Consider the following 144,179-nt stretch of genomic DNA (forward strand, 5'->3'; position numbering starts at 1 on the left):
GCTGTGTTTATAAATAACATCTGGTAAATATGCTTTTAAGATACAAATAGAGTTATGAAGCTGACTACTTGCAAAAAGCCTGGCAGATGTTAATATACCCTTCAAGATTTCTGTGTAAAAGGATGCACTTTGTATGATCACAGAATAAGAATGGGATGGGATAAGGATAAGTAGTGGTCCTCTGTGTTGTGCTAGGAAGATAATCTACAAACTTTTGTCTGGTAATAAACAACGTCCTGGTAAGAGAGCATGTGATATTTAGGGCTGCAGAAAGCTTTTCACTTCACTACAGGAGCTACTGCTGAACAAAGGGATGCTCAATCCTCTAAACTTTATCATAGAAAAATAAATTAAAAATAGATAAGAAAATAACAGCAACATGAACAAGAGAATACCTGTGGAGTGAAAATGTGTTAACTCCCTTGGAGGAATTCAATAACAGGCAAGTTAGTCTTTTTGTAAACAAGCTGCTTCATACTGGGCCTCCAGGGGTTGTTTGTTCATATGCCAGGGCACCTGCTATTAATTTCTTACATCCCATTTCAGGAAGAACAATTCCTCTTTATGTTTTCCTCACCTCTTACATCATGTTCTTGCAAGAACATCTAAAATTAAGGCAAGACAGAGAGCTAAGATACAGAGTTTTTTTTAGCAAAAATTCTATGTTAGTACACACCCCACCCCCAATTTTTTGTTTGAAAAGTTTCAAAAGTAACTTCAGTAAAAAGTTATTCATTGATCAAGCCATAAAGCCAGTAGGTGGTTGGGTCAGAACACAAATTTCAATCAGTCACATTTCAAAGCTCATCCATATAATCAGTTTTTTATAACCAAATAGAAAGTCTGCTTAAAAAGCATCTTCATACATGTTTCTTTAAGCTATTTAATAGTAGCCTGTTACAAGAGCAAACATAATTTTGTTTAGCCTTACATTTTATAGGCTAAAGATGTCATTTCCTTTAGCCTTCTTTTGAAGAATAGTTACCTTGGAAAATGAGTTTGGCAGTTTATCTCATTGCCACAACATCCCTGACATTCAACTCTGGATGGCATTTTCTTCATGCAAAAACATATCCTCTGTGAAACAGTTCCTCAAAATGTTCATTTCTAATTTGGTTCATTGGAGGTAAGATTTTTAACCAGTGCATTTGTTTCTGATATGGAGACACATCAGAATCAATACTGAAAAAGCAGATGGCTAGAGGAATTACACACACCATAAGGGAGTCTCTCGTCTTTGCAGGACACACACATGGTAGTGAATACATAAGACATGAGGGACAATGTCATGGCATTTTGAAGCAAAAGCCAGAGCCACAGGTTGGGGAAAGAATCTTTATGCTGTCTGAAAAGCATTTTTCCTCCAGGGGCTGGCTTTACCTTTGAAGCAATCTTTCCTGTCATTGCTTAGGTCATTTGCTACTAAATCTATTGTCCAACTTTGACAAAAATTTAAAGAAAATGTAAGAAAAATTTTTCAATCAAGTGTATCTGATTAATCATCAGAAAATTGGTATGGATAAACTACTTTACTATAAAACGTTTTCCTATTATGTGGCTCTTGACCTAAAACAAATAGACTGCCTGATATTTCTGCAGTGAAAATGGGTTTATTTGGGATCAGCAGAGAATTGCAACTCGAGGTTTGCAACCATGGTGAGCCACGTGCAAGTCCCTACATGACAAGGGAAGGAGGATGCTTTTTTTTTAATAAATTTATTTATTTTATTTTATTATTTATTTTTGGCTGCATTGGGTCTTTGTTGCTGTGCGCGGGCTTTCTTTAGCTGCGGCGAGCAGGGGCTACTCTTCATTGCGGTGCCAGGCTTCTCATTGCGGTGGCTTCTCTTGTTGAGGAGCACGGGCTCTAGGCGTGTGGGCTTCAGTAGTTGTGGCTCACGGGCTCTAGGGCATAGGCTCAGTAATTGTGGCAAACGAGCTTATTTGCTCTGCGGCATGTGGGATCTTCCCGGGCCAGGGCTCAAACCTGTGTCCCCTGCACTAGCAGGTGGATTCTTAACCACTGTGCCACCAGGGAAGCCCGGAGGATGCTTTAATAGAAAGGAAAAGGAAATTGGGAGGGCTATAGTAAACCAAGAGTCCATGGCTTTTCATTGGCTGAGTCCTTGGAGGAAAGGAATCTTTTTTTCCTGTTGGGCTCTGCTATCATCACAGGGTGTGAGAGCCCCCCTTCTGGTCTCCTAACTATTTAATTGAAATTTCTCTTTATTAATTTTTATTTTATATTTCCCCCTTTTGATCAAGAACTTTCTCTGAAAGCATCACTGATCAAGATTCAGGTTTTCAAATGTTAGTGGCTCTTTGTCCCTCAAAGCCAGTACGGACATTTCCTAGGTGTAGTGTCTCATGTTAAAGGGAAAGTGCCCAGACTGGAAACCTATTAAGGTCACATTCAAGAAACATGGAAGGATAGGAGGCAGAACTCTCAGGAGCTAAAGTTCTTATGTTATCGAGATCATAGACATTGGAGATCATTTGAAAGGTTATGTCATCATCAAAGTTTTGATGACAAACTTCCAATAGACCTGGTTTGGATACCTTGGGAAAGCTGTCTCATCAGATGTCATCTGCTTCAATTCTGGGAAATTTTTTTTACTTTTAGGTACCTGATGATATTCATGTTCAGTCAGGGTCTGGCACTTTCTTTAGCTGTGTCACATTAATCCAAGAGTCTATTTCTTGGAGATTGGCAGCACAGGGGTTTGTTAGCAGTATCTGATAGGGGCTTCTCCAGTGAGGTTGAAGAGAGTTCTTCTGGAAGTGTCTTTTCCAATAAACAAAATCTCCAGCAAGGTGTGATACATGAAGTACTTGTCTTCCAAGAGTACACTGTGAGAAGATTGCTCTACCAAAACATGATTATTTTTCATAGAAGAAATTAGGCCTTTGCAGTATTGAGATTGAAGTATCTATCAGTCGTGGGTCAAAAAAAGTAGGAGTCAAGTGCATTGGGTATCCTGTGACTACCTCAAAGGGTGAGATTTTATGAGTTCCAAAAAGGGTGGATCTGAAATTTAGAAGAAACAATGGCAATGCTTTTGGCCAAGGTATTTGGAGGGCCTCTACAAATTTTTCCATCTGCATCTTAATGCCATTAGTGTGTTCAACTAAACCAGAGGATTGAGGGCAGTTAGTGCAGTGAAAGTGTTGTAAAACCGGCCAAATGACACAGACTTGTCTAAGTACCTGGCCAGTAAAATGGGTCCTCAGTAACTATGAAGTTTGAGAGGAGTTCCCCGTGTAGAAATAATCTTTTCCAAAAGAAAAAGACTTTAGCCACAGAAGAAGCAGTAACCTGTTTGAAAGGGAAGGTTTCAGACCAGTATGAAAACATACAGACGATCACTAAAATATATTGATATCCATGACACATAGGAAGTTGTACAAAATCCATTTGACAGACCTTGAATTGTCCATTAGGCAGTTTAAAATGTCTGGGAAGAGTTCAAACAGGCTTTTCTGGGTTGTATTTCAAACAAGTGGGATGAGTAGGTAGGCAATTTCTGTGACCTTGTTAATGGTCCCCCACCAATACTGATTCAGGAAGGCTATCATTTGGTCAGTTGACCAATAGTTTAATACATGTACAGTAGTGAGGAGAAGAAATTTTAGAGTCTCTCGTAGGACTGGGTTGTTATTTGGTCCAAACCAGACCTTTCTCTTTTTATCAAACCAACAATTGCTGAATTTCCAATCATGTTTTTCCTCTTCTGAGGTCAACTGTTGGATTTCTCTAGTCAGTTTTTTAAAATGATCATTTTGGGAAACATCCCTTTAGACCATGACAGAGGTTTGGCCTCTGTTGGTCTCTTTAGTGACAGCATTCCTCATGGAAATATGAGCAAGGTAGTTTCCCTTAGCTTCCAGAGACAAGTTTAGAGTGCCCCAGAATTTTAAGAACAGCTCAAGTGTCAGGTAAAAGTACTGTATCTAATAATTTTTGATCACAGGGACCATTTTAAATTTTAATTCCACTGGAAGTAAGGAAGCCATTTGTGTCCATGATATTCCAAAATCATGAGCTACTCCAAAAGCATATATATTATCAGTATAAATATTGGCAGTTTGGTCTTTGGATAAAGTACAAGCTTGTGCAAGAGTGTAAAATTCAGCCTATTGGGATGAAGTATCCACAGGTAAAGATGTTACCTAAACAGCATCAAAAGGAGTTGCAATAGAATGCTCAGCACAATATTTATAATATCGACTTTTAAGTAAGAAACCATTAGTGAACCATGAGAAGTTAGCATTACCCAAATAATCTCCTGAAGATCATCACGAGGAGTCAGGAGGTGATCCATCTGTGTTAAGCAGTCATGAGGAAATTCATCAGTGATGGAGGGGAGAAAAGCAGCAAGGTTAAGGTTATTACAAAATAAAACAGTTACGTGAGGAGTAGTTAAAAGGACTTTATAGGAGGTGAGGTGGCTGACTGAGAAGCATTGAGTGTGTTGAGAATTTGGGAGAGCTTCTACTGCATGATGTACAGCAATGGTTAAAGGTGATCCCACAATGATTTTTTCGGTGGTCTTAACCAAAATGGCAGTGACTGTAATGGCTCTAAGGCAAAGGGGCTATACACACATCATAGAGTCCAGTTGCCAGCTATAATACCTTATGGGTCAATGGTGGTCCTCATGTTTTTGGGTGAGTATTCCAAGGGCATTCCCTTCCTTTTCATATAAAAGCATACCTCATTTTATTCCACTTTGCTCTATTACACTTCACAGATACTATGTTGTTTTTTTTTTCAAATTGAAGGTTTGTGGCAACCCTGTGTCAAGCAAGTCTATTGGTGCCATTTTTCCAATAGCATTTGCTCACTATTTGTCTCTGTAACATTTTGGTAATTCTCTCAATATTTAAAAATTTTATTATTATTACATTTGTTATGGTGATCTATAATTGATCTTTGATGTTACTATTGTAATTGGGCACTTTTTAGCAATGAAGTATTTTTAAATTAAGGTATGTACATTGTTTTTTTAGAGATAATGCTATCACACACTTAATAAACTACAGTATAGTGTAAACATAACTTCTATACGTACTGGGAAACCAACAAATTTGTGTGACTTACTTTATTGTGGTATTCATTTTTTGCAGTGACCTGGTACCCAGCCTGCTATTTCTCCAAGGGATGCTGGTACAAAATGGAAAAAGGTAATCTGATATTTGGGATACCCAAAAGCAGGTGAGCTCATCAAACTCTAAGACTTTAAAAGCTATGTTGTCTGGTTTTTCTGATAAAATTGGGTTTGGTTGTTATTGTTTAGCAAAAAATAAAGAGATATGTCTGAAAGAGAGAAATTTGGAATCCAATTTTGGCAACTAGCCCAAGAAAACCTCAGAGTCGGTACTTAGTTTGGGGTTTGGGGAGACTTAGGACACCATGAAGCCTACCTGGATCTAGGTGTAGACCTTGTTCTGATATCAGATGCTCTAAATATCAAACCTGGGTTTGGGCAAACTACAATTTTTCTTTGGCCAATTTATGCCCCTTTAAGGCTAAAAACTTCAGCAAATGGATGCTGACGTCCTGTGAAGAGGCTTGAGAAGGAGAGCAAAGAAGCAAATTATCCACATATTACCACAAAAGCAGGAGTGTGGATATATCCCTGGGTGAAATTTATATCACCCAGATCAGCCTCCAGGATTTGTGAGAAATAACAAGGACTCTCAGTAAAACTCTGAGGCATTACTGTCCAGGTGAATGATTTCTTCCCAAATGAAGGCCAAAAGGTATTGTCTAGCTTCATCAATTGGAATACTAAAGAATGCAATGCATACATCAATTACAGTAAAGAATTTACTTCCAGTGTAAGAGGGCTAGGAACATAGGGTGTGAGGAATAGCAATGTTGCTTATTGCTCAGAGGCCAGGGACAAACCTCCACCCTTGGTCCTTATGTTGTCTCATTGGTAAATGAGAGTGTTACAAGGGCTAATACAAGAGATAATGAGGCCTTGAGACTTGTAATCTATGGGCTGTATTGCCTTGAAGGGCTTTGTTACTTATAGGGTGTTGATTAATTCTAGGGAGAGGCTTTGAGAGATTTATTTGAATCTTGATGGAAGGTTCACTGTGAATTTTGCCAATATCAATTGTAGATTTCACCCCTAAGGAGGATAGTAGCTGATTCAATAGGGACAAAGGATCAGCATTTCCAAAGTCAGCTCTAGTATCATCAGAGATGACAAAGATGTCAAAGGATCATTGAATTTACCTAGTTGGTTACTTTGATGACTACTGTCAAATTCTATAAATATTTCCTTATTTTCAGAAAAAAACAATTCCAGCATGATACTTCTCTAAGAAGTCTTGGCCTAGTAAATGGATGGGGCGGAGGAACTATGGAGAAAAGGGTGTGCATTTCTCAAAGGGCCTAAATAAAAGGGAATAGATTCAAAGACAGGAACCTCTTTAAGGCTCATTAGAGATCCCCACTATTTGAACTGCTGGATTACTTTGAGCTGGGGGGCTGTTTTATAGTAGAGGGATTGAGTACCAAGAGTGTCATGTTAGTGTCAATTAGTACTGGGAGAGATTCATACCCAATCTGGAGAAATGTTTCTCCAAGCCGACTTAGAGGGAGAATTGGGAAGAGGCCCTGTAGCTCCTCAGAACCCTGTCATTGAGAATTGGGAGGATGTTGGAAAGCCTGTGTTGATGAAAAATTAATCAGTCAATCTAAGAAAGAGTTAGAAAATTTTATTTGAGCCAAATTTGAGGATTATAACCCAGGAAGAGCATCTCAGACAGCTCTGAAAACTGTTCTGCCTGCCAGAAGTCAAGACACAGTTTATATAAGTTTTTTGAGACAGGTCTGTACATCAAATGACAGTTTACATAATCCAGATCTAAGGGCTATTGTGGTGGGTCATGTGACCCTTTACAAGCTCAAGAAGGAATGTTATCTTTTAAGAAGTTGTCTTGTTGATGCTGGGAGAATGTTGCTCTTTGTGGTTAAGCAGGTATTCCTGCCATGGGAGAGGTTCCGTAGATGCATAATGCAGACACACAGTGCAGTGGGGGAAGAGAGGAGGCCGAAGAGCAGAGAATAATTTTTATGTTTAAATTTTTCTTGTCTTGCCATAAAATATGAATTCTATTTCACACCTGGTTAGGTGCCCGAAGCACTTAAATGTGTAACAATCTCTACCAATGTCCTGTCTCTTTTTTGCAATAATAGCAAAAACTAGGAGAGTTTTGCTTTCATCTAGGAGGCTTCATTTGCTAGAGTTGAAGATTAAGAATTTTGGTGATCTTCCCTTTAGGTGATTTAACTAGAGTGAGAGACATGTGATTTGCCAGATTAACTAAAACTGGAGTGGACATAGTTTCCCATTCCATCCTGCTGCTTTTTACTCGACAGGAAAAGTCTCAGTTCAGCCCATTAATAAACAGAGTTAAAAGCTACCCAGGTGGCATCAACATCTGAAGGAAGATCAGTATTTTCTTTAGAAATAATTTGAAGTCAATTATAATAGTCATGAACAGATTCATCAGATTTTTGTGTGCAAGACTGAATTTTGTTCCAGTTAACAGCCTTTGGAAAAGCCCAAGGAATTGCTTGATGAAGTCGCCCAACAATTGTTCAAGCCTGATCATATAATAATAAATCATCAGGTTGATCTCCTGGTTGGCTCTAGAGACTTTCCAGGATTTTCCCAGTCAGCCGTTTTCATTCAATACTGGGCCTGGCCTTCACCAACAAGTATAAGATCTAGCTGATAAAGTCAGAGAAACTGGGTTGATACAGTTGAATGATTATATTAAATTCCTCAGCAAATCTATGAGGATCTTCGATTACTTAGGGAACATCTTTGAACATGGCTCACAGTTCAGCTTTAGTCCAAGGAATATAGGAAATTAAGGGTTTAGCCTCCAGATCCTCAGAAGGCTTAATTTTAAAGGGACAGGTTTTGATAAGTTCAGAGGAAAAGGGGAAAGGGAGAGTTTCAGAAAATAGGGGAAGTTTGGTGAAAGAATTGAGGGAATTGAGGTCATAAAGGAGGCATAGGCAGTATAAAAGGAAAAGAGGGAAATGGTGCCAGAGGCAGAGTCTGGCCATGAAGAACTGAGGGGGAGAGACAAAATGGCACTGGAGATGGAGCTTGAAACAAAGAAACCAAGGAAGAGCCTGAGCCTTCAGGAGCCATTTTGTCTTTCTTTAATTGTTTGTCTGCCTTAATTAATCTTAAAATCCCATTTTGCAGAGAGGCAATTTTAGACTCCTGATAACATTGGGAAGCCTCAAAATACCAATCGAAATAAGCATTCCACTCAGTTCTGGAAATTTTTCAGCTATTACAGTCCAATTTGATTTTAAGAAAATTGTTTGCGATTTCAAAAGTTTCCCATAATGGCCATTGATATTCTAAATTGCCTTTGGTCCCATCAGTCCATTTAGTTAGAAAGGCACATGAGGAAGAACCTCAGTTTTTAAACTTAAAATCAGCCAGAATCCCTGTATGTCTGTGTCGGGGGATGGGAGGAAAATGCCCTCAAAATAGGTAACTGAAATCCCACTCTCAGATTTTTCTCTATAGTAAAAGAATATTTTTCCAACAGCTTACAGCTCAAACAGCTCAGTTCAAACTGATTGTTAGCTAATACCAGCCACTTCTAAGAAAACAGCTTGGTCCTAGAGGAACCAGGCCAAAGGCTTTTCCAGCTAGTTTCCAAAAAATAGTTTCCTTCCATTGAAGGAATGGGTGAATGGCTTCTCAGCCAGCTTTGGTTGAAACTGTCTGATCTCAAAATCAGACCAAAGTGCCATAAGAGTTCTTACATACCAAAAAGATAAAAATCTTAAAATAGATTCTGAATAAAGCCTGGAGAGCTTAAAACGTAAAGAGGGTATGAGCTCAGATCCAGGAGAAAGATACACTTTCAGACTCCAGGGTTGGCAAGAAAAGCAGTGAGTGACAATGGGCTCGGGTGTGAGTACCACACCTGTTTACTCACCAGTCCCAAAGCCATTGGGCGTCTTCTCTGGCCCCTGTCTGGGTTACCAAAATGTTGACCTAAAACAAATAGACTGCCAGATATTTCTCCAGCAAAAAATGAGTTTATTCAGGATCAGCAGGAAATTGCAATCCAGGGTCTTCAAACATGGTAAGCCTTGTGCAAGTCCCCACACAAAGGAAGGAGAGCACTATTTTATAGAGAGAGAAAAAGGAAGTTGGGAGGGCAGTAGTAAACAAAGAGTCCGTGGCTTTTTATTGGCTGAGTCCTTGCCAGGAAAGAAGAGGAGTCTTTCTTTTTCCTGTTGGGCTCTGCTGTCATTACAGGGAGTAAGAGCACCCCCATCTGGTCCCCCAACTCTAACTGAGGTTCCTCTATTAATTTTTTTACATGGCCAAAGTTAAATATTTATAAAAGTTGTCTTTGCTATATTGCTTTTGAAAAAGTAATTTTATGACAGTGTTCATAAGTAACTTTTGTTGCATATTTTGCCCACTCAGAATTAGAGTTGCAAAATGTTTGCTTTTAAAACTTAAGAATGTAATTTTTTTTTGAAAAAATGATGGATTTGAAATTTAACTTAGCTGGAAAATTGCAATTTTCAATTTTACTATAATTTCTTCCTTTTAGAAAAGCCTAAAAGAAATGTATACTTTAGGTGCAAATTGCCCTCAAAATGTGCAGCAACTTCATCTTTGATTCCTTTGATTCAAGGTTAAAAAACACCTTTAACAATTCTGTCTTGACCTAGAATTTATACAGAAGACAAGATAGATGATGCAGAGGAGAGAGACCTAAATATCACATTGTGTAATGTGGTTTTCTAATATATCCTGGGAAGTTCCCTTCCCCTAGAGAAAGGGTGTGGTAGTAATGGTGATGATGGTTGAGAAAGAGAAGGATGTTGTAGTCAAAAGAGAGCGGTACAAGAATTTATAATTTACCCCCCTTATTATTACCCCCTTGGTCATAGATGTGTCACTTTAAGGAAAATCATTTGACCTACCATTCATTTCCCTCATGATACTATATTCAAATGCGTATCTGAATTTATAGAAACTTCTACCCTTATTACTCGTTTTTCTTTCATCAGATCTTATATGTTTATATACATTTTTTTTTCAAGGCATCAGGGGATCTTGGGTTTCATAGGCATAAAATTCTTCTTATAAGCATAAAATTAATCTTGTCTATTAGTCCTGGTCACAGGTAGAGTCTATTGCATTTTATAAAATGGAAGACAAAAAATATTAATCAAATATGTAGCTAACACCCATAACAGTTATAAAGCAGTTTATTACCTCTTTCTATGAAAGTTACCAATAAATAACATATAAATGCTTTATAAAACATATGTCACCTAGGAATAAATATTCTGTCATCTGATTTAGATACAATGACAATTTTCTATGTCAATAAGAAAAGGAGATCTGTCTTATGTGTGGAGAAATGATATTACTTCAAGTCAAATTTTCTTAAATTTTGTACCCAATTTTCTTTTCGTTATAAAATGTAATTATCATGCTAGGATATTTTAAAATAAGAAAGATTACAAATTTTTGAGACTTATACAAAGTCAGTTGACTTTTTCAAAGATATATTCTCCAGAGTGACACAATGATAATGAGGACAACCTACTAAATCCCTCTGACTCTCCTCTGGCTTCCTCTTTCTCAGACACATGCCGTGTCCTCCCATGATGTTCTTAATTGTATAAGTAAAGATTCACTAGAGGTACAGGTAGACAGCAGGTTTTCTCCATCCTTGATCAGTCCTGCCCCATGCTCATTAGATGTATCTGTTGTGTCTGAAGCAGCCCTGTAATTAGGAATCTTAAATAACTTACTGTCCATTGCCTATTGCCTATGACTATGACCTTTACCTACTTTCCTCCACCCACGCATGCAGAAGTCCTCATCCTCTATTGTGTTAGAGTCAGTCCCCTGTTTGCACTTATTTCCCTTGAACTTGTTTATCTAGAGGAACTGTTTGTTTTGTGGCATTTCTAGCTGTCCCCCAGGCACTCCAGAGGCAGACTAGCCACAGGTGAGAACTGTGACTCACACACCAATTTTTTGTTACTTAAACAATCACAATAACACATACAATTGATTTAACCTCAACCTCCCTTTTCAATGTATAAATGCGCATCTTCTGAAAAGCAGGTGGAAGAGTTCTTATAGGCTTCATTTTTCCTGAAGGAGATACTATCTATGCAGTTCAAAGTATAGAGGGTCTGGGATTAAATACTGGTGTTATACTTTACTCTTCAGGACTGACTCAGTCTTGGAGCAGTCCTGACTAAATGAGTAACTGAAAGGCCGCAAAGAGATTAATGAGACAAAACAATGAATAACTGTTAGTATTTTGTTAAAATGTGAAAGTATATTATTTATCCACATTTTTGATTTATTGGTAATTCCATGTTGGTTTATGTAACATTTAACAAAAGGAATGGAATTTTGCTACAGCTTCTCAAAGCTCTCAACTTTGGACAAGAATCTTGGATTGTAATCTCAATTTTGTTGTCCACTTGTTGTATGACCTGAGGTGGGTAGCTTAATCTTCCTGAGAATCAATTCTTCATAAAATGAGGGTTTTAAATTTCAGATTCGCAGGAGTTTTAAATTTCCATGGTGCTGTGGTTCCATGGGAGGTACAAGGAACAAAGTGTTGTGCCCATGATGGTTCTCTCTATCTTCAATGCCTTTTACCACCAAGCCCAACTGAAAAACTACTCCTCATCCTTGAAGGTTAACTATAAATCCAGTTTTCTTAGTCAAATACTGAGAAAAATCTAAATAGTTTGGAATATTGCAATAAAATATTATGGAACTAAAGAATTAGAGGCAGGAATACTCACACACACATTTTTATTAGAATGCTGAAGAAAGCACTAACAGTACTAGGATCTTAGGTAGGATGGAGATATTTCTTTTCATATACTTTTTTAAAAATTTAATTAATTAATTTTTGGCTGCGTTAGGTCTTCGTTGCTGCGCAAGGGCTTTCTCTAGTTGCAGCAAGTGGGGGCTACTCTTAGTTGCGGTGCGTAGGCCTCTCATTGCAGTGACCTCTCCTGCTGCGGAGCATGGGCTCTAAGTGTGCGGGCTTCAGTAGTTGTGGCACACAGGCCCAGCAGCTGTGGCTCACGGGCTCTAGAGCGCAGGCTCAGCAGTTGTGGCACACGGGTCTAGTTGCTCCGCGGCATGCAGGATCCTCCCAGACCAGGGCTGGAACCCGTGTCCCCTGCACTGGCAGGCAGATTCTTAACCACTGTGCCACCAGGAAAGCCCTCATATACTTTTTTACTTGAATATTTTACTATATTTATAGATTTTCAACTGCTAATGGTTTAGAAAATATCCTTCACTTGAGTTTTTTGGCTCACTCTTAAAAATTAATTTTTAAGCAAAATTAGTTATGACTTGCTTGTATCCTAAATTATTGGTCTTCAAATCCTTTATGTTCAGTACCCTAAGAATTTCAAGTATTTCAATAAACTTTATACCACTTGACATATATTTAGATGAACATCTAAAAATTCTTATTGAAAATTGAAAATAAAATTGAAATAGATTCAAAGAATCTATTTTCCAGCATATCTGAGAAATTAATGTTTAAAAAATTAATTTTCAATATATTCAATAAAATATATAAATATATTCAATGAAATCTAAATCTCACAGCAATATTGCATTTACCTTTTTCCCTGTGAAATCTAAATAAGTTTACCTTTGTTTATACATTGCTTTAATATTTGAGCTTTTATTTATAATTCCATGTAGAATAAATGTCATAATTAATGTTCTTTATTGGTTTCCTATCATACTCCTTTACAATGAAAATAAATATAAAATTAATTTTTAATTGGTTTCAAAATTTTTATTACAACAAAGATTTGAGTGTCAAAATGTTATTATATATTGAATTATTATGGCTATTAATTAAAATGATCAAAATAATATTAGTATTATTACAACTTGATAAATATTTATTAAACATAAAGCAATGAGTTTTTTCTCCAATTAATTCATGTACTCATGAATTATTTATTGTTTCTAGGAGATAAGACTCACCAATTGTATTACTGTTTTTCATTTTATAGCTGGAAGGGCTAAGGAAACTTATTTGCAAAAATAACAGAGAATATAAAGAGCTGTGATGTGGCATTGTCATTTAATTCTTTGAACTCTGAAAGATTGTGACAGGGAAGAATAATTAGGTTGATTAGATCTTCCTTTAATCATTTTTTAAAGAAAAGAATTGGAACTTACCTGATTTTGCAGAAATTTTGCCCAGTTATTAATCATTCATGTGCTCAGTTTCTTCAAAGGATACCAAAATTCAATATCAATACTTTGAATTAATGATCATCAATTATAAATACTGACTATATAAATAATTTAAAAGGCCCACTTTTTGTTGAAAAACCTACGGGCTAAATTAGACATATTTTTTGTCAGGATAAAAAAGTAAGACTTTTATATTCAAATTAGTGATTAGTGTGCATTTCTATAATAATCACAGCATTACTGAACACAATGTGAGACTTAGATAATTCCATTTCTTCATATAACATGTTGAAGAGATGCAACTTTAGTTCCCTAGATATAAAGATATTTATCAGTTTATGGCAAATTTCAATGCTCTGTGCAAATCAGAACACAACTTTTTGGCAACCTTAGCTTGTTTATGAATAAAGCAGAATTTTCTCTTGCAGTATGGTTTATAGCATGGATGTGAGCAAGAAAGTCAGTCTAATGTACAATCAGCTACATTGGTAGAGATGTTTATTTGGTAGAGATGTTTACCATTTTCAATGTAAGCACAAATTAAATTGAATTATAAAGTATTCAGAGAAAAAACTTCTGAGGTTATGGAGTAAGCATTTCTGAAAATCTGCCCCTCCATAAAAGCGATGAGAACACTTGTACATACTGTCAAATTCAACTTTTTCTGTAATCTGAAAATTAACAAAAAGCATGACAGAATCCAAGGATTATTCAAGGAAACAGCAGAATCTCTGTAAGAACAGCTAATCTTGTGTTATTTTACCTTGTCCTGATCATATCCTCCCCCACCCCAGGTCCATAGTAGCCTTGACAGCCAACAGTCTCACAGCTACAGAAGTTAAGAAAATCAGGAACCTAGTAGCCCTTGGGAGGGTGGGACAGGTGGATTTGGAGTTGTCCAAAAGCACCATCCCCAGAGAATTGTCACTATCTGACTTGTTTGAAAATTCCCTAGAGAAGTTCCATTTCTAGGGGTTGTCTCCATTTCAAAGAATATAGTAAACTAAATAATAATATAATTAAAGTGTCGTACAAGTAGATATTTACTTAACACAAATAAAGTCAGTAAGGGAGGATTAGAGGATCAAAAAGACATGACACACAGAAAATCAGAAACTATACATCCTTCTTTAGCAGTAAATACATTAAAATAAATGCACTAAACAGACTAATCAAAAGACAGAGATTGGCAGAATGGGGGAAAAAAAAAAAAGGAAACTCTACATAAATAGATTTAAAGTGAAAGGTTAGAAAAAGGTACACCCCAAAGACGCCTGGAATGGTGATGTTAATTACAGGCAAAATACACTGACAAACATTTTTACTAGAGGTGAAGGATATGTAATGATGAAAGTGTCAACAAACCAGTAACAGGCATATATGGATGCAGAATATCTTATCTTGGGCTAAACTATCTTGTTTCTAACACTATTATTTACCCATATCAAAAAAGAATTTAAGCCTTATCATGAAATTTGGTGTAAAATGACTTCTAATTAAACTTTTGATTATCTCATTTTTTTTCCCCACCTGGGGCAAGTGCCATGATAGGATTCTAGATGAGTCAGAGATATACCTTTCTTTGAAAAGGGGGAGAGAAGTGATTTTAATAAAATAAATTGGAAAGAAGAATTGCATGATATACCAACCATAGGTGTAATAGGTAATCAATTGTATCGGATTGAACCATAAATAACTGCCATTTTTTTAGATTGAAGGTGCTTAAATATTTGCAATTTTGTATGGTATAATATTAGTAAGAAAGAGTAAATACAGAAATAACATATCTGAAGAATCTTTGTATATCCCTAGGGATACAAATAGTTTGGAGAATAATGCCATGTATCATGTGACACCTCACTGCATTATTAACTCATTGCATTTTAGTATTTGTGCCTTTTCTTCCATTAGGCTCATCATTTCCTTGAAATAATGGGTCATGCCTTATTTATTTTTTAACTTCAAAATACAGAGCATAATAAGCACCCTTCAGATGTTAAATGAATGATTAAATAAATACATGAAAATTTTACATTCGCTTTATTTTTGTTGTTCTATATTTATAAAATCCCCCTAGCCTACTTCTTCAACATCGTCTTGTATATTCGCTACTCCAGATCTCCACAAATACCCTTCTTTTTTTACTTTGCTTCCTTAAATATTTTCTCCTTGGTTAACATCTATTCATAATTCAAATCATAATTCATATTTCATTTCTTCAGCAATACTTATACTGACCCATTCTTACAACATCAATAAGTAAGGTTCCTCTTGCCATGTGTCCTACATAGTATGTGAGATATATACGTGCGTTTGTGTGTGTGTACGCATATATACACATGCACTATGTGTGTGTGTGTGTAACCACAGGGTTTTGAAAAAAATGGAAAATTAACGAAGTTTTAGTTTCTAAAGCATTTATCTTAAATGTAATATATATGTATACCTTATACATATATATGCCATCTCTCTTTCTCTCTCTCTATATGACATGAATGATAATTTAAAAGTTTAATATTCACTTAATACCCCATATCATTCAGTTATATGGAGTAATGGCTATATATTATTGATTATTAGGATTTAATGTGCATTAACATTGTATAAATAGTAATGTCTCATTACAATTTCCAGTATGTTGTCATTTATCCATTAATTTGAACCACTGAGAAAAGAGAATTTATGTGTCAAGGTTATAAGATGCTAAAAGACAGCATTTAATTATCTTGTAGTTGAATATGGAAGTTGAGAAAGAGCATGATATGGGACTAATGAACCAACAAAAATGCAAAGTACCATTCAGCACTAAAGTAACTGGGCAGAACAGCAGAAAAGACTACAATAAATGATTACCTCATTAATTTTAAAATTAAAGGGCAAGATAAGATGGTCACTATCATAGGGTTATTAAGGTAAAACAAGCTAATCAGCACATTCCAAATGTAAAGTTACCAGCTAATCATCCAATGATTACCAATATCTGAAGAGTACAAGAGAAAGCAATTTATTCTCACTTTATCAATCAAACCAAGTAATCAAATGTTTTATTGAAGGGAAAGAAAATCCTTCTTAATTTATTTTTATCTTTTCTTAATATAATTTAAATATCATGCATTGGTAGGCAAATTATAGGTATATAGTAATTTTTATTTAATCTGCATCATGCCAGAAAAATGACTTTCTTATCAAAATAATGTTAAATGTCAAAGTCTTTCAAGCTTGACCACACTAACATGGTGATTGTTAATGTGAACCACAGACTCAATTATATCTTCAATTCTCTCTTACAAAAAGTTTTATTATTAGAAATCTTACAAACAAATTATACCATGAATAACTTATTAACAAAAAGTCTACATGTAGATTGCTAAATCTGGAAATGAGAGGGAAACCATAACAGAGAGAAACTGTTTTTAAAAAATCACAAAAACAGAGGTGAAAAAGTTTTCGAAAGCAAACATTTTAAATTAAGTAGCAAATAAAGGAAATAAGCTCAGATAAGATAGAAGTCCCAGGATTGCATAAAAATCTATATTTGTTCAATTTACATAACAGAAGTGGGAAAAGAACGTTTAATGAACACTGATGAGCATGTAAGTGAAATAGTTGTGTTTAAAATTAATAAATATCAGATAGATAGATAAGTAGATAGATGATAGAATTTTGCTTCTGGACATGGCGAGGTATCAGGGAGTAATTTCCCTCTAGTCATAAAAAACTAGAAACAAGGCAGACATATGAAACTACAGTTTTCAAACATTGAACAAGAGACATCACAGGATTGTGATCCCTAAGTAAAGGGAAACAAATAAGATTAGTCATGCAATTTCTCTAGCTTTCTCTCTGGATTCAATTTCTGTGATGTGTAAGCAGGGAGGGGAAAACCAAACAGGGCATAGTAGTTTTAATGAATCAAGTAGGCTGAAGCAGATGGAAATTGTGTGGTGGGATATTAGGAGAGAGTATGCAATAAAACAACTCTAGGGAGTCCCCTTAAATCTTTGCTGAATACAAAGAAGAATATGCATGGGATGAAACTCCAGCAGTCTGATCAAGAGTGATCAGAGTATTGGGAGCTAAATGATTCCCAGAGCAACTATAGGGCTGAGAACTGTTTGAATATCAATTAATCAGAGTGGATAGTCCTCAATGATCACTCGGGACATTTAATAGAGATCCCGGAAAGACAACACCCTAGTGTTTTGGCTAAACAACCCTTATAGTAAAGGCTACTCTTTACTCTGCACATATCATCATATGGCTTAAAAACTGGACTCCAAAGGATAAAGCTGAGCCAAAGTCACTTAACTGCCTGCCAGAACTAACTGTCATTCACTTTCAAGGAAGATAACAAAATCCAGACACACAAAAACATAAAATTCAAAATATCCAATTTGAAGAAGCAAGAGAATGTAATAAATACCTGGGAGAAAAATCAGTCAATAGAAAGAAACCCAGAAATAATAGAATAACAGCTAGAGATATTAGAAAAGCTCTTACAATAATATGCCTCTATTTAAATAAAAACATGAACATAATACACAAAGAAATGGAAATACAAAATGGGACCTACAAGAATTTCTGGAGAATAAAAAGAATACAATATCTAAAAGTAATAACTGGATGGGATTATAGGAGTTTAATCATTGTAGGATAAAAGGTCAATGAGTACATTGGTAGGAGTAGGTTATAATCCAGGACTCCCACTTACGGGCATATATCCAAAGAAAATAAAATTGGGATCTTGAAGCGATATCTGCAGTACTGTGTTTATGTCAGCATTATTCACAATGGCCAAGATACGAAACAACCTAAATGTTCATTGACAGATGAATGGCTAAAGTGTAGAATAGCATTCTGGTGTCTAGGTGTACCAGAATATATTTATTCATTCACCTACTGAAGGAAATCTTGGTTGCTTCTAAGTTTTGGAAATTATAAATAAAGCTGCTAAAACACCCATGTGCAGATTTCTGTGTGGTCATGTTTTCAACTCCTTTGGGTAAATACCAAGGAGCTTGCTTGTTGAGTCATATGGTAAGAGTATGTTGCATTTCGTAAGAAACCACCAAAGTGTCTTTCAAAGTGGCTGTACCATTTTGCAGTCCCATCAGCAATGAATGAGAGTTCCTCCTGCTCCACATCCTTGCTAGCATTTGATGTTGTCAGGGTTCCTGATTTTGGCCATTCCAATAGGTGTGTAGGGGCCATTCTAATAGGTGTGTAGGGGTATCTCATTGTTTTAATTTGCATTTCTCTGATGACATATAATGTGAAGTATCTCTTCATATGCTTATTTGCCATTTGTGTTTCTTCTTTGGTGAGGTTTCTGGTAAAGTCTTTGGCCCATTTTTAAATTGGCTTGTTTGTTTTGTTATTGTTGAATTTTAAGAGTTTTTTGTATATTTTGGATAACAGTCTTTTATCAGAGGTGTCTTTTGCAAATATTATCTCCCAGTCAGTGGCTTGTCTTCTCATTCTCTTGACATTGTCTTTCACATAGCAAAATTTTTAATTTTAATGAATTCTATCTTATCAATTCTTTACTTCATGTATCAGGCCTTTGGTGTCATATCTAAAAAGTCATCACCATACCCAAGGTCATCTAGATTTTCTCCAACATTTTCTAGGAATTTTATGGTTTTGTGTTTTACATTTAGATCTATTATCCATTTTGTGTTAATTTTTGTGAATGGTGTGAGGAGGTCTGTATCAAGATTCATATTTTTGCATGTGACTGTCCAGTTATTTCAGCACCATTTGTTGCAAAGACAATCTTTACTCCATTGTATTGCTTCTGCTTCTTTGTCAAAGTTCAATTTACTGTATTTGTATCGGTCTATTTCTGGGCTTGCTATTGTGTTCCATTAACCTATTTGTCTGTTCTTTCACCAATACCACACTGTCTTGATTACTATCTTCTTCTTTTTTCTTTTTTTTATTTGGTTGCGTCGAGTCTTAGTTGTGGCATGTGGGCTCCTTAGTTGCAGCCGGCAGGCTCCTTAGTTGTGGCATGTGAACTCTTAGTTGCAGCATGCATGTGGGATCTAGTTCCCGGATCAGGGATTGAACCCGGGCACCCTGCATTGGGAGTGCGGAGTCTTAACCAATGCGTCACCATGGAAGTCCCTTGATTACTATCTTCTTTTCTCCATTTTTATTTGTTTGTTTATTTGTTTGTTTTTGAACAGGCAAAGGCCATTTATTCAGACCTTGCTATAGAGGGATCAGCCATTGTCACATTTTGTCAGAGACTCAAAATTAGGCAGAGGAGTGGGAAAACTTATGGTGGAAAAAAGAGAAGGCTTCAGGTGTGATCTGATGGAAGGCCATTGGCATAGGGAAGCTGTAGAGGATTAACTAGAAGCAAGGCATCCTATGTACTTGGTTAGCAATATGTATTTGGCTTTCTCTAGTTGGTCCTAAGTTGGAAAAGAGGACGAAAATTAGGGGAGCTGTCAGTTATTAGTCTCCTTCAGTTATTATTTTCCTCTGTTTGATTGAATCTAATTGCAATTCTTCCTGATAGTTTTGGTCCCTTTCCATTATGATTTTGAATTCCTGATCCTCTTTTCATAATACCTCCAAACACTCATTTGAGGGTTTTAAATTCAGATTTGAGTGTTGTGTGACACTCAATTTTCTTTTAACACTTTGTTGATTTTTTTTTTTCTTTTTTTGGTGGGAAGATTTCATCAGCTGAAATGTTTTGATTTGAATTTTTTTACAGTATATTTGTATGATTTGAATTGATGTTTTTTGTGTTTCTAGAAGTTTCTTGACACTGGTTTTAGTTCAAGTATACCATCTTCTGTCAGTATAGTGAAGTATAATTTTACTGATTGGTGAGTGGTGAAGGGTATCTTGTTTCTTTCATTCCTGTAAGAATTTAACAACTTTCCCCTCTTACTTTCTTCTTCTCTCTCACTGCCACTTAAGCATGGGGTACTACCACTCCCCTATGTGTCTGATTTCTCAGTGGCAATGCTTCTCCGAGGCTCTCACCTTTATCCGCCACACCTTCAAGCCCCTACCTTGTAGTGAGTTGTGAAGTAAAAATTCCTAGACCTATGGTCTTTAAAATATTAAATGTTGAGCTTGGTCCTCCAAGTAGTGATCTTGCCTGTTTCATCTATGTCCTCCTCCTTCCTCTCCTCTTTTCTCATATTCTCTTAAGCCCCCTCTCCACTGATATACTGGGATCTGGGTAAGAGCTCTGGTGGAGTTGGTGTTTGTAGTAAACTCTGCCTCTGGCTTCTTTTAAAAAGTAGGTCATGTGTATTTATTTCCTGGGCTGATCTCTCGGTCTCTCTGCCTCTCTGTCTCTTTCTCTCTGTGTCTCTTCTATCTCTCTTTCTCTCTGAAGATGTAAGGGTGGAGATTCTGGTTACTGTCATTATCTTCCAGACTCAGAAATTAAAAATGTATTGTTTAGAAGATCCAAGTCAGTATAAAGCCTATGATTTTATTTGTAACATATAGTTATTAATAACTTAAAATAGCTAAATAATCAGTACATACTTTAAACAACATTTACGATTATATATAGATTTACATTTTTCAGAATGTCTTCTCACAATTTATTAAATTTTCACAAAATTATGTTTTATTAATAAGAAAACTCTAACTATTCAGTGACTTGGCTGAGACACAACAGTGGCAGAGACAGATTTAAACTGAGCCGTTTGAACATAAGTCTGTTTCTCTTTCCAGCACACTGTGGATCTTTGGGTGGAGACATCTAATTGAGCAAATGATTCTTTTGAGTGAATAATAACCTTTAAGATGGCAAATTCGAACCTCGTTCATGGAGGCATTCACCCTAGTTCACCTTGGTTATGAGACTATTTTTTACTTCACCAGATGGCTGAGCATCGCTCTTAAAATCTTTATGTGTATAAACATAAATAACAGAAATTTCTTTTTATTAAGGTTTATTGAAAAAATGCAAGCTGCTTCAAGGTCCTCCACAAATAAAATTTTATTGGATTTTAGTCAGTAACTACGATATTGTAAAACATAAAATACCTACCATAATTTTGCAAACCAAGGGTTATAATGATTTGTTTACTTGGGAAAAGAAAAACAAAACATTTAATTTGTCTCAAGTTCAAACTAACATGCCTGGCTTACTGTAATTTTTATTTATTCATTCCAAATATAACACTGAAAAGTACCATCTCTTGTCATTACTAGACTTTGGGTCTCTGCTTTTATGTTTAATTTATTATCGACTTGTGACTTTTTTTTTTCCTTTTATAGCTGCAAAATCAATTGAAATAAAATAATGATTTGCTTTTACTGCTGAACAAGATGCTAGATGTCCTGTTTGCCAAGTGTACAGTTTATAAGTAGCAACATGCCTTTAATAAAAAGTTTAATAAAAACACAAAAACTAAAATGTCAAAATGCTTACCTTTTATGATAAGATCATTAGTTTTTATCAAATCAGAGAACACATCATTTGTGTCTGCATAATTGAAAACAAATATTTTGACAAGCAGCAAACCCATGTAGGAAACATTGTACATTTCAAAAAAAAAATGAAGCTTTCAGTAATATAGAGGAAAAGTTTCTTGTCAAAACAGTTTTCATCAGCAGTTGTCCAAGGGGGTTCTATAGCTAGTGCTCAATGTTTTATCTGCATTGCATGTGATAAAAACAAACGAAGCTACTAATTTGATATATCTATATTACTGAAGTTCTCTTCAGTTAGATATGAAATCCTTACATCTATAGTTAGGCACAACCCTGATGGAAAAGAAAGGGAAAGTTACCCTTTTGTCATTTCTAGGGCACTGGGTGAATGTCAAAAAACATGGTTCAACCATTATTTGAATCTGAACAAGTATTTACACCATTGGTAGATTGAATATATAAGTAGAATATTATTTCACACAATTAAGTAACTAAATACAGCATGATTAGCTACTTGAATTGGTGGACAGAAGCCCCTATGGTTTCCGAGGTCACATGAAAAATCCATGTTTATTGTTTTGTCTCCTTGTTATTTATCAATGTAATATAAATATAATGTCTAAGAATCAATGTTTTGAGAGATGGATCAGTTATAAAGTGAGCCATATACATTACAAATCTAATAACTTGCAAAGTTGAAAGATTTTGAACGGAAAACTCATTTATTTTATTTCTACATATCCAGTTCTTAACATAGCTAATGGAAATGTACCTTAACTTTTATTGGTAGTACTTATTACCAAAATAAATATTACAGGTTTATTTGTTTATCATCTAGCTCCAGAAGTTAGGATGTTGCTTCATCGGGACATGACCTTTATGTGGTCAATATTACAGTCCTAAAACCAAAGACAGTGCCTAGCACATCATGAGAACTCAACAAATATTTCTTCTATTGGAAAGAATACCTTTTTTCCCAGTAAAATATTAGATTTAAATAATTTAAATAAATAATTGATTTAAATTATAGTAAATGAGTATATCATGAACATTTCATTCATTCATCTGGAATGCTAACTTGTATAATAATAAAAAGCTTTTTCAAACACAGGCAACTTTCAAAAAGAATATATTTGGACATAAACTTGACAAATGGCAATTACAATGAATAGATTTTAGAAAAACTAACATGTTGAAATAAATTAAATTAATACAAATACCTTTGTACAGATTAACAACTGGAGCCTGAAAGGGGTAGTTTTTTGAGCCTGTAATTCAGTTAGAAAAGACAATATTTTAGGACATGATGATTTCAGAAAAATGTTTAAAGAAGTAAACTTGCAGGTAGAAAGGCACTTTTGACTATTGAAATACCAATCAAAACACCATAGAGTATTGAATGGGAGAAATAGAGGTGATCTGATTATAATGTGATCAAATGATGAAAATACATAAAATCTAAAACAAATTGCAGTGGTTGTACCTAATGCAGAACTGAATATGAGAATTGGATGGCATTATCAAAAAATAAAATAAATTAACAAAATAAACACATAAACAAATAAAGAAGTAAATAATGAAGCTGTCTGATATCAGAACCTAAAACAAGTCAAAGTAGGATTTAAAAATTTTTTTAAATGCTGAAATAATGACAGTAAGAATTCTTCTGGCAATTAACCAAAACTGGTTCTTAAATTTTTTCTAAGACTTTAAATTTTCATAGCCTCTTATAATTTGCCAAATGATTTCTCATTCAATATCTTACATACATTTTATGAGCATTCTGATATAAAAGGTGTACTGAGTGCTTACAAAAAATCAGGCATTGTGAAAAGACCTGGGGATCCACAGGGGAACAAGGGACATTTTCTGCTCTTCAAGAATTAAGTCGGTAGGTGAAAAAACTGAGTTTTAGAAGTGAAATGAATTTTTATTTATCACACAAACAGACCTTTTTAGTACAAATTCAATACTTTTTTGAAAAATACGTGCCTTATGACATAAGGTAGATAGATGAATGATATGGTGAGCTTGGAAGCAGGTCTTCTGAAGCCTGATATACACCATGTGTGTCAGCTTGGAAGCAGAGCCCCATATGGTGAACCCTGAGATTACTGCAGTCCTGACTGACATGCTGATTGCAATCTCATGGGATAGCCTGAGCCAGAGCCACCCACCAAAGCCACTGCCAGATTCCTGAGCCACAGAAACAGAAAGATAATAAACGTTTGTACCTTCTGATCACAAGTTTTACGGTAATTTGTTACACAGCAAGAAGCAGCTAACGCACCTGTCCTTAAATCCTAGTTTGTCCTCTTATGACCTGGATGTTCTTAGACATGTTACTTAGCTGTTCTTTCACCCTCAGTTTCTTCATCTGTAAATCACGCATGAAAGAAAATCAAGCATAAAATATGCATAGATAGACATAAATGGAATTATTTTTAGATTTTATAAGATGATACATGGAAAGCATTTACATCGGGTTTTGCCATATTATAAAAATGCAATTAAATATTTCATCCCTTAAGCTATAGAAGACTATTTACTGATATTTAAAGTATTCAGAACAGATTGAATGACAAAAGATAGAGTTAAAATAATATGTACATAAAGTAAATGAAACAAAGTGTTAACAGTAGTTAAATTTGGGTAAAGGACATCCAAATATTCTCTGTAACGTTTTTATTCTTAGCACTTTTTTGGGGGCTTGAAATGATTTCAAATAAAGTGTTTTTAAAGTACATACAGTATAATTACTCCTTTAAAACAACACAATTTTATCGAAAAATATTTAAAAGCTATATGCAAAAGTATTAACAGCGCTTATCTCTGAACACAGTGATTATGAGAAATAAATTTATTTTTTATATGCTGTCAAAATTTTGTGAGTCATGTACGAATTAATTATATTAAAATTTCATTTTAAATATATTTTTAAACTAATTTGTAGTCTGTATTAGTTAATAAGGGAACACAAATCTAGAAAGAAAACCTTGAAAAGGACATAGATGTATAATACCTGAGTAGAAAGTACAGTATGAGATTTCAACTAAGATGAAGAACTTGTAAAGACAATTTATTTAAAAAGAAAAGAGAGCTCTACTGTAAGTGTGCTTTTTAAACATTTTTAAAGCATCATCTTTTGATAACTTTTAGAAATAATTTATGCTTCACTGTTGTTATAAATTGATTTGTCTTTAAAAAAAGTTCTATTTAGAAAATAAAAGAACAGAAAACTACCTTAATCTCAACATTGCTTCCATATGCAGATAATGTGCATGGAATGACACAGATTATAAGTTTCCTTTTCAATGAGGTGTTATATGCTTTTATCTTCATAAAGACACAGGAAGGAGGATGATTTTTGGTTCTTGAAATCAAAGATCAGTTTTTGGTTTTTTTTTTTCACATCTTTATTGGAGTATAATCGCTTTACATTGTTGTGTTAGTTGATGCTGTATAACAAAGTGAATCAGCTCTATGTATACATACATCCCCATATTCCCTCCCTCTTGCATTTCCCACCCTCCCTATCCCACCCCTATCCCACCCCTCTAGGTGGTCACAGAGCACGAGCTGATCTCCCTGTGCTATGCGGCTGCTTCCCACTAGCTATCTGTTTTACATTTGGTAGTGTATATATGTCCATACCACTCTTTCACTTCATCTCAGCTTACCCTTCCCCCTCCCTGTGTCCTCAAGTCCATTCTCTATGTCTGCGTCTTTATTCCTGTCCTGCACCTAGGTTCTCAACACTGTTCCAAGTCTTTTGCATGTATTATCTCACTTAATTCTAATAACAATAAAATGAAGAGTATTATTACCTCCATTTTAAAGATGAGGGAACCGAGGCAGAGAGAAATCAAATAATTTTCCCAATGCCATGTGGTTAGTTTATAAGTGGCTGAGTTAAGAGACTTACTCTTAACTAAATGTGTTATCCTATCTCACCTTCTTGCCATTTTATTTGTAATAAAGTGAAAAGACATGCCACAGATGAAGAGAAGATCCTTGCAATTCATAAAACCATCAGAGGATCAACATTCAGAATATATAAAGAACTCCTACATGCCAATTAGAAAAATAGAAACAGCTCAATTGAAAATGGGCAAGGGATAAGAACAGATGGTTCATGAAAGAGGATCCAGAAATGTCAAGACACACAAGAAAAGATGCTCAACGTTACTAGTAACTGGGAAGATGCAAGTTAAAACACCAAGGGGATTCATCTCATAGCCAGCATACGTGCAAAGGCTGAAAAGTTTGGTAATAGCAAATATTGGGGAACATGTAGGGACCAGGAATTATTCTGAGGGTCAGATGATGCAGTTACTTTCAGGAGCAATTTGACAGGATCTAATGGAGTTGAAGATGTACAGTTCTTGTGACTCAGCAATTTCAAGTCCATTCGACTCTAATAGAAACCTTCACGCTTATGCATAAGGAGGAGAGTGCCAAGTTTTCTCTACTGTACTGTTTTAATTGCAAAACAATAAAGATGTTAAAAAAATAATAAAATATATACATATTTTTTTAAAATTGAGTTAATTTTTATCAAAGGGATACATGCATCTAGTTTTTAAAAAATCAAATAATACTAATGTGTTTATAATAAGAAGCAACATTCCTCTGCGGGGTTTCATCACCCCCAGTCTTGCTCCCTAGAGGCAATCACTATCTACTGTCTTAGCTTTATTTCTTTCATATTTATCTCCATATTTCTGAATAACATGTATAGCAGGGCAATAAATAGATTTTTGCTTTGGTCTCAGAATTGCAGCTATAACCTAAAAGCAGAAAATAATAGGTGCTAAAAACTCCCACAGTCCAAAGAGAATTGACAAGATGACAAGACTAATCTCCCAAGATCTTACTAACATGTGGCAGAAATAATAGGAATAGATAACACTTGTCCCAAGTCCTATTCTCAACTCCTTGGAGTCATTTACTCATTTAACTATTGTAGTAACCCTATGAAATCCCTCTGGTTTATAGATGAGGTAACTAGTAATTCTGACTAATGACAGAAGTAGGTTTCTATCACAGATAGTCTTGCTCTTGACCATTAGGTGATACTGCCTCTAAGTGGCCTTTCTGCCATCACCCAGTCCTTCCACTCCAGCCTGTATGGGCAGAACACCAGAAACTCTGGAAGGATTTTGCCCTCAGCCTAGGGGTGTCTCTTCACTTTCCCGTGCACCCTGCACATTGCAGCTGTGAATCAAGAAATTGGGGGGGGGGGGTGTTCCAAGTAGAGGTTAGGGGTATCTACAAGAGGGCAAGATGGGCATCTCATTCCTCTGATGGCTGTTTGTTTGAGGCCCATTGGCTGATTGCCCTTCATGTCTATTTCAGCAGGGAGGAAGTAATGAGAGCAAGGTGGGAATAAAGGCATGGAAAAGATGCAGGATTTCTTGTAGACCAAAGGGGCACTGGGGAAGTTAGCCAAGCTTGAGCCATCTTGGTGGCACTCTGCTGGAAGGGAAAGTAGGAGAAAGAGGCCAGGGTGTGAGGTTGGATGGAGTCAGAAGAGGTGAACCTGGTGATGAGAAGGCACCTGAGGGTCCTTCAAAAAACTCATACAAGTTCCATATGAGAGAGCGAATCAGCACCAAGATTCTGGCCAAATGGTCAACATCTAAGACCAGCCAGTGTTAACTAGGAGGCAACAACAGCAGTGTCAGGTAAACATAAAGGTGTTTACACCTTTACTCTGACCCCTACTTCCTGACCAAAATGGAAGGGGGTGAAATTGCTGACACGTCTTCTCCACGCTTTGAGTTCCTTGGTTGAGGCTCATCTGGAGATGAGAGAAGAGAGGAGAGAAGGAGGACATTTAACAGGACCTAAGGTTGAAGTTTTAAATGATTTTTGGTTCTTGAAATCAAAGATCAGTTTGGTTTTATCACTTCAGTTTGAACTGCAAATTTCTGTCGGAGACACATATGTTTATTTCTCCAGTGCATCTGCTGGGTCATTTATCACCCTCAGTCTGTACCTACAGTTCTCGTTTGTTCTCTATATTCAGGTCAGAAAAGGCATTTATTGTCATAATTGGCAAAAACACCTATTTTTCATCTTTTATTCTAATTTGAAAATGTCCTCCATACGTCTGTTAAAACTTAATAGTGGGCTTCCCTGGTGGCGCAGTGGTTGAGAGTCTGCCTGCCAATGCAGGGGACACGGGTTCGAGCCCTGGTCTGGGAAGATCCCACATGCCGCGGAGCAACTAGGCCCGTGAGCCACAATTACTGAGCCTGCGCATCTGGAGCCTGTGCTCTGTAACGGGAGAGGCCGCGATAGTGAGGGGCCCGCGCACCGCGATGAAGAGTGGCCCCCGCTCGCCACAGCTAGGGAAAGCCCTCGCACAGAAACGAAGACCCAACACAGTCAAAAATAAATTAATTAATTAATTAAAAAAAAAAAAACTTAATAGTGAATGTTATAAACAAGTGAAAAGACATCTCAACTCTGTAAATACTACCTAACTTTAGGACATCTTTTATGAAAATTGTTTAAACATGGTGCATTTCAGAAGTATACTAGAAAGAGCTATAAGAGAAAAATCTAGGCGATTGCTTCATTGGATTACTTGTGAGGTTATTAGAATTAATGTGTGTAGGTGGCTGTTTATCTCAGTGAACCAATTTTCCTATAATATCATTGGAAGAACATCTTGCCTTGTATGTTAGCATTTTTAGAAAATATTTCCAAAAGGAGTAACCCAGAAAATCATGTGTGGCTTTACTAGATTAATCAACATACTTTTGCCCCTCATCATCCTCACCATTTCATGATGAGCCTAATCTCATTGTTACTTTGGGCTCCAAGTTTCAACTCTCAATGAACCTATGATTCCTTAGCTATCTTCTTCTCTCTCTTTTTTTTTTTTTAAAACAAGTTAGAAATAATTTACTTTGTATAGTTTCCCTATTTTTTAAAAAATTTTTATACAATTTTTAAAGGTTACTTTCCATTTATGGTTATTACGAAATATTGACTATATTCCCCATGTTGTACAATACATCCTTGAGCCTATCTTACACACAATAGTTTGTACCTCCCACTTTCCCACCCCTATATTGCCCCTCTCCCCCCACCACTAGTAACCACTAGTTTCTTCTCTATATCTGTAAGTCTGCTTCTTTTTTGTTATGTTCATTAGTTTGTTGTATTTTTTAGATTCCACATGTAAGTGTATCTTGCAGTATTTGTCCTTTTCTGACTTATTTCACTTAGCATAATGTCCTCCAGGTCCATCTGTGTTGCTGAAAATGGCAAACCTCTGTTCTTTTTTATGGCTGAATAGTATTACCTTGCATATTCATACCACATACTCTTTATCCATTCATCAGTTGATGGACATATCTTAATCGTCTTGATCTCTTTGTTCTGTCTCAATGACCTGGCCCTGGAATGACAGCATGGCATAGTAATTGAGTCCAGAATGTGAAAGCAGATGTCCTAAGTTGAAATCTCATCTAAGTTCCTCATCCTTTTTTTTTTTTTTTTTTTAATAAATTTATTTATTTATTTTTGGCTGTGTTGGGTCTTCGTTTCTGTGTGACGGCTTTCTTCGTTTCTGTGCGAGGGCTTTCTCTAGTTGTGGCAAGCGGGGGCCACTCTTCATCACGGTGCACGGGCCTCTCACTGTCGCGGCCTCTCTTGCTGCGGAGCACAGGCTCCAGACGCGCAGGCTCAGTAATTGTGGCTCACGGGCCCAGTTGCTCCGCGGCATGTGGGATCTTCCCAGACCAGGGCTCGAACCTGTGTCCCCTGCATTGGCAGGCAGACTGTCAACCACTGCGCCACCAGGGAAGCCCTCCTCATCCTTTTTGTGTCTCAATTTCTTATATGTTAATTGGGAGGATAATAGTACTATCTCGTAGAATTATGAGATGAAAACGACAACATATTAATGCAGTTAGAATAGTGCCTGGCATATGTTAAGTATAAAATTATGAACAATAATTATTACTGTATTATTAATTATGGAAATCAACCTCTTCTACATGATTTTAGCCTTTCTATTTCTAACAGATTTCTATTTGGTTCTACTATCTGTTGCTCCATAGCAAAGTAGCAGACTAGCTACTGCAGTCTTATGTCATCAATTTCTTCTTACCTATTTTTCTTGATTGGCTATTTGCACATGTTCCCATTTCTCCAATCTGTTTCAAAAATAAAAAGAAAGAAACACATCTATATCCCCTCCAGCTATCACCCTATCTCTAGTCTCTCTGTCCTTCACAACCAAACCAATTTAAAAATGGCTGAAGAATGTCTATCAGCAATATCCTAGGATACTTCAAAGCCACAAGCGAATGATTATACCCCTAGAAGAGGGACAGGGACAAAACCTGGGGCACATGGTTGCACTCTGAGCTGAAAGCCCTTTATATAATTTTCTTTACTTCACTCTCCTTCCTTTGCCTTCTCTCATTGAAGTTGCTTTATCTCACCATAAAATCTTAGGGATTATCTTCTTCTCCCTCATCTACAAGCTAAACTCTCAAGGAGATCTTATCTACTCCTTTAGCCTCAATGAAAATTGATATGTCAATGACTTCCAAATCAAGAACTCCATTTCAGTTGTGTCTCTGGGCTTCAGATCTCCACATGCTATTCAGTACCTCCTCTATGTAACAGATGATTCAACATACTACATCTAAAAATTATTCAAATATTCAAGCACCCAATCACCAAATTCTTTTTTTACAAGATCTGTCTCATTGCTTGGTAACATCATGAACACATTTTTCCTTCCTTTCTACTTATTGTGTAATATTAGATACATTTTTTAAAAACACAAATAATAATATAAAACATATCTTATACTCACACCTAATTTAAGGAATAAATATTATAAAATTACTAAAGCCATCTGTATACCCCCTCCTGTATTGTATTACCCTTCCTAAACCTAGAAGTAAGTAACCATTATCCTGAAATTAAAGGTTATTCTTTCTTAATGGCAAAGTGTGCCAAATTAATAGGGTTAATAAACTCAGTGATTCCTGATGTATACTTTATATAAATGAAACTGTTATTTAGTAGGTTTATAATAGGGTTTAAGATACACCTTGTAAGCTACACTTTATTTTATGCAGATTATTCATCTCTAGGACATAGAGAAAAAATAACTGAAGAATAACATAATCCTCATAAGGACTGTAGCAATTAAAAAAAATAATGGTGAAGCTGATATGTCAGAATTGAGCAATAGAGTCTGTTACAACACAGAAGAGAAGCAACATCTAAAGGGGTGATGTGCTGGGCCTTTCTTGTTAGCACAGGTTCTTTTCTTAGGTCTGCATTTATTTCCTATGTCATTGGTCACATTACTCACTTATAAAAGCTGCATAACACAGAGAGTAATGCTTTATGTAAACTGGATAAAATGCCTTATAACACTGGGATAATAATACTGGCCACCCACCAACTTCACAGGAATAGTCTAAAGAATTAATGAGATCATGTTTGCCAGGTTTTATGAGATCCATGGATAAAAGCAGTTATAAAAGTACAAAGTCCTGGAAGGAATTCTGCTGTGGTTTGAGTGACAGGCATAGTGTCTTTTCAAAAAGAATATAGTTTTGTGTTCTAGCTGACGTGAAAAACATTATGAGAAGTCAGATGTGTGAAGTGAAAGAATACCAGGGAAATGAAGGCAACTGGAGGGGAGAAGGATCTGCCCAGAGATCTATAACAGATACTATTTAAATATCCCTTTGTTTTCTTGCTTTCAGTTAAATCTTTATCTAAGAACTGAGATGCATTATAATTGCTTTGGATTAGTATGCATGAACAAGGGAAAGATAGTGTCCTACTTTTCTGGATCATCCTTTACAAGGATCCTGGCCAAATAACTATTTCTAGTGAAGAAAAGCTATTTTTCTCACAGTATGATGGAGGACTATAAATACAATTTCAAAACTTACATTGTTCATTCCACTTTCCCTTTTAATTGAGCACATCCTTCCAAGTACATATAACAGAAAAGCATTTCATAGAGTATATCAGAATTTCTCAAACTCTGTCCATGAAACATTATTAGGTTGAGATGCCCCATGAAAAATAGTAAGACTCTAAGACTTAAATAAACAAGTTTAATGTTATTGTTCCTATTATTCATCAAACACATTTTCTTACAAAATACTTAGTTAGTATTTTATACATTAGAGTCTAAGAATTTGTGTTCTTTTAGAACACACATTCAAAACTAATGAAAATTTCTTATAGGTTTGAGAGTTATTCTAGGCATGTTAAGGGGCAAAGCTTCAGATACCACGAGAATTTAGAAAATGAGGCACAGCAACTCAAGGATGGAAAAACTAAGAAGGTAAAGTTAGATGTATAACAAAGTTATATAAGAAAAAAATACAAATGTTTATAATCTGTGCAGAGAAGTGTGAAAATGCACATTCTTTCAAGGTAATTAATTTCATTTATACCCTAGTTGGTGTGGGAGGTTTTAGATAAACTTATTCTTCAGTTTGTGTTTGACTATGGGAAAAATAAACTGGTGTTGAGTCTGAAAATAATATAAAAATAGTAATCTAATCTTGAATAACAACACAAAGAATAATAAATCTTATTCTATGTGAACACACAGAAACATCCACACATACAAATGTAAACACATGGACTTGATATATAGAGAATGATTTTATTTTCTAACTATAAAATTGTTTTCTTTAATATGTACATAAGTCAACTATTTAAAGACTCTCAATAATATGAAATTATTAGAGGGCTTTGACTACGTTTGAGGCATTTTTTTCTATCAAAAATATAACTGATTAAAAGACCAGCACTCAAGGTTTAGCAAATAGAAAAACAAATTTGAAAATATTTTATAAATTACTTCTCAAATTTTAAAAGCCAGGTAAAATGAAATTCAATAGTACTTAAGGGGAAATGTATTTATTTTCAAGTCAAAGCATGATAAATCCCTCTATCATCTAAAATGTTGATGCTCAGATCATAATATTAAAAGCAAAGTGTCTAGGATAGGAAATCACTTAATAAACTTACCATATATATTATAACATAATATGATATTAATTAATTAGGCTCCTAGAATGCCGAAAAGGAGAGAGTATTGGTCCAGTAGTGAAAGTTCTGTGTTCAAGTGGTGAACCCAATTAATTTGCACCACATCCTTCAGTCTGAGGTTTCTTGTTAGATTCCAGTGCTGCCTTTTCTATCTTATAAGGCTATTGTGATATTTAAAGGATCAAAAGCCCAGTCTTAGGGTTGGAAGATCCAGGTGTTAGTTAACTCTGGAAACTGAAAGCTTCATTTTATTTTTCTATATACAGAGATTAAAAACATCCCTTCAAACAGTTATAGGAACTAAAAAGGAAACAAGGGCACTGAATACTGTTAACTGGAAAGATCAAATCCAAATATATATTAAACTTCTATCACTAATCCCTATTTTACGCAAAATCTTACATGAAATCTCAAGATTAAAACCAGATCAAAGTAAAGCTAGTTATAGCAGAGATATATTCCTGCTTGGCATCCCTAGAGTCCCCAGATTCCTTCACCAGGAAGTTTTATAAAACATTGACATTTCCAAAAAAAACAAAAAAGTGTGGAATTAAGCTTTCTATAACTAACATTTTTTTTAAAATAGCCTCTTGTGTTACATACATTTGTTCATGAAATCCACATGAAAACTTGCCTATATGTTACTGTTTAATTTTACAATATAGGAAACTGAGATTCAAAAAGGTTAATAAATTCCCCCAAGATCATATAACCAATGTATGGTAGAGGTAAGGATCAAATCCATATCTAGGCATATACTGCCATATCATCCTGCCTTCCTACTATTATCAGTTATATTTGAGTTGTGAGAAGGTGCTACTAGAGTAATAAATAATTAAGGACTGGAAGATATCATAAAAATTAAAATAATAGATCACTTGATAATTATTTGAATAGGCACAGAAAGCTTAATATATACATTTCCATTCCATTCATTTAAATATAGTTCTTTTTATCACTTAAGAATTGAGTTAAATATCATTCCTGTATATTAGCATTACCTTTCATCTTGTTTCTGTTCATCAACCCTCCCTCTGATTCGTAGAGAGAAACATGACTTCTTCAGTTGGCAGAAATTATTTAATTCAAAGACAGTTATTTTACATTGAAACAACAGAGCTAGCCTGATTATTCTGATCTCTAATCCTCAATTTAGGGCCACTACCTCTGGAGACATGTTTAGGACTGCAGACTCCAATCCATCAGTAAACTTTGACATTCACACTTTCTTTTTTTTTTTTTTTTTTAAATCTTTTTTGGAGTATAATTGCTTTACAATGGTGTGTTAGTTTCTGTTGTATAACAAAGTGAATCAGCTATACATATACATATGTCTCCGTATCTTCTCCCTCTTGCGTCTCCCTCCCACCCTCCCTATCCCACCCCTCTAGGTGGTCACAAAGCACTGCGAGCTGATTTCCCTGTGCTATGCGGCTGCTTCCTACTAGCTAGCTATTTTACATTTGGTAGTGTATATATGTTCATGCCACTCTGTCACTTCGTCCCAGCTTACCTTTCCCTCTCCCCGTGTCCTCAAGTCCATTCTCTACGTCTGCGTCTTTATTCCTGTCCTGCCCCTAGGTTCTTCAGAACCATTTTTTTTTTAGATTCCATATATATGTGTTAGCATATGGTATTTGTTTTTCTCTTTCTGACTTACTTCACTCTGTATGACAGTCTCTAGGTCCATCCACCTCACACTTTCTTAAATCAACAGTCCAATTTGCATCTTTGAGACTGATGAAGTATACAAGCTCCTTCATTAATTAGATATGTACATTTCATATTCCTATTCTTTTGATATTATATCTCTGCAGGCAATTGCCAATGTCTTACATCACTTATTCTAATACTAACAAACTCTTCAGTATTAGTTACCATCAAAGACCTTGAAAGATGGGGTCAACCATTGGGTTTATGAGTCTTAATATTGCTTACGATAAAAGTCCATCTCTTCTACCCTGATTTATATTTCTGATTTTTATTTCTATTTTTCTAATGTTACCTTGTTCTATCTAGATCTTCTTCCAAGAGCTGTCACTCTGATACTCAGATGACTTTCAGAAAGCAATAACCTCTCATATTCTTTTTTTCGGGCACCATGATCTTGAAGCTAGGGCCTAAATCTCTGGTGAAGTTGCCACCCTTTTTTGTACTTCATTTCCAGTACCAAATTGTCTATCCATTAGCATTATCTTTTGCTGCATATATTGGACAACCAAATTACTCTGCCGTAACCATATATGGCTTTATTTTTCTTATATAATCAACGTCCAGGAAGGCGCAGCTACTAGAGAGTATGTTTAAGGATTCTGTCTTTCAATTCTACTTTCATTAATATCTGCTTTTTGTCCAAATCATCACTGGAAGGCTTTTCATTTTGGTATGACAGCTAAAACTTATAAGAAAAATTGGTGCAACAGTATTATCTCCTGTTAAAACTTTAGTTTGGAACTAACATATTGGGTTGGTTACAGTATTATCAACCTGGTTTCCAGAATCTCCTTTCTTGTATGATTCCAAGTTAGAATTGGCCAAAGGTAAAGTTGCACAATATTTGCAAAATGAAAGTGAAATAAGATCCATTAAATTCTGAAGGTTGCCATTGGTTAAAAGTGGTGAGAGACAGACAAGGTGGTGTCATTTTAGTCTTACTTTTCCTAAGTTTGGTGCTTATATCTCCTTCCTAACTGCCAGCCAGGCCAACCAACAGCAAACTGAAGCCCACCATCAACTGTTTCACTGCAGATTTACAGAGGTAAATCCAGAAAAGCCAACAACTTTCCGTGGACTTTGTACCTATCCCTGTATCTCCGTCTCACTCCAGCACCTGCTTGTGCATTGCTTCCAGATTTCCATGTAAGATCTATATCAGGACTGATGAATGATCTGTCTTAGATGACTCGATTCTTCTTTTCAAACATACTTTTCCTAGCTCAATACTGACCTAGAGAGGTAAAAATTAATATAAGAGAATTCTATAAAACATTATACACCAATAAACTAGGGAAACTAGATGGGATGATGAATTCCTTAAGAACACAGTAATTAGCAAAACTCAAGAAGAAATAGGAAATCTGAACAGACTTATGACAAGTAAAAACATTGAATCAGTCATCAAAAATCTCCTGACAAAGAAAAGTCCAAGACCAGTAGGCTCATTGGTGAATTATACCAAACATTTAAAGAATTTTAGCAGCAATCCTTCTCAAACTCTTCCAATAAAAGTAAGAGAGGAGGGAACACATCTTAACTCATTCTCTGAGGCCACTGTTACTCTGATACTGTTACCAAAGCCAGACAAGGATAACATACACACACACAAAAGCAACAGATCATAATTCTTATGAATATAGATGTAGAACTTCTCAACAATATAATAAAACTAAATCCAACAGCAAATTAAAAGACAAAGATTTGAAATAAATAATGTGTATTAAATGATTAATTTATCATCTAGCAGAGTATCAGCATTTAATAATTACCAGCAAATATTTATTGTCATCATTGTTTCTACTGATGTCATTGTTATTATTTTTGTATTCATAGCACTTAGTCCACAGCCCAACACATATTATGATTTTTCTGTTGATTTGATATTGCTTGTGAAAAGACAATTTTACCTATCTTTATGTGTGCCCGACAATGAAACAGGATCTATAAAATGATGGTATTTTTCACTAGACTATATACTCCTATAATGGAAGAATCTTTGTTGTGCTTTCTTAATTCCTTCAAACTAAAAAAATATTTTTATGCATAATTATTCTTAATGCATGGTTGATGATGCACAATACATTGTTATTTGAATAAATTAATAAATGCATAGACCAAAAATATCTGGTAATACTAGATAATAGAGTTTTTAAAACTTTAAGCTCAAAATAAATAAGGCTGAGGCATTGAGAAACAACGATTTTCCTTCAAAGTATCAATAGTTTTATTAAATAACATGTTGGACCATGAGAAAACTTCTTGGATGTGAGTCTACAAAGACAGTTGGCCATGTCTTTTTTTTTTAATTGCATTTTTACATATTGCTAATTATAGGCTGACAAGCTCAGATGATCAATAAATGGGAATAAATGAGTGGCAGTAATTCAGTAAGTCACTGACACTATGCACCATACAGAAAGACCAAATTTTTTAATGCATTTTTCTCAGTTCTGTTTTTAAGCCCATAGAAAATGTCACTATATTAAATGCCCAGTAATAACCAGTGGATGAAAAACATAAATTTACATTAATGCATCAAGAATTAATCACCTTCTATTATGAAACATTAAACCAAACAAAGTGTTCAATTAATGCAGAGCCAAAGTTACTGAATATTCCTATCTTGCCTGTAGAAAATCATATCTTTTTTTAAATAACAACTTTTATTTTAAGGTTAAAAGACTTTAAAAGACTTTAAAGGTTAAAGACTTTAAAAATATTATTATTATTGGGGGTACAGAGTATATTTTAAGGCTTCATAGTAACTACTTTTATTATTTAGGTCTTCTTTCTTAGCACATTGGCAACATACTTTTAAATACTTTATACATTATTTGTATATGTAGGGAAACAAAATTTGCCATTCTAAAATGTCTCTTTGGCATAAGAATTCATCTAGGCTGATTATTTTTAAGAAACAGAAGACTCAGAAGTCTTTCTTTTTACCTCTCTCTTAGCTGCCAGAAGAATTTAGATAAAGGACCTTTTCCTAGAACAGAGCTATATTAAAGAGATATATTTAAAAGTATGGGCTAGGTGTGATGGGACCTAGAGACCAGAGTCCGCTTGGTGTCCCTCATGTCTCTGTGTGGCTCAGGAAACATTTGTTTACCAAACATTTGCTTTTCCATCTCCATGTCAATTGTTTGCATCCCCTTTGAAGTCCCAAACCACTACCCCCAATATCCTCTTATCTTTAGCTGAAGATGGTATTTAAGGTGAGGGCTTAGGCCATTTTGGTGAGTTATTCAGTTTTCCTAGGTCTCTCTCATGTATACATATTATGAAACATTTGATTTTCTCCTGCTAATCTGTCTCATGTCAAATTAATTCTTAGATCAGCCAGAAGGACCAAAAAAGGTAGAGGAAAATTTCTTCCTCCTTGACAATTCAAACAGAAAAGCAATGGATATCATTTGTTTTTAACTATTTCTTTGATAGAATTCATTAATAAAATGTAGCTAAAAATTTATGTGAAAAAACCTTCTTTATGCATAAAATGTAAATAAATGTACTACATTGTTTTTACCAATGCCAAAGCACCTTTACAGTAGCATGACCTTTTGGAAATTGTGATAAATAAAAGGAAGTTAGATCAGTTATTCTTTCTCAATTATAGGGAATTTTATGTATAGTATCTTGTCTTGAAGAATAGCATGGTAATGAATTCATGAATGTCTCCAACTGAGCTCCATAATGGACAGCCAGAAAATAGTTAACATAAGAAAAGCCATCCTCCCTTGTAACTTGATTTTTTTCTTAATTCAGAAAAATTTCTTAAGAGAGGATCCTTTCAAGTGTCTCTGTAGAGTGATGTGGATCTATACACTGGATATATTAAGCAATATCTCCTTTATATTTGTACAAACTATCTTTATCACAGATTTTGATAGTATGGACACACAGAGAAGTTACTGATATCTCCAGCCTCCCTTTGCTGAAATAATGCTTTAGTTATATTGTTCTGGTTTAGTTATATTGTTCTAAAATTTAAGGAATTTATTTACTAAGTGAATTTTTATGTGCAAATTCACCTTCCCACTTATTTTCAGAGAGATTACTAATCACATAAGTTTCTGAGATTCATAGATAACTTCCTCTGGAGCATATCCTGGAAACTCATATTTATTTATTTTTTTCCAGTTTTAGTGAGATATAATTGACATACAGCATTGTATAAGTGCTTATGGATTCCCTAGGGAAAAGTTGGGACTGGGGAGTTCCCTCCGGATTATATGTCCCTGTGCCAAGGGTGAGGATTTTTGGCAAGAGTGTGTCTAAGTCTTTCCTACTCATTTTGATGTAGGTATTTTCTTTCTGCCAAAGAGTACATAGCTAATACAGGCTTACCTTGGAGATACCGTGGATCTGGTTCCAGACCATGACAGTAAAGTCGATATTACAATAAAGCAAGTCACACAATTTTTTTTGTTTCCCAGTGCACATAAAATTATGTTATACTATAGTCTATTAAGTGTACAACAGCATTATGTCTCAAAAAAAAGTGCATACTTTAGTTGAAAATATTTTACTGCTAAAAAATGCTAACCATCATCTGAACCTTCAGCAAGTTGTAATCTTTTTGCTGGCAAAGGGTCTTGCCTCGATATTGATGGCTGCTTACTGATTAGGGTAGTGGCTGCTGACAGTTGGGGTGGCTGTGGAAATTTCTTAAAATATGAAAACAATGAAGTTTGCTGCATTGGTTGACTCTTTCACAAACGATTTCTCTGTAGCATGAAATGATTTTGATAGCATTTTACCCACAGTACAACTCTCAGAATTGGCGTCAATCTTCCCAAACCTTGCCACTGCTTTATCAACTAAGTTTATGTCATATTCTAAATCCTCTGTTGTCATTTCAACAATATTCATAGCCTCTTCGCCAGAAGTAGATTTCATCTCAAGAAAGATTTCATCACTTTCTTTGCTCATCCATAAGAAACAACTCCTGATCCATTCAAGTTTTATTATTAGATTATAGCAATTCAGTCCCATCTTTATGCTCCACTTCTAATTCTAGTTCTCTTGCTATTTCCACCACATCTTCAGGTACTCCCTTCACTCAAGTTTTGAACCCCTCAAAGTCATCCGTGAGGGTTGGAATGAACTTCTTCCAAATTCCTGTGAATTTTGTTATTTTGGCATCTTCCCATGAATTACAAAGTTTCTTAATGGCATTTAGAATGGTGAATTCTTGCCAGAAGGTTTTCCATTTATTTTGCCCAAATTCACCAGAGGAATCAGTGTCTATGGCAGCTATAACCTTACAAAATGCATTTCCTAAAAAAATAAGACTTGAAAATCAAAATGACTCCTCGATCCATGGGCTGAAGAATGGATGTTGTGTTAGTGGGCATGTAAACAACATTCATCTCGTTGTACACCTCCATCAGAGGTCTTCGGTGACCAGGTGTATTGTCAATGAGCAGTCAATATTTTGAAAGAAATCTTTTTTTTTTCTCAGTAGTAGTTCTCAACAGTGGACTTAAAATATTCAGTAAACTATGTTGCAAACAGATGTGCTGTCATCCAGGCTTTGTTGTACCATTTTTAGAGTACAGGCAGAGTAGATTCAGCATAATTCTTAAAGGCCCTCAACTTTTTGGAATGGTAATTGAGCATTGACTTCAGCTTAAACTCACCAGCTGTGTTAGCCCCTAACAATCCCCTGTCCTTTGAACTTTTGAAGTCAGGCACTGACTTATCCTCTCTAGCTATAAAAGTTATCTTTTCCAATATAAGGCTGTTTCGTTTACACAGAAAATCTGTTGTTTAGTGTAGTCACCTTCATTAATTATCTTCAGTAGAAGATAAACAACAGATGGAAAACCTGCTGCAGCTTCTACATCAGCACTTGCTGCTTCACCTTTCACTTCTATGTTATAAAGATGTCTTCTTTCCTTAGACCTCAAGAACCAACATTTGCTACCTTCAAACCTTTCTTTGCAGCTTCCTCACCTCTCTCAGCCTTCAAGAATTGAAGAGAATTAGGGTCTTGCTCTGAAGCAGGCTTTGGTTTAAGGGAATGTTGTGGCTGGCTTGATCTTTTATCCAGATGACTAAAACTTCCTCCATAACAGCCACAAATCTGTTTTACATTCTTATTAATTGTGTGTTCACTGTGTAGCACATTTAATTTCCTTCAGGAACTTTTCCTTTGCATTCACAACTTGGTTAACTGGCACAAAAGACCCAGCTTTTGGCCTATCTCATCTTTTGCATGCCTTCCTCACTAAGCTTGATCATCTGCAGCTTTTGAGTGAAAGTGAGAGACAAGGGACTCTTCCTTTCATTTTTAGAGACCATTGTAAGATTATTAATTTTCCTAATTTTAATATTGTGAAAGGGTATACAGTGTCTCAGGAAATAGAGAGGCCCAAGGAGAGGGACACTGTAAATGGTGGAGCAGTAAGAACACAAACAACTTTATCAATTAAGTTCACCGTCTTATATTGGCATGGTTCGAGGAGCCCCTAAACAATCACAATAGTAACATCAAAGCTCACTGATCACAGATCATCATAACAAATATAATAATAATGAAAGAGTTTGAAATATTATGAGAATTACCAAAATGTGACAAAGAGACGCAAAGTGACTAAATGCTGTTGAAAAAATGGTGCTGATAGACTTCCTCGATGCAAAGTTGCCACAAACCTTCAATTTGTAAAAAAGCAATATCTGTGAGGCACTATAAAGCAAAGCTCAATAAAACAAGGTGTACTTGTAAATGATAAAGCTGGAATTCAAGCCCAAACAATCTAGGAGATTAAATTTAAGGGTCAAAATTTTACATAACATCTCAATGATAAAAGTGTTGCACATTTCGAAAAAATAACTTTTCTGTAGAACTTTTCTCTCATATGCTATTTATATTGTGAGAAACTAAATTGAAAACAGACGTGTATTCAGATAATGGAAAACCCTGAACACCAAGCTAAGACTGTAGGATTTGGGACTCTTTTTCCAGGAGCAGAGGGGCCATTAAAGACATTTTTAACAGAGGAATGGTTTTGTGCATTAGTATGTTTCATCTGGGATTGATGTTAATGATGAGTGGGAAATTTTTGAAAAATAAAATACAGGAGAGCAACTAGGATAGTATCAAAATAGGCTTTTAAGACTCGATACATACAGTTCCCCATATGGCTGAGTTAGTTCCTACGGGGCACAACCCTCTCACAGATAATTATACATTCTATGGAAACAAATGAAGCTTAAAGCAACTGGTGCATGATCAAAAGCAGACAGATTCTAAAGGGGAGTCTAAAATTGGAAAAAGGGAATGACACTGCGTGAGTCACCATTTTTATGACTGCTAGTCTGAGGGCAAGCCAAGTCAGTTTTAGTTGGGGAAACTAAAATAAAACTGAAGATTTTTGTGAACTTCAAAACCAGAAGAGAGACTTCAGAGCAACCTCAGCCACTGGAAACTAACTGAAAGACAGATAAAACCAAATGTGAACAACTTACAGGGCAACTGAAATCTCATATGTAGTTTATAGGAATGTTAATTGTACAAACACTTCGGGAAAAAATCTAGTAGTTTTTTATATTCTTAAACATTTATCTACCCTATAATCTAGCAGTTCCATGACTAAGTATATATGCAGGAAAAATGAAAACATATGTCCACAAGATTTTATAATAATTTTCATAGAGCCTCATTTATAATAGTCTGAAACTGTAAACATCCTCAGTGTCCATCAATAAGAGAATGGATAAACAAAATGTCATTGTTCATAGAGTGAATCACAGATACAAACAAGAGCATGGATAAATCTCAACAATATTTTGCTGAGTGAAAGGTGTCTTACACAGAGTACATAGTTAATAATCCTAAAGGCAAAACTATTATAGTGGGAAAAAAATTAGAACAATGGTTACCTCTGAACGATGAGAATGGGAATTGACTGGGAAGAAGCATGAGGGCCCTTTCTGTGTTGATGCTAATGTTCAGTATCTTGATAGAAGTTTGGATTACACAGAGTTTTTGTTTTTATTCTTAAGACTTCTGTATCGGGGTGTGTGTGTGTGTGTGTGTGTGTATATAACACCAAAAGCAAAAAGAAACAAATATAAACTCTAGGTATGCATGCTGGAGTATAAAAAAACAGATAATGTACTTACATTTGCAATTTACCTTAAAACAAATGATGAATGGATTGAAGGATTGATAGATAAATATGCCATAAACAACTATAGTAAAATATTAATGGCAGAAATTAGGTATCAGGCATGTGGGTTTTCACTGTGAAATTTATCCCAATTGCTGTATTTTAAAAGTTTTTCTGATTAAAGTATTCAGAATAAAGAATTGATGAGTTGGTAAACATGGGTAACAATGCTAATGAATAATATTAACTGTAATTTATTGACGTTTACTACTTACCAATTGTTAACAATTCTCTCTTTCTCTCTCTATTATCTCACTTAATCATTACAACAAGGTAAAGCAGTTATTTTAATATCTATATTATAGATGAGAAAACTGAGACTTAAGTCTGGTCACATAACTAGTACAAGGAGGTACTTGGATGGGAATCCATGTCTGTCTAACCACAAAGCCTGTACCTTTAAATAAAGCCACTACACGGTACGGTGAAAAGATTAAGAATTTGTGAAATACAGCGAAATATAGTATTGGATAACATTATGTCTGCAGTAAACTTTATAGTTCATGAACTTGTTATATTTCAAACTTACTGAATGGTGATGCCAATAACAAAAATAAACACATAGGTGGTAAAAGCTTCTTTGTGTGGATACAAGCAAGAGAAGAAAATTACAAATTCAGTTAATAATATATTGAGTAATTAATATAATTTTGATATCCAAGCAAAGATGTTCATCAGTAATCAAAAACTTTCAAAATTAAACAAAGAAACACACTGAGAGTTAAAAATTTGTGTTATAAGTCACTTACATAGAAGTAGCTATGGAATATTTGAAGCCAGCTAGTTATCAGAGGAAGTTACTCCACTGTGGGGAAAAACAAGAAAAAAAGAAGAAAGTATAAGGTAGGGAAAGGCCTGGGAAGGAAGAAAGAAAATAGAAAAAAAGATCAGAGGAAGAGGAGCCACGTGTGGGCAATATTCCCTTTATAAGAAACAGAAGTCTATGGTTGGTTGGAGCACAGTGAAGTGATGAATTTGTATTATGCGGAACCATAACACTTCCAAAGTGTGCCTATTTTATAAGGTACTGTCTTAGGAACTTAGAATGTAATAAGGATGAATACCAATGGATTCCTGAACTAGAATATTTTATACTCAAATGAGAATGAAGAATATGGATTTAAATATCAACAGTATGTTGGATCATGTCCCAAGAGAAAGCAATGGGAGTTAGTAAGCATATTCCTTTCTTGAAAGCAAAAATCATATCATTTACATTATAATCTCTAGTGGTTGTTCAATACACAGCTGTTGAATTTAATCAGAATAATGTTATTTAAAACATCAAAATATCAATAAAACAATTTTGAGATTCAAAATCACGTTTTTTGTTTCTGACTAAACTCCAGAAAAGAAGGTAAAATTTGTGTTATCGTGGCTATTTGGTTCATTCTGAAATTTGAGATCCTATTGTTGACACAATACCTATCTCTTAGAAATAAAGTGTTGGGTTTGCCCTTTTTCATCTCTTGCTTCCTGTATACCATTTGGCAGAATGCAGCCCTAGGAACAGTATTCTATAACTGCTTTTTCCAATTCAATTCTACTTTATCAATGAAATTTTTTTGAGTCTCAAGGCAGAGCTTGGTACTATACAGTCTAACAAATGACCTCAGTTTTCTTCAAGTTTATTGCCAACTTGTAACCACTGACTCAGCATAACTATTCATCATCCTTTCTTATGATGAGTGAGTTTTCTGAATGCAGTTATCAGCATATGGCAGATTCTATATGACTGCTTCAAGGACTTCTGTGGAAGCTTGCACATGATTGAGAATTCATGAGCTGCTCCACACTTGTGTCTCTTCTCTGGTTGCACACATTTATCAGATGATGCAGTAAGCTAGCAAGGGCTGGGTGGGAATTACTTACTGCTCCACAGTTTTTATTTTACTGGAAGCTTAAATGTCAAAAGAAATGTTCTCCACAATATAATCCAATGACATCGAGGTGAAACACTTTTTTGATAATGATTATATTTAATTTTTCTAGGGAAAGACAGATTCTTTCCTATTAAAACTAATTGGAAAACTTACATGTTATTGTTTTAGCTACTAGAAGCTTCACAGCTTATGTCTTTTTAGGGATCTTATTCTCTTGGAATGTAAGTTTGTGGTCAATTTCCCAGATTTCTTTTTTTTTCAATTTAAATGTCCTAAGAGCACAGGAGATAATTAAATATTTTTGATATCAGTGTAAACAACTAAAAAAGAATGCCCATCTTGGTAGAGAAGTGGTGTATTACTAATGTCAAATGAGATAGTTATTTAAAACCTTTTAGAAATACCTTGTGCATTCAGTAAAAAGTTGTTATAACTTCAGAATGATAATTTTTATTGCTTTGATGCATTTTGTCTTCTGTAAACTCCGATAATGTCGTCACACTAAAAGTCTATTTTCATCATATATGCAACAACCATATATATATATACATATACATATGTTTAAAGAGAGACAACATATTATTAGTTTCAGATATCAATTTTATAGTCAAATATTATTACAAGGAATAAATTTCTACTCTTTATCCTTTTGCAATGTAGAAAGAATATATACATTAATTTGGAAAGAAATTTCTAGTCATAGTTAGAAATATTTAATTTAAGCTTTCTATTAAGTCTCAACAACAAGAAACTTTTCTATTCATGAAATCTCTTTGCAATCCATGAGGGTTAGATCTGTGCTTCTTAAGGCTTAAAAGGAACTTGGTCCCTAAATACATTGCTAGTTAAAGTTTCAGGGGGTTTTGTTGCAGTCAGGGTATAAACTTTTCAAATAATAGTAGGGTTTGTACCCTTAGTGTGAAAGTTTAACAGGTCTGTTAATGAACTTCCATTTGGATGACCTGAAAACAAGAAGTGGTTTGGGATAATCAATATGTAATGACTGACTGACGCAAGACACTAAACCAGGTAACCAACACCTAGTGGTCTCATACTATCTGTTTCCTATAGTTGGAAAAGTGTTTCTACAGTCACTTAAAACTTTTCATTTTATCTCATTTAACAGAGACTTATTTTTGATGAGTAAAATGTCAAGTAACCCATCATATGTTTTAAAAGTTATACCTATCTATACTCAAATACATATGTACACAAACATGTGGGTATATTCATCAAACATCTTTAAAAAGAAAATAAAACTCTAGTAGTAGTAATTCCCTCAGAGAAAGAAAACTTGGGAACTTGGACAAATGTTTAGGAAGATTTAAAATTTTACTGTCTATACGCATCTAATTTGCAAATTCTGTACACTGTACATTTATCAAACAGATATAATGTTACTATAAATTTAGTCTACTCTTTTCCCCTTGTCTGACCTGGTAGGCACTTTCTCCTTGAAAAAAATAAAAGAATTTGAAGCAAGTTTTCCTAATTAAATTTCATCAGAATTATTTGTTCAACTTTTATTTGTTAATTCTCTTGACACTTTAATTATATTGATCAAACTATCTAAAACTAAATATAATATCTTAGTTTAGTGAAACACTTTACATCCTAAAAGCGCAAAGAAATTTCATGCCTATAATCCCATATTCCTTGTTAGCCCATTTAGGGAATGAACCATACCATTTCCTATAAAAGAGTGTAAAATCTGAGAATACTGATAATTACAAGCAGGCTTTAATTGTTTAATTGACTGTGAGAGAGCAGATCACATATATGTATATTTTTCTAATGGTAATACTTATACAGAATGAAGCAAAGTGAAAATTTGAGCAGTTAGAAAATTTTGGTTAGTCAAGATGCACATATAACAAATATTAATGTGTCCAGATCAGTGAATCTTAACCCACCTATGTCTGCACAGTTTTCTTCAAGAAAAAAAAAGTAGTTGCAGAGGTAATAGGAGACTTGAGAATCGTGAGGAGGAATATGGCTGTGAAGTTATGAATGGTTAAGGTACAAACCACATGCCTCTGATTTTATGGGATACTTCCATCCTCTGTCCATAAAGCTGGAGGATTTTTTGGCTTTTATTTATTTACTTTTGTTTTTATTTGTCATTTCATCTGTACCCCACTAATATCTTTGTAATATGGCCTTGAATATGCCTGTATCTTTGCAAAATATGTATTTTCTTTAATATGTACACACTTTTTGACTTAGATAAATGTACTTGCTATAAACTGGTTCACTCTCATTTTACACACGTTTTATTAAATTCTATCTATGTTGCTGTACACCAACTAGTTCTTTCTTTCTGTTATCTGAAGAATATTCCACAGTGTGTCACTACCACATTTGATTTACCCATTCCCCTAATGATGTACACACGGGTTGCTTTCAGTTCTTTGTTAGTATGTATTGTAAAGAATGTTCTCACTCAAACGTCAGGGCTTATGTGAGTTCATATATATACCAAGGACTAGAATATAGATTACAGTATATATGAATATTTAGGTTAAATATATACTAGCATATTATTGTATTATATGACTTTCTAACTGTTGCCTATCTGATGGCTTTAAAAATTGTCTAGTTTTTAAATTTGCAATTATCTGGTACTAACATGTTGACATAGCTCTGTGTATTAAAATAGCCAATTAGGCTTTCCTTTCTGTGAACTGCTTATCCAAATCCTTTTCCTATTCTCCAATTAGATATCAATGTACTTCTTGTTGATTTACAGGAATTCTTATTTATTCTAGATATTATCATATGTCAAAAATAAGATGCACCATATTCACACATTAAAACATTTCTGAAATCAAGACATATCTAACATGTATGAAGTTGGCCATTGTTCACATAGACATAACTTTTCTATCCAAAGACATTTAAATGAGTGATTTCAATATTTGTAAATTTAGAATTCTGAGTAAACTGTTGTACCATAATTTATTTAGTGGCATTTTTTTCTTTCTTAGCAACATAAACATAAACTAATAATATTTCCAAGAATCAAAGGCATCTTAAAGTTGATAAAACACAGTATTACTTAATGGTTTTAGTTACAGCAAGTTGTTTTTCCCAAAGTTCATCAGTTGTCACTTAACTGATATTTTGTGTCATTATTCAATAGAATTCTTAATTTTGAGATAATCAAATTCATATTTCACTGTCTATTACATGCTTTTGAAGTCTTCATTAGGTTTCCTTTTGCAAACTCTAGATAGCAGATATATTCTCCTCCTACACATTCTTCTATTAGTCTGGTAATTTTACCTACTTAATTTTGACACAATATAATTTATTCAATTACATTATATGATGCTATAAGGGAGGAAAAGGTTTCCTCAACCCTCTTCAGGTCCCTCACTGGGTCTGAAAACTAAACTGACAAAGACAGATTAATAGGAGGAAAGCAGACAAATTTTATTTAATATAAGTTTTACATGACAAGGAGATGTCATAAGGAAGCAAAGACCTAAAGAAACAGGTAGACCTAGCACCTTTAAGCTTGGTTTGATAGAGTGAACAGTCATGGAGGAATATAATAGGCTTAAGAGTATAAGTTAAGTGTAGTAAACTGGGGGGAAGTTAGCAAGGCCTATTTGTTTAGATTCTTCTAGGTGTTCCTTTGTCTTTAGAGATAAGGACACTCCTTTCCTCCAGGAATAGGGAGGCACCTCTCACATGAGGGTCTTATGATCTGTTTCAGGGGAGAAGGGTTGGGGGAAGGTCAGAGTGACCTTCCCACATCTACTGTTTTCTCAACCTCTTTCAGCTTATAGTATTAATATTCCAAGATGCCATATTTTGGTATGGTGTGTCCTGAACCCCATCAATGCAAAGTAGAAGTGAAACTGAGTAACTCAGATTGGGACTCGAACCCAGCCAAAACCCAGACTGGGACATGAACCCACAGTCTTTTAACTGAGATCACACACCTGGTCTCAGGACTTAATGAAGCTCAGGTTCTTGATGTCTCATGAATTCAGTAAGAGACAAAGTGAGAGGTAAGAAGTGGATTTATTTAGAGAGAAACACACTCCACAGACAGAGGGTGGGTCATCTCAGAAGGTGGGAGTGGCCCCAGGGTATGGGGTTGTCAGTTTTTATAGGGTTGGGTAATTTCATGGGCTAATGAGTGGGCGGAATATTCCAGCAATTTTGGGGAAGGGGTGGAGATTTCCAGAAATTAGGCCACCGCCTACTTTTTGACCTTTATGGTTGGCCTTGGAATTGTCATGTGGCCTATGGGTGTGTCATTTAGCTTGCTGATGTGTTACAACGAGCATAGGCTCAAGGTCTAGTGGAAGTCAACTTGTCCACCGTCTTGGACCTATTTGGTTCTGATCAGTTTATGTCGTATCCTCGGGCTATGTCATTCTTTTAAATATTATGCCCTGCCCCCTTCCCTCCTGTTTCAGAAATATAACTTATGTTTGTTAATGAGGTGTTTGCACAGGAATATAGGGAGTAAGCCAATATTAACTGCACCATATATTGAACAATTTTCTCATTGAATTATTGTGCCACATTTATTATTTATAATAAAATGTTACTAAACTCTACATTCTGCTTTTCATTTCCTGCAAATCTATTTTAGTGCTTTTTTAAAAAACTGTTATATATTAGTTTCTGATGGGGTAATTCTTCCCCTTTAGCTCTGTTTCTTAGAACTAAACTTAGTTATTAGCAGACATCCATTTCCACAAAAAGCTTAGAACATGTTTATTTAATTTCACAAAATATCTTGGATGAATTTGGATTAGATTGCACTGAAATTACATTAAAATTCTGTTGCCCCATCTATAACAATTCTTCATTACCTGTTTTGTCATATCTTCTTCTAAATTATTTCCAAATAAGCCATGGGAAAAGTTGATATTTTGCCACCTGGATAAATGGTACTTACTTTATTTTATATTTTATTTCTAGATGTACATTGATGGTACAAAAAAATTCATTATGTTTTATAAGTTCATATTTTCAGAAAAATTGCCTAAATCCACTATTATTTTAACTAACTTAAATGAATTATACATTGATTTTGTTTGGTATTATATATTATTAATTACATCGTCTCTAATTAAAGAGAGTTTTATTACTTCCCTTCCAATCTTTGGCCTCTTTTTTGTTGTATTATTTTAACCATAACATCCACAATCATGTTGTATATTAGCAGTGAAAATGCCATCTTTTATTGCTTTTCCCCCCAAATTAAAGAGAATATAGCTAAACTTTCTTTTTTAAGTATATTTAATGTAAATTTTTCATAGCTAGTTTATCACGTTGAGGAGTTTCCTTGCTATTCCTAGTTCTCATTTTCTTATCACTAATAGATAACATTTTCAGATTATTTTTCTTCTTCTTTTAAGATATAATCAAATTTCTTGTTTGGTGAGTTAGTATGATGAATTACATTGCTAGAATTTTTAATGTTATTGGGAAATAGATTATACATACAAATGAATACATATACTATGTATTTAAAGTTTAAAAATAATAAAACAAAGTCTTGCTCCAATAATGGCAAAGTAACTTCTATTCAACAAACCCTCTTGCAGATAAAAATTATGAACCCTGGATCAAATATACAAATACAACTGTCATTGAAGAGTAAACAAAAGAGAACTGAAACTAAGCAGTATTTGACCCTTGAAAGAAGAAAATAATAAGAGAGATATAAGTTTATATGTCCTTTCAATGAGGGCAGTCTCGAGTCCATTCAAGGAAAGAATTTAAACAGAAATTTCAATGTGTTTAGCTTGAAGAGTGAGAATAGGAAGGGGTAACCCAGAAAAAAAAGAATCATAAGCTCTGAAATCTGCATGTAAACTTCATCGAAATCCTTGTTTGTCTCCTAACTTTGCCTTTGTAAGGGATATTTCATGAAACCCACTGAAATTTCAAGTAATCCATTGATAAGCAACAGCCAGAAAGCTGAAAGTACTTAATAGAGATTCAACTACTACCAACCAACCAGATTTCCCAACCTGAAGAACAGAGAAAAAATAATAATATTAAACACTAGTGATTTGTGAGACAATACAAAGCAGTCTAACAGTCCCAGAAGGAGAGAAGAACTAGAATGGGTACAATGTTTTAGTAAGTAATAACAAAAATTTCCTGTATTTGATAAAAATTATAAAATTTCAGATCCAAGAATAGAAAGAAAACAGTTAGGGACAGTTATACTGCTGATAACCAAAGATAAATAGAAAATCTTGAACGCTGCCAGAGAAAATCGTATATTTTATATATATATATATATATATATATATATATATATAGCAACAATAATACACATGTAACTAACTTCTCATTAAAAACAATTGAGGCCAAATACAATGGAATAACATCGTTAAAGCTCTGAAATTAAAAAGCAAACAACAAAAAAAAAACCCTTTCAATCCCAAATTCTAAATAACTGAAAATATATCTCAAAAATGAAAACAAAAATTTTAAGATCAATAAAAATGAAAGAATCTATTATCAGCAAACTTGAACTTCAAAACACATTAAAGTCATTCTGGGTAAAGGAAAATGACATCAGGAGGAAACACAGATCTACAGAAAAGGGAAAAACATCAAAAATGAAAAATATGTGAATAAATGTAAATATCATATATATTATTTTCTTAATTTTGTTCAGAATTTTCTCTAAAGCAAAACTTGTAACATTATAGCATGCAGTTTATTATGAATTTAAATATAATATAGAGGATAAAATAGCACACAGGATGAATGTAAGTGGAATCAATCCAAATGTTCATCAATAGATGGGTGGATAAAAAAATATGGTATATACGTATAGTGGGATATTATTCAGCCTTAAAAAAGAAGGAAATTCATACACCATGAAAGCAGTAAGCATAAGAATACTGGAGCAGTTTTATTCTTTCATTTGTATGTTCCCTCTTGATTTACTTCTTGCTTTTCTCCCTTTCTAACCTCCATCCTTCTTGCCAGTTTTCTTCTTTCTTGAATAATTCAGAGCAAAGTTATTAGGTAACTCTATGTATGGTATGAAGCTATGTGTCTATGTTGAAGGTAGGGAGTAGGAGAGGCCAGTAACCCAGTATGGAATGTCAAAACTCTGCAGGGTAATGTTTCCCACTGTACAGCAGTGGCAAACACTGATCACATGCAGGCTGAGTAGGACATCCGTGTAGAGTGGTGGCAAAGTTCCACAACAGGTTTCTGATGCCAAGCAAAGTGAGGATGTTTTCCAAGTATTGGTAATGGATCACAGCAATAACTTGACTTACTCTCCTCCACTGTTACCTAAAAGTAAGTAAATTCTTATATGAATGGGACACAGACAAGAGGAGCACATAACTCTTGTGGTTAGTGAGACACCAGAGACAATTTTTCAGAAGCTAGAGAAATACAGGGTTATGGCAAAGGGTAAAATAATAGCACCAAGACGGAGGGTTCTGATAACAATTTCCCTAAATTTACAGTTTTTCAAGAGCCTGAGAATCTCTCCAATAATGAAAATTTTACAATGTGTAAGATTTTTTAACTTTTTAAAGAATGATTGTTTTCTTTTTATTTCTGAAGTCCAATATTTCATGTATTTAAGATACATTACTTGTCTAGTTCTTAGGAACACTTCAAAGTCTTATGTGGCAGCTGGGAAATTACCTTCATATAACCATATGCATAAGACTCACTTTTTATTCATCTGCACATCCATCCATCATCCACACAAAGAGTCAATATACACTTATGAAGGACTCACTTTATTAAGTCACCATGATAGGCAACAGAGAGAATACAAATATGACAGCTATTTTCCCTTGACACTTGACATAACATCCTTGAGAACATTCAGGGTATCAAAGATAAATACAATTTTGTTTGGCTCTGAATCTCCATTCAGTGCTCTCTGATGATACAAAGACCTATAAAACAAAATCAAAATACAATTTGGTCATTGTCATTTGGTTATTCATTGCTCTCATTGTTATCATCCTTGGTTGCTTTATAGTAAATAATTGCCTATATTTGGTATCACCAGTTTTTAACTCCTCCCATTCTTCCACTTAAATCAGGCAATCAACTCTATCAATCTATTAAACGACCTTTGTCAAGGTTGTCAGTAGGCTACCATGTTGTTATATCCTCAGTCAATGTTTGACTTTCATCTTGCTTAACCCATCAGCAACACTTGACACTGCCCTTATGTGATTCCAGGATACTATCCCTCTTGATTATTCTTCTACCTCTTTTTCAGTGTTTTCTGTTTTGTTTTGTTTTGCTAGATTTTTCTCATCCCCATATCCTCTATTATGTGGGACACAAACTTCAGATATCTTTTCTTCCTAGATGATCTCATTCAGCCACATGACATTAAATAATATCTAAAATTATGATTTACAAATTTTCATTTCTAGCCTAGACATCTCACATGAACTCCTAAATTTTAGGGGTAATTACCTATTCGCTATCACTCTTTCGATGTCTGTCAAGCATTTCAAATGTAGTGTGTCTCAAACAAACTTCAAGTCGCCCCACCACCAAAAACAAACAAACAAACAAACACCCCTCCCAATTTTAGGAAATATCAACACCATCCTTCAAGTTGTTCAAGCCAACGATCTCAGATTTATTCCTAATTCCTCGTCCTCTCTCACACCCATATTCAATATCAGAATATCCTGTAAGCTCTACCTTCAAAATATATCCTAAGATTATGCAATTCTTGGTGGGTAGTAACTTGATATTACTGAATTTCCAAAGTGAGCAATGAAATTTAGGTCTTCACTGTGAAACTATGTTGAATAAATCAAGGTATCTTCCTTCAAAACGTATCTGAGATGAAAGAATAGAACAAGATATGTGATAATACATAGTAATAAGATGCTATAGGAGTTTAGAGTAGACAAAGGTTAATCCTGGGAGGGGAGGCTGGTCAGTTTCATGGTAGTAGTGACTTTGAACTTAATCTTGAAAGAGGGTTAAGTGTTCTATTGATGAAAATAGGGGAGAAATATTTCTTGGCTGTGGAAACAGCATGAGTAAAGGCAAAGAGAACTTTGGCATTTGCTATGTTTGAAAAATGTTGGATGATTCAATGTGATGAAGCCATAAGGTACATGAGACAAGTTGAAGCTGGTAAGGTAGGTTGGAAGTTAAATTAAAAGAGTCTGTTGTTAAATACTGGCTAACAAGAAATAAAGAAAAATTTGTTTTTCAAATAGGTGAGAACAAGTGAGAAGACAATCCCTTTTTGAGAAATAATGCTACATGTTTGCTGCTTACAAATTCTGATACCCTCAGATGATATGTGTTTTTATCTAGGTCGTTTGTTCCCTTTAGGTTGCAGAATCATAATTTGCATTTGCTTGTTACTCCTTTACTCCTGATTACTCCATCACCGTCCTGCCTCTCCGTTTCATATTTATTATGCAACTAGTTTCCATTTTGGATGACAAATGTTTTTCAGCTCCCTTTCTACTACCACCTCCTAAATTCAACAAAAACTATCTCTAACACTACACCAGATAACAAAGAAACCAAGGGATTTGTATACTATTCTACAAACACAATGCATTTTATAAAATACCTGAAGACATTTTATAGTCTTTCCACAACTGAGTTATTAGTTTCTTAAATCTCTAACATGTGACTATCACTCCCCTTCATACCTGTCAACTCTGAGGGCTGTAATACAAACAGTGTACTACTGTTAATATCCTTTTAAAATAACCACCTCAACTAACCATATTTTTGAAAAGTTTGGAGAGGACTCAAGTTTCTGAGCTAAAGGTAAAAATAGTCTAAATAAACTTGGTCTTTTATCCTATTATATCTTCACCTTTCTAGTGTGTGTTGGCTACTTCATCCCATAGAGTTCAAATGCTTTGATTCTCCCATAAACAGAGAGTTTTAATGGTAACCTGTTAAGGAGACATAGGTATTTCTAGAAATTGAAGATTTAATTTTGCCAAAGGATAATACTGGTTTCAATATTAATCTTTCTATGTTTAATGAAATATGGATGTCTATTGTATAAGACACCACATCCAAAATAAAAGTATATCAGCCCATGTAATAAAGTCCTGGCTTTATTTAAGGAAATGCTTAGACAATGAAGTCACAGTCTGAACTAATCAATGGAGGCACTCACACACTAAAAGGAAAGGCATATGTGCAAACAAGAAGAATGTGAACCAATGTAACAAAGACATGAATATAAAATGACTGAGAAAATACCGAAAAGGACATCGACCAATTTAACCAGGAAAGACTGAAGAAGATTTCACAGAGTGGTAATATTTGAACTGGGTCTGGAAGCATTTGTGTATGTGCAAGAGTGAAAGGAATAAATTAGGTAAAACAGGAATAGTTGAAAAAAATGTGGCAAAGTTAGGAAAAATAGTTAAGCATTTATTACACAAGATGCGTTAGGGAGAATCTGTGGTGATGAGCTGGACATGGATCAGCAAGTATTAGCATTATATGACTTAGGGAGGAATTTTAACATCATCCATAAGCAATTAAGAAAACATTTAAAGTTTTAAAGCAATGAAGGAGCATAACTCGATTTGTAATATAGTATGTTCCCTCTTAGAGCAGAGAGGCAGGTGTACTAGTAAAGGAAAAATCTGTGACAATGATTAGCCAAGTAGAGCATCAACCTAATAGTTCAAGGATAGTATTATGATAATGTATAATAAGTTAATAGCTAAGTCAAATTTTAAATAATAAAAATTTCAAATAATTTAAAAGAGAGATTCAAATAGCATATCATTCCAGAAAAAACTGTAAGGTACGATGCAATCTTTGAACATTTGCTTAATATACTAATCGGTTAAATAATAAAATGGACATGGACACAGAGCAATCATCAATTATAAGCAAATTTCGTACATGATTGTTCATTGTTGATATTAGATCAAATAGAAGAGTCTGTTTTAATGCAAATGACACAAAAATAAGAGAAAAAGGAAGGGAGAGTGGAGAAACACTGAGTTGAGATTTTTTGGAGATACTTTTAGTTAAGTTTCATAATCATGGGACCTTATTATAAAAAGCAAGCTGAATTTTGCTTAACATCAGTAAAATCTATCAGTACTTTTTTAAACATAGCCTACTTTAAGCACAGGTGTGTAGAACTTATAAAGGAATACTCAAAGAAATAACATTTATGTCAATATGTGAACTCTACTTCCACCACATATAATCTGATATTAGTCAAATTACTGGTTTGTGCTCAATTTTGTCATGTTTAAAGTAGGTAAAATAATACTTCGCATGAGGTCATTGAAAAGAATAAAGATCATCACATGTAAAACTCCTGGCCAGCATGTCTAGCACGAAATAAGTATTCATTAGATAATATTTACAGTTCATGCTAGAAAAGACCTTGAAAAATTTCTCAGTGAGTTCATATTCCTATTTCCTAGAACATAGCTAAATCCTAGTGGGATGGTAAGTTTTTCTCTGTTGGAGGAATAAAAATAAATAAATATTTCACAAGTGTTTCATTGGGCCATGGTCTTCCTTAGATTCCAAATTACAACCTTCCCTATCACCAAACAAAGCTATTTCAATGAACACTCAATTAATCACAACTCAGTTTCTTAAAAATGTGAATTCCAACTTTCATCTTTTTCTGTTTCTTAATCTCTTCTACTGTGTTATCTTACACACATATATACCTCATTATTTCTACTATTCTTCAGAAATTCATTTCCCAGCATCATGGTCTTTGTTCACCTGCCTTCTTCTTCTCTTTTAAAAAGATTCTGTAAAGCTTTATAGTTGTAGCTTATCCACACTTCCTTTCATACTTTCCTTCCCAGTTGGCTCCAAAAGTGTTTTTCTATGGCACATTCAGAGACCATGTTTTGCTGTGTTTCAAAATTTGAAAATCTCCCTGTGAAATATATCTTAAGTTTTAGGTAGTCAAGAATATATTTACGTATCTAAATGGAATTCCTAAAACTTAAACCCAGTTATTACTGGAGAAAGAAAGGTGATTATATCAAGTTCTTATGCTTCTTAGGAACTATCATTATTATTATTTGTAAATAATTGCTTTCCTTTGTTGAAGGCAACCACATAAAATGTCTATGTCAGTGTTTTCCACTCTTGCTAACTTGATGGCTCCACTAAAAAAACCAAATATACCATAATTCTAACTCTACTGTTCTAAAATTAAACTAAAAGATAATATAGCCTGCCCACATACATGATTTTTAAACAATAGTAATGTCTACCATATATAATATAATGGAGAATAAAAGAAGTAATTTATAATTAAATTATATGAACCTTATAAATGCTCAGATATCACCACACTGGAAAACAAAATTACATGACCACATATTTGTATATACCTACATGTTATGAGAAGAAATATTAGAAGCAATTCCAGTTAAAAAGATTGATATTAGAATAAGAACTGCTGTTTCAGTAAGTTAATAATGAACAAGACTTTCTTGTTTGTTTCTGTGTTTGATAAGAAAAAGAGGAAAAATAGTTTCAATTTAAGTAGAAATAAAATGTTACAGACAAGTTAAGGACTTTTAGAGTGGAGCAAGCACATCGTTCTCAATGGTGAAAAACTGAAACGATTTCCTCTAAGATCAGGAACAAGACAAAGTTGCCCACTTTCACCACTATTATTCAACACAGTTTTGGAAGTTTTAGGCGTGGCAATTTGAGAAGAAAAAGAAATAAAAGGAATCCAAATCAGAAAAGAAGTAAAACTGTCACTGTTTGCAGATGACATGGTACTGTACATAGAGAATCCTAAGGATGCTACCAGAAAACTACTAGAGCTAATCAATGAATTTGGTTAAGTAGCTGGATACAAAATTAATGCACAGAATTCTGTTTCATTCCTATACACTAACGATGAAAAATCTGAATGAGAAATTAAGGAAACACTCCCATTTACCACTGCAACAAAAAGAATAAAATGTCTAGGAATAAACCTACCTAAGGAGACAAAAGACCTGTATGCAGAAAACTATAAGACACTGATGAAAGAAATTAAAGACAATACAAACAGATGGAGAGATATACCATGTTCTTGGATTGGAAGAATCAACATTGTGAAAGTGACTCTACTACCCAAACCAATCTACAGATGCAATGCAATCCCTATCAAACTACCACTAGCATTTTTCACAGAACTAGAACAAAAAAGTTCACAATTTGTATGGAAACACAAAAGACCCCGAATAGCCAAAGCAATCTTGAGAAAGAAAAACGGAGCTGGAGGAATCAGATTCCCTGACTTCAGACTATATTACAAAGCTACAGTAATCAAGACAGTATGGTACTGGCACAAAAACAGAAATATAGATCAATGGAACAGGATAGAAAGCCCAGAGATAAGCCCACATACATATGGTCACCTTATCTTTGACAAAGGAGGCAAGAATATGCAATGGAGAAAAGACAGCGCTTCAACAAGTGGTGCTGGGAAAACTGGACAGCTACATGTAAAAGAATGAAATTAGAACACTTCCTAACACTATACACAACAATAAACTCAAAATGGATTAAAGACCTAAATGTAAGGCCAGACAGTATAAAACTCTTAGAGGAAAAAATAGGCAGAACACTCTATGACATAAATCACAGCAAGTTCCTTTTTTACCCACCACCTAGAAAATGGAAATAAAAACAAAAATAAACAAATGGGACCTAATGAAACTTAAAAGCTTTTGCACAACAAATGAAACCATAAAAAAGACGAAAAAACACCCTCAGAATGGGAGAAAATATTTGTAAACAAAGCAACTGACAAAGGATTAATCTCCAAAATATACAAGCAGCTCATGCAGCTCAATATCAAAAAAGTAAACAACCCAATCCAAAAATGGGCAGAAGACCTAAATAGACATTTCTCCAAAGAAGATATACAGACTACCCACAAACACATAAAAGAATGCTCAACATCAGTAATCATTAGAGAAATGCAAATCAAAACTACAACGAGGTATCACCTCACACCGCTCAGAGTGGCCGTCATCAAAAAATCTACAAATAAAATAAATGCTGGAGAGGGTGTGGAGAAAAGGGAACCCTCTTGCACTGTTGGTGGGAATGTAAATTGATACAGCCACTATGGAGAACAGTATGGAGTTTCCTTAGAAAACTAAAAAATAGAACTACCATATGACCCAGCAATCCCACTACTGAGCATATATCCTGAGAAAACCATAATTCAAAAAGAGACATGCACCACAATGTTCATTGCAGCACTCTTTACAATAGCCAGGACATGGAGGCAACCTAAGTGTCCATTGACAGATGAATGGATAAAGAAGATGTGGCACATATATACAATGGAATATTCCTCAGCCATAAAAAGAAATGAAATTGAGTTACTTGTAGTGAGGTGGATGGACCTAGAGTCTATCATACAGAGTGAAGTAAGTCAGAAAGAGAAAAACAAATACCATATGCTAACACATATATGGAATCTAAAAAAAAAAAAAAAAAAGGTTCTGATGAACCTACAGGCAGGACAGGAATAAAGATGCAGACGTAGAGAATGGACTTGCGGACACAGGGAGGGGGAAGGGTAAGCTGAGACGAAGTGAGAGAGTGGCATTGACATATATACACTACCAAATGTAAAATGGATATGAGAAGCAGCCACATAGCACGGGGAGATCAGCTCGGTGCTTTGTGACCACCTAGAGGGGTGGGATAGGGAGGGTGGGAGGGAGACGCAAGAGGGAGGGCATGTGGGGATATATGTATATGTATAGCTGATTCACTTTGTTATACAGCAGCAACTAACACAACAGTGTAAAGCAATTATACCTTAATAAAGATGTTTAAAAAAAAAACTGTACTACTTAACATGCAAACACATAAAAAATTTTAAAAAATTTAAAAATAAAGTGGAACAAGCAAGAAACATCATGTTGTCTTAAATGACCTTATTGATAAAGGTAGCATCTATGTAATTTTTTTTAACTTTTTATTTCATATTGGAATATAGTTGATTAACAATGTGATAGTTTCAGGTGTACAGCAAAGTGATTCAGTTATACATTTTCCCATTTAGATTGTTACATAATATTGAGCAGAGTTCCCTGTGCTATACAGTATGTCCTTGTTGGTTATCCATTTTAAATATAGCAGTGTGTACATGTTGATCCCAAACTCCCTAACAATCCCTTTCCCCCATCCTTTCACCCTGGTAACCATAAGTTCCTTCTCTAAGTCTGTGAGTCTGATTCTGTTTTGTAAATAAGTTCATTTGTATCATTTCTTTTTAGATTCTGCATATAAGTGATGTATATTTCTCTTTCTCTGTCTTAGTGAAGTGTCATACTTCACTGAGTATGACAATCTCTAGGTCCATCCATGTTGCTGCAAATAGCATTATTTCATTCTTTTTAATGGCTGAGTAATATCCCCTTGTATATATGTACCACATCTTCTTTATCCATTCCTCTGTCGATGGACACTTAGGTTGCTTCCATGTCTTGGCTATTGTAAACAGTGCTGCAATGAACACTGGGGTGCATGTATCCTTTCGGACCATGTTTTTCTCTGGATATATGCCCAGAAGTGGGATTGCAGGGTCATATGGTAGCTCTATTTTTAGTTTTTTAAGGGACCTGCATACTGTTCTCCATAGTGGCTGTATCAATTTACATTCCCACCAACAGTGTAAGAGGGTTTCCTTTTCTCCACACCCTCTCCAGCATTTATTGTTTGTAGATTTTTTTGATGACAGCCATTCTGACTGGTGTGAGGTGATATCTCAATGTAGTTTTGATTTGCATTTCTCTAATAATTAGCGATGTTGAACATCTTTTCATGTGCTTCTTGGCCATCTGTTTGTCTTCTTTGGAGAAAGCATCTACGTTTTTCTGTATGTGATGGCATAACATGCAAGTGGTACAGAAAATAGATCTTCCGTGTTGAGAATACAGCTGTAAGATATCTTGAGCTCCTTCCTGATGGTTATGCCAATGTAACATGGAAATTTTTGTTAGGGTAGAGACAATGTGGATGAGGCTATTATAAAGAGGCAATGAAGCATGCAGTTTTCTTAAATCAGACAAGTAAAGTTCAAGCCCCAAAATTTCACTGCAAGATCTATGATATTGAACAAGTTAATTATTCTCACTGATGCTCTATCCTTGGGTGACCAAATCATCCTGGTTTGCTTGCGATTTTCCCTGTTTTAGCACTGAAAATCCCATGTAACAGGAAACACTTCAGTCCCAGGCAAACAAGGAAGGAAAGTTGGTTACCCTAATTTCCCCGTTGGCAAAATAGAATATCCTCATAAAATTTTTATGAAGTTGAATCATAAATGAGAAAATATTTGAACATCCCTTAACACACAGTTTGGCACATACAGAGTAAAGTTCACTAATTTCAATCTTACATTTTGCTGCCTATTGAGTACCTCAACACCTAGCCTAACAATAAAATCAACAAAAGAACAACAATATCAAGTGATAATTAATGAGTATTCTTCTCTGTAGTAGAAACTCTGTTAAGAGTTAGAATATTTCATTTTACTTTAATAATTTTCTTATTTTTTCCTATTATAAAAGCAGACTTAGTGATGTCAATAATTGCCAAAGTTCACATGGTTAGAAAATGGAGAAATAAGGCACAAACCTTCAAATTGACCTGACTCCCAATTCTTTGCTCTCAAGTGACCTGTTCAATGGCCTTTTTTAACTAAGAGGTATTGAAGTGAAGATCAAATTTCTTAGACTATAATGTCTAAGATGTACTAAAATGTTCTACTTCTGCATTACATTAAATTACATGCTTCTATTATTTGTCATATGTACCTTGCTTGGTGAGCTTGAAAGAGGAGAAAGCAACATACTGGTACAGAATCATTCCACGGGATATGAGAAGATACAGTGGTTCTTAGAATGTATTATATATCAATTAAATCCATGTGTCTTAGTTTATATTCGACCAGTAACACTATGACAGTCAGTTGAGTGTGTTTAGTTTATTTTGATATAATCCTAAGCAAGACCAACATGGAAGAAGGAAAGTGAAACAGGGAAGAGAAGGCAGCCAATAAAGAATGCATTCTCAAGTCCATTATCACAAGGCACCTAGAACCTTGCCATGCTGTGGAACTCAAGGAATCAGTGTAGAATATGTGCCTTAGAGTTATCCAGCCAAAGGTGGGGGAGCTGGAGTATTAATACGATAATTACCTTCAATCACTAGCAGAAGGTAGCTCCCAGTAGGCATTTATTGTCCAGTATTTTACTTCCAGAGCAGTCTTCAGCCACCAGAGAGAGCCCTCGGCCAGTTGAAAATAGGTCAAGATGCACTAAAATACACAAACCGAGGAAACGTGACCAAGCACCATGGTAGTCTACTTATCTTTTCTTAATGCTACTTATATTTGGACATATTTAAATCTAATTTGACAAATGAAAGGGATTTTAATTTGTCATGCCTTTGTTGAAAGCTGTTTAGTCTTCATTGAATCCCTTCATTTTAGTCTCTAATGGGAGAACTCATATTCTAAAAAGCCTGTCTTAAATACAACTTTTTCTATCAACCTTTCTAGATCCTCTGTGAAAAATTATTTACTTTTTCACTTATACTCTCTTAGCATGTTATTCATAAGTCTTTTCATTTTACCAAAAATTAATAGTATTTATCTATGTTTTAAAATCACTCAGAAGTTACCTGCTAATTTTGATTTCTTAAAGAAGTTTTCAAAGTACTATTTTTAAAGATTTTGGATTTGCATTTATCTATATATTACCCAGTATTTACATAGTGTTTAATGAAAGTCAGCTTTGAAAAAACATAATCATCTTAACCTTTGAAATCACAAATGTTGGCCAAGTATTTTGAACACTGATATATGTTTCTATTCAATAAATAGTTAATATAACATTACCTTAGTTTAAAAATATTTACATGAGATTAATCCCAGAACAGCTTACCCTAATCATATACAGAAAATCGTTCACAGAATATATCTGGAAATTAATCCTCAGGTTAATTTTTTGGTGTATTTTTACCTTTGTCTAAGTTGATTTACAAATATTCCCATCCACACGACAGTTTTGGAATTTTCCTTTGAAATTGTTCAGGATAAATATTTTTCAGAGCCTGAGGGAACCCGTGGGAATATGTTTAATATTCTAAGATTATTTTTCCATAACTTTCAATAAATTTTTGCACAGTATATAAAGGTGAATTATGTAAGTGATTTTTATGCCAACTTTATTCACTAGTGATTTTCTTCAAATCTCAAATGTTGATCAAAGGTAAAGAACATCACAATGATTTTCTTCTTCATTAAGCAGATAATTTTCTGCAAATAATCACCAGATTATTTTAAAAGCACTACTATTAAATTACATTAATAGTTGACAAACTATCTTTCTGACTGAAACTTCTTGGCATTTCAGAGTTTATATCTAGAGGTATAATTGCTAGGGGCAGGGGTATGTTTTTCTAAGTATACCCATGAGAAATAGAACCTAAGATAAAGGAGGACAGAAAGTATCATGTTTTGGTATAATATAATCATCATATAAATGGGTTTGTTTAAAATAAAACATGGTAGAATATACAGCTAGAAAGACTTTAATTCACTCCAACATTTTCATTTTACAGATAAGAAAACTTATGCCCTGAGAAGAGTGATTCTTCTAATATTCAAAGGCCAGAAAGAAATAAATTCAGATCCTTCTGGTCTCCTAATCACATGTACTTCATGAGAGGGTAATAGAAAACCTCCCTCCATCCTTTTCTTAAATTCAACCAATTTCTTAATCAGGCACAAGCAGTGACAAATGGCAGTCAAAAGATGGTATAATGGAGGTAACATACTGGTCCAATAACCCATTCTTCTTGCACGGGGAACTGTGAATAAGGAGTGGGAACCGTTTGTAGAATGATTGCTCTAGTGCAGTAGCTCTCAAATATTTCACCTCAGGACTCCTTTAGACTCTTAAAATTACTGGGTATCCCAAAGAGATTTCATCTAAGTAGGTTAAATCCATTGACACTATATTGGAAATTTAAGACTGAGAAATATTTTAAGTAATTTTTAATTAATTAAAATAAAAATTAATCAATTATATAAATTAATTATATAAAATAATAACAAACCCATTACTTGTTAAAATAAAGAACATGTTTTTATGAAAAATATCTATCTTTTACAAAACAAAAAATAGTGTTAGGAGTGGTAGCATTGTTTTATATTTCTGCAAATCTCTTTGATATGTAATAGAAGACATCTAGAATGTTATATCTGCTTCTGCATTCAATCTGTTTCAATATCACATGTCAGATAATCTCTGGAAATCTCTATATTCATAAGAGAACAAGAGTGAAAAAAGGCAAATAACAATATTGTGAAAAGAGTTTTGGTCTAATGGATCCAGTGAAAGGGTCTCAGAAATCTTCAGTGGTCCTTGGACTGCACTTTGAGAGCCAAGGAACCCGTGTAAATCTTGCCACATAGAAACTGGAGACTAGGGGAATACTAATGTCCATAAACACATACAACAGTACTATAGAAAAAGCTGGAGCTCTGGACTAAAAGGAATAATCCATGTGCTGAATAATTCTTTTTAAGTCCCATAAACCTTCTGAAGTTAAGCTTCCTCAGAATGGTGATAAAATCAGTATACCAAAGGCTTATTAGAGGTCAAATAATAGAAGTCAAAACTCTTTATAAACTGTAAATTTCCTATAAACATTTTTTGTGATCACTCACTTTTTTAACCTATCATGAACCTTGTAGCTTCACTGCAACAAATTACATGTATGTCATGTAATTACAAATTGTCATTTCCACTCCTATATTATCTGCGATGTTATAAGAAATGACTACAGTAATGACTACAGTAAATCAAATACTAATTTAGCAAAAGAAAGTCTACTTTCCTTTCCTTGCACTAAGTAATTATTTCTTTCCATGTTCATAGTATATTTTCAATAAATCTGTATTAACTAGACAATTATATTAAGAAAACAACTTTGGTATTTGCTTTAAACTAATATTGTTACCTTAGTTTCTTTTCTCTTAAAAGCTCCAGGAATATTTCAGAGTTAGGGAAAATGCCCTGAGAATTCTTCCTACTTTGAAAGCCAAAAGTAAGACTAAATCTGGCCATAAATAATTCAACCACTTCATTAATCAAAAGAGAAGTTTTCCAAAGGACAGAATGGTCCCAGGCTCAAAATATTATTCAGAGATAAAACAACCTGGGGACTGAAAGTGAAACAATGAATTGATGATAAAAATAGGCCAATAATGACAGTCATTTAAGCAATTTCAGGACATGTAAGAAACAGATACAAATTACAAAAAGGAAATGTGAAAGGAGAGAACCATGATAAAATTGCTGAATGTAAATTACTGTGCCAGAAAATATGGCAGGTTTGGAGCTGTAGGCCTTCTCTGGATTAGCAAAAAATCTGAATGCGTTCATGAGCTAAGCAAAGGTAAAGACTGAAGGAAAGGGTAAAATAATACTTATAGGGCATGTATTGTAAAGGATCTAGGGCACAAACAAACAATTTAGCTTTGGAAAGGTATTATTTCACCACCCAATACTGTAAAAAAGAAAAATATAATTAATTCCTTTAATCAAAATTAATTTAATGTCTGCATAGCTATAACTAGACTCTTGGAGAAAAGTGATGATCACAACAGCCAAAACTCCTTGCCCTTGGGGCTTATATTCTAGTTGGGAAAAGCAACTATCAGTCATTCAAAGTAATCATTCAGTCCAATGGATAAGAAGGGAGGGAGAGAGGGAGGGAGGGAGGGAGGAAGGAAGGAAGGAAAGGAAGGAAGGAAGGAAGAAAGGAAGGAAAGAAGGGAGGGAGGAAGGAAGGAAGGAAAGGAAGGAAGGAAGGAAGAAAGGAAGGAAAGAAGGGAGGGAGGGAGGAAGGAAGAAAAACAGCAGAAAGAGAGAGAAAGGGAAAGAGGAAGAAGTGATAAATATGGTAAACATTATAGGGAATGATAGCCCAACTTTAAATTTTAAAAAGGTTTACTAACAAGAAATCTGAACAAAGACCTGAATGAAGACAAGGGTTACTATGTAAAAATCTGAGGGAAGAGAATTCCAGGCAAAGGAAATGACCAGTGCCCAGGCCCTAAGGTGGCATCCTAGCTAATGTGTTATAGCAAAAGCAAGGCAGGCAGTGAGACAGCCTAGGATGAACAAGGGACTGTGTCATGGAGGATTAGGTCAGGGTGGTTAATGAGGGTCTAGTCCTTGGAGGATATGATTGGCCATTTTAAGATTTTCGGCTTTCATCCTAAGTGAAATGAGTAACTGTTGGAGGGTTTTGAACATAAGTTACATGAGAAGGATTACTTTATCTCTTGTATGCAGAAGAGATTGTAAGAGGTCAAGGATAGAGGCAGGGAGACCAGTTAGGAGACTATTATGATAATGCAAATGAGAGAAGATTGTGGCTTGGACCCAGATGGTAGCCATGGAGATGGTCAGAAGTGGTAAGATTCTGGATATATTTTCATTTTAAAGCTCCCAGGATTTACTGAAAGTTTTGGTATGAGGCGTGAAAGAAATAGAGGAGTCAGGAATAAATCATGAGCCTGAGGAAACTTGTAAAGAGAGGGAAGGAAAAATGGAATTAGTTCAAGTGAGATGAACTTACACTTCATAGTAAAACATCTTTGAGGTCATGTTCCAAGACAAAGAGTGTCAGACAATTTTAAGACAGTAAAATGTTTGAGAGAGCTACCATAAAAAATTTGATATGGAAATGGAATAAAAGTTTCCCCACTACTTTCTGAACTCTTTCAACTTCCTCGCCAGTTTAGGGAGCACAAGGACATTGATGAGTCCCTTGACTGAAACCTCAGAGTTACTTCTCACACCACAACTCTGGGTTAACTGCAGCCGGTACATCCAGTCCTTCCCTGCCACTCACTACTTCATGAAACTCATATGAGGCTACTTCTCTTCACTGACATAAATTAAACTCTGGATTTCTGGCTTCTGCCTTCTGCTTCAAAACAGAAACCACTTTCTGATAGAGGATAATTGCTTTTAAAATGATAAGAATCCTGTTCCAGAAATTCCTTAAGAAGTCTAGGGAATAAAATGTTTGAGAAAACCCATTGACTCATACAAAATGGTTAATAATTGCTGATCAAATACATTATTAGTATTAATTTATCTCTGTGTTATTGGATATGAATTTGTGGTTAGACTGTGTTTTACAAAGTATTTTAGCCTCCCAAAGTATGAGATATGAATATATACAGTCATTATGTATGAACTTTATGGGGAATTTGGTCATAGTTACTACTATTCATGTAGCTGAATCACCTTATTTTATCATGGGATATAAGACTCAGCATGCCAAAATGTGTGATAGGAACGAAGGAGACACATTAAGAGAAAAAAAAGTTTTTCTCTTTGCAAGCCATGGACAATTTCATGACTCACCATTGTGACACCTCTTAATTTTCTAATTTGTAGACAGGAGGAAAAACAGGAAAGAAAGAACATTGTATATTTTAATTGAAATTTAATGTAAAGAGATAACGGAATTGTCTCTTCCAGTTTCTAGACTAAATTTCTAAACATATGAATCTCCTGTATCTAATTATTGACTTCAAAATTAAAACAAATCTTCAGTAATATTTAAGACTTGTATATATTCATTGATTATTCAGAAATCAGTACATGGATTTTTAAAATTATGAATCTTAATTCTAAAAGAATCTTTGGAGATAACTTCTTGATTTTGCTTATGTGATTTATTTAGTTATCTGTTCATTTAATAACAGAAAATTGAGCATGTATATGTCATTCACCATGTGAGGTACTTGGAATAAATGTGAATATGATAGATGCAAGCTCTTCCCTAAGAGAGTTTTAGATCTGGTAGAAGAAGCAATCAATTAGAACCATAACAAGACATAAAACTATAGAATGTGGAAGGTTTAGGTAACCTGAAAATGGCCTGAATTGTCAAGGAAGGTTTTTAAGAGGAAGAGTCATTCAAACTGAAACCTAGAGAATGTTGGAAGGGAGTTGGCAAGGAAGGAAGGAAGGGAGTTGGCAAAGATTAGCAAAGATGAACTGGAGAAATAAGCAGAAAGTAGTTCATAAAGGCAATTTTAACCTAAATGAAGGATTTGAAATCTGTGGAGGCAAAGAAAACCATTTAAACATTTTAAGCAGTTTAAGTCCATTCCTTTTTTAAAAAGAGTTTATTTTTATTTGTTTTAAAGTTGTGATCTTTTTAACACATAATGTTAAATATATGTGTTTTGGAGTTTTCTTTTTAAGAAACTTTTCCTCTCTTCACAATGTCTTTTAATAAACCACTAGAGATTCAATTCAGGGTCATTTGTTCTCTTTCCCAATCACATTCCTAGCCCTTCTTTCTCCTCCAGAGAAAAGAGTTTTGGGGATGTATGTGTATATTATTTTCACCTATGTTTTTATGCATTTATTTCACATGTATGTACCATTAATAATATTTAGTATTATTTTGGAGTTAAGATCTTCAGATAAATGGTATCTCCATGTATGTATGAAATTATCTTTTTTCTTCTTAATATATTATTTCTAAATTAATTTTTATTGTGAGTATTGATATAATTTGTATAATTTCTATCATCTTTTGCATTTTCAATATACTATGAATTTTATTTGCATTTTTTTCAGATTTCTTGCCTTTTATTAGATTGATGAAGCATTCTTTAGTCCCTTTCTTTTTCTTACTGCTTTGGAAATGTTACATTCAATTGCTTTTTTTTGGTTCCCTTATATTTATAATATGCATATTTAATAGAGTTTAAAGTTAATCAGTACAGTCAGTTCTTTGTATCCATGGATGAGGAACCACTGAGTATGGAACCCACAGATGTGGAGGACCAATTGTACTACCGTATTTGATATAAAAGACTTGAGAATCCACAGACTTTGGTATCTATAGGAGTCCTGAAACCAATTCCCCCAGGGATACCAGATACCGAGGAATGGTGATATATTTGCCCTCCTTCAGAATCCAGAATGGCATTGTAGTATGTTGGCTTTGAACTCCTCTCCTCCCTCTTTCTAGGTTTATTTTGTTTTTACCTTGATGTTAAAGCCCTAGAATAAGTATTCTTTTAGAATTCCTGTATGTGCATATTTTGATTTCCCAACATTTGCATTTCTTTGCTCTTCTTGATTAAATTTGTTACTTTATCAATTCATTCTGCTGGTCATTCAGTCTATTCACATTTAATCTTGATTAAATTTGTCATTCTTTTCTTTGCATAATAATTTTTTGTTTTATTTTGCTGAATTGGTAATATTATTTCACCCTGACTCTTGAAGCACTGACAGATTTTCTCTGCATAAAACTTGTCTGGATTGTTAGTTACTATCTATGAGCACTGTTAAGAAGCCATCCCATTGTCTTCTGTGGTATGTTGTTGCTCATGAGAAGTTGGCTGTAAATCTACTTGCCTTTACCATATAGGTAGACAGTTTATTTTTTCTGGTGCTTTTAAGGTTTGTTTGTTTGGGTTTTTTTTAAAGATTTTTGCAGTATAACTGTAATGTGTCCAGATATGGATTTTTTAAATGTATCTTGTTCAGGTTCACATGTGATCTTTCAAAATTTAAACACATATTTCAAATTGAAAATATTTCTTCAATTCTGAAAAATATTCAGCCATCATCACTTGGAATACTATCTTTCTGCCATATTTTCTCTTGTTTGCTTCTGTAACCCCCAAATTATCTTTCTTTAAATTTTTTGTCTCTTTACTTCTTTGTAGTATTTCCTAGGTAACTTCCTTGGTTATATTTTGTCATTAGGAAAGTCTCTTCCTTTATCTAGTCTACTCTTTAACCCATCCATTTAGTACATTTGTTGTAATAATAATACTTTTTATTCTTAGAGTTTCTATTTGTTTTCTTGATGTAATAGGCCATTTGCTGTGCATTTAATTCTGTTCTTACCTAATTATTTTCTGCCATCATTTTAAAATATTTTAAATATAACTTTCTTAAACATTTAGATTATTATTTCTAGATCTGAATATAAATTATTCTTAAATATTCTGACTTTCAACTCAAGAATTTTCTATTTTGTCATGCTATGTTTTTTATTTTTATTTTTTAACTGTGAGCTTATCTGGAGTGTGTGTTATTGAGAGTGTGGGCTGGGATATTTGAAGAAATCCTGCGCGTTCTATGTTGTAAATATTATTCGGCAGAGCCTTTTTGTGTTTATTTTTAATGGGAGACTAATGGAGTTCACTAGTGGTTTGGTATCTGTTTTCATGTCAATGTCTTAGATAGTATGTATTTTATTCTCATGTCCATGAATGATCCAAATTTGATATTGCAAAATAGTCCCAGGAGACTCTTGTTCTACTCTAGATCTCAATAAATATCAGGCTTCTTTGTAGTATACAGGGCTGTATTTTAAAATTCCTATTTCATAAGTGGGACATTACTTTGGGCTGTTATCTGTATTACTGAAACTCAGTTGCAGTTTCTTGCCTCATATAAACCTAAGGTCTCAATTTCTATTGCTCCAAGGATCTTGAATCTCCAAATTCTTACCCTTATATTAACTTTCCTAATTTTATTATCCATTCAGCTTCAGCAACCTTTCAACATTACATTTGAGTTAACTTTTTATTTCTGATATTTGATAATTTATCATTCTTGCTTTTGAACTTAAAAATACATTCTAAATTATTTTAATACTTAGCATTCTCAAGTAGAATTCTAAGTGTTTAGATCCTGGTGTGAGGTAAACTCTCCCAGTCAACACAATCTTCAATATCAACATGATCAAGTCTGAAGACAGGAAACCCTGTTTGTAGTGTTGCTCAAATCCATTACATATATTGAATATATATGAGGAAAATTATCAGGTGATTCATTGGATTTTTGAGTTTGAGGAAGAGGAGAAACTGGCCATGATTATGTTAATATTTCTGTAAATGAGATAGCGGAGGTGTCATTAACAGAAATGAGAAACACATGAGAAGGCTTAGCTTGAGAAGATTAGATTAAAGGTTTCTTTTTGGATGTATTAATCTTGATATCCCTTGAGACATCTATTTAGGAAGTTAGTTTGATATATGGTCTAATGCCTAGGAAGAGACTTGAACAGGATATTTTTAAAACTGGGAACAATCTGCACCTTATTAATAATTCAAACAAACTGAATAGGTTGAATGACCCAGCAGCATATGTACAATGAGAAAAGAACAGAATTTAAGATAGAATCCTATATTATAATGACTTTTAAAGGATGGCAAAGAACCAGAAAAGGAAAATAAGAAAGAGCATCCTAGCAGTAGAAAGAAATCCAGAAGAGGATTATGACTGGAAGCAAAAGGAAGAAATTTTTCATAATGGAGTATCAAATACCTGTAGCTAAGCAAAATAAGAAAAAAAAATGTTCTTCTGTGTATAGATACAAACATCGGTGAATGTATTGGAAAATTTTCAGGCAATTCTTAAGTGGTAAAGTACAGATTTCAACTGAATGAGAAAAACTTAGGAGATAAGAACATGGAAATTTTTATTGTAGATAGATTTTAATTCATTAAAGAATTAAGAAGTTAAGAGGACCTAATAAATGTTGATGGAGACTGGGTGTTGTAAAACATGTTAATTATCCTCAAATTGATCTATATATTAAATAAAATCAGAATAAAAATCCCATTATGTTTTTCTTTCTGTCTAGAAATTAGGAAACTCAATGTATAATTTTTAGGGAAATGAAAAGGACCCAGGAAAGTCAAGATGAACTTAAAGAGGCTGGATAACTTATACCACCTGTTATCTAAACTTAATAAAACTGTGAGAATTAAGACTGTGTTTTGGGCTTCCCTGGTGGCGCAGTGGTTGAGAATCTGCCTACCAATGCAGGGGACACGGGTTTGAGCCCTGGCCTGGGAAGATCCCACATGCCGCGGAGCAACTGGGCCCGTGAGCCACAACTACTGAGCCTGCGCGTCTGGAGCCTGTGCTCCGCAGCAAGAGAGGCCGCGACAGTGAGAGGCCCGCACACCGCGATGAAGAGTGGCCCCCACTTGCCGCAACTGGAGAAAGCCCTCGCACAGAAACGAAGACCCAACACAGCCATAAATTAATTAATTAATTAATTTTAAAAAAAAATGCTAAACAAGAGATCAAATGGAAATTAAAAAAAAAAAAAGACAGTGTGTTTTGGCACAGGATTGTGTTATCAAACAATGGAGAAAAATAGAATTCCAACACATGTTCAGATTTTTAACTTAAAAGTAACAAAGTGGTATAGAGATGAAGGAATAAAATTTTCAATAATGGTGGTGGGTCAATTGAATTGCCATATGGAAAAAAGAAAAAAAAATACCCCTACTTTATACCATTCACAGAAAATCAGTTCCAGGTCTGTTGTATATCTAAATATGAAATGTAAAACAATAAAGATTTTAGTAAATACCTAGGAGAATATCTTCATGACTTTGGAATACACAGAATTTCTTAACTAGTACTCAAAGCACACTAATTATAATGAGAAAAATTGATCAGTTGGACTGTCATAGGACCCAATTCTGTGTCCAGTTTGCTATAAACAGTGTCTCTTCATCTGAAGAAATATTATGTGGAATCCCTTGTACGTGGATCAACTGCTTCAAAAGCCCTTGAATAGTAGTGCTGGTTGAGTGAGGACGTGCAGGCAGACAAGGAAAATTTATACTCAAAATCCATGTCTATTTCTATGACAATGAACCATTGACTCTTCCAAGATGGAAAGACCCAAGTAGTCAACTTGCAACCAACTAGCCAGTTTGCCCCCTCAAGGAATAGTGACATATTTGTAACTCAGTGGTGTTCTCTGTTCCTGGAAGGTTGGATATTTGGTAGCAGTGATAACTAGATCAGCCTTGGAAAGTGGGAGCACTTGTCATGGAACCCATGCATAGCCTCCATCTCTGCCATCATGGCTACTTCTGTTGTGCACCCCTTGTTCCAGTACTGGGGTTGTCAATGGCAATGCTGGCTGGTCAGCTGGCTTTTGTTGTTGTTGTTGTTTACATAGTTGTTTAGGGCTTTGTGCATTCCGATAGGCATTTACATGCTATACAAATTCTTCACTCTTTATTACCATTCTCTTATGTCCATATATATGCCTTTAACCCATACTTCCTAATTCTTTATTTTATTTTATTTTATTTTATTTCAGGTTCCTGAGTAGCCCTCAATTTCATTTGTCGCTGCCCATGAGTCTGTATATACTCTAACCTTGGGACATTTCTTATTTCACACAAATTTGATGGCAAGATACATGACCTGAAATTCTGCCAAATGGGAGGATTATTTCTCACTAATCTTTTTATGGCCACACCTAAATGAGGCTGTACTGCAGTCACTATCTAATGTCAAGCCAATCATCTGTCAACCAAATGTTCATTTTTCTCCCTTTTATTAGCTAGTTGCAAGAGACTCCCCATATGGCTATGTGTAAGTGGAGGGAGGGGCACTGGAGCAGCCTTGATATGTGTCATGGGAGTCTTTGTTGTCTGCTCATGCAGCTTGTTTGGGCCCTCTGGTCCTGCTTGTGCTTGATCTCAGATAAACCACTTCCATTTCACAATGACTTACTTCTGGGCCCCTCAACCTTATGAAATGATGGGCCTGACAGGGCTCACTTCATGATCACCATGAACGGATGGCAGTGGGTGGAAGGCAGGAGCAAACTTGTCCCTAGTGGGGAACCACTCTTCTAGAGTAGTGTTGACAATTAGCAATAGCTATTGGGTCCATTTTTCTTAGTGTTACTCTTTTCTTGATACATCTGCAATACCTGATACTTTCTCTTCTACTGGTGATACCCTATCAATTCACTACTGGTGAACATTTCATTAATTAGATTATGACCTTGTATCTGAGATTGTGCCCCACTTATCACCAGTAAGAGAGTTTTCATTGCCAGACAGACAGTAGTGATCCAGCACTGAAATCCTATCTTATCCCTTGCTTTCTTGGTTCCAACTGTCACTGGCTGGGCTATTTGGAAACAGATACTGAGACAGATGTTTATTAGGGGTCAATATTTGTTAAAGGTAGTGGAAAGAAGCATGATTGGGAAGAAGAAGAATTGAACTATAATACAGGTCTGACATAACCCCCGCCAACCCTGGGGAGGGGGGGATATGGAGGACATTGGATTGTCCACTATAGGGACCAAATGGCCATGTCTTTATATCACTGACCCTCTCTATCAGCAGATGCGAGTTTCCTTGGAGAAAAATGTGAACTCTGTAAAAAGTGGCTCTCTGCAACTAAAGCAGACTCTGAATATGCTGAGAGCTAGAGGCTGTATGCTGACCATACTCCCAGCAGCCAGACAACAAACCCTTTCTTGAAGGGAGATCTAGGTGGCACACCTCCATATTAATTATCAGTTTTTTTCACACAACCAAAAGCTATATAAGAGTAAGAATGAACAAACAACTGCTATGTGAAATCACATGAATCTCATAAGTATAATGTTGAGTGAAGGAGGTTAGACCCTCCCCCAACAAACAAAAGAAGACTATATATAGAATGATTCCAAATATACGCATTTCAAAAGCAGGCAAAACCAGTCAACATTGTTGGAAGTCAATATATTATTTATCTTCAAATGGTTAAGGCCTAAGGTTCATATGAGGAAGTCTTCTGGTGTGTTGTTTATGTTCTATTTCTTTATTTGGGTGAAGGTTACACGTATATATTCCCTTAATGACTGCATATTTTCCTCGGTGTATATAATACTTTAAAAAAATCTTTTTAAGAAAGTGTTAAAATATGACTATGAAACTGATGGTAGAAATATAGTAATTATAAATTATTTTACTTAAAAGGCATATTATTCTGCACTTAGTTATAAAATTTCATAAATAAAATCATGATGTATCACTTAAGATTCAGTCATAAATTACAGAGACCACCAACAATGGCTTAATTTTATTTCTAGCTCATGCAAGAATTTAGAGGTAAAAAGTTCAGGGGTGGCATGTTAGCTCTGCTTCCCAAAGTCCTCAGGGAGCCAGCTCCTTCTAGATGATTACTTCCCATTCCTAAGGTATGGACTCTGTCCTCATGGCATATGATAATGGCTAAAACTATAATAACAATACCCTATTTTAGCAGTAGAGCAGAGGAAGGAATGAAGAGAAAGGAAAAAAGGCATGAGGCACATGTCATTTAAGGAAAGTCCTGAGAAACGTCCGTAAGGCTATTTCTGTTCAGGCCATTGGCTCAAAATTAGTCACATATCAATCACTTGGAACAAATAAGTTTGGGAAATAAAAGATTTACTTTGGGTGGTCATGTGCCCATCTAAAATACTGAGAGTTCTTTTGCTTTGAGAGAAGGAGAAAACAGCTATTCGGTTCAGCCATCCACCTTCATCACACAGGGGGAAGTAACAATTTTTGTGTACCTGCTTTAAAAATAACAGTAGTGAGCTTTAAAATGTCACATTCAACATAGGAACTTTAGGGAAGAGTTAGTATGAATTATTCTAACATCATTTAGAAAAAAATTGATCACCTAAGAGAATGTAATGTAATAAAACATATAACTAAGACAAAGGAGTGTGTCACTAATGGATTGTTATTAATTTTTTAAAAAGTATTCTGTATCTAGCTGATAGCAAACACTTTTGAGGAGTGCCAGAGTTTCAGGAAACACAAAGTAATAGGTAGAGGAAAATAGATGTTCTCACAGATATTACATTTCATTATCTTAATCGTATTGGATAGTACCCAAGAAAATATATTTCCCTTATAATTTGTTAAGGTGAAAAAGTCATGTTCACAGAAAATTGCTCCTGATTTAACTCATCCTGAGATGAATATTCTGAAAAGAGAAATACTTTTACATTTCTCAGAGTTAAATTACAGCCATATGCATTGCACACATACAAGAAATGTAAATATGATGTAATGAAATGTATTTTGAAACATGTAAGAAATTATTTTCTGTTTCTATAAAATTATGCTTAATAATCCTCCCCCAGTTCTCTGTCCTCCTCTACCTACAATTTTATCTCCATTTCTTTAAAACTATATTTCTTTAAAAAGATGACTTTCATCACTATTTCTAGATCCTTATCTATCATTTGTTTTTTCTGATTTTGCAATCTGGTATCTTACCACTGCACTGCATCAGCTCCCACAAATTCACCATTAATAATAAAGCTCTCTGATATTTTTCGGCCTTTATTTTTTATAATAACTGCATAGAATTTGATAGTCCTGACCCCTCCTCCTAGTCATTTACTCTTAAAATCCTGATCTTCTCCCTACTGTGCAATGTACATGGTACATTATTAATGCATATACGATGGTATATGAAGCCCTGCAACATCTATCCCCTATTCCTGTTGCCTCTCTAACCTCACCTCCAGATACCCTTATACCGTTTTTAGTGGACCAACAAGCCTACCTGCCACCATGAAAACATTGTTTTAGAAAAGTTGTATTGGAAAACCTATTTGATTGCCTAGGGAGAAGGGAAATTTACTGACCAGCCAAACCACAGAAAATGCTAGAGTGGAGGTTGTCTTGGGATCAATCAGGACAAATTGTCAATGCTCTCAGTACTCACTCTGTCAACACTATTTATTTTTCCTCATTGGCTTCATTTTTTCAGACTGCCTTTCTCCACCAGGTGGGAGATATAACTTCCTGACAGTTCCTAGACTCAGACCTTCCCAAGTTGAGCTCTAATGTGGAAAATAAAAGGGAGACCTTTGACTAGTGTTATGGACTTCATTTGTATCCCCTCAAATTTATATGTTGAAACACTTTTCCCCATTGTGATGGTATTTGGAGACTGGGACTGTGGGAGGTAATTATGTCATGAGGGTGGAGACTACAAGATAGGATTAGTGACCTTATATTACAATATGAAGAGACAGGAGAGAGCTTGCTTCTCTCTCTGCTCTCCATCATGTGAAGAGACAAGGAGAAGACGGCCACCTGAAGAACTCTCACCAAAAACTAAATTTGCTTTCATCTTGATTTTGGACTTTACAGGCTACAGAACTGGAAGAAAAAAGTTTGTGGTTTAAGCCACCCAGTCTGTGGTAATTTGTTACAGCAGCCCAAGCAGACTAACCAACTAGCTTGACTTGAAGTGTGTAAAAGACTGGACTCAGAAAACTGATTATTTTGTTCAAATCCCACCTCTAATACTTATTAACCATATGACTTTGGAAAGTTACTTAATTTTTCTAGGCCTTATTATTCCCAGCAGTAAAATGTAGATAACAATAGTGTCTATCCAATACAATCGTTGTGAGATAAATGAGTTAATGTAAGTGCCTAGAAATGCTAACAATCAGGGGCTCTCAGAATAAGATTTTATACCCCTATTAGAATTATATGTTTGGAATGAAGAGCGGTACTTCCCCAAATTACGAGGGGTTTCCATGCTCCAAAATTAGAAAGAGTACAAGTTAGAAAAACACATTGCAAACTATTATGAAAAAAAGGTTGAATGTGATACATTCATAATATATGAACACTGATGTACTTAGGCCACATGTAACCATGGTCTAACACTAATAATATATTGTAATTGTTTTGAGTTTTTTAAAAGCTTAATAGCAGATAGAATTGGTTTGTTACATTTGATAGGATATTTTGTTGGAAAATCTTGACTTTATTAGCATCTTTATACGGGAACCACCTGAAAACACTGAAGGCTAAATAAATGATGTGCAAAGGAAAACATCATTCAAGTGAGCACATTAAGAGATGTCACTGCAGTGTTTTTGGAAGCCTGAAACCATAGATCTAGTTCACGTAACAAATGACTGTTCGAATACTTACATATGTCAGCATAGCACAAAGGAAGAAGGGGATTGGTAGTTATTCCATTGTCGGAATTTATAGTTAGCTGATCAGAATGATTCAGGACCTCTTGTTTTGCCAGCAGTACAAGTATATTATACTATGGTAAAATAAGGTTGCAATACTGAGAACGTTTGGGTTCATAAAGCTCTGCCATTTGCCAAAAATATATTATTCTAGTCTTAGAATTCAAATGTTTATTGCTCTTCTCTAGTGTCTATTATGTAATACTATGTTTAACTATAAGAGTGGTTAGATTTGTTTCTCTTTGTGGTTCCAACATAAAAGCCCTATCACCAAGAGACCCTCCATGGTTAGAATCGGAAGTAGCCAGATACCACCAAGAGATTTAATCCAAATATTGTGCATGGAATTGTGGTTTCAGAGCATACACCAAGACATGTGATTTGATATTATGTTTGAAAAGAACATACACATTTCGGATTGTTAGAGAGTTCATAAAGGAGTTTATGTTACAAAGTTCACAAAGTTTATTATGGCTTTACTAGACTCTCTTAAATTGAATACAGAAAATAAACACAGGAAAAGTGAGTTGATTGAAAATATGTGCTAGAACAAGCTAAGTAATTTGACGTGACAAAAAGGAGTTCTGAATGTTTTCAGTAATATTATTCTGTGTTTGTGTGTGTTAGTGTACATGTATGAATTTGCTTTCACATCTGTGTGAATATATATTTAAAATCTCAGAGGTGCTGATGGCTTCCACAGAGTTAAGCCATCAAAGTTAGGGTGTCAAGTCCTTGTGATTCCTTGTGACTATACACACTTTCAAGATGGTTGCAATAAGATATCCACTCTGTGCAGTAGAATAGATTTTATTGTGGAAGTTAAAAGCTTAATAATAACAATAACCTTGTATTGATTATTTTACAGGGTATTTTACATATGTCTAATTCAAACAATGACATATTAACTAGATTATTATTTTTAAAATTTCTTTGTTAACTTGACATATCTATTTCCTCTGTTGGACTGTAAGCTTCACAAGAATGAAGGGTCAATATTGATTTTGTTGCCTATTTTACCCTAGATCTTAGACTGCAGCTTCTGACTCAATAAATACCTAGTGATGAATGACTCTCCATTATATAGTTAATTAATTTATGACTCAAAAAGATAAGTAGCTTGCTCATGGACCCATGGTTAGTAAGTGATGGATCTGGGTTAGAATTAAGATAGAACTGAATTTAGAGTTAATGCTTTTTCTTCCCCTACATAAACTTATTAAAAATTATCATGATAAAATACATATTTAATTACCAGTTAGAGGAAAATGAACTGCCAAGAGTGAGTGATTGACAAAGAATTGCCAGATAAATAGAAATAAAACTACCAGAAAAGTGCAGTATAATGGAAGCCCATGGAAGAATGGAATACTGAATACCACTGAGAATTAAGTTAGACCCATTTTGAAAACTGTTCTTTAGATTTAGCATCATAGAGAGGATTGCTAACTTTAGGGAGACCTACTTCAGCAGTGGTGGAAGAAGAGTCAACCTTCAATAGATTGAGAAGAAAATGAAATTAGAAAAAAATTGAGAAGAGTTTTTGAAAAGTTTGGCTGTTAAGGGGAAATGGAGTATAAAGTTTGAAAAGCAAGAAAAGAATATGGAATCAAGGAGGATTTGGGGAGTTTGAAAAAATGAGCATATTTACATACTAGTGAAAAGGATTCCACTCAGAGAGCATTGATACTTGGCAGGGATCTGGAGGAGATATGTCTAAAGCACAGTGGGGAAATTATATAGGAGCAAAAAATTAATGTATGTATAAAATTTAAAAGTGTAGTGATAGGTTAGATTCTAGTAGCTTTATAGTTTTGTAGTGGTAAGTAGAAAATGATCGCTTCAATTTTCTCTGGAAGGTAGAATGAAAGATTATTTGAAGGGTATTGGGAGAAGTCTTTGCAAAGGAGAGATCCCAAAGTATATCCCAGTCTCTAGGAAATCTCTGGAAGTAAGTGAAGCAAAATTGAGTCTGTGTAACCTGATACAAGAGAATCACACTGATATGGGATTTTCCTATTTGGAAACTGCTTTCACAGATACCATCTAATTGATACCACTCAATTAGTTGAGTTTAGAGCTCTGCAGCAGGTGTGATGTTTTCTCCATGGTTGTGAGCCACATTGTTGTTATATCCATAGATAACAAATATCCAAAATACTGAGAGTATTAAAAAATGAAGTGCTTTGCCTTGGGTATCTTTCCTTGTCTTCTTTTGTTAAAACTATGTTCTCCCAGGTTCTTTGCCTCTATCTGACGATTTCTAAAAAGACCTTGTCATCCTAATCTTTAGGAATCTACTTTTAAGAAACAGGGGATCTTTTCCTTGTCTACCTCATATGTGTAACTGACCAGTAGTATTCTCCATGGTAAATATTAGGTTCCAATCAAAGAGGAAATCAAAAAATACCTAGAAACAAATGACAATGAAAACACGATGACCCAAAACCTATGGGATGCAGCAAAAGCAGTTCTAAGAGGGAAGTTTATAGCAATACAATCCTACCTTAAGAAACAAGAAACATCTCAAATAAACAACCTAACCTTACACCTAAAGCAAGTAGAGAAAGAATATTAAAAAAAAAACCAAAGTTAGCAGAAGGAAAGAAACCGTAAAGATCAGATCAGAAATAAATGAAAAAGAAATGAAGGAAACAATAGCAAAGATCAATAAAACTAAAAGCTGGTTCTTTGAGAAGATAAACAAAAGTGATATACCATTAGCCAGACTCATCAAGAAAAAAAGGGAGAAGACTCAAATCAATGGAATTAGAAATGAAAAAGGAGAAGTAACCACTGATACTGCAGAAATAAAAAGGATCATGAGAGATTACTACAAACAACTCTATGCCAATAAAATGGACAACCTGGAAGAAATGGACAAATTCTTAGAAAAGCACAACCTTCTGAGACTGAACCAGGAAGAAATAGAAAATATAAACAGACCAATCACAAGCACTGAAATTAAAACTGTGATTAAAAATCTGCCAAAAAACAAAGCCCAGGACCAGATGGCTTCACAGGCGAATTCTATCAAACATTTAGAGAAGAGCTAAAACCTATCCTTCTCAAACTCTTCCAAAATATAGCAGAGGGAGGAACGCTCCCAAATTCATTCTACGAGGCCACCATCACCCTGATACCAAAACCAGACAAAGATGTCACAAAGAAAGAAAACTACAGGCCAATATCACTGATGAACATAGATGCAAACATCCTCAACAAAATACTAGCAAACAGACTCCAACAGCACATTAAAAGGATCATACACCATGATCAAGTGGGGTTTATCCCAGGAATGCAAGGATTCTTCAATATATGTAAATCAATCAATGTGATACACCATATTAACAAATTGAAGAATAAAAGCCATATGATCATCTCAATAGATGCAGAAAAACTTTTGACAAAATTCAACACCCATTTATGACAAAAACCCTCCAGAAAATAGGAATAGAGGGAACTTACCTCAACATAATAAAGGCCATGTATGACAAACCCACAGCCAACATCATCCTCAATGGTGAAAAACTGAAACCATTTCCACTAAGATCAGGAATAAGACAAGGTTGCCCACTCTCATCACAATTATTCAACATTGTTTTGGAAGTTTTAGCCACAGCAATCAGAGAAGAAAAAGAAATAAAAGGAATCCAAATCAGAAAAGAATTAAAGCTGTCCCTGTTTGCAGATGACATGATACTATACATAGAGAATCCTAAAGATGTTACCAGAAAACTACTAGAGCTAATCAATGAATTTGGTTAAGTAGCTGGATACAAAATTAATGCACAGAATTCTGTTTCATTCCTATACACTAACGATGAAAAATCTGAACGAGAAATTAAGGAAACACTCCCATTTACCACTGCAACAAAAAGAATAAAATGTCTAGGAATAAACCTACCTAAGGAGACAAAAGACCTGTATGCAGAAAACTATAAGACACTGATGAAAGAAATTAAAGATGATACAAACAGATAGAGAGATATACCATATTCTTGCATTGGAAGAATCAACATTGTGAAAATGACTCTACTACCCAAACCAATCTACAGATGCAATGCAATGCCTATCAAACTACCACTGGCATTTTTTACAGAACTAGAATAAAAAATTTCACAATTTGTATGGAAACACAAAAGACCCCGAATAGCCAAAGCAATCTTGAGAAAGAAAAATGGAGCTGGAGGAATCAGGCTCCCTGACTTCAGACTATACTACAAAGCTACAGTCATCAAGACAGTATGGTACTGTCACAAAAACAGAAACATAGATCAATGGAACAGGCTAGAAAGCCCAGAGATAAACCCACACCCATATGGTCACCTTATTTTTGATAAAGGAGGCAAGAATATGCAATGGAGAAAAGACATCCTCTTCAATAAGTGCTGCTGGGAAAACTGGACAGCTACATGTAAAAGAATGAAATTAGAACACTCCCTAACACCATACACAAAAATAAACTCAAAATGCATTAAAGACTTAAATGTAAGGCCAGACAGTATAAAACTCTTAGAGGAAAACATAGGCAGAACACTATGACAAATCACAGCAAGATCCTTTTTGACCCACCTCCTAGAGAAATGGAAGTAAAAACAAAAATAAACAAATGGGACCTAATGAAACTTAGAAGCTTTTGCACAGCAAAGGAAACCATAAAAAAGACAAACCTCAGAATGGGAGAAAATATTTGCAAATGGAGCAACTGACAAAGGATTATTCTCCAAAATTTACAAGCAGCTCATGCAGCTCAATATCAAAAAAACAAACAACCTGATCCAAAAATGGGCAGAAGACCTAAATAGACATTTCTCCAAAGGAGATATACAGATTGGTGACAAACACATGAAAGAATGCTCAACATCATTAATCATTAGAGAAATGCAAATCAAAAGTACAATGAGATGTCACCTCACACCAGTCAGAATGGCCATCATCAAAAAATCTACAAACAATAAATGCTGGAGAGGGTGTGGAGAAAACGGAAGCCTCTTGCACTGTTGGTGGGAATGTCGATTGATACAGCCCCTGTGGAGAACAGTATGGAGGTTCCTTAAAAAACTAAAAATAGAACTACCATATGACCCAGCAATCCTACTACTGGCATATACCCTGAGAAAACCATAATTCAAAAACAGTCATGTACCACAATGTTCATTGCAGCTCTATTTACAATAGCCAGGACATGGAAGCAACCTAAGTGTCCATCAACAGATGAATGGATAAAGAAGATGTGGCACATACATACAATGGAATATTACTCAGCCATAAAAAGAAACAAAATTGAGTTATTTGTAGTGAGGTGGATGGACCTAGAGTCTGTCATACAGAGTGAAGTAAGTCAGAAAGAGAAAAACAAATACCATATGCTAACACATATATATGGAATCTTAAAAAAAAAAAAAAAAATCATGAAGAACCTAGGGGCAGGACCGGAATAGAGACGCAACCCTCCTAGAGAATGGACTTGAGGACACGAGGAGGGGGAAGGGTAAGCTGGGACAAAGTGAGAGAGTGGCATGGACATATATACACTACCAAATGAATGTAAAAGCGATAGCTAGTGGGAAGCAGCCGCATAGCACAGGGAGATCAGCTCGGTGTTTTGTGACCACCTAGAGGGGTGGGATAGGGAGGGTGGGAGGGAGACGCAAGAGGCAGGGGATATGGGGATATATGTATATGTATAGCTGATTCACTTTGTTATAAAGCAGAAACTAACACACCATTGTAAAGCAATTATACTCCAATAAAGACGTTAAAAAAAAAATTCTGTTCCATTCTTGTTTGTTTATTTATGTATTAGTTTATTTAACTTAGAATCAGAAGCCCACATATACCCCTCCAAGCTTGAAAAGATCCCAAGTAAACCAGGAGGTGTTTTAATGTCTGGAATAACTGACCTCCAAAGGGAGATGTAGCCAGTTTTAAAATAAATTAAATATATATTTAATATATCTATAATATATATTATATATAAATATATAAAATATATATTATATATATTTTCCACATTGGCCTAGATCATTCAAATAAATTGCTAAATTCAGATAAATATATATAAGTATATATTTAATATATATTATACATATAAAATATATTTTATATATATTTTTCACATTGGCCCAGATAGTTCACATAAATTTGGCAGATTATAGAGCTAAACATCTTCTTTAAAAATAAACTAGTATTAGACTTTTACTGTGTTATTCTGAAAGTCTAAGTAGGAGAAATATTTAACGTATTTAGAGGACCTAAACTTTAAGTTATATTGAAATCTCAAATGTAGAAAACTATATTTAGTGTTTATAAATTTAAAAATATGAATTACAAACTTTCAAAAAAATTTTGTATCTATATGAGATGATGGATGTTCATTAACCTTATTGTGGTCAACATTTCATGATGTATGCATGTAAGTCAAATCATTATTCCATACCTCTTAAACTTATGCAGTGCTGTATGTTGATTATATCACAGTAAAACTGGAAGAAAAAAAAGTAGCTAAAATGGTTACTTCTCTAGGAAATATAATTCCTTTATTAGCAATATGCCAATGTTATAGTACTTTGCTAATAGATCAAAGATTTTTGAAGCCAATCAAATAAAAACGACAGTGAATCCCAATTTTAAACAACAGATGTGCATATGAGAAGAACATCCAAATAAGTAGAAACAAATTTTATGAATTACCCATTATAATGTCACATTTAAAAGTACATTTTTCATTTGTAACTCAGTTGAATATAGTATTTCCTTTTTGGAGGGAGAATAGAGGAATCTTTTTCCTAAGTGTGTAAAGCATTATCGGCATCTATTAATAGAACTTTTTAGTGCTTAAAAGATGTTTTTATAAGTACTAAACTATAACTGGCAGCGATTCTTCAATATTAGAGTAATATTGTGGTAATAAATTATCTGCTACCTATTTATAATGAGTTTTTTATTCCTCAAATTATCTTAAATGTGATACTGATACGTTTCAAGTTAAAAGTATGGCAAGAATATAATTCCTATGTGTAAAATTAAGACTGGGGTCAGTGATCTAATAATTTGCATTTATGATGATGAGAAAATTGTAGAACCAGTGATTTCACTCCACAGCACACAACTGGGTATAATAATATCCTGCCAGGTTTTCCTTTCTCCTTAGAAATGGACCTACATCATCAATCATTCGATTTATTCAACGCACATGATATTCACTATATACTAAGCACTTTGTTGAATGCTGTTGTGCAAAGTGCATTTAGATATAGATCCTGTCCTCAGGATGTCACAGCCTAACACATTGAATCTATTTCTATGGATCCATTGTCCTCTGTGTCATACATAGAGGAGAATGACCTCAACATTCAACTAGAATTCCTTGCTAGCCACTTAGTTGTTTTAAAGGTACTTAGTGCTTATATTCACCATTAAAATAATTATGTCAAGAATTCTATTCCCCATTATAAATAAGAACTTTGAGCACTAGGAGATTAATTAGCAAAGGTAAAAATGCCAGTAAGGAAAGACCCAGTATTAGAAAACAGGTCTTTATGATTCCATAATCTTTGATAATATTAACATCATCAAATGTCAGCAAAAGTCAGCTCCCTATAAATATAAGGACACGAGTTACAAAACCTTCTGTCAGTATCTCTCCTCTCCATTCTTTCTAAACCAATCCTACTCCTTATCAGGGCTCCTAGCCTAAAACTACTACTGATTCCTAATCCCAGCCAGGCCTCCTATTGTCACACACATAGTTGATCCAGGTAGGGAGAAGAGTCAGCTGCACATAATTACTCATGAAATAAATTCAATTTAGTAAAGCGTTTCAGACACCTAAAGACCTGAGGGCCAACTCTGGTCTATAGGCTGTTCTCATAACCACAGTCTTTTATGATCACAGCAAAGTATCTGTGATCATAAAAGACTAGTAAATCTTGTAAAACATTTAAAAAATATTGACTGCCCCCGCCCACAAATAGACATAACGCTAAAATGCCCTGTATTCACTTGTAGCCATGGGGATTACGAACCACAGCGATGGGATTGAATTTTCCTTGGACAGTCTGTTTACACAGGAAAAATGTATTCAAAACCTGGAACTTCTCTTGGCACTGACTGGGGTTCAGAATATTTCCCCCATGCTCTGATCATATATGACATTTCACACATGGAAGATCATCTAATCACACAACAAGCCAGATTGCTCAGAAACCCTGAGAATTCCTACAACCCTACGTGTGTATACATGATAAGTCCAGAGTTGGAATAGAGAGAGTCCCTTAATGCGGGGTAGTAACTTTACTCAGGGCTGAGTGAAATGTTTTATCAGCTGGGATTTTCCTGTGCAAGATTTTCCACTCTTTATATAGCAACACAGAAAACTCAAGAATATTAATACCTGGGCAAAACAGATTGTAGTTATAGTTGTAAAATTAATATGGGGGGGGGTAGGCAAAAGAAAAAAGAGAAAGGAGAACATATGTTAAGCCTAAGCATTATTTGCTTTCCCAAAACATGTTTTAAGTAATAAGATGATTCCTGGTACAGCTTGAAAAATAATTCTGTAAGCTTTTTAATATCCATACGATAAAAGTAGTATTGTTTTGACAGTGTGTTCACTTAAACATTCTTTGTTCCTAAACATCTTAGGGATTTGACTCTCTCTCAGGTTTTCTGAAAGGTAGACTAATTAGAAGCATATATTAATTCAAGCCAGAGTACATTTAAGGTGTTCTAAACATGTCTCTCACCCCTGAAGGATCATGATAAATTTAATCCTGTCTGCATCTGGGGGTGTATTGCCCTGCAGTTATTCTGTAAATCCAAGAGTCAGTCTGCTGCTCTTCTATTATAGTGAATACTTCATTCATAGGGTTTTGCATTATGTAGAGTTTGTCCCCTGAAGGCATTTCACACAACAAGAGCCGTCTCTGATGAAAATACTTTATCCTTTAAAGTACAACAGTTCATAATAATATGGGATATTTTAACTATATAAGCTATAAAAATCTTAGCAAATTGCCAGCAGTTACACCCTTACTGATGCACTCATTTCCTTACTTTCCAGGGTCATCTGGGTTAACATAACCATTTAGATCAAAACATTGTAGAGTAGCTGATGGATGACAGTTTTCCTTAAAGATGCTACAGGAAATAAGTAATTGGGTGCTACTCCATTCACTATAGTAGCTGGTATAAAATATTAATACAAGCTGGCCAAGAACTGTTCACCTAAGAACTTACCTAATTATAAAGGATAACTTTATTTTGTGCATGAAACTTGGTTCTTAAAAATCATGGGTATAGGTCATAATGTCAAAGAAAACTGAAACTGACCAAATATAGATGAAGCTAGAAACACAAAGATCATGGCAATTCCCTGGCGGTCCAGGGGTCAAGACTCTGCACTTCCACTGCAGGGGGCACAGTTTCCATCCTCCCTGGTTGGGGAACTAAGATCCCACGTGCCCCGCAGTGCGGCCAAAAAAACCAAACCAAACCAATACAAAATAAAAACACAAAGATCACTTTTTATAGTTGATATTAAATGGTATGCATTGCTAGATATCAGGAATATATAAAGTGATCATAATGATGAGTTTATGGGTCTTTCTTTTTTCAAAGTAACAGTGCATGGCAACTTAGTCTTCTCTTGAATTTCAAACATTGGTTTCGTGTCTGAGAACACTGGTATCCAGTCTTGGTATTACAAACCTGTGGTACAAATTCTAATTCTGGAATTTTGTTCGAGCTTCCTGAAATTTGATCTAATTCCTTTCATTGACCAGTTTTCATCATGTTTGCCATATGAGTTTTAACCTGGGTAGGGATCTAGTTTCATTTCTCCAGATTCTGCCCAAGCTTTCTTCTTTGTCATATCTAGTTTATCTAGACCCGTTATTCTCAATCAGAGGCAATTTTCCTCTCCAGAGGATACTTGACAATGTCTGGATATATTTTTGATTACTACAACTGGGAGGATGCTCCTGGCATCTTGTGGGTGGAGGACAGGAGTGCTGTTACAGCATCCTCCAACGCGCAGGAAAGCTCCCCACAACAAGGAATTATTCAGCAAAAAAATGTCAATAGTGCTGAGGTTGAGAAACCCTGATCTAGATCTAAATTTCCCCATTCTCCTGCCCAAACGGTTGACAATTAGCAGCATGGTTATAGTAAAAAGATAAAGAATAGGGGAGGGATAATGTACATTCTATTCATTTTTTAAAAATCTAGTGTACTGTGGAAAGTTAAATTTTACAAGTAGGCATATCTTTTATTAATTCCAAATTTTATTGAGATTAACATACATAGAGAAAAGTACACAAACCATAACTGTGCAGTTTCTAAAAAAATTCAAAATAAACACATCTAGGTAACCAGAACTCAAACACAAAATGTTGCCAGGACCCCAGCAATGTCCTCCTAACTTTGAATATTCAGCCCTGGACTTATTTCTGAGTTCTAAATTTATATATTCAACTACCTCTTGACATGATGCCTTTTTACCAATTTTAAGGGAAAGTTGGAGAGAAATTATGGTTTTAGCACCACCTTAAGTCAGAAAGTTTTTGTTTCTTTTTTCTTTTTTAGTAAGCTTAAGGATAGATTAGAGGGAAAGGTAAACATCGAATTAAAAGAATATTGCACCATCATTTTTTAAACACAATCACTGATATGTATTTAATCTATTTATAGTTTCTGTAGTACCATAAATTGTATAAGACAGATTTTATATATATATAAAACACTGTATTGATTTCATTCTTATGGGTCAAAGCATTTATGCTTTTATCATTTTAATAGGTATCAGCAGATCTCTCTTCAAAAAAAGCAGTATCAATTCCCATTTTCTTCTGCAATGTATTAAGTATACTTTCCCTCTATATTCCCACCAGCCATAAGTATCACTATATGATACTTCGCAATACTACTGCATGCAAACCATGCCCAATTATATATAATGAATTTCAGCAATAAGCTGCTAAGTAAGAAATATTCAGATCATATATATTATATAATTTATTTAAAATAAATATAAAGTTCACATAGGTATAGATAGAGATGTGATTACCTAAGTATAGACAAAGTTATAGGAGAATACATACCAACTTACTGAAATCAGTTCATGAAATAATGAGGGAAGAAGAGAAAATCAGCCAGTGTGGGAGCAGGTGGTTTTAGTACTTTCAGAAATAACTGAACAAATGCAAGTAAAATGCTAAACATATTCATCAAAAATTGATAAGTAGAAAGAAAGAAATATCCGAACACAAACTAAATGAAACACTCAGGAAGTTCTGGAATTGTACTGGAACTCTCTCCTTAGGCCAGCTGGTTAAAGGTTGTTAACAAGTTCCTTAGTGAAGAAAAATAGAAAACATATCAGAAGCCACACTCTGCCCTATATATTTAGCTTTATATTAGTATCTATATTATGCTGTAGAGTGTTCTCATTAAAATATGCTCCATAAAAAAGTATCCAGCTGCAACTTTATGGTTTTAGCCCACAGAGATCACAGAAATGGTGTCTCAGCTCTTTTAATCCATTATTCTTAGTAGAAGTCATGTAGGCAAACAAATATAGGGAGAGCATTGGTAGGTCAGCATTCTCTACATGATATTTGTACCAGACACCAGCTGGAAGCTGGAAAAAAAGTGTTCTCTAGTCAGACGTGTTTGGGAACACTGGGTTAAGCAAAATTAAACAGATTGCTTTACTTTAGAGCTTTAGTGGGCAGTGTGTAATAAAAGGCCCTAAGGGAATATAAATGGAAAACTGCTGGCCCTATTTTGAGGAAGTAGATAAGTGGAGCTACCCCTTGTACTGACACAGCAAGACTTTCAAGGTGTAGAACCAGGCCATTAGAGCATTGAGCGGTGGCTTGCTGAGAAGCAGTATCACTGCCTTATAGAACGGCACAAATTGTCTCCAGGTACTGATAAGGTTAGGGATATAACAGTAGTGCGTTTGCTTTTCTGGCTCCTCTGACCTGGCACATGTTTTGGTCCATGTGTGCTGCCAAGACCGCTGACCTAGTTGTGCCAACTGGAGGAGTCCACAGAGATCTACTCCATCCCTGCAACTTTCCCTTATATTTACCTTTTTCTTCTTGGTTAGTTATTTCTGGAGTAAACCAAAACAAATACAATGGATTTGGAGGCCCAACAGAGGCTTCTCAGAGATTTTAATATGCTGTTGTGGATCCTACATTTCCAAGGAAGACAGAGTAAATGCAACATATTACACAATTTTACACTATTGAATTGTTGAGTCAGCCGTACATTTCAAGGGCAAGCAATCATAGAGCACACTTTGTAAAAGAATGCCAAAAATAGTCAAAGAATGTATAAAAGTATTGCAGTAGCACAGGAAACTGTTGATACTAAGGAAGCAGTGTTAATGTAGTTGGAAAAATATTTGGAAGATAATCTTCATGCTTTTGTTGTGTATGAACCACCTATCAAAAAATGGTCATTGTAATAGATTTACATATTAGAAAATTCTACTTATAAGTGGAAGGATGGAGGTTTGCTGAGAGACAGTGTTTGTGAAAGGTTGGGGTTAAGTGCCACCATAGTGTTTTCTAGAAGTTACTGATTATACAGAAGATCTGCATGATTATTTAAATCTACAGAAAAAAAGTAAAATATTTTTACAACTGTATATTTTTTACCATGATAATTTTTTATTTTATTTTGACCAAGACATTCAAAAATGTTGTTTATATCCCCATATAGTTAATCATTCTAAATACTCCCTAGCATAAGAGTATATGCACAATGGAACTGGAGGGCCATAGCTTGTTAACAAAAATCAGTCCTTAAAAACCAATATAATGAGTCCCTCCTACAATATCCTAACTTAAAATAGAAACTTCCATAAAGAGTTATTTTGAGTGTTATGATGTCTAATCAGACCAGAACCCCTGGGATAAATCATTCTTACTGAGATTTTCTTGAAGCAGAAGGCACACAAGACTGATGACTGTCTGATTGCCTTGATGCCTTTTGCCTACTAAAGTAGAATATTTTGGACTTCAAGAAGACTCAAACTCCTATGGGAGAGCTATGCATATTTATACATTTTCAAGATAAAACTCAAATCCCTATCAGTATGGATACTTTTCCATAATTTTATGTTACCTTTGCATGAAGTTAATTCATTTGTATAAGAAATATTTATTGCATGCTGATTGTTTTCCCAGTCTTTTGAGGCATATACAGTGGTAAGACCCTGACTTCCTAGAATTCACCTTATGGAACCTAGTTGATAAGACAAATACTGTAAACTTTAAAAATAAATGAATAATGACAAAGTATGATAAATGACAGTAAAGAAACATATAGGGAATATAAGATGAATAAATAGAGATACAAATGAGTGAGGAACTGTTTTATTTTGTGTGATTTGTGGAAGACTTCCCAGAAGTGATATTTAGACTGACATGTAAAATATGAAGGAATAGTGGATGTTTCAGAGGGATAAATATTTTCAAAGGTAATTGAATTAGCAAAGGCTCTGCACGTTTTGAGAATTCAAAGCAAGTATGGTTGGAGTAAAATGAGGTAGGAGAAATAGGGCATGAGATGAAGAAGAGTGCAAGGGTAAATTATGAAGGCTATGTTCATAATTTTGCATGTTATTATTAGTGAAAGGGGAACACTGTGAGTTTATTTTTTTTAATTATATTGGCGTATAGTTGATTTACAACCTTGTGTTACTTTCAGATGTACAGCAAAGTGATTCACTTATATATATACATACAGTCATTCTTTTTCAGATTCTTTTCTCATATAGGTTATCACAGAATATTGAGTAGAGTTCCCTGTGCTATACAGTAGGTTCTTGTCGGTTATCTATCTTGTATATAGTAGTGTGTGTACATTAATCCCAAGCTCCTGATTTATCCCTCCCCCCACCCCACGTTTCCCCTTTGGTAACTATAAGTTTCTTTCATTCAGTATCTGTAAGTCTGTTTCTGTTTTGTAAATAAGTTCATTTGTATCATGTTTCTTAATTAGATTCCACATGTGAGTGATATATGATATTTGTCTTTCTCTGTCTGACTTACTTCACTTAGTATGATAATCTCTAGTTCCATCCATGTTCCTGCAAATGGCATTATTTTGTTCTTTTTTTACTGCAGAGTAATATTCCACTGTATATATGTACCACATCTTCTTTACCCATTCCCCTATTGGTGGACATTTAGGTTGCTTCCGTGTCTTGGTTATTGTAAATAGTGCTGCAATGAACATTGCGGTGCATGTATCTTTTCGAATTATGGTTTTCTCCAGTTATATACCCAGGAGTGGGATTGCTGGATCATATAGTCATTCTATTTTTAGTTTTTTAAGGAACCTCCATGCTGTTCTCCATAGTAGTTGTACCAATTCACATTCCCGGCAACAGTGTAGGAAGGTTCCCTTTTCTCCACAGCCTCTCCAGCATTTATTGTTTGTAGACATTTTGATGATGGCCATTCTGACCAGTGGTGCCTCACTGCAGTTTTGATTTGCATTTCTCTGATAATTAGTGATGTTAAGCATCTTTTCATGTTGTTTTTGGCTATCTGCATGTCTTCTTTGAGAAATGCCTACTTAGATCTTCTGCCCATTTTTTGATTTTTTTGTTTTATTGATATAGAGCTGCATGAGCTGTTTGTATATTTTGGAGATTAATCCCTTGTCGGTTGCTTCGTTTGCAAATTCTCCCATTCTGTGGGTTGTCTTTTCATTTTGTTTATGGTTTCCTTTGCTGTGCAGAAGTTTTTAAGTTTAATTAGGTCCCATTTGTTTATTTTTATTTTTATTTTCATTACTCTAGGAGTTGAATAAGTTTTAAGAATGAGAGTGACATGATCCAGCCATTTTTAAAACACACTTTCTGACTGCTTTGGGGATATTGGAAGATTAGTAGGTCAAAAAAATCTGGAAAAACAAATGCCCCAATAAATAGAGGGCAAAAAAGGGAAAACTATAGCCTGTATTAAAAGCAATAATGATAAAATTTTAAATATAGAATTTGAATTAGCAAACTAAAACCAAACTTGAAAAGATAAAAAGAGAAACAGAATGAATATTTTAAACCAATGAAGGAAATGATAGACATTGAGTGAAATAGCACAGTCAAGCCAAATAAAAGGCTATCTAAGAAGGAAGCAGATTAGTTTTAAAAATGCATATCTCTGGAAGAAAGGACATTTAACATTCAGGTTCTTTTTTTTTTTTTTAATTTTTATTTATTTATTTATTTTCTTTATGGCTGTGTTAGGTCTTCGTTTCTGTGCGAGGGCCTTATCCAGCTGTGGCAAGCAGGGGCCACTCTTCATCGCGATGCGCGGGCCTCTCACTATCGCAGCCCCTCTCGTTGCGGAGCACAGGCTCCAGACGCGCAGGCTCAGTAGTTGTGGCTCACGGGCCCAGTCGCTCCGCAACATGTGGGATCCTCCCAGACCAGGGCCCGAACCCGTGTCCCCTGCATTGGCAGGCAGATTCTCAACCGCTGCACCACCAGGGAAGCCCCAACATTCAGGTTCTTGACTAAGCTATGTATGAGGAACTTGTAGCAATTTGTATTCATATCAACAACACAAATTTTTTCCTTTCCAAACCTCACCTACTTGGAAAAGAAAAATGGAATATTATATTTATGTCTTTACTTATAGGATGAAAATTTATAGATTTATAATATAATAGTAGAAATTGTGATAGTATCAATAATAGCTGAATGCTTAAAATATGCCAAGCACTGCATTACTTTATTTGATCTTTCTCACAAATCTAAGAAGTTGATACTATTATATGTATATTACACATGAGCTATTAATATTTCAGAGGTCAAGTAACTTTTCCATGGTTAAATGGCAAACATGTAGTAAAGCTGCAATTCAAACTTGCTCACTTTTAAATCAGAGCTCTGAAACTGTACTCTATACTGTTTTTTTGTATAAACTCTTTAAATATTAAGGATGTTATCATTTCTCGTTCATGCCTATTAAAAGCTATTATTCAAGTTGCAGTGTGGAGTTTTTGTTTTTAACTATATCAAACATTTTTTGCTTGAATATTTTACATTGTATTTATCACTAGAACATCACTTACCATCTGATTATGTTAATATCCATGTCGGGTTTTTAAAAAATGTTTTAATACTTTGAGCTCTAAACTTGCTTAAGAAAACCTACCTGACATTTATTTCAATGTATGCTGCAAAGTTGGGATATAAATTAATTGTTAATAATGGATTAATTTTTCAGTGCTATTTATTTTATCACACACCCATTACCTATTAATTAGTAATTCTTGCCTGTAATTAAAGTATTTTAAACACTAGAATTTTATCTGGGCAATTATATACTATGGATCAAAACACTTATGTGCTCTGATGACTGTGTAATATATCTTTTAATTATATGTGAATATCTAGAAGAGCTGGTACACATTTCTACTTCTGTTTTCAAAATATTATGAGCTTACTGATCTGGTTTGTTTTTCCAAGATAAATCTGTATTAAATCCTGGAATAGACCCAAACTACAGAACAAGTGCTCTTTAACATTTTATTATATTGCCATTTCTGTGAGATAGATGGATAGATACATATAGATAGATGGATATAGACAAGGTACAAATTTCTACTAATATATAGTATATATACAGAAAAACATACAAATATACATGTGGCTAAATGAATTATTGCAAGTGGAATGTCTGTGCTGCCCATAAACTTTCCTTGTGCCTGTGCTAAGTCACTACTCTCTCTTTTCTCCAGAAGCAACAACTATCTTGAATTCTTAAACTGTGGATTAGTTCTGTCTGATTTTTAACATTGTCTCCCTTATCTATATAAAACATATAATTTGTATTAATTTGCTTTGGCAACCAAAGGAAAATTCCACAGACTGGGTGGCTTTAATAACATAAATTTATTTTCTTTCAGTTCTGGAGGCCAGAAATTCAAGACTACGGAGAGTTTTCTGAGGCCTCTCTTCTTGGCTTTCAGAGAGCCACCTTCTCACTGTCTTTTTTGGGTGTGACAGCATCCTTGTTGTCTTATATAGATATTTTTATATCTTATCTATGTCATCTTTATAAGGCTTGTTTTATTTTGTGTCTGGTTTCTTCTTTCAACATTATATTTGTGAAATCTGTAAATGTTGCTCTTTGTAGCTGCAATTAATTTTTTTGCCATTCTTGCATATGATTACATTTTATGAATGGGCCATTACATTTTTAAAAATCTATTCTACTCCTAATGTTTGGGTTTTCTTCCAATTTGGGCTATTAAGGATATTTCAGGTATGCACATTCTGGTACAAGACACAAGGTTTATACATGTGTAAACCTCTTGTTGGGCTTACACCTAAGACTGGAATTATTGTGTCATAGGTCATATGATCAACTTTATGTTATAGGTCATAAGCCAACCTGTTTTTCAAAGTTGTAACAACTTGCATTCTCTCCAGTAGTGTATGAGAGTTCCCGGCATTCCATGTGTTTACCAATATTTGGTATTGTCATTCTTTTAATTAGGACATGAGTCAGTAGTGATTGTGACATGGTATCTCATTGCTTTTAATCAGCATTTCCCTGACTAGTAATGAGGCTGAGTATCTTTTTATATGTTTATTAACTCTTTGGATGTCTTCTTTTGTGAAGTGCCTATTCAAATATTTTGTCCATCATTATACTGGAAATCTTTCTTTTTCTTATTAATCCATAGGTATCTTGTTCCACTTTGGATATAAGTTCTATGTCATATACATGAGCTGTATATTCATCTTTTGCTTTAGAGCTTGTCTTTTCACTCTGTTATTGGTATGTTTTGATTAACAGAAATTTTATAATTTAGTTTAGTCTAATTGATCAACATTTCCCCCTATGGTTAATTTTTTTTTTTTTTTTTTGGTGAGCTGCTTAAAACGTTTTTCCTAATTTAGGGTTGTGAGGATATTGAGGATATTTTTCTCTATTTTCTTCAGAAGGTTTATTGTTTTGCCTTTCACATTTGGATCTATAATATAAATGTGACTCAACACAATCAGTTTGTTTTATGGTTTTTGGCTTTGGCTATTTTAATAGTCAGCATATGTGTGTCTGGGTGAAATTTTTGAAATACTAACCAATAATTTTTGATCTCCATGGTCATAGTTGCTCCTGCTTAGTTTAACATTCCCAATCTATTTAATCACAGCTATTCATGCTTTAGGAAGGAGTTAGTTACACACTAGAACAAAGGTATCTGTGAGTTGTTGAATGGATTTTCAACTCACATCAGACACAGTAGACTGAAGGCAAAGAGCTTTTGGTTTGCAATAGCTAGACACTTGAGAAAAAGAAAAATTTGCTTTGAGTTTTAAAAAGGGCTTGACTTGGCTTGGCTTGACTCCAGACAGAGATAGAGTCTGAATTTCTGGACAATAAGGTTATTAGCAAGCAGAAAAGAACACAAGATAGGGCATAGAATCAGTTTCCCAGCTTCTAAAAGAAAAAAAAAAATATATATATATATATATATATATGACTCAAAAGGTTGTTGAATGGATAGAGAGAATATGAGAAGGGAAAAAGGAATTAAACCAATATTGCCTTGAGATAGTCTAATCCTTAGCTCTCATTCAGTACTTAATGTTTTACCATGAGGTCCTGGAATAGAGAAACTGACGTGGTGTTTCAAAGATGTTCAAGGAAAAGGAATTAGGTCCCACTTTACCTGGAATCCTGAAGTATGAAGACTCTCAATAGGCCATGTTGATATGGCCGAAATGGAGGAGAAATGTTGGTAAGATAGGTCATGAAGAGTCTGGTTTAGCATTCACCCCACACTTTGTTCTGATATTTCCTTTCCCCTGGGTTCTATATATGCTCGGATATCCGAGCATCCCCACAGGCCCTAGCAGAGTATTCAGAAGAGAGTTGAGAGTGCTGGCTATCAAGTGCCTCTGGGCGTGTAGACGAGGGGGAAGGGATGCACCATTTAGCTGAGGACCTTGGGTTGCCAGAGCTAGAGATAGGGTGGGACTTGAGTCACACCTCAGGGGTTTTGTGTCACTGCTGTATGTCAGGGCAGAGTCCTAGTCAGGTGAGAGAGATGCAGGCAGAAATGGCCAAGCCCCCAGGGACAAGCACCATGAATTACCCTTGCTGAGCAGTGTAAATAATAAGTTACAACATTGGTGGATGCAGTGGGAACATGGGTAAACTTAGGTAGAAAGTGTCCCCACAGCACTGGCCTTAAAATTACCAAAGAAGAACATGTGGAACCAGATGGCATTGCCCAGTTGCCATGATATTATATAAGCTTCTGCTAAACACAGATTTCACTGAGGGCAAGGAGAAGGAAAAACTGCGGAAAGAAGCCTAAAAATGTTGTTTACACCAAAGAGACTGAGTTAACCTGGAAATAACCAAGCTATTTTTAATTTGATTTAATTAAATTGATTTTGCTGTGGGGCAGAAATTGGGGCTGAACAGCTGAGTGAATAATATGAACAGAGAAATAAATACAGTTATATCTTTGCAGATTTGAGTGTAGAAACTGTGATTTGTAAATCTGCTCTAAACCTAAAAGGAGGAACCAGAAATAACTCTCATTCTTGTCTGCTCTAGGCATATCATATACTATCATGTCCTTCAGCTTCTACACCAAAACCTATAGTAAAGCATTCCTATTTCTCTTCAAATCGACTTTCAAATCCAAAATCACCTCACCTAACTTCAGTGAGAAAAAGTTTTTAAAAGTAATTTGTTTTGTTCTTTTTTTTCTCCAATATTGCAGTATATGATATAGTCATATGGAACTGTCTGAAAATCATAGTCTGAATTTCTTTAACTTGCATTTTTGTACCCTGCACTTCAATTTTATTTAAATGTTTGTTTTATAGCCCTTGATTTAAAAAAATCTATTAAACAAGCTTATTAGATTTATTAACTTTGAATAAAAATCTTAAAGAATAAACATGCACAGCCAATATACCAGCCTTCAAATTTCTTTTCCACTTTTAGAACTAAACAGTGAACATTGAATCAGCAGTAAGTTTAGGTCTCTCGGATCATTCTTCATCTTTGATTATATGTCATATTCTCTTTTCAGATTCCTTGCGACGATGATTTTACCATTTTCCTGTCTATTTCCCTCATTCATCATTCTGATTTTTATTTTTTACTCCTACCGGTTTTGATTTAAATTTGTCCTATGCTAAATGACATTTGAAGCTTGAAACAGAAATCGATCCTACAAAGCATGTTTCATTTAATTTACTTTCGATAATCCCCACACTAATGGCTCAAAACAAATTTACAGTAAAAATCAAATTAACACTTGAGGGCTAAGTGTTCAAATACACTCCTTCCTAAACCAATTTTAAAATAATTTTTTGAAAATAAGAGTATAAATTAAAACAATTAAAATTCCCCATACTGTCACTGACTGGAGATAATCATTTAGCATTCTCTTCTATTTGTGTATTTCCTTTTCCATATATTGTTCTGCTGAATACTTTCCATAATGTTTTCTCTTAGTTTATCTTTTTTTATTTGTGTTCTATAAATTCAAGAAAATTTTTAACTTGGCTGTTTCCTGTGTAGATTCTAATAATGAAAATTCTGTGGGAGCTAAGCTAATATCATCTCGTTATGAAACATTTTACTAATCGGAACTGAGATTAGCATATAGCTTTGCTTATGTGGAATTGATGAACACCTTTCCATTGGACTGTCTTTCTTAAACACAACTTCTGCCAGCCAGATTTATATGGGAGTGGAATGATAGCAAGTCAAGGTAGACTCTTTCACAGAAGGCTGTGGTTTTAGGGCTCTGGGTTCCTGACCTGGGGAGGATTCATATTCTTTGGATGTCACTTAGTAGGATTTAGCTTGTGTTTTCAAAATTGAGATTGCTGGAGGAAAAGCTACCCTACTTAGACTCTGAGATAGGAGTAAGGATTACAGAAAAGCAGACCCCGAAATTTGCTCAAGGCAAAATTTTAAAGCTTCTCCAGTGTCTAGATAAGCAGTTAAGACCTGAAGGTCCATTCCTTAGAGAACAGTGTCTCTAGTACCTGGCAACAGAACTTAGTGAGGGGTTTCAATAATAGATAAAGAAGAATATCAGAGAATAACAAAATGAGAAGTGAATAAGAGTGAAGAAAAAGTCTATACTACTTTTCAATCAATTTGAAAGAGAAAAACAAAGGAGATAGAGTGGCAGCTTGAAGAGGCTCAAGGAAAGGTTGTTTGTTGCAGAGTTATACTAGGCTAGGCTAGGCAGTGCTACAATAGTGCAACCACAAGTTCTCAGAGGCTTAGAAGCATAAGGATGTTTTCTTGTTCACACTGCATGTCGATCATGTTGACTAATCAGGGACTCAGGCTAATGTAGCAACTGCCTTCTCAAACATTTCTAGTTACTGTGTCAAAAAAAAAAAAAATACCCTCCCCACATAGACTCAGCACACAAGCATGGAATGAGAGCAGATCTACTATAAGAACACTTGATTTTGGCAAAATAAGATTGGAAGATACGTTACAGTTATTAACCCACAGTAGTTATGAAATCCCACTGGGAAACCATCAAGAATCCTCCTATCCTGAGACCAAGGATGTCCTTTAATAATACTTTGATTCTGTTCATTGGAAGGAACACCTCAGTCCATCATTCCCGACGTCTCCTGGTCCTGCCCTACAGTAGGTTCCCACTTGTCCGTTATTTTCATTAGTCATATATGATATGTGTGAGTTGGTGGGCATTTTCACCTCACGGCCATGGAATTTTCAAAGCCCGCCACTACTCATGGAAAGTTGCAGACCCAAGGGATTTTTAAAATTGAAGAATTAATAGCTTTATAAAACTGGGTATACTTTTTTTGTTTGTTTTGAAAAATGGTTGATTCAGACTTAGTTGGCCTATGATCTGTTTGCTTTTTGTGTCTGCTGTGTGCTGATAATCACACCCGAAGTTCTTTCTTAGACCTTTCCAGACTCCCAGTCCTGATCCCTTTTTCTTCCTACTCCCATTCCCTTTCTTTGAAATTAATAGCAACTACCCTGAAGCTCTCTGGAATAATAATTGGGAAGACCCTTGATCTTTTTGATCTCTTGGCTGAGTCACTTTATTGTTTTATGTAACCAGTTGGTTTACCTCACTTTTGTTTCACAAAGTCTTTTAAAACCATATTTCTTAATATTTAGGGTCTGGAAGATGTTGATTTCTTAAACCCTATGAAGTTCAAAATGTCTGTCTTCTCTCTGTGTCCTTTTATATCTGCTTGTAAACTGGGTAATCCTTTCTCAAGCTCAACTCTTGCCTTTATTCACTTGCTAAACGTAGCCAGTAATAATCAACATACACTATTCTGTTTCTTTCTTACCAAGAGCTAACAGATCAGTATCCCTATAATCTGCTTCCCAAATTATTGCAGGCAATAATTTTGCCAATTTTTTTTACTGTTGTTTTCTACAATAACGATTAAACACAAATAAAATACAAATTTAAAAAACTAATTTCTACAATATTGTTTTCTACTGTTAAATGGATTGCAACTATTACAGAATTCTGATAGACTATACTACTTCAAAGTAACAATTTTTTTATTTGTCACCAAAATGAATGCCTCCTGAAAATCTCAGTGACTTGCCATAAAAAAAGTGTGTATATATGTGTGAGTGTATATATACATGCATACACAGGCCTCTACATATGCATATACACACATGCACATAATATACATATAGTATATACAAACAGAAATTTTTCTTAACCAATACAAAGTCCAGTGTGATGTTTCTGATTGGATAGCTCTCCTTTGAAATGTAATTTCGAGAGTCTGTGCTCTTTCATCTTTTCCTACCACCGTCCATTAAGTAAGCGGACTCCTGAGCTGGATCTTTTGCATCTGGCCAGCCCATAGGCAGAAAAAAAGAAGCATAGAGAATTGTGTAGAGGTTTTAGAGACAGAACTAGAAGTAATATACATCACTACTAACCACATTGTATTGATTAAAAATACTTTTGACTAGAAATTTTTACCTGATTCACCTAGGTGGAAAGGGACTGGGGAAATGTGGTCTCTATTTGAGCTCAGGAAAAAAATAAAATCATGTATTAAACACATAGCATTGCATCTGATATGTACATTTATATTTATATAAATATATTTGATTATAAATCATTTAAACATTCCCTAGTTCTTGCCTCAATACTCTTTATTCTATTTCTGGCTAATTCTACTCCAAAGCTAATCTCTAATTACTACTTTGAATTAGTGTGAATTGCCTTCTGTGTGAGAAAATTAAAAGAAAAAAGAACATAATCATAATTTCATTGATTTATATGTTTTACTAGCTATCTCAAAGAGCAATTAAAATGTGAAATAAGCAAAATATAAGATGAAATGATAGCTTGAAAAATGAAAGTATATAATTTGAAGGACTTGTCCACTTTGAATTTACTTTATTCTTCACATTTTGCTCTATCTTGTTATTGAACCAACTAATTTGTCCTATCTCCTTTCACAGTTCAATTCCTCCTGTTGATGCTGGTCTCATGAAAACTAATTAGTATATCTCCATATAAACAGCGACTAATTTCTGAAAGCTTTGATACAAATAGCTTTCCATCTGTCCTGGAAATGACATAATGTTTTTATTCACATACATATTAGAGATAAGAGAGAGGTTTCAAGAATCCTGGATCATTTTACTGGTTATATGGAATGAATGAAGCTGACTATACTATCTGAATACGTTTGGTTCCGAGGAAGGAAAGAGGGGGAGCAGGCCATATATATTTCTAAAGGCTTTATATTAAGCACCTTTGCATGAATTTGCAAATATTCTGGAATATACTGGCAAGCCCCAAAGAGTGTAGAATCGATATGAAATGCTATAAAATCAGAACATATTTAATTATTCCAACATTTTGATCTCTTCCATCCTGTCATGGAGTGATAGAATCTTTCCTGCTTGAGTCTCTTCTTTCAAGAAATACCTGAAGACTCTTTTAACAGACTTCAGTGATTTGGTCAGGCTTACCCTTTTGATTAATTTAAAGTCTATCTGATTTTGGATCTTAGGAGGGTTTAGACTAGATTGTCAGATTATAGAGTTACGACTGGATAGAGAATGAAGTAAAATCAGAAGAAGAAAAATAGATGTGGAAAAAATGAGTTTGGCAAGGGATTATAAGTATGTAGATCAGAGGGCAGTGTAAAGAATGATATCCTTTTGAGATAATTAATTTTTGGTCAGGAGGGAAGGAGGAAGTGGTCTGAAAAAAATTATTCAACAATACATTTGTAATACAAATATTTGTTGAGTATGACAATGTGACTGACAGTTATTGATACTGGGGATATAGTCATGAATCAAATAGACCAAACTCCCTAACTCTGTGGAGCTTACATTACAAATATAAGTGAAACATGGGACGTCAGAAGGTAACAATTATAAAGGAAGGAGGTAGAAAAAGCTGGAATTTTCCTGGTTATATCAGTTTTTGGTGGGGAAGGGGGGACCTTACAATCTTAAATAGAGTAGTCAGGAAAGGTCTCTTTGAAAAGATGATATTAGAGCAAATGACTTGAAGAAGATGAAGTAACAAACCACGAGGGCAGAATTTGTAACCATACTGTCAAGATTTCAGCTATTATTCTAAATAAAATGCAAACCCACTGGTGGGTTCTTAGCAAGGAAATTATATGATTTCAGTTTATCGTAAAAGAATCGATCAGGCTGCTTACTGAGAATTAGTTCTAGGGTATTAAAGTGTAATGAGTTAGAATAGCAGGAAGGCTTTCTCATTAATCCAGACAAGAGGTGGTGGTTTGAATGAGAAATAATGAGAAAGGTGAGCAGTGGTCAAATTCTGGATATAATTTGAAGGTGAATCTAACAAAATTTGTTACTTTTCTATTGAAAATCATCCAGTGACAGTCTGGATATAAAAATTGTTCCAAGGCTTTTGGTTAAATAAGTAGAAAGATAGACATGGGTTTACAAAGACAGGGAAATCTGTAGGAGGAGCACTTTGGGGAGGAGGGATGGAACAAGATGAGGAGCTCATATTTGGACATGTTAGCTTTAGATTTTTAGTAGACGTCCATGTGGAAACATCACGTAGGTGGCCAGGAAAGGATTTTAAGCTGCAGAGTTGCATTTGGGAGTCCTCAGCATATAGATGGTAATTTAAGCTAAAGAGGCTGATAAAATCACCTCATTAGGGGATGTAGGTAGAATAAAAAAGATCTAAGGTTTGGGCTCAGGGGCACTTCAATGTTTAGAGATGAGAGATTAGGAGGTGAGAAAGTGATATTCTTGAGGAGATTTCCTATAAAGGAAAACAGAAAAATGAGCTCCAGTGGTGGCTGGAAAGTGCAGTGGAGTCAACTGGAGTGTTTTCTTTATTTAATTAGGAAAAATAACATCATATTTGTATGATACGAATGATTTAATAATGAGAGAGGAGAGAGAAGGGGGAAGATAGAGGGAAATGCTGAAGTGATGTCTTTAGTAGGCAAGGAAAATAGGATTTAGAAAATAAATTAAGTGTTTGGCTTTAGATAGGAACATAAATAATTCAACATAATAATAGCAGGAGCACAGGGAAATAATAATAACAATAATAATAATAACAGCTGAGCATAGGGGGATCATTACATGTAAGTGGGTAAATTTGGTCTAGAGGCTTGTGGAAGTGCTCTTTGTCAAGGTCATTTTTTAGACAAGTTTTTCCTGAGGTGGCAAGTATCTAATTATAGAAATGCTCCCAGGAGAAAGCTGCTGGTGAAATGGAGCAAGACCCTATGGTCCTCCCCCTACCCCACCCCGCGCCATGTCCTCAGCCTGCCTTTTGTTTGTGGAAAAACTTTAGCCAAACAATAAGTTTCATCAGAGAAGTGAGAAAATGCAGAAACAAAGGAAAACAGTCTAATGATACCAAATAATAATAGTTTAGTCATTAAGCAAAGTTAAGGACTTTTAGTTAATCCCCCTCCCTCCATTTATAAAAGCTCTTGCCCACTGATTGTCAGTGTAGGGGAGTTGTCCTTTGGACAGGAGTCTGCCCTACCCCCAAGTTACTAGTCTCCAAAATAAAACAAACTTTCCTTTCCACCAAACTTGCCTCTTTATTGGCTTTTCAGTGGTGAGCAGCTGGCCCCCACTTTTGGTAACAGTTTTTGGGCACCCAGTGTGAGGCTGTGCTCTCATGACATCTGGCTCCCTGGGGTTTTCCTGAATAGAGCCACTGGCCATGACAACTCACTGGGATGGTTGTGATGAGCCAGCTGCTCGTGGCTAGCTGTTCCTGAGAGGGGGATTTGGGGGGATATTCCTAGCAGCTGCAGTAATCATTTGTTTTGGAGATCCTCCCTGTTTCTCCCCTGCCCAGCACTAGCTGCCAACTTACGCTTTTCCTTGGTGGAACGAAAGCATGAATGAGCATTTTGCCAGTTGGGTCAGATGTGTGTCTACCATTGAGGACTGTTTGTGAGCATGAAGCACCATTTCCAGTTGGTTCTGACATGTGTCTGACGTTGAGGGTCACTTGTGTTGGGGAAGCATTTGGGGCTCTGTATCAGTCATCCTTTTAGAGGATTTGTGACAGTTCTGTCTTCTGATGTGTGAATGTGTACTCCATTTGTATGATTGATATCTTTGTTGTCTTTTGTAAAATGGGAAATTCAGGTTCAATTCCTTAGAAAAATTTTAGCTGTGACATTATGACTAAGGAAAAAGAAAGATGATTTTTTAGCAATGTATAGCAACAGTGTTCTTTAGACTCCAGAGAAAATTGGTCAAGATGAAACTCTTTTGAAATTCCAAAACTGTTTCTTTTTGAATATGCAGTTAGAGAAAGCTAGCTTGATAAAACAGTTTTCAGAATTCTGACCCTGAGAGAACAAAAATATGCCTAGGAGAAAGCTTGAAGTTAACTCTTATCATGTCCTTGAAATACAAACACAGCCCATTTTCCTGAGCCTTCAGCCTTGGGTTAATTAGTGGAACTTCAAAATGTTTGGGTGCATTAAACACACATCTTATACCACATTAAAGAGAAATTGTGCTCTGAGAAAAATGTGTGTTTTTAGAGGTTATGGAATATGTTCTTAAGTTTGCCAATCAGAAAATGCTGGTATAACAGTTCAATTACTTGTTTCTTGGTTTTGTTAAGGTCTTTTAAAGGTTAAAAATTGTAATATGTAATTAAAGCTACAAAAATGATAAGGAAAACATTTCAGTGTGCAAAGCAAGTAGGATATATGTTGCTGGCGAGAGAAGGTATAAAGACTGGAGATATTTTTTTTTTGAGGTAAAAAGGAGAATAATTTTGTCCTAGAGCTGGTTGCTTATGTATGGGGAAAATAAGGGAAAAATTAATATGGGTCCAGAAGGTGATAAAAGGTTTGTGAAAAAGGAACTTTGAGAAAAGAATTTTGTACATTGGCAGGATTAAAATTAGATTGAATTTAATTAGATAAATGAATTTTGTTATTAATAATAAGCTGGTACAAGACTGGAATTTGGTTTTCTCTCTTTGTTAAGAGAACAAAGTTTTCCTGGAATATTGAACTGCTTTTGATAACAAAGTTTCTCCTCTAGCTAACTTTGAGTATTTCAGAATGTCCCTGAGGCATCTCAGAAGAAATATTAAAGTAACTAGGATTATATGATATATTAAATTACATGGAAAACATTGTCAAGTAATAATGATAAACACTCAGGTTATACTGTATGGGTAAATGTCATTAATATAAATGTTCTAAAAGCTATTAAAGAAAGACAGGTTTTTGATAACTTTCAGATAATACTGCTAAACTGAGTAAAAAATTTAAAGAATTCTAATGGAAAGTTATTGTTTTGCTTTCAACCATATTTTTGATGCCAGTGTTTAGGATGGAAAAAAATATCTAATGAAGTTGTCACAGAGTATAACTACTCATGATGTGTATCACTGCTGGCTTTAAGTCTACTGCTTGAAGCACATGTACAATGTTTGTGTGACAGTTGAGTATAATTGATAAAATGTATAGCCTATAAAGTGTTTCCCCATCAGCAATACCTATGTGCTTGTTTGTTAAGTCTGATTAGTTTTCCCCCAATGTGGATGACTAGGCAAATATATAAACAAAAAAGTAAGCCTAGCACCAAGGGACATGAACGGACCCAGAGTAGGCAACTGAGTCAATCTGGAAACGTTGGAAAAATATATTGATTATCAATACTTTCTGTGGAAAGATTTGCAATTAAAAGGGGAGAATGATGGAAGAAATTTTCACACATTGAGGTATGGGGAAGTTATTCTGGCTTATGCATGATTTAATTTGAACTTTAGGCTAAACAAAACAGACTGTAGCCTATAAAACATACATTGTAAAACCATTAAGGGTAAAAAATACATTCAGAGGAAAATACAAAGATGCATTTTGATTATTATCCTCACTGTAATATGTCTATTAATTTTCAAATATTTGTCCAGGTACTATGACAAAGTAATCAAAGAGAGAGGTAATGTTTTCATAATACAAAATATTGATCCTAAGCTTGGAACTTGAGATTATTTCCAACTCTGTGTCATTCCCCAAATTAGGAAGGACTGTGCCCCACTTGAGCAGGAAGTAGCCACAGTAGTCATCACCCCATTCCCTAAAGAGTTGGGGGAAATTGGAACAAAATAGAACTAAAATCGATTTCCTCTGCCAAATTTATGATTAAGCTCTCTATCCAAAACTTTACTCCATTTCTTTTTCTGTACATGCCCCTCCTCAAGATTGAGGAATATCAAAGAAAAGGGGAGATTGAAAAGAAGCAGGACTCTATGGTCTTCCCCCTCTCCGTGTTCTCATCCTGCCTTTAGCCAAACAATAAGTTTAATCGAAGTGAGAAAGTGCAAAAACAAAGGAAAACAGTCAAATGAGACCATATAATAGTAGTTTAGTCATTAAGCAAAGTTAAGGACCTTTAGTTCCTCTTCAAAGGCTATAGATAATATTCTGAGCCATATCCTTTGAGCTGTCTTATAGACACTGAAGAAGAAGTTAATTACATTATGACCAGACTGTAGCCATGACATAAGCAGCCACAATTCTGAGAACTGGCATCTAAGAAATGGAAACAAACCAACCCTGAAACTAAAGACTAACTGTGCTTAAAACAATCAAGCTGACACTGATCAGACCACTGCATGACTAATTTCAAGATGACTGTCAGAGCTGACTGTGCTGTTTCTGCATGTAGACCCCTCCCTCCATCTATAAAAGTTCTTGATTGTTAGTGGGGGGGAGTCGGCCTTTGGACAGGAGTCTGCCCTCCCCCCCAGGTTACCAGCCTTCAAAATAAAGCAAACTTTCCTTTCCACCAACCTTGCCTCTTTATTGGATTTTGAACAGCGAGCAGCCAGACCCCACTTTCGGTAACACTTGTGGTTGGGAAAGGAGGATAGAGAAGAAGAAGCCAAGCAAATGTGCAATGTTGGCGGTGTTCCCAAGAGTAGCTTCAGGGTGATTTGACAGGAAAACACTGGAGGGTAAATTTTATTTCAGAATTTCTAATGGTGTAAGCAGAATGTGTCTGCTGTTTATGCTCCTTTTTTTGTTTCTGCTCTTTTTGTTTCTGTTGGCAAGCAAAGTCACATGGGCTTTTAAATTTTTTAGCAGGATTAATGAAATCCGAGAGTTCAGCACTTAGTATCTCTATGGATGTCCAGAGGTAGAGTACAAGGCACCCACATGGCTGGTGTGGATTGTTACAGGAGCAATGCACCACTGATCTGACTGAAGTGATGGCAGCTTCCTGGTCACAAAGAAGCAGCAGCTACCATTGCTTCCTCCCATGCTTTGGAGCTTTGAGTACTTACCCTGAAAGCTCAACCTAGACTCTGCTTCTCCAGGCCACCCAATGGTTCTATAAGACTTTTAATCACTTGTAAGAAAGCTCTGTTGTCTTGGCTAAAATGAATTCAATTATGTAACAGGTACAGATATTTGTATTAGGGTCTGCTCTGGTGATATTATTAATGGTACTTTTTTCACTCAATATATTTTAGTTTAGAAGGAAAATCTTATCATCAGCAAAGCCTGTATTGCTCGAATTCTTCAGCATATACTTGTGAATTACTTGACTATATTTTAATATTTTTTAATTGAATGAAAGCTTCTTTAAATTCTTATAGTGCTTTAAAATTTTCAAAAGTTTCACACAGATTATTTCATATAATCCCTTAATAACCTTTTTTTTAATCCCCTACTCCTATATTGCCCCTCCCCACTTCCCTCTCCCCACTGGTAACCATTAGTTTGTTCTTTATATCTGTGAGCCTGCTTCTTTTCTGCTGTATTCACTAGTTTGTTATATTTTTTAGATTCCACATAAAGGTGATATCATACAGTATTTGTCTTTCTTTGTCTGACTTATTTCACTTAGCATAATGCCCTCCAAGTCCATCCATGTTACTGCAAATAGCAAAATTTCATTATTTTTATGGTTGAGTAGTATTCCATTGTGTATACGTGTGTGTGTGTGTGTGTGTGTGTGTGTGTATAACACATCTTCTTTATCCATTCATCTGTTGATGGGTACTTAGGTTGCTTCCATACCTTGGCAATTATAAAAATGCTGCTATGAACATTGGGGTGAGTGTATCTTTTTGAATTAGTGTTTCCGTTTTTTTCAGATATATACCCAGGAGTGGGATTGCTGCGTCACATGGTAATTATATTTTTAGGTTTTTCAGAAACTTCCATTATGTTTTCCACAGTGGCTTCACCAATATACATTTCCACCAAGATTGTGCAAGGGTTCCCTTTTCTCCATATCCTCGCCAACATTTGTTATTTGTGTTCTTTTTGATGATTGCCATCCTGACAGGTGTGAAGTGATATCTAATGGTGGTTTTGATTTGCCTTTTCCTGATGATTAACAATGTTGAGCATCTTTTCATGTGCCTGTTGGCGATCTGCATTTCTTCTTTGGAAAAATGTCAATTCAGTTCTTCTGCCCATTTTTTAATCAGGTTGTTTGTTTTTTGATGTTGAGTTATTGAGCTGTTTATGTATGTTGGATATTAACCCCATATCAGTCATATCATTTGCAAATATCTTCTCACATTCAGTAGGTTGTCTTTTTGTGTTGTCAATGGTTTCCTTTGTTGTGCAACAGCTTTTAATTTTTTTTTTTTTTTTAAACATCTTTATTGAAGTATAATTGCTTTACAATGGTGTGCTAGCTTCTGCTTTACAACAAAGTGAATCAGTTACACATATACATATGTTGCCATATCTCTTCCCTCTTGCATCTCCCTCCCTCCCACCCTCCCTATCCCACCCCTCTAGGTGGTCACAAAGCACCGAGCTGATCTCCCTGTGCTATGCGGCTGCTTCCCACTAGTTATCTATTTTACATTTGGTAGTGTATATATGTCCATGACACTCTCTCACCCTGTCACATCTCACCCCTCCCCCTCCCCATATCCTCAAGTCCATTCTCTAGTAGGTCTGTGTCTTTATTCCCATCTTGCCACTAGGTTCTTCATGACCTCTTTTTTTTTTTTTTCCCTTAGATTCCATATATATGTGTTAGCATACTGTATTTGTTTTTCTCTTTCTGACTTACTTCACTCTGTATGACAGACTCTAACTCCATCCACCTCATTACAAACACCTCCATTTCATTTCTTTTTATGGCTGAGTAATATTCCATTGTATATATGTGCCACATCTTCTTTATCCATTCATCCGATGATGGACACCTAGGTTGCTTCCATGTCCTGGCTATTGTAAACAGAGCTGCAATGAATATTTTGGTACATGACTCTTTCTGAATTATGGTTTTCTCAGGGAATATGCCCAGTAGTGGGATTGCTGGGTCATATGGTAGTTCTATTTTTAGTTTTTTAAGGAACCTCCATACTGTTCTCCATAGTGGCTGTATCAATTTACATTCCCACCAACAGTGCAAGAGTGTTCCCTTTTCTCCACACCCTCTCCAGCATTTATTGTTTCTAGATTTTTTGATGATGGCCATTCTGACCGGTGTGAGATGATACCTCATTGTAGTTTTGATTTGCATTTCTCTAATGATTAATGATGTTGAGCATTCTTTCATGTGTCTGTTGGCAATCTGTATCTCTTCTTTGGAGAAATGTCTATTTAGGTCTTCTGCCCATTTTTGGATTGGGTTGTTTGTTTTTTTGTTATTGAGCTGCATGAGCTGCTTGTAAATCTTGGAGATTAATCCTTTGTCCGTTGCTTCATTTGCAAATATTTTCTCCCATTCTGAGGGTTGTCTTTTGGTCTTGTTTATGGTTTCCTTTGCTGTGCAAAAGCTTTTAAGTTTCATTAGGTCCCATTTGTTTATTTGTGTTTTTATTTCCATTTCTCTAGGACCTGGGTCAAAAAGGATCTTGCTGTGACTTATGTCATAGAGTGTTCTGCCTATGTTTTCCTCTAAGAGTTTGATAGTGTCTGGCCTTACACTTAGGTCTTTAATCCATTTTGAGTTTATTTTTGTGTATGGTGTTAGGGAGTGTTCTAATTTCATACTTTTACATGTACCTGTCCAATTTTCCCAGCACCACTTATTGAAGAGGCTGTCTTTTCTCCACTGTATATGCTTGCCTCCTTTATCAAAGATAAGGTGACCATATGTGCGTGGGCTTATCTCTGGGCTTTCTATCCTGTTCCATTGATCTATCTTTCTGTTTTTGTGCCAGTACCAAACTGTCTTGATTACTGTAGCTTTGTAATATAGTCTGAAGTCAGGGAGCCTGATTCCTCCAGCTCCATTTTTCGTTCTCAAGATTGCTTTGGCTATTCGGGGTCTTTTGTGTTTCCATACAAATTGTGAAATTTTTTGTTCTAGTTCTGTGAAAAATGCCAGTGGTAGTTTGATAGGGATTGCATTGAATCTGTAGATTGCTTTGGGTAGCAGAGTCATTTTCACAATGTTGATTCTTCCAATCCAAGAACATGGTATATCTCTCCATCTATTTGTATCATCTTTAATTTCTTTCATCAGTGTCCTATAATTTTCTGCATACAGGTCTTTTGTCTCCTTAGGTAGGTTTATTCCTAGGTATTTTATTCTTTTTGTTGCAATGGTAAACGGGAGTGTTTTCTTAATTTCACTTTCAGATTTTTCATCATTAGTATACAGGAATGCAAGAGATTTCTGTGCATTAATTTTGTATCCTGCTACTTTACCAAATTCATTGATTAGCTCTAGTAGTTTTCTGGTAGCATCTTTTGGATTCTCTATGTATAGTATCATGTCATCTGCAAACAGTGACAGCTTTACTTCTTCTTTTCCGATTTGGATTCCTTTTATTTCTTTTTCGTCTCTGATTGCTGTGGCTAACACTTCCAAAACTATGTTGAATAATAGTGGTGAGAGTGGGCAACCTTGTCTTGTTCCTGATCTTAGTGGAAATGGTTTCAGTTTTTCACCATTGAGGACAATGTTGGCTGTGGGTTTGTCATATACGGCCTTTATTATGTTGAGGAAAGTTCCCTCTATGCCTACTTTCTGCAGGACTTTTATCATAAATGGGTGTTGAATTTTGTCGAAAGCTTTCTCTGCATCTATTGAGATGATCATATGGTTTTTCTCCTTCAATTTGTTAATATGATGTATCACGTTGATTGATTTGCGTATATTGAAGAATCCTTGCATTCCTGGAATAAACCCCACTTGATCATGGTGTATGATCCTTTTAATGTGCTGTTGGATTCTGTTTGCTAGTATTTTGTTGAGGATTTTTGCATCTATGTTCATCAGTGATATTGGCCTGTAGTTTTCTTTCTTTGTGACATCTTTGCCTGGTTTTGGTATCAGGGTGATGGTGGCCTCGTAGAATGAGTTGGGGAGTGTTCCTCCCTCTGCAATATTTTGGAAGAGTTTGAGAAGGATAGGTGTTAGCTCTTCTCTAAATGTTTGATAGAATTCGCCTGTGAAGCCATCTGGTCCTGGGCTTTTGTGTGTTGGAAGATTTTTAATCACAGTTTCAATTTCAGTGCTTGTGATTGGTCTGTTCATATTTTCTATTTCTTCCTGGTTCAGTCTCGGCAGGTTGTGCATTTCTAAGAATCTGTCCATTTCTTCCAGGTTGTCCATTTAATTAGCATAGAGTTGCTTGTAGTAATCTCTTATGATCGTTTGTATTTCTGCAGTGTCAGTGGTTACTTCTCCTTTTTCATTTCTAATTCTATTAATTTGAGTCTTCTCCTTTTTTCTCTTGATGAGTCTGGCTAATGGTTTATCAATTTTGTTTATCTTCTCAAAGAACCAGCTTTTAGTTTCATTGATTTTTGCTATTGTTTCCTTCATTTCTTTTTCATTTATTTCTGATCTGATCTTTATGATTTCTTTCCTTCTGCTAGCTTTGGGGTTTTTTTGTTCTTCTTTCTCTAATTGCTTTAGGTGCAAGGTTAGGTTGTTTATTCGAGATGTTTCCTGTTTCTTGATGTAGGCTTGTATTGCTATAAACTTCCCTCTTAGAACTGCTTTTGCTGCATCCCATAGGTTTTGGATTGTCGTGTCTCCATTGTCATTTGTTTCTAGGTATTTTTTGATTTCCCCTTTGATTTCTTCAGTGATCACTTCGTTATTAAGTAGTGTATTGTGTAGCCTCCATGTGTTTGTATTTTTTACAGATCTTTTCCTGTAATTGATATCTAGTCTCATAGCGTTGTGGTCGGAAAAGATACTTGATACGATTTCAATTTTTTTAAATTTACCAAGGCTTGATTTGTGACCCAAGATATGATCTATCCTGGAGAATGTTCCATGAGCACTTGAGAAGAATGTGTATTCTGTTGTTTTTGGGTGGAATGTCCTATAAATATCAATTAAGTCCATCTTGTTTAATGTATCATTTAAAGCTTGTGTTTCCTTATTTATTTTCATTTTGGATGATCTGTCCATTGGTGAAAGTGGGGTGTTAAAGTCCCCTACTATGATTGTGTTACTGTCGATTTCCCCTTTTATGGCTGTTAGTATTTGCCTTATGTATTGAGGTGCTCCTATGTTGGGTGCATAAATATTTACAATTGTTATACCTTCCTCTTGGATCGATCCCTTGATCATTATATAGTGTCCGTCTTTGTCTCTTGTAATTGTCTTTATTTTAAAGTCTATTTTGTCTGATATGAGAATTGCTACTCCAGCTTTCTTTTGATTTCCATTTGCATGGAATATCTTTTTCCATCCCCTCACTTTCAGTCTGTATGTGTCTCTAGGTCTGAAGTGGGTCTCTTGTAGACAGCATATATATGGGTCTTGTTTTTGTATCCATTCAGCCAGTCTGTGTCTTTTGGTGGGAGCATTTAATCCATTTACATTTAAGGTAATTATCGATATGTATGTTCCTATTCCCATTTTCTTAAATGTTTTGGGTTTGTTATTGTAGGTGTTTTCCTTCTCTTGTGTTTCTTGCCTAGAGAAGTTCCTTTAGCATTTGTTGTAAAGCTGGTTTGGTGGTGCTGAACTCTCTCAGCTTTTGCTTGTCTGTAAAGGTTTTAATTTCTCCATCAAATCTGAATGAGATCCTTGCTGGGTAGAGTAATCTTGGTTGTAGGTTTTTCTCCTTCATCACTTTAAGTATATCCTGCCACTCCCTTCTGGCTTGCAGCGTTTCTGCTGAAAGATCAGCTGTTAACCTTATGGGGATGCCCTTGTGTGTTATCTGTTGTTTTTCCCTTGCTGCTTTTAATATGTTTTCTTTATATTTAATTTTTGATAGTTTGATTAATATGTGTCTTGGTGTGTTTCTCCTTGGATTTATCCTGTATGGGACTCTCTGTGCTTCCAGGACTTGATTAACTATTTCCTTTCCCATATTAGGGAAGTTTTCAACTATAATCTCTTCAAATATTTTCTCAGTCCCTTTCTTTTTCTCTTCTTCTTCTGGGACCCCTATAATTCGAATGTTGGTGCGTTTAATGTTGTCCCAGAGGTCTCTGAGACTGTCCTCAGTTCTTTTCATTCTTTTTTCTTTATTCTGGTCTGCAGTAGTTATTTCCACCATTTTATCTTCCAGGTCACTTATCCGTTCTTCTGCCTCAGTTATTCTGCTATTGATCCCATCTAGAGTATTTTTAATTTCATTTATTGTGCTTGTCATCGTTTCTTGGTTCCTCTTTAGTTCTTCTACGTCCTTGTTAAATGTTTCTTGCATTTTGTCTATTCTATTTCCAAGATTTTGGATCATCCTTACTATCATTATTCTGAATTCTTTTTCAGGTAGACTACCTATTTCCTCTTCATTTGTTAGGTCTGGTGTGTTTTGACCCTGCTCCTTCATCTGCTGTGTGTTTTTCTGTCTTCTCATTTTGCTTATCTTACTGTGTTTGGGGTCTCCTTTTCACAGGCTGCAGGTTCGTAGTTCCCGTTGTTTTTGGTATCTGTCCCCAGTGGCTAAGGTTGGTTCAGTGGGTTGTGTAGGTTTCCTGGTGGAGGGAACTAGTTCCTGTGTTCTGGTGGATGAGGCTGGATGTTGTCTTTCTGGTGGGTTCGTCCACGTCTGGTGGTGTGTTTTGGGGTGTCTGTGGCCTTATTATGATTTTAGGCAGCCTCTCTGTTAATGGATGGGGCTGTGTTCCTCTCTTGCTAGTTGTTTGGCATAGGGTGTCCAGCACTGTAGCTTGCTGGTCGTTGAGTGAATCTGGGTCTTGATGTTGAGATGGAGATCTGTGATAGATTTTCGCCGTTTGGTATTACGTGGAGCTGGGAGGTCTCTTGTGGACCAGTGTCCTGAAGTTGGCTCTCCCACCTCAGAGGCACAGCCCTGATGCCTGGCTGGAGCACCAAGAGCCTTTCATCCACACGGCTCAGAATAAAAGGGAGAAAAAATGGAAAGAAAGAAAAAAAGAGGATAAAATAAAATAAAATAAAGCAATTATAATAAAAAATAAGAAAAAAAATTATTAAGAGTAAATTTATTAAAAAAAATTTTTTTTTAATTTTTAAAAATAGATTTATTAATTTTTTATACTAAAAATAAGAAAAAAATTATTTAGAAAAAATTTATTAAGAAAAAAATTTTTTAATTTTTTAAAATAAAAAATATGAAAAAACTTATTAAAAATTTTTTTAAAAATAGAAAATAAGGAAAAAATTATTAAGAAAACATTTATTAGGGGAAAAAAAAAAATTTTTAAGCCAAAAAAAAAAAAAAAAAACGGACGGACCTAACCCTAGGACTAACGGTGAGAGCAAAGCTATACAGACAAAATCTCACCCAGAAGCATACACATCTACACTCACAAAAAAAAGGAAAAGGGGAAAAGTTAATATATCCTGCTCCCAAAGTCCATCTCCTAAATTTGGGATGATTCGTTGTCTATTCAGGTATTCAACAGATGCAGGCACATCAAGTTGTTTGTGGCGCTTTAATCCGCTGCTTCTGAGGCTGCTGGGAGAGATTTCCCTTTCTCTTCTTTGTTCGTACAGCTCCCGGGGTTCAGCTTTGGATTTGGACCCGCCTCTGCATGTAGGTCCCCTGAGGGCGTCTGTTACCCGCCCAGACAGAACGGGGTTAAAGGAGCAGCTGATTCGGGGGCTCTGGCTCAGTCAGGCCGGGGGGAGGGAGCGGTACGGAGGAGGCGGGGCGAGCCTGTGGCGGCAGAAGCCGGCGTGACGTTGCAGCAGCCTGAGGCACGCCGTGCGCTCTCCCGGGGAAGTTGTCCCCGGATTACGGGAGCCTGGCCGTGGCGGGCTGCACAGGCTCCCGGGAGGGGCGGTGTGGAGAATGACCTGTGCTCGCCCACAGGCTGTTTGGTGGTGGCAGCAGCAGCCTTAGCGTCTCATGCCCGTCTCTGGGGTCCGCGCTGATAGCCGCGGCTCGCGCCCGTCTCTGGAGTTCGTTTAAGTGGCGCTCTGAATCCCCTCTCCTTGCACGCCGCGAAACAAAGAGGCAAGAAAAAGTCTCCTGCCTCTTCGGCAGCTGCAGACTTTTTCTCGTGCACCCTCCCGGCTAGTTGTGGTGCGCTAGACCCTTCAGGCTGTGTTCACGCAGCCAACCCCAGTCCTCTCCCTGGGATCCGACCGAAGCCCGCGCCTCAGCTCCCAGCCCCCGCCCGCCCCGGCGGGTGAGCAGACAAGCCTCTCGGGCTGGTGAGTGCTGCTCGGCGCCGAGCCTCTGTGTGGGAAGCTCTCCGTTTTTCCCTCTGCGTCCCTGTTGCTGTGGGATCCGCGCTGATAGCCGCGGCTCGCGCCCGTCTCTGGAGCTCGTTTAGGCGGTGCTCTGAATCCCCTCTCCTTGCGCGCCGCGAAACAAAGAGGCAAGAAAAATTCTCTTGCCTCTTTGGCAGCTGCAGTCTTTTTCCCGGACTCCCTCCCGGCCAGCACCGAAGCCCGAGCCCCAGCTCCCAGGCCCCGCCCGCCCCGGCGGCTGAGCAGACAAGCCTCTCGGGCTGGTGAGTGCTGGTCGGCACCGCTCCTCTGTGCGGGAATCTCCGCTTTGCCCTTCGCACCAATGTGGCTGCGCTCTCCTCCGTGGCTCCGAAGCTTCCCCCCTCTGCTACCCGCAGTCTCTGCCCACGAAGGGGCTTCCTAGTGTATGGAAACCTTTCCTCCTTCACAGCTCCCTCCCACTGGTGCAGGTCCCGTCCCTATTCTTTTGTCTCTGTTATTTCTTTTTTCTTTTGCCCTACCCAAGTACGTGGGGATTTTCTTGCCTTTTGGGAGGTCTGACGTCTTCTGCCAGCGTTCAGTGGGTGTTCTGTAGGAGCAGTTCCACGTGTAGATGTATTTCTCATGTATCTGTGGGGAGGAAGGTGATCTCCGCGTCTTACTCTTCCGCCATCTTGCCCCTCCCTCCCAGCTTTTAATTTTAATTATGTCCCATTTGTTTCTTTTTGCTTCTGTTTCCTTTGCTTTAGGTGACTGAGCCAAAAAAAATTGTTGAGATTTATGTCAAAGAGTGTTCTGCCTGTGTTTTCCTTTAGTATTCAGCCTTACATTTAGGTCTTTAATCCATTTTGTGTTTATTTTTGTATATGGTGTTAGAGAATGTTCTAATTTCATTCTTTTACAAGTAGCTGTCCAGTTTTCCCAGCATAACTTATGTCTTTTCTCCATTGTATATTTTTGCCTCCTTTGTCATAGATTAACTGACCATAAGTGTGTGGGCTTATTTTTGGGCTCTCTATTCTGTTCTAATGATCTATGTGTCTGATTTTGTGCTGGCACCATGCTATTTTGATGGCTGTGGCTTTGTGTACTATAATCTGAAGTCAGGAAGTGTGATTCTTCCAGCTCTGTTCTTTTATTCTCAAGATTGTTTTGGCTATTCGAGTTGACTGAGTATCTTTATCTTTACTGAACAAATTTGGGGGATTATAATAGGGGAAGACTGTGGTTTAGAATATACTGGAACCTCAAAATTTGAGATTAGAAGGGAGAGCAATGAGATGGATACTGGGACTTGAGTAACTGACCAAGAATCAAGATTAAATTTGAAGAAATGGCTACCCTGTTAGAACAAAATGAGAAGGTCGGGACAGAGGTGGATACCTCCTTAACTAAAGGACAAAATTTAACCTCACAAAAAAAGGGCCAAATTACAGCAGAGGTCCCTGACATGATGGACCAAGACAACACATCATTTATGCAGCATTCATGCCAAAATATTTAACTCTATTCCAATCATGAGGAAACAATTAGAAAAAACCAACTTGAAGAAAGTTTGGCCAAAAATCTGTCTTGGACTCTGTAAAAATGTCAATTTTAGAAATATTTAGAATAAGAAAAGCCTGGGAAAATCTAGATCAAAGAGACCAATGAAACATGACAACTGAAATAAGATATGACACAGTAGATTCTGGATCATTAAAGACATAGTAAAATAATGCAGATATAAAGGATAATATTGAGACGAATGCAGAATTTTATTTTATTTTTTAATTAAAATTTTTTTAATTTAATTTAATTTTTTATTTCTTTATTTTTATTTTATTTTATTTTATTTATTATTTTTGTCTTTTTATTTTTTTGGCTACACTGGGTCTTCGTTGCTGTGCGCAGGCTTTCTCTACCTGTGACGAGCGGGGGTTACTCTTCATTGCAGTGTGCGGGCTTCTCATTGCAGTAGCTTCTCTTGTTGCAGAGCAAGGCTCTAGGCGCGCAGGCTTCAGTAGTTGTGGCGTGCAGGATCAGTAGTTGTGGCGCACAGGCTTAGTTGCTCTGTAGCATGTGGGATCTTCCCAGACCAGGGCTCGAACCCATGTCCCCTGCATTGGCAGACTGATTCTTATCCACTGTGCCACCAGGGAAGCCCCAAATGTGGAATTTTAAATTTGGACTCCATATTAGAGAAAATATTGCATCAGTGTTAAATTTCTTTAATATAAAGAATGTATTGCAGTTATGTTTTCTTTTTAGTCAGTATATGGCACAGTATTTAAGAGTGAAAACTCCTGCTTTTTGAAACTTTCAAATTCATACACATACGCACATACAGACTCAGACATGCACCTATACCTACACGCACACACACACACACACACACACACACACATGCACAGAGTGAGAATGCAAATGAGAGGAAAACTGTTAAAAACTGATGAATATAGGTGAAGAGCATATGTCGTTTATTGTACCATTTATTATAGCTTTTCTGAAGTGTTAAAATTTTTCAAAGTAAAACACAGAAGAACAAAGATAATGTAAAACGATAGCAACTCCGCAAAATTAAAGTAACTCTAATTATATTGCCATTGGTAAATCAATTAAAAATATATAAAAGTCACAAATAACCAGATTATTTGTCCACCAGGAAATACAATCTATCACCTCATGTTTTATGCAAAGTAACCCCTGAAAAGTTCTGGATCTTTGGTTCTCAATTATCAAGCCAACTGATCAAAGTTATTGTAAACAAAAGTGATAAATTCAAAGGTACTTGCTTATATCAATATTATATCAATGTGAGCTGAACAATAAAACAAACAAACAAAATTCCCCTGGCATAACTTTACCAAGTGGGTACTATTTCTGTTGATGTATGTGAGCAATGAGAAATAGTTATCTTGTGCTTCCAGAATTGATACTGTTCAGAAATTTAATTTAAAATGTGTCTATGCTTGCAACCTGGGTTTTGAGTACACAAGTTTTTACATTACTTTTATTCTTAATATACTATGTATATCAAAATATACATTTTAAATAATAACAAACTATTAGTATTAATAAATTTATGTTAATAGATAAATGATTATTTAAACAAATATTGTAATACCATTATGTGCATCATCTATCTTTAACATTATTTTCACTTTTTTCTTAGACAGAACACAAGGTATGAGAAAATTCTACTTGCTCTTAGTCTAATTTCTCTGAAATTTGTTCTAAATTTCACTATAGTTGAAGTTATTTTAAACAATTACATGCATTTAAAAATCAATTTAAATTGAAGGTTAAACTTCAGAATATTGGATATTGCAGCTGTTCAAATAGAAGCAGAAAAAAGTATTCTCAATGCTACTTTGTTAGTTTGCTTTGTGAAAGAAATTAACCAGTATATATAATAAGTTCACATTTTTATTTTGGATTGAGCTATCTATGGAAATAATTGTGGTTTTTGTTTTGTTGTTATTGTTTTGGTTTTTTTGACTACATTGTTTTTTGAAGTAATAATACAGAAAGCCTCACATATGATTCACTGAATTGCATTCTGCTTAAAATAGCCCTGATATTTTACATTGACCAGTGATTAAAAAGATTAACAAGAATCTAAAATCTGTTTATAAGGTTTTAGGGAATGTATAACAAAGCTATAGTAAAGCAAATACTAAGATCTATGTTTCATAATAACAAGGAGACAACCACAGGATATGATATAAAATCTGTCACTATTTAAAACATCTACAATACTACATTATTCTTGTGTCCATCCTCAATGATGATTTATGTTCCAAAGTAACCAAGCGCTTATTAAGTTCCAGGAATCCATTTTTCTTATCTCTGAAAACCTTTACCACCAGCTGATCTGCAGACCACCAAAGCATTCTCATTTTTTTTTTAAACTGTGGCCAACGGAGTAGTAAGAATAAAACAAATTTGAAATATCATTAAGGACAAAACTAAGAAATAGAAATATGGATTGAAACAGTTAAAAGTGTAGAGAAGCAGAAGAGTAGATATAAAATAAATATTTGATTCAAAATGAGTATTCAGGAGTCAATGATATGGAAGCTAGTGACAGGAAGAGCCAATTAGGGAAAGTATATTAAAATAAGACAACAATAGCAAAACTAAAAGAGCAAGGTGGTTAAGGCAGAGCAAACCAAACCAAGACAAAAAGTAAAAGAAGAATCTGTCATTTAGCCCCAAATGTGCTTAAAATAAAAATACTCCCCCTAACTTCTTTCCAATAATTATTTACCATGTGAAGCAACTCTTAAAATTACTACTCTGTTTTCCTTTATAATATATAATACAGAAACAGGGAAATGCCTTTCTTGATTATTCTCTTCTCCATTGCTCTTAGAATAGGGCATAAATTATTAGCAAGACCACCATGACCCTGCACCACCTGGATTTTACCTGGCCTTGTCTCTCTAGTCTCAGCTTCATTCAGGTCCCCCTGTTTCTTGTGCTCTAACAATGGGTTAACTTCACCTCCTGGAGCATATCATGTTCTTGTTGATATGGCACTTTTACACATGGTAACCCTGCCTGGCATTCCCTCTCCCTACTCCCTTCATGTTTTCTAGTTAAGTCCAAATTATGCTTACATATTAGCTTAATAATCTTTTCCTGAAGGTACTATTTTTTGACCCTCAAGTAGTCAAACCATTCCATTAAACATCCTTATATCAAACTAAATTTCCCTCATACATTATTGATTGCAGTTTTACACTTAATTGTGTTATTCTCTATGATTCTAAGAATTGAAGATTCTCTAAGTTTGAATGTGTATATATGTATATTTCTTTATAAACAGATATATGACAAGAAAAGGACCATATCTGCTTGGTTCCACATATAAGTGATATCATACAGTATTTGTCTTTCTCTGTCTGACATTTCATTTAGCATAATGCTTTCCAAGTCCATTCATGTTGCTGCAAATGGCAAAATTTCATTCTTTTTTATGGCTGACTAGTATTCCATTGTGCATGTGTGTGTGTGTGTGTGTGTATTTATACCACATCTTTTTTATCCATTCATCTGTTAATGGACACTTAGGTTGCTTCCATATCTTGGCAGTTATATACTGGGTTGGCCAAAAAGTTCGTTAGTTTTTCTGTAAGATGGCTCTAGTAGCACTTAGTTGTCTTTAACTTCATTTGAAACAATTTTGTTAGATTGTATTGTGACAGCTGTCATATCAGCATGCATTTTTTAAAAACCTTATCAAAATTGTTGAATTTTTGTGTAGACATTTTAATATTGTAGATGGAAGGAAAAAAGCAACATTTTCAGCATATTATGCCTCATTATTTCAAGAAAGGTAAAAACGCAACTGAAATGCAAAAAAAAGATTTGTGCAGTGTATGGAGAAGGTGTTGTGACTGATCGAACGTGTCAAAAGTGGTTTGCGAAGTTTTGTGTTAGAGATTTCTCGCTGGATGATGCTCCACAGTAGGGTAGACCAGTTGAAGTTGACAGCGAACAAATCGAGACATTAATTGAAAACAATCAACGTTATACCACGCGGGAGATAGCTGACATACTCAAAATATCCAAATCAAGAGCTGAAAATCATTTGGACCAGCTTGGTTATGTTAATCGCTTTGATGTTTGGGTTCCACATAAGTTAAGAGAAAAAAACCTTCTTGACCATATTTTCGTATGTGATTCTCTACTTAAACGTAATGAAAAAGTTCCATTTTTAAAACAAATTGTGACGGGCAATGAAAAGTGTATACTGTACAATAATGTGGAATGGAAGAGATCTTGGGGCAAGTGAAATGAACCACCGCCAACCATGCCAAAGTACGGTCTTCATCCAAAGAAGGTGATGCTGTGTATATGGTGGGATTGGAAGGGAGTCCTCTATTATGAGCTCCTTCTCGAAAACCAAATGATTAATTCCAACAACTGCTGCTCCAGTTAGACCAACTGAAAGCAGCACTCGATGGAAAGTGCCCAGAATTAGTCAATAGAAAACGCATAATCTTCCATCAGGATAGCACAAGACCGCATGTTTCTTTGATGACCAGGCAAAAACTGTTACAACTTGGCTGGGAAGTTCTGATTCTTCTGCCATATTCACCAGACGTTGCACCTTTGGATTTCCATTGATTTCGGTCTTTACAAAATTCTTTTAATGGAAAAAATTTTCAATTCCCTGGAAGACTGTAAAAGGCACCTGGAACAGTTCTTTGCTCAAAAAGATAAAAAGTTTTGGGAAGATGGAATTATGAAGTTGCCTGAAAAATAAAGTTCAATAAAGTTCTTGGTGAAAATGAAAAATGTGTCTTTTCTTTTTACTTAGAAACCGATGGCACTTTTTAGCCAACCCAATATAATCCTGCTATGAACGGGGTGATTGTATCTTTTCAAATTAGTGTTTTTGTTTTTTTGGTTATATCCTCAGGAGTGGAATTGCTGGGTCGTATGATAGTTCTATTTTTAATTTTTTGAGAAACCACCATACTGTTTTCCACAGCGGCTGCACCAATTTACATTCCCCCAACTGTTTCTCCACATCCTTGCTAACATTTGTTACTTGTTTTCTTTTTGATGATAGCCATTCTAACAGGTGTGAGGTGATACTTCACTGTGGTTTTGATTTGCATTTCCCTGATGATTAGCGATGTTCAGCACCTTTTCGTGTACTTGTTGGCCATCTGTGTGTTCTCTGGGAAAATGTCTACTCAGTTTTTCTGCCCATTTTTTAATCAGGTTGTTTGTTTTTTTGGTGTTGAGTTGTATACCATGATATAGAGATAATAATGCAAATTGATCTTGTCTGAACAGGGTTTAGAGTTCTGGGTAACAGGAAATACTCTAGCTATTTTAAGTACAAATGGATTTAGTTTAGGGAATCTAGTGTGTAAAAATGGTTGGTAAGGATGGAGCAGCAGGTTCCAGGTTTAACTTTCAGATCTTATCCAAGAAGAGGCTCATGTAGGAAACTGTTATCTCTGCCACAGTCAGAAAGCTACTGATTCTGGTGCTAATTCCAGGTTACGCCAAATTAACCATGGCCTGATGATCAGAAGTCACACCAGCTACATTGACTTGCAGTCAGTCTGCACCTGCAAGGTGTGCTAGAGCTGCACCTCTCTTCCCATTGAACTCAGTTCCTAATTCAGATTTTGCACAAGACATTGGAAGCCAATGACAAGGGATTCTGGGAAATTTAGATGTAGCTGAAAGTTTTCCAGCCTCTGCAGTAGAGTTGCTATCTTGGACAGTAAAAAAAAGAATGGCCAAATACAAAATTTCTTTTTAAAATAAAGATACACATTTTGAAATCAGGATAATTATTTTTCACACATTCCAAGAAAATGTATATGTATATTTTATCACTTGATTAATACAAATATACATTTATATTTTCCACCTTGCCTCTTTAATCACAACCTTAGGCTTATCGAACTCAGGAAAGATTACTCTTTTCCTTTGTCGCTCCCATGCGTAATCCTGATCTCAATTATGCGATTGTTTAAGGGGAAGGTATTTTGTCCTGAATTACATCAATTCAAATCCAATTTTATTAATATGAAATATAAATCTGAAAATAGAATTTTCTTCCTCCTTTCTTCTTTCCTTTCTCCCTTCCTCCTTCCACTTTTTGTTTCTTTCTTCCTTCAGCAAATACTATCTGACTTCTATAAGCCAACATCCTTGCTAGGGACTGGAAATATAAAAAGGAAGAGGCCAACACAATTCTTTTTTTTTTGCAATTTAGTCTAGCTGGGAGAACAGATTAAATAATTATGTAAAAGTGAGATTGGTATTGTAGATATGGAAAATAAAATATACATATCAGTCAGATTTCTGCCAGGAAAACCAGTCCTATGAACACCAGTTCAAGAGAGGGACTTTAATACAGGGAATTGAGCACAATGATATTAAAGATGAGAAGGCAAGACTGTGAGTCAACCAAAGATGAGCCACAACAGGAAGCTCCTATCACGCTAGAGTTGCAGAGACCAATGGAGGAAGGTGAATAAAAAAACCTCCATGGATGGGGCTAGTTGGTGAGAACTGTGACCTTGTAGGACACCTGCTCACCTGAAGAAACGTTTCCCAGAGCAGAGAGAGGAGGAGAGATATCCTGTTTCCTCCTCCAAGCTTCCATTAGCACCTCTATTGGAGGAACCCAACTGGGAGATTTTTGAAAAAGGAATAAGAAAATATATGTTTCAAAAGTGAACTCTTGAAATACACAATAGAACAAGTGAAGGATAGGAAGTGGATCTGAGAAGAAAGATGCAACTAACCAACACAGGATATTATGAAAGCATAGAACCAGTCTAGGGGTTCAAGGAGTGACATCTAAATTGAGACCTACAATTTGATATTTAAGTTTATCTGGGGAAGACCTGGGGAAAGAGTGTCTCAGGAAGAGAGAACAGTGTATCCAAATGCCTGAGAGCAGTGAAAAGGGGAGTCTTGTTTTCTCTCTATTTTTTTTTTAAATCACATTTCAGAGAACCAAACTATACCTTATATTGAAGGAATAAAGCAAAGCCAGTTCACTTTCTGGTCCATGCATATATATGTCCATTTTATTATTAATGATAAGTAGCATTGAGATTATTTCCTTAGCCCTTAATCATTAAAGAAGAAAAAGGAAAAGAGGAAGAAGAAAGGGAAGAAGAAGAAAAAGAAAGTGAACCTCTTTTCAAATTCCTTAAAATATATACTTAGCGTATATTTGGATGTAAGGCATACAGATTTCTGTCACCTCTTTTGTGGTTTACTGATGCATGATAATCATTTCCAAGTAATTTCTGATGTTTGCTTTATAGCATTAAATTACTCTGAATCTTCATCAATAAATTTTTATCATTTCCCTCAGGAAATAGATAAAGACTAATTAAAATGTGATAACTTATTCTATGTATTATTTTTACTACGTTCCTTCTTTACATGACATGGCAGAGTCAGTGATAAATACAGGGAAGTGGTTTCCATAATAAATAGTAAATCTCATCAGAGTAGACCATTTAGAATAACAATTGTGCTCGGCTGAAAAACCATAAATCCCTGCCTATAGTCCCCAGATAGAGTGCTATTTTAAATGCATGGTTTTATCATCATTCCCAAAGTTTTTCCAACTGTCATTCATGAATTGTAGGTTTTCAAGTCCATAGCATAGTACTAGAAATAGAAAGTGTGCATAAATATGCAGTTAGAGAATGAGGAAACCTTTATTTCAACACAGGCTTTTATTGCATAGGAGTAACACAAAATGATATCTAAATTGCTTTCCCTTTTACTAGCCTTAATGTCAAAGTTTGAGTGACTTACTCAAAATTGGAACAAAGGTTTCAGTTGAGTCCACAAACATTTGGCTGTGTGGGCAAAAATCGTTCTTTTCATAAACAATATTCTTGTTTGATTCTCAAAGCACAATGCAATCAGCATATCTCCCAAGAACTCTATCAAAGTCAGTCAATCACACTTTCTCCTCAAAAAGGGAAAGCTGAAAAAAGGCACTTAGCCTCTCTCCCGCCAGTAAAAATGAGCATTTACCTAGAAGTCACTTTTATCAGATTTAAAAAATATATTGGAATATGGGTGAATTGAACATTGTTCCCAATACCACTGAAGTATTTCTTGTTAGGAACATCCCCATGACTGGAAAAACCTATATGATAATAAACAGAGATTTTCCCACTCCAACTGGAGTGGACTTACTAGAAGAAATAGACTCTATAGCCTTTAGGTTAGGGGAAAACAATTCAATAATATTTGTTGGCAAGGGTATATAAAAAGTGGTATTTAGGCATCAGTGGTGGCAATTGAAATTAGAAGAAAACATTTTCTTCCAGTTTAAAAGAAAAGCAAGCAAACAAACAAAACAAAAAATTGTGTAGGGAATTATAAACATAATTATAGCACTTAGGAAATTAGGTCTAAGGAAATTATAAAAAATTAAAACAAAATTTACAAAAAATAACTGGGGTGTTTTTCACTATATTGTTTTTTTTAATCGTTTTTACCTCTATACTGAAGCATAACAGGCATACATAAAAATACACAAATCTTAAGTTTACAGCTTGATGATTTTTTGCACATATGCACACTTATGTAATCACCAACCTGATTAAGAAAAAGATCATTTTCTGCACACCAACAGCTCCCCTTTTACCAATCAGTAACACGTCCTCAGAGTTAACCCTTTATCTGCTTTTCGTCATCAAATATTAGTTCTCAAACTTCATATAAATGTACTTTTTTGTGTATTAATTCTTCCACTGAACATTATGGCTGTCCTTTTCATTCATGTTTTATTTGAGTGCAGTAGGTTTGCTCTTTTTAATTGTATTGAGTATTCCATTTGCTAAGTATACCGTAATTTATTTATACATTCCACACTTCATGGGAATGTGGTTTGCTTTCAGTTGGGGCATGCCGTTATTTTTAACAGATTACATAATTAAAAACATAAGTGTTCAAAAATATTCCAATTTAAAATGTGATATAATGGATTATTATGGAATGAGAAAAACAGATAATTATGAAAACTGTGTAGCAACATGGAAAATGTAAAGAAACAATAAGCCAAGTGCTAACTTGAACCTAATTTATGATTACAACTGTGTAAAAATTATATGCTCAAATGAAAATAAACTGGAAAACTACATGTCAAAATGAAACCACTTAATGTGTTAGCATGGTTGGGTTATAAAGTAATTAAAGTCATTCTAATAATTTTTTGCAATAAATGCATTTTAAGATTTAATCAATTTAGATGAGGTAAAATTTATATATAATAAAATTCATCCATTCCCCATTCCCACTCTTGGATTAACACAAACTCTAATCTGCTTTGTCACATTAACCAGCTTGCCTGCTCTAGAATTTCACATAAATATCTGATTTCTTTCATTCAGTATGTTTTTGAGATTCATCCATGTTATTGCATGTGTTGGTGAGATGTTCTTTTTTGTTGCTGATTAGTATTCAACTTCAGTGGATACACAACCATTATTTCCATTATCTGTTGATGGATATTTGGTTTATTTTTAGACTTTTGACAAACATGAATAAGAATAGTTTGGATAATCATGTAAAACATTTTGTTGGATATGTTTTATTTCTCCAAGTAAATTCCTAAGAATGAAATCCCTGGTTCAAAGGTAAGTAAATATTTAAATTTACAAGTAACTTCCAAAATCTCTTCCAAAGTGGCTCTACTATTTTGCAATCTTACCAACAATACATGACAGTTCTAGTTGTTTTCATTCTTGCAAACACTTATTATTGCTATCTTGTTTAATGTTAGCCATTCTTATGGGTTCACACCATGAGGGACATCCCATTGGGATTTTAATTTATACTTCCCATATTACTAATGGTATTAAGCATCTTTCACTGCCCATTTTAAAAATTCATTATTTGTCTTCTTATTGACTTGTAAAATTCCTTCATATATTCTGAATAAAGTTTTGGGTCATATTTATGTGTGGGGAACATTTTCTCCTTCTCTGTAGTTTGTCTGTTTATTTTCCTAATGGTGGTGTATGAAGTGCAGAAAATTTTAATTTTGATAAAATGCAGTTTATCACTTTTTTTGTTTTTTTCTTTTGTATCTTAATTAGGAAAGCTTTGCCCACTCGAACCTTCTATGTGTTATCCTTACTTTTAGGTTTATAATCCTTTAAAATTCTATTTTGTGAATTGGGAAAGATAAAGAAAGGTGTTTTTAAAAATACAAATATCTATTTGTTCAACCACATTTGTTGAAAAGAATTTCTCTACTTTAATTTAATCACTTTGGCACCTTTTAGAAAATCGATTGAAAGTATACATTTATAATCTATATTTAAACTCTGTATTCAGCTCTGCTGCTATACATGCCTACATAATTGATTCTTAAAACTACATGAATTACTCTAAAAGTATAGGGGCTTTTAGGGATCCCTCAGAAACTTCAAGTAGTTCATGAAGCCTTTACAGTAAGAAATTATTTGCCCTTTTCACTGTTAACAGTTACATTGGTGATACAAAAACAGTGGTGAGTAAAACTGATCATGTATTAGCTCAGACTGAGAAAATAGCATGAAACTATACCACTACTCATTGCATCTTCATCACCACACACTCACAAGGGAAAAAAAATAGCAATCCTGTGCTAAATTTTTTTTCATTCTATGGGAGAAGTGGGAAGTACTCACAAAATAGTTCTGATGCATACAAAGATATGATGGTTGTCTCAAGGAAAAGTACTTCTGTGGTGGTTGAAGTTCATAGCTGAACAGTTTTGTTTTTTTTTTCCAGTGGAACACTATTTTCACTTGAAAAGATAATTGGCAAACTATGATTATTTAGATGGGTATTCAGTAACATTTCTCTCTGGATGCTTGCAATATTTTCTGTTTGTTTAGTATGCAAAAGTTTAATTATAGTGTGTCTTGGCATGGATTTCTTTGGTTTTATCTATTTGTGATTTGCTCACCTTCTTGTATCTGTAGATTTATGTGTTTCATCAAATTTGGAAAGTTTTAGCCATTATTTTTTGAATACTCTTGTAGCTCTACTCTTTCACCTCTCCTCTTCTATGATATGACTGTTGGATCTTTTGTATTTCACCTGAGACTCTATTTTTTTTTCTCTCTCTCTAATATATTTAGCCTCCTTTGTTGAGATTGGGTAAATTCTATTGATCTGTCCTCAAAGTCATCTAATCTATACTCTGTCATCCCCACTCTAATAATGAGACCACCCAGCAAGTTTTTTTCTTATTTCTACTATGCTCTTAGTTTTATAATTACCATTTTTATAACTTATCTTTCTTTGTTGAGACTTTTAATTTTTCATTTATTTCCAGAGAATTTGTCATTTGTTACTGAAGCATTTTTATAATGGCTCCTTTTAAACTCTTGTCAGGTAATTCCAACATCTGATTAATCTGGTTGTTGATTGTCTTTTCTTATTAAGTTGAGATGTTCCTGCTTCTTGTTATGATGGGTGATTTTTTTAATTGTATCTTTAACATTTTGCCTATTATGTGAAAAGACTTTGGGTCCTACTTAAATCTTTTATTTTAGCAGGCTCATACTGGTTTAGATTTAGTACACATGTCCTGGACAACTGTTGAGGGCTATGGTTCCAATAGTTGTTTAATTTTCAGAGCCTTTGCAGTGATAGTTTGGTGTTTGGGTTATCTGATGACATTGGGGTTTCCAATTAATCCTGCTGGTGCTGCCCATGAATCAATAAATAATTATTGAGCAATTTTCCTAGAATATATTTATGTTCTAGGCAATGAGCATACTACAGTAAATAAGGCAGCAAAACCTTTCTCCTTTAAGGACTTATGTTGAAGTGGAAAAGACAGAACACACATGTAAATAAACAAATAATTGAGGAAATAGTTGCAGGAGGAGGAACCTATGTAAGAGGATATGATATGAAATAGACTTTCTGAGGAAAGAAAATATGAACTAAAACCTGAATGAGAAGAAGCCAAATATAGGACAAATTTGGGAAAAAGCATTCTAGGCAGAGACAATAATGATGTGCAAATGTCGTGAGAGTAGACAGAGCTTGGCATGATTACTATCAGGTTATGGCTATCAACAGCTGGGTCTTAATCCTACTGGAAAGCCTCTGAGAAAACATATGAAACTCAAAATTGTCCTTTTAGAGGATAAAGGAGAAGAAACATCTGTTGACAGATTACAAATCCCATTGCCTGAGGGTAAGCCCCATTGCATGAACTGCCTGCAGGTCATTGTATAACTATGAGCAGCCAAGCAAGATCCTGTGTTAAAGATCCTATGTTACATAATCATAAAAACAGAAAGGGAGCATGATTGAATTATGGCATGATTTTCTTAACTTTAAAAAATTATTTAATATTAAAAAGTAGAAACATAGCATATAAATATATTCAGGGACATCTACAGATTAATCCATTTAGAATGGTTCAACTGGTTGAAATATTAAAGTTTCCTACTTTATTGCAAGAGAGACTCCCCCAAATATGCAAGTCACATACATTTTATTTCCTATTCATCAGCTAGGTAGATAACTCAGAGTAGAGACAGATCTTTATTAAATTATATTAGTTATCTTTGCATCAAGCACTTCTAAGTTTTATACAGCATAATCCTAAAACCATCCTAATTATGACTTAAGTATATAAACTAAGTAGGTACGTATTGCATGATAAATTCTCATGCCTGCCTGTGGTTCAATTTTTGCAACATTCTAATCTTTTTACAGTAGAACTTGTGAAAATATAAACATTTTACTGTTTTTCTTTTTTTAAAGAAAATGAAAGGCACAGGAGGTACTAAGATGTACACTTAGTACATAAAATTAGTAAAATGTACACTTCATAAAATTAATGTAACACTGGCATATTATGCCCAAAGTAGGCACTTCGCGTCAAACTATGTACTTGAATTTTTAAAAAATGCAAATGCATTGAAGAAATGGTACAGAATAGTAGTTATTGTACATTACTGGAATTAGAATTCAGGAATTTGAATTCTGAATGACTCACCAGCTGAGTTAACCTGAGCAAGGTATTTATTTTTTTAATCTAAGTTACACGCTCTGTAATAAGGGGACAGTAATTATATCTAATCTTCAGTTATTTTAAGGCTTAATATAATCCAATTTAAAGCACAATGGATGGTACAATGTAAGTATTAAAGAATGTTAGCTGATTATTATGACTGTTATTCATTTAGACATATCATACTTCCTTAACTTTCCTGAGCGTGGTGATACATGCAGTGCTTAAAACATCTGAATACTCAAAAGGGTATGCAACAATAATGGCTTCACCATTTCTAAAGGTTGCTGCCACTGGGGAAGAAAGCAAACGTTGCTCTTGGTGTTTTTATGTCAACTAAAAAAATATTCCTTTGAGGGTGACTGGGGCATAGAATCTGGTGTCTCAGTTGGTAAAGGTTTTCAGTGACTTTTCAGAAATTGTGCAAAGGTCTGCCTTTTATTAGGAAAATTGATCTTGGCTCTTAAAGGTCAACAAAGTAAAGACTTGACTCTGATTCCTAAGAATCCCACAAAATAAGCTGCGTGTAAGATAGTTTATCTGCTTTATGAGTTAACCCCATCTAGATTTGCACCTGTGATTTCTGGGAGCCTATACATTTAGAGCATGCACTTAAAATGCTAAGAACTTCCCTTCAACTATGAAGAACAGAGTTTTAAAATTACAAATGTACTCTAAGAAAAACCTTTTCTAAGCCACTTCATTCAGCAAGAGAGGGTAAAAATGATTGCCCTGCAAGCAGGTGGCAGTGTAGAATTTACTGGTGTAGATCCATAGTACCATTCCCTTCAGCTAGAGAATACATGAATGTGCTCACATTCTGGCATCTAGCCAAGATCAAGAGCACTTTGCTGTCATATCCAACTTATTCAGTTCAAGCACATTTCTCTAATGCTTTATAAAAATAAAAATTTAATGCAGAGAGTTTCTTGAAAGATGGCAGAGTAAATACATGTTTTCATAGCTTCCCTGCCTAAAACATACTGAAATGAATGAAAATAATTAGAAGTAAAAGACTGCCTGTATGCTTATCATATATATCATAACCCCATACAGTAAACTCTGAAAAATATCAGTCAGTTCTAAAAACATTTGAATCAAGCTGAGAGACTCTGATTATCATAGACATATCCACAGTTGGGAAGAATGTATAGTGTAAAAACTGAGAAAAGGAGTTCTGAAGGGGTCTACCAGGAGCTCCTAGTTAGGGAGAGGCTGGGGAGTAAACACATCATAGGAGGAATGAGAAAAACATCTTGTGAGACTAATTCTGCTAGAACAAAATGGCAGGCGGAAGACTTCGTAGGCAAGTCACATTATTTTGTTCAAGTTGATTTTCTCATACAAGGAAAACCCTGGATAACTTCCTACCAATCAAAGGAATGTGAAATATGAGAGAATCCCCACAGGTCAAAATATCCAATAAACTTAGAAACTGCTTGATGACAACAGCTACGGGTAGCCTCAGCTCCTTTTCTATACTTCTCAATCAAACAAGTGATTAAGAAAGTACAAAGCCAGCAATTCCTACATCTAAAATTTAATTCCTAAAGGACTAAATGATAGCTATGAGGGAAGGGGGGCAAAGGAGAAGGAAATGGGGGAAATAGCAAGAGTAATTTTTTTTTTTAATTTACTCACATCACTGATTTTTTTTTTAATTGAAGTATAGTTGACTTACAATATTGTATTAGTCTCAGGTGTACAACATATTGATTCTATATTTTATAGGTTACACACAATACAAAGTTATAATATTGTTGACTATATTTCATGTGCTGTGCATTACATCCTGTGACTTAATTTTTTTATAACTGCTGGTTTGTACCCTTTATCATTTTCGCCCCTCTCCCCAATCTTCTCCCCCTGGGCAAGCACTAGTTTGTTCTCTGTATCTGTGAGTCTGTTTCAGTTTTGTTATATTTGCTCATTTGTTTTGTTTTTTAGATTTCACATATAAGTGAAAACATACAGTATTTGTCTTTCTCTGACTTATTTCACTTAGCATAATGCTCTCTACGTCTATCCAAGTTGCCACAAATGGCCAGATTTCTCTTTTTTTTTTTTATGGCTGAGTAATGTTCCATTGTATATGTATACCACATCTTCTTTATTCATTCATCTGTCAATGGACACTTAGGTTGTGTCCATATCTGGCTACTTTAAATAATGCTGCTATGAACATTGTGGTGCATATATCTTTTTGAATTAGTGTTTTCATTTTCTGTGAAAAATGCCATGGGTATTTTAATAAGGATTGCACTGAATCTGGAAATTGCTTTGTGTAGTGTGGACATTTTAACAATATTAGTTCTTCTGATCCATGAGCATGGTGTATCTTTCCATTTATTTGTGTCATCTTGAATATTTTCATCAATGCTTTATAGTTTTCAGAATACAGGTCTTTTACCTACTTGGTTAAATTTATCCCTAGGTATGTTATTCTTTTTGATGCAATTATAAATGGGATTGTTTTCTTGATTTGTCCTGATAGTTCATTATTAGTGTATAGAAATGAAACAGATTTCTGTGTATTAATTTTGTATCCTGCAACTTCACTGAATTCATTTATTACTTCTAGTTTTTTGGGTGGAGTCTTTGGGGTTTTCTATACATAGTATCATGTCATCTGCAAATAGTGACAGTTACTTCTTCCCATCCAATTTGGATACATTTTATTTATTTATTTATTTATTTATTTATTTATTTATTTATCTTGTCTGATTGCTGTGGCTAGAACTTCCAGTACTATGTTGAATAAATGTGGTGAGAGTGGGCATCCTGCCTTGTTCCTGACTTAGAAGAAAAGCTTTCAGCTTTTCACAATTGAGTCTGATGTTAGCTGTGGGCTTGTCATAAATGGCCTTTGCAATGTTAAAGTATGTTTCCTCTGTATCCACTTGGTAGTTTTTCATCATAAATGGATGCTTTCAAATGATTTTCCTTCATCTACTAAGATGATCATGCATTTTTTATCTTTTGAGAAACTGATATAAACTATAGACTCTTTTCCCCAGGAAACTTGAAACTCAATTATAATGTTCTATGGACTCCTGATTAAGAAATTTTGGCACTAGTACCTGACAGTTTGAGTTCTGGGGTCATAATTTAAAAGTTTGAATGCCATGACTCTGTTGCTCTGTCATTATAGTTTCCTCATATGTAAAATGGGGACAGTCTACCTCATGTGGTAATGATGAGTGTTTTGAGAGCTAATGCACACAAAGTATTAGTAGCCAGAATATAGTAAGTGTTCAATGCATGCATGGAAACTTTAATTAGCACAGTACCTGGCATATAGTCCAAGGTCTCAATAAGTATTTGTTAAAGGCATAAATAAGTGTTCTTGTCTATTTTTGAAGATTGTGAACATCAAATTGTTGGCATTAACTTTAGAAATGATAATGCAGTATACAAACAAGAGGTATTCTTGCCTAACCTTGGAGGCTCAGAGATGCTCATATGACAGGCATCAGAATTCTGCTGTAAACATAGTGCTTCCTTTGCAAGCTTCATCCTGGTCATTACTTTCATACAAGAAAGTTCTCCAATTATGTTGACCTTTTGGTAGGCTCTGTAGTACCATATTGTATTACAGTTCTCATGTGTCCCTATTCTCTTATTTTTTTCTTTAAGAATTGTGTTTTTAATATAACATGCAAAAGGTTGATTTCTAACACTGAACTGTATTCAAATGCTTTTGAGTATTCTGACATCTGTTTGGAAATCAGATAAAAGCAGAAGTACTCTTGATTGCAAAACTAGACTTTCTCCTTTCCTTCAGTATGGGAAGCCAGTGGACTTTATTTTACTTTCTTAAAATCTCTTCAAGATTTGTGTTAATTGGAATTCAAATGTGAAAAACAGATTAGGTTTCTTTATATTATGATGAGTGGTTTTGACATTACAACAATGTATCTCTGATATATTAATTTCTACATTTGTTTAAAAATTTTCAAGTATACGTAAAATTTTGAAAGAATAATAAAGTGAGATCTTTATACCTTCCATTTATAATAAATAGTGTAATATTCTATGATTTCCTTGTTTTTAGGAAGTTTCAGTTATGGTGACATTACCCTAAATAATTCAGCATACATAACCACAATATTATATTACATCTAAGAAAATTACAATAATTTTATAACATTATCTAATATCCTTAAACCAACCTCCCCAGTGTGAGTCAATTTGAGCAACAAAAAAGAAAATAAAGAATTGATTATACCACATTGAAATGTAAAATAATCTCTGAATCCACAGAAAGAAGAGGAGAGGGCAGGGTTTCTTTACGTAAGAATGCCAGATATCATATGTAGAAACAATAGTAGAATTTTTTAAATCAACATTTTATAATTCCTGTGGAGGGAAAAATAATTGCTCCCCAAATATGTCTAGATTCTAATACCTGGAGTCTTTGAATATGTTACTTTACAAGGCAAGAGAGACTTCACAAATATAATTAAGAACCCAGAGATGGGGAGAGTTTCTTGGATTATCTGTATGGGCACAATCTAATCACATGAGTCCTTAAAAGCAGAGAAACTTTGCCACCTGTGGTCACTGGGAGATGTGACTATGAAAAGAGTGTCAGAGAAGTGTGATGTGAAAAGGACTCAATCTTTGTCACTAGTTTTGAAGATGAAGCAAGAAGACTATGAGCCATGGAATAAGAGTAGCCTCTAGAAGTTGTAAAAAGTCAAGAAGACATAGTCTCCCCAGAGCCTCCAGAAAGGAATGTGGCCCAGCTAATGCATAGACTGTAGCCCAGTGAGACCTGTGTCTGACTTCTGACCTTCAGAACTGTAAAATAATAAGTTTGTGTTATTTTAAGATACTAAATTTGTGGTAATTTGTTATGGTAGCAACAGAAAGGTAATTCAACTACTATATAACAATTGATTCAGCAAGGCTCAGCAATGGATATTAAAAGCTTTGGATAAAATGTTGTTGAGTAATAGGATAGTCACATGGTGCCAGAGCATCACCCTACAGATCACTCATTAATTACAAAAAAAAAGGATGTACCTTTACAATGGGATGGAATGGCATTTACCATTATAATCAAGAGCTCAAATTTAGCATCTTTAATAAGGGGATGTTCTTATAGCATGTGTTTCTTGATGTGATGCTCTATGGAGTTCAAAACATCCATGTAAAGTATTCTTACCAAATGTTTTATCTGGGTTTAATAACACCTATAGGCGTAACTTCCTTATATTTATAGGAAATTCAGAAAAAAAATTAAAAATATGAATAAACAGTCACATCCAGAATATGAGATAACACGATAAGAAAACTGGCCTGCTGTCTTCAAAAAGTCAGTGTAATAGGGAAAAAAGTAGAGGGTCTGTTCTGAATTAAAAGGTAATACAGGGTTTCCCTGGTGGCGCAGTGGTTGAGAGTCTGCCTGCTAATGCAGGGGACACGGGATCGAGCCCTGGTCTGGGAAGATGCCACATGCCGCGGAGCAACTAGGCCCGTGAGCCACAACTACTGAGCCTGCGCGTCTGGAGCCTGTGCTCCCCAACAAGAGAGGCCGCGATAGTGAGAGGCCCGCGCACCGCGATGAAGAGTGGCCCCCACTTGCCACAACTAGAGAAAGCCCTCGCACAGAAACGAAGACCCAACACAGCCAAAAATAAATTAATTAATTAAAAAAAAAAAAAAAGGTAATACAGAGATATCACTGTCAAATATACCGTGTGAACTTTGATTGGATCCTGGATAATAAAAATGAGAGAAGAAGAAAGGAAGGAAGGAAGGAGAGAAAGAAAGAAAGAAGAAAGGAAGGATAGCTGCAAAGTATTTTAGGGATATATTAACTGTTAAAAATCCACAATTCCCACTGGCATCATGTTTTCCTTTTCTAATCATGAATAAATATATTAGCTGTGTACTGTGGAAAAGAGCATTGATTTGGAGTTATGGGATCTTTGTTCCATTCCTGATTATGTTTATGAATTATTTAGGAAAATAGTATTTAATCTATCTGACTGTTGGCTTCCTTAACTGGATTAGGATAGATGATCTCTACTGAATCTGAAACTTGAACATTCCTTGAGATTTCCTTCAGAAAAAATTTTGGAAAGCTTTTGACTCACAATTCTGGTGAACTTCAAATGACAAATTTCCTTAGTTTTATGTTTTCTATTGTTGTGTAACAGAATACCACAAATGGGGTGGCTTAAATCAACACAAGTGGATTACCTCAGATGTTCTGTAGGTCATACATCTGGACATGGTGTGGCTGGATTCTCTGTTCAGCGTCTCATGGGCTGAAATCAAGATGTTGGCTGGGGTTGGCTCAGGATTCTCTTCCAAGTTCACTGGTTGTTGGCAGATTTCCTTTCCTACAACTCTAGGACTGAAGTCTCCATTTATCCTTCTAGCTGCTGGCTGGGGTCAGTGCTCAGCTCCTAGATGCTGCCCAAAGTTCTTTACCATGTGACCATCAGAGGCAATTCACAACATGAATGTGTGCTTCCTTCCAGAACACCTGGAGGCAATCACTAACCACTTCTTCTGATACCTGCCTGGAGAAAACTCCGCTTTGAAAGACTTATGTGATTAGCTCAGGCCCACTGAAATAATCTCTCTGTCACAGGGTCAACTGATTTAGGACCTTAATTATATCTGCAAAATCTATTTTGACCAGTAACATATCCTAATCACGGGAGTGAAATTCATCATATGCAAAAACCATGGAGTTTTTTCAGGGCATGTTCACCAGGAAGCGGTAAATCCTGAGGTCCATTTTAGAACTCTGCTACTACATGGCTATCTCAAATCCATTATATAAGAAAATATAATGCATTCAATTGTCATAAGTATGTAGAAAGTATTTTGAAATATACACAATTTTCTGTGGAAATCATTAAAAATATGGTCAAACATATTTCTTATTTTGAAGTGGTAAAAACAAATTAACTCAGTTTCTCTAAAAGCTTAAGACATAGAAGTATCAGAAGAGAAATTACATCTAAGATTATGACAAATATGGATTAATACATCAGAACAATAAAGTGATTTATGTTGAAAACCTGCAAAAGTATACTCTGTCACATGTTAAGAGCAATCAGAATGTCCAACCAGATGCAAAGAGTTTAGATCAAAGAAAAAAATAAACACCTTTTTAAATATTTTAGAAGCTGTTTAAAATAATTCATAAATATAAAAGATCAATCTAGGCAAACACATTCCATGTCCCCCACACATAGAGACTCCGACTGTCCTCCAACATCTGCCGAGACATCATCAATCAAGGTGCACTCTGCACATCCTGAATAAACATCTTTGAAAAGTTGTATTTGAATGTTCTTTATATACAGTCCTAATTAGTCTCTCTATGTACTATATCTTTGATTTCACTTCCATCTCTTCTATCTCTGGTATCTCTTCTTCTGCTGAACAGACCATTGAATATTTTTTAATTACTCTTCCTCTACTTCTAAATTATTCTTTTCCAAGCTAAATACTACCAATTTCACTAGCAATCAGGCATATTTCTTGCTGCTAAATATTATCATATTAGCTTTAGATAACTCTTTTAGCATACAGAAGTCATTTTGGAACTTGATTATAATTGAACATTTCCCCCTTCTGTAAATTTGCTGAGAATATTTTTATAATATCATCCAATAAATCAAAGGGAGTAAGACAAGAACAGGTTGGATCCTGGTGCACATCTTTGGATGCCTGCTTTGCAACTGAAATCAATTCAATTCTTAGCTTGATTTCTGGACACTGGAATTATTCCAACTTTTTTTTTTTTTAAGTAGTGAGACTCTTAGATTATTTTTAAATTTATTTATTATCTTTGGCTGCGTTGGGTGTTCGTTGCTGCGCGCAGGCTTTCTCTAGTTGTGGCGAGCGGGGCTACTCTTCATTGCGGTGCGTGGGCTTCTCATTGTGGTGGCTTCTCTTGTTGTGGAGCATGGGCTCTAGATTGCGAGGGCTCAGTAGTGTGGCTCGTGGGCTTTAGAGCGCAGGCTCAGTAGTTGTGGCACATGGGCTTAGTTGCTCCGTGGCATGTGGAATCTTCCAGGACCAGGGCTCGAACCCATGTCCCCTGCATTGGCAGGTGGATCCTTAACCACTGCGCCACCAGGGAAGTCCTGGAATTATTCCAAATTTTCCAAAACGAAATTAATATTGGGTTTAAGAAATGTCTTGTTGAAGTCTAGTTGTAATACGCCTATTGCATTTCACTAATCTACTTGAATAGTAACGTTTTTCCATAAAGAAAATGAAGGTATTTCGATATGCTTTGTCATTACTGCAGCACCCCAATGCCCTTTGATTCTGAGATCAAGTGTCATTCTAAAACCCCCTACAAAGAGCTATCACAGAACATATCCACTTTGAGCCTAACATTGATTTAATCATTTATATCACAGAAACACAGTTTTGGATGTGCATTGTGGCAGTAAAGTAGCAAAATACTGGGGGGGAAAAACAAAAAGTCCCTGAAGTTGTGGCTAGCTAGATGACGAGTATGCAGATAAACTTTATCCTTTGCAAAATTCATCCAGCAGTGTGTCTCTTTAGAAAACAACACTGTGCAAGGCTGGGGTTTTCTGATGCATAAAGTTATGCTCTAAAAATGCCAGGGAGCTAGAACACTCACTGTGGTTCTCAGTGGTATGTCCTGTTAGTAACCCCTGTGGAAATCACAAAGCTACCATGCACACTGAGTCATGAAGGTCACCCTGCATGAATCTGTCTACATTCATGAGTTGCTACTGCTAACTGCCACTAAGCCAAGCTCAGCGTACACCCCATGCTGCTGAAATGGGAGCCCTCACTGGCTGAAATCCCAGCTACTGCATTCACATTTCTTCTTATTTATCTTTAAGGCAGTACAGTATCTATTCAGAAACATAGACCTTGAGAATTTGCATATCTGAAATGGTATTTTGTTAATGCCCCTATGATTTGAGAGAGGCATCTATTATTGGATGTAAACAATTCAAAGGAAAGATACTGGTTATAGCCCCTTCTACAGAGATATGACATAGCACATTCTTGGTTTCTTTCAACAATGACAAATTGAAATAGCTAGACAAAGAATGATAGTTCTTCTAGGTGCTGACAACTAAAGATGATAATTTTATATCAAAATAATAATAGTTTTAATATAGGGTGGTATATGTTTTGCATATTTCACAACTTAAAATTTCCTTTAAACATTATTTTATTTTAAAACATTATTATGGGGAAGATATTAATTTTCCCATTTTGTAGATATGAAATACGTTCAGAAAGGCTAAGATACTTGTTCAAAGTCACACTATCAGGACTTGTATTTAAGATCAGATCCAAATGCCATGCCATTTCAGTTTTGGATTTCTGATTTTCAAGATTATGAATGTGTAATTTTTAATTAATCTCACAATTATTTAAAAACTACACAATCATTTCTCTGCTATTGAATTCTGTCCTTTAACTTGTTTAGATATATTAGTTTTTTAATTGTTCAATTATTAAATATATATAACTCATCTGTGAATATCATTTCCTATGCCTTAGCCATATTGTATTATCTGAGGTGTATTCTGTTATTTAAAAATCAGTTGTAATATAGTGTTTAAATTTTGATTATTCAAACCCATGTCATGTTATAAATTAATAGTATGTAGGTAGTTCAAATCAAATTCCTGAATACTCAAGCCTGAAAAACCAAATTCATAGCATGAAGAAAAACACAGATAAGAAAAAAAAAAAATTCCAGAAATGTTAAGGGAAACAAAACAAGGATGTGAAAGTTAAAGAGAGAGGCAAGGACAAAGAAATACAATATGTAAATAATGGATGCCTCTGAAGAAGGGAATAAAACAATTAAAACAAAATGTTCAAAGACGTAATGAAAATAAAACCAGTGACTGAAAAGACCTGAATCTGCAGGTCAAAAGGACTTAATATTATATAATGGTTAAGAAGTAGAATTTTGAGCTAGAGACAGTTGTGTTGAATCCCGTTTCATCATTATTACTGGTGTGGCTTTAGGTAAGTTATTAAAATCGTCAAAGCTTCACTTTTCTCATATGTAAACATCAGGTTGTACTGAGGATTGAATGAGATCATGTTTATAAATAGCTTAGTCAAGTTTTTGGTAAATTAAAAGTGTTTAATACATGTTTATGCTCATCATTATGATGACAGAGGTGATATTTAAATTATTACAGACGTGGAAAGTATTAATTTCAAATAGTCAATATCTATTTTCTATTGAAATTTTTAATGTTGAAGAATTTTGCAAATATTTTGGCAGAAAAAAAAAAAAAACAAAAATAAGACATCACTTAACTGAAATTCCGTTGGTAAGGAAGTTTAGGTCCAAGAAGTATTTAATACTTTTTTTTTTTTTTTTTGAGAATCTAGAAAAGGACACTTTATATAAAATTTGACAAGACATTTTAAATTAATGGAAAAACTTTATTCAATAAATGGTGTAACTATTTGGAAAAACAACATGAAAAACGTAAGATCGTATGATAGAAACATACACAAAATTCCAAATCGATTCAAACCACAAAAGTGCTTAAAAAGGATAAATGTAATCTGGATGTGAAACAAAAGACAAAACAAAACACAACGAAACAAAGAGACAGCCTTGACTATGTATTATAACTTTTGTGGCAAAAGCTAAACCTGAACAAAGTTAAAAGATAAACAGGACAAATATTGAGTGTACCAGAGGGAATCTATCATTACTATATAAAGATTCTTTATAGGTCATTAGAATAAAAAAGGACAAAGGAAACAAATTGGCCATTAACAAGTGAAGTAATACAAATGGCAAACCTCTTAGTCAACATAAATAATAATTTTAAAATATGTAAAGTAAAATGAGACTTTTTAGTAACCAGTCAGATTAGCAAAGTTTAAAAATTATTTTTAATTCCTAATGATGTTATGAAAAAAAATAGGTAGTTTAGATTTTAATTTTTTTAAGACACTTTATTTTTTTAGAGCAGTTTTAGGTTCACAGAAAAATTGAACACAAAGTACTTGGTTTCCATATACTCCCTGCCCCCAGCATGCACCACCTTTGCCACCATGACCACCCTGCACCAGAGTTATACTTTTGGTGTAATTGATGACCTACACTGACACATCAATGTCGCCTAAATTCATAATTTACATTAGGGTTCACTTTTGGTATTGTATATTCTATGGATTTTAACAAATGTATTTACAATGACATGTGTCCATTATTATAGCATTATACAGAATTTTTTCTCTGCCCTAAAAATCCTCCGTGTTCTGCCTATTCACCCCACCTTCCCCCAACTCCTGACAAATCCTTTTATTGTCTCTATCATTTTGCCTTTTCCAGAATGTCATATAGTTAGAATCATACAGCATGTAGCCTTTTCAGTTAGGTTTCTTTCACTTAGTAATATTAAGTTTCCTCTGTATTGTTTCATGGCTTGATAGATCATTTCTTTTTAGTGCTGAATAATATTCCATTCTCTGTATGTATGGAAGTTTATTTAACCCTTCACCTACTAAAGGATATTTTGGTTGCTTCCAAGCTCCAGAAATTACAAGGAAAACTGCTATAAACACAAAATTGCGCTCTCTCTCGCTCTCTCTCTCCATATGTGTGTGTGTATATATATATATACACACACATATGAAGAGGGCATTTTCTACATAACCAAAATACATAAGTGCATAATCCTCTCAAGAAATTTAGTATGGTACAATTCAGTTATGTAGTATAAATTTCATGTTCAAATATCATACATTGTTTCTTAATTATCTTATAAGTGCTTTTCTGTTTCTGTATACAAGATCCAATCAAGGATTACAAAACTGAATTTAGTTGTCATGCCTCTTTAAAATATAACAGTACTCAGCACCCATCTTTTTATTTATTTATTTTCTTCACAACAGTGACTTTTAAAAAATCTAAGCTAGTAGTTTTGCTAAATGTTCCTTAACTTGTATTTGCTCAGTTGTTCCTTCCTCATTGCTGACAACACTGTTACATACGTGATGCTGTGCCTTCTCAGTGCTTTTCATTAGAAGCTTGATGTCAGTTTGACACAATATTAGTGACGCTAAATGTAATCATTTGGTGAGTCTGTAGTTTTCTTCATTGTAAAGATACTTTTAATAATGTGATCTGTGGAGTAACACTTTGAGACTATGGAAATAATTTGTTACTCAATCTTTCACTCAATTTTAGTATCCATTGACAAGCCTTATCTGAGTCAATTATTTCAGTGAGAGCTGCAGTTATTTCTTATTTCTACCATTCCTTCTTAATTTATTAAGTTTGTATTTTGTATAAAGAGCTTTCTCTTCTGCCTGCCCTTAACACTATTTTTAGTACTATTATTAAATTATAGATTATTTTATATTCACTTTGTTATATAAAAGTGTTATTATACTTTTTGATGCTCAAACTGTCAGTAATTTGGCCAGTGAGACCCATTATACTGGTTCTTATGTCTTTTTATTTTCTCTACCAGAATTTGAGCACTTGTTTTTTTCCATTCTTGCACACAAAAAAATCTCATCTTATACTTCTCTTGTCCAAGACCCCAAATAAGCCTTTCTTTAAAGACTCATAGATTCAGTACTTTTACTGAGAAATGATCTGCTAGGTATGCTTATTGCTGCTGGGGAATTCATTTTTATTATTGGAATTATGATAGTAAATTTAAATAAATTTAATTTAATATGAATACATTAAGGCAAAAATCCCTGAGCAGTTTTGTTTGGTTTGGTTTGGTTTTTTATTTGAGAGAGGGATAATCAGGAGAAAACATAGATCATAATAATTTTCCCAAAGGGATAAAAAATAAAATTTCACTTAATTATTTTAGTTGTTAGCCTGAGAAATACAGATGTAAATGTATTATGTAGAAATGTGACAATAAGTATTGTAGATCTAACTCAGTCTGTATGGCTTCTCAATTCTACAAGAAAACTAAAACAGATGAAATAACAAAGAAATTGTCTTGAAGGAAAAAACTCAATTAAATGAGAGAGGGAAAACTAAATATAACCTTATGTAACTGCATGTTAAATGGGTCTACTAAAGATGAAAATTACAGATTTAACTCAGAAAATAAGATTCAGCTTTATTCTGCTTTAAGAAAATTACCTAAAACAATGTGACCCTTAAAGATAAAAAAGTAAGATTGGTTCAAGATGGCGGAGTAGAAGGACATGCTCTCACTCCCTCTTGCGAGAACACCAGAATCGCAACTAACTGCTGAACAGTCATCAACAGGAAGACACTGGAACTCACCAAAAAAGATACCCCACATCCAAAGACAAAGGAGAAGCCACAATGAGACAGTAGGATGGGCGCAATCATCATAAAATCAAATCCTGTAACTGCTGGGTGAGTGACTCACAAACTGGAGAACACTTACGTAACAGAAGTCCACCCACTGGAGTGAAGGTTCTGAGCCCCACGTCAGCCTTCCAAACCTGGGGGTCCAACAACGGGAGGAGGAATTCCTAGAGAATCAGACTTTGAAGGCTAGTGGGATTTGATTGCAGAACTTCGACAGGACTGGAGGAAACAGAGACTCCACTCTTGGAGGGCACACACAGAGTAGTGTGTGCATCGGGACCCAGGGGAAGGAGCAGTGACCCCATAGGAGACTGAACCAGGCCTACCTGCTAGTGTTGGAGGGTCTCCTGCAGAGGTGGGGAGTGGCTGTGGCTCACTGTGAGGACAAGGACACTGGTAGCAGAAGTTCTGGGAAGTACTCCTTGGCGAGAGCCCTCCCAGAGTCCATGATTACCCCACCAAAGAGCCCGGGTAGGCTCCAGTGTTGGGTTGCCTCAGGCCAAACAACCAACAGGGAGGGAACCCAGCCCCACAAATCAGCAGAGAAGGGGATTAAAGTTTACTGAGCTCTACCCACCAGAGCAACACCCAGCTCTACCCACCACCAGTCCCTCCCATCAGGAAACTTGCACAAGGCTCTTAGGTAGCCTTATCCACCAGAGGGCAGACAGCAGAAGCAAGAACTACAGTCCTGAAACCTGTGGAACAAAAACCACATTCACAGAAAGATAGACAAGATGGAAAGGCAGATGGCTATGTACCAGATGAAGGAACAAGATAAAAC

The sequence above is a fragment of the Eubalaena glacialis genome, chromosome 17 (genome assembly GCF_028564815.1).
Source record: "Eubalaena glacialis isolate mEubGla1 chromosome 17, mEubGla1.1.hap2.+ XY, whole genome shotgun sequence".
In the NCBI taxonomy this organism is placed as follows: domain Eukaryota; kingdom Metazoa; phylum Chordata; class Mammalia; order Artiodactyla; family Balaenidae; genus Eubalaena; species Eubalaena glacialis.